This window comes from Papio anubis, chromosome 15, assembly GCF_008728515.1.
Source record: "Papio anubis isolate 15944 chromosome 15, Panubis1.0, whole genome shotgun sequence".
In the NCBI taxonomy this organism is placed as follows: Eukaryota; Metazoa; Chordata; class Mammalia; order Primates; family Cercopithecidae; genus Papio; species Papio anubis.
The window spans coordinates 55,142,073-55,286,251 of NC_044990.1; positions in this window are offsets into that span (position 1 = coordinate 55,142,073).

Below are 144,179 nucleotides of genomic sequence, written 5' to 3' on the forward strand. Positions count from 1 at the left end.
AGAAATGTTAAGTCCGATTAAACCTCTTTTCGTTCCCAGTTTTCGGTATGTCTTTATCAGCAGTGTGAAAACAAACTAATACAGTAAATTGGTACCAGTAGAGTGGGGTGTTTCTGAAAAGATACCTGAAAATGTGGAAGCAACTTTAGAACTGGAGAATAGACAGAGGTTGGAACAGTTTGGAAGGTTCAGAAGAAAACAAGAAAATATGGGAAAGTTTGGAACTTCCTAGAGATTTGTTGAATGGCTTTGACCAAAAGACTAATAGAGATATGGACAATAAGGTCCAGGCTGAGGTGGTCTCAGATGGAGATGAACTTCTTGGGAACTGGAGCAAAGATGACTCCTGTTATGTTTTAGCAAACAGTCTGGTGGCATTTTTCCCCTGACGTAGAGATTTGTGGAACTTTGAACTTGAGAGAGATGATTTAGGGTATCTGGTGGAAGAAATTTCTAAGCAGCAAAGCATTCAACATGTGACTTGGGTGCTGTTAAAAGCATTCCATTTTAAAAGGGAAACAGAGCATTAAAGTTTAGAAAATTTGCAGCCTGATGATGAAATCTAAACGAAGTAAAACCCCTTTTCCACGGAGAAATTCAAGTCAGCTGCAGATTTGCATAGTAGCAAGGAACCTAATGCTAATCCCCAAGACCCTGAGGAAAATGTCTCCAGGACATGTCAGAGACCTTCATAGCAGCCCCTCTCATCACAGGCTCAGAGACCCAGGAGGAAAATGTGGTTCTGTGGGCCAGGCCCAGCGTCCCCATGCTGTGTGCAGCTTAGGGACTTGGTGCCCTGTGTGCCAGCCGCTACAGCCATGACTGAAAGGAGACGACATGTAGCTTGCACTGTGGCTTCAGAGCAGGGAAGCCCCAAGCCTTTGCACCTTCCATGTGGTATTGAGTCTGCAGGTATACAGAAGTCAAGAATTGAGGTTTGGAAACCTCCGCCTAGATTTCAGAAGATGTATGGAAACACCTGGATGCCCAGGCAAAAGTTTGCTGCAGGGGTGGGGCCCTCATGGAGAACCTCTGCTAGGGCAGTACAGAAGGGAAATGTGGGGTCAGAGCCCACACACAGACTCCCTACTGGGGCACCACCTAGTGAAGCTGTGAGAAGGGGCCCACCATCCTCCAGACCCCAGAATGGTAGATCCACCTTCAGCTTGCACCTTGTGCCTGGAAAAGCCACAGACACTCAATGACAGCCCAAGAAAGCAGCCAGGAGGGAGGCTGTACCCTGCAATGCCACAGGGGTGGAGCTGCCCAAGATCAAGGGAGCCCACCTATTGCATCATTGTGACCTGGATGTGAGACCTGGAGTCAAAGGAGATCATTTTGGAGCTTTAAATTTTGACTGCCTCGCTGGATTTAGGACTTGCATGGGGCTTTGTTTTAGCCAATTTCTCCCATTTGGAATGGCTGTATTTACCCAATACCTGTATCCCCATTGTATCTAGGGAGTAACTAGCTTGCTTTTGATTTTACAGGCTCATAGGTGGAAGGGACTTGCCTTGTCTCAGATGAGACTTTGGACTGTGGACTTTTGGGTTAATGCTGAAATGAATTAAGACTTTTGGGGACTGTTGGGAAGGCGTTATTGGTTTTGAAACGTGAGGACATGAGATTTGGAGGGGCCAGGGGTGGAATGATATGGTTTGGCTGTGTCCCCACCCAAATCTCAAATTGAATTGTATCTCCCAGAATTCCCACGTTGTGGGAGGGACCCAGGGGAAGGTAATTGAATCATGGGGGCTGCTGTTTCCTGTGCTAGTCTCATGATAGTGAATAAGTCTCGTGAAATCTGATGGGTTTATCAGGGGTTTCTGCTTTTGCTTCTTCTTCATTCTCTCTTGCTGCCACCATGTAAGAAGTGCCTTTCACCCTCCACCATGATTTTGAGGTCTCCCAAGCCATGTGGAACTGTGAGTCAAATTAAACCTCCTTTTCTTCCCAGTCTCAGGTATGTCTTTATCAGTAAAGACAGACTAATACAGAGGGTCAGGAGAAACTAGAAGAGCATGAGAGCCAGATTATAGGCCAAAGATGGACTGGCCTTGAATTTTTCTGTTTTGTGAGTTTTGTAGAGATTTGTCAGCATTTTATATAAAGTGATGTTCTAATTATTTAACTTGAACTTCATTGGAAAATGGAAATCATGCAAAAATCCATACATGGAGAGGACAACAAGTACTTCATTAAAGTTTGGTAACATCCGTGAAAAAATCTTTCTCTTCCTTAAGGCAGTACATCACTGCAGAGATGCTCTATTTTTGTGTTTTGAAATGGAGCACTGCAGTTTATTGTAAAACTGCTGGTTCTGTTGTTTACCATTGGAATTCCCCTGAAAGTTTCCTTCTTCAGTTGAGCCAAAGTTCAGGAAAAGGTGTGACACAACCTAAAGACAAAAGGGAGGAAGTTAAAACAGAGAGGCACTATTTAGTGATCATCTTGCGTATATCATTTCTACCAAATTATTTACCTGAATTATCTCGTTTAATCCTTCCCACCATCTCACAAGATAGGCATTATCAGTCCCATTTTATAAGTGGAAAAACTGAAGCTTAGAGAGATTGGGTAATTTTCCCAGAGTCACATTCTAGTGAGTGATGAAACTAGGATTTAAGACTTATCCTTAATTATCATACATCAATCCATATGGAGGATGAAGAACGTGAAAGAGAAGGAGGTTACAGAAGGATATGAAATTAAGTCATAAGGGAAGAACTGAAAAGGTGGCACTGGCATCAAAACTGCTGATCTACCGTTCTGAAGCAAGAGAGTCACTGAAAAAAACAGTAGGATTAAAGAGCTCAGAACTAATGAGAGACACCTAAAAAGAAAGTTAAAAGCCTGGTCTCAGCAATAAGTAATCTGCGCCCCTAAATTCTCTACTTTAATTATAATTTAGCTGTGTGGGCTCTGCTTTGCATGGTTATAGATAAACTGGGAAAAGTGATCTTAGAGAAGCCAAAGACTAGAAGCTTCAGAATATTGCCCACAAAGAGAAAATGGTCTCTGTTTTTACACCTGGATTTGTCACCTGGGTGGTGACAACCTCCTATGAAGAAGTAAGATCAACAGAAGAACCAAGGAGCAGAGTGATTAATCTCTCTCAACCATACCATGCTTATCTTTAAAGTGCATTAAATATCTGGAACATTTTGTCATTTTAAAAACCATTCATGAGAATAAATCATTTGGAAAGACAATACTTTATGTGTAATAGGGTGCTTTTGTAGGCTGGAACGGAAATTGTGTTGGATCTGAATGTGGAGTTAGGCAACAGTCCTAGAAGTCCTTAGGGTCTTAGCACAAAACGTGTCTATCACTGTCACAGGATGTTCATAGACATTCAGACAGATTCTAGCCAAAGGCCAATAGGAAAGAACTTGAATCATGACGGCAATGATATTCAGACACATTAAAGATATCTCTGCTGGAAAAGTCCAAAGGAAGCCAGATATCAGGAAGAGACAGCTAAGTCCCTAAGGGAAAAGCTTTGTGAATGAGGAGATAATCTGGCATGGTGAGAGAGAAGTAGCACAGGATCTGAGTATCCAAAGACAAAATGTTAGCAGGTACAGTGCAAAGCTATGCACAGACACCTTACCCCTTATAACTCGGTCTCTTGGTGGTCCCCATGCCCTAGACCAAGGCAAAAGAAGTTGTTTAAAGAACACTTGGGCATCTCTGTCTCATGGGATTTTAGCACAATCCGTAATCCTAAATATTTGCTCTTGTTACCAATACTGTTCGGGCCCCAGGAAAACTCTTCACATCTATTACCCTGTGATATGGTTTGGATGTGTTCCCACCCAAATCTCATCTTGAATTATAGCTCCTATAATTCCCACATGTTGTGAGAGGGACATAACTGGAGATAACTGAATCATGGGGGCAGTTTCCCCATACTGTTCTCATGGTAGTGAATAAGTCTCACAAGATCTGATGCTTTTGGGGGTCCCTGTTTTGCTTGGCTCTCATTTTCCCTCTTGCCGCTGCCATGCGAGAAGTGCCTTTCACCTTCTGCTGTGATTGTGAGGCCTCCCCAGCCTCATGGAACTCTGAGTCCATTAAACCTGCTTTCCTTTACAAATTACCCAGTCTCAGGTATGTCTTTCTCAGCAGCGTGAAAACAGACTAATACACTCTGATTTTGAAAGAAAATATCCCTGTATCCAAATGCCACGAAGGTTTTTGGGCTGTGCCATTACCAACTTCAGAAATCAATAATGCTTCAGAATACAAGCAGCAAAAGAGCTCAAGCAAGGGAAAAACAAATAACATGTCATAATCCTCTCAAGTACTATGAGTATAATGAATTCTTGCATAATGAAGTATAATTTCCCATAACTACTGGGCATCTATTGTCTTCTTCTCTTTATGTTCCACATTAGGGCTCTGGAAGCACTCATAAATTAGCACAATATTCACAACTGTTGCATGTGGAAGCTGAGGAATATTCTTTATTATTAAATACACTAGTTCATGTCTTAAGTTATACATATGTAAGTTTATCCTCTTAAACTGTACCTGAAGATACAGACATAGCATGCATAAAGTGAGATATTTCTTCACCTCAATAATTAGAGGGACACTGAAGACTAGGCTTAGTAGCAGTTTTATTTTTTATAGATATATTTAAATAATTTAATTTATACTCATAAAATTAAAATTAAAATTCCAGCTCCATTTGAATAATTGATTGAACTCTTTGATATTCATTCATTATAACTTGAATTTTCTTATTTAATTTCAATAGCTCTTTTAAAAATATTTCATTAGAAAAATAAGCTTTTGAAAACATGAAAGGATTTTGTATTTTAATGTTTACATTTATTTTAATTTATATTTTTAAATAGAATTCAAATGTATTCAATTTTTTAAAACTCCAAATAAAATTAAATTTATTTTGTCATTACTTAGATCACTGACATTGAGAACAAGCTACAATTATAATAGAAAACATAAAATGCAGTTCAGAAAAGTAAAAATGTTAAAATTTTTATTTTTTGTTTTTTTGTTTTTTTGTTTTGAGACGGAGTCTCGCTCTGTCGCCCAGGCTGGAGTGCAGTGGCCGGATCTCAGCTCACTGCAAGCTCCGCCTCCCGGGTTTACGCCATTCTCCTGCCTCAGCCTTCCGAGTAGCTGGGACTACAGGCGCCCGCCACCTCGCCCGGCTAGTTTTTTGTATTTTTTTTTTTTAGTAGAGACGGGGTTTCACCGTGTTAGCCAGGATGGTCTCGATCTCCTGACCTCGTAATCCACCCGTCTCGGCATCCCAAAGTGCTGGGATTACAGGCTTGAGCCACCGCGCCCGGCCTAAAATTTTTAAAAAAGAAATTTTGTTGTAGTAAAGGAATATTTGTCAAGTAAGAGGATAAGATATACTTTATATAACAGTATGTTCGCTTGATTTATACTCAAGTATTTAGACCGTTTGTATGTGAATATTCTTAGTCTGGGGTCCAAATATGTTGCAGGCAGCACTGTCCATGTACCCTAAAAAAAGAGAGAAATATGTAGAAAAAATTCTTTAATGTGCAAAGCTGTATCTCTAAGACCCTAAGCCGCTGTGCCACGTGAATTTTGCCACTTTGTCACCGGAAAGCTTGGCACTATAACTGAAACAGCTGTATATGTTGGTGTCTATGTTATAAGATATCTCCCCACAGCCGCATGCCCAAGGAAGGGAGCTGGGCTCTAAAAGGGGAAGGTGTTTTCTTACTGACTGAAGAGTGAAGTGAGCACATAGATCAGGAGGCAGAAGTCCACCCATGGCAACTCAGAAATAAACACTCCAGTCATTTGAAGTCAAGGGCAAGTTGTGCATGCCAAACAAAGCACCAATAGCCGCTCTCCAGGTCGAAAGAGACCAAGAGCGCTGACATCTATGAGGGCACCAGTAGCAACCAGAGCACAGGAACTGTGGCCTCCCAGGCAGTGACTCTTACTGCATACACGGGTCCCTCCCCTCTTCTGTCTTCTGGAGGATTCCCTGAGTGACACAGCCACCATGACAAATCAGATCCTGCCCCTCACAGGAAGGGGCTGCTGATCCATTAGTCACAAGAACTACAACTGTGCAAGTCACCTTACCCAAGTGTATTAGTCTGTTCTCCATGCTGCTAATAAAGACATACCAGAAACTGAGTAATTTATAATGAAAAAGAGGTTTAATGGACTCACAGTTCCACATAGCTGGGGAGGCCTCATAATCATGGTGGAAGGTGAAAGGCATGTCTTACATGGCAGTAGGCAAGAGAGAGAACGACAATCAAGACCTTATGAAACCATCAGATCTCATGAGACTTATTCACTACCACGAGAACAGTAAGGGGGAACCACCCCCATGATTCAATCATCTCCCACCAGCTCCCTCCCACAACATGTGGGAATTATGGGAGCCACAATTAAAGATGAGATTCGGGTGGGGACACAGCCAAACCATATCACCAGGTAACTTCCACAAGTGAGTGGAATGTAGGGAATATTCAGGTCCTATAGATGCCAATGAAAATATTTTGTATAAATATAATTAATAAATTGCCATATCCCAAAGTTGCTCCTTAAGTAATATAAGAAATAAATTACTATGCAAGACAAATTCATTTTTAAAAATCTATTGGAATACAATAAAATTCTATTTTGAGAGAGAGCTAAAAATCTCAGGTTTTCAATTTTTTCTCCCAAATTTAAACTATGTAATATAACATATGAGCTAGTTTAAGAAGCCAAAAAGTTTCAAGAGACAACTTGGTAAACTTCAGGTAGTTAGTTTCTTCAGGACACGATAGTTATATTTTACTCTTCTAGGCTGTAAATATTGTAGGCACCACTTAACCAAAGGGAATACACATACTTAAGATAGATGTGGTCCGTTCTAAATCAAACATACCAAAGAAGAAAACGCAATGGGAAAGGGTGATTTCCCAAAGAATCAAGAAGCCTATTATAATTAGCTTTTCCTGGGGAGATGATTCCACTCTTTTGCAATAGTCAACATTTCTTGAAAACAGATGGCAGTTTATTTGTCTGAGTGGGATCTTTGCCTTCAAGGAGCAATGCCACTGGGGAATTTATCTGTCTAGTCATTGGTGAAAATGTGAGAACTTTGCAGAACACATTCCATAAATCTCCTGTCAAGAGGAACTTCTAACAACCTTCAGCGATGCTCAGGGCTTGCCATTTACTCTGAAGTTCCACATGGGACGCAGTCTTCTTGCTCGGGTCCACCCTAGACAGGGGGTGGGGGGCGGTGGCTGTGTATGAAATAGACACCATGCATTGGAATTGTCTGAATGGCTAATATTTTTCTTCTACTATTCAGGGTGACTTTCCTCAGATCATTTAAATTGGCATAGTATTTATTACACGTGTTAGCTATCCTGGAATTCAAACCGTGCATCTTGGTGTAACTGATGAAACAGCCCACACCGAAACATCAGTTTCTCACTTAGAACTTAGGCTGGGGAATTTTCCCTCTCCTCTCCCCATTTTGTTACCTCTATTATGTTAGTGGTGTTTCCCATTAGAGGGTAAACTATTTTAAAGGCAGGACTCTACTTAAAGCTACTAAAAGCCGGCATTTAATGAGCACTTACTGTATGTCTGACATTGGGCTATAAGCTTCATGTGAATCATCTCATTTAATCCTTTCACAGCCCTTGGAGGCAGGAACCTTTTTTTTTTTTTTTTTTTTTTTTGAGACAAAGTTTCATTCTTGTCATCCAGGTTGGAATGCAGTGGCATGATCTCAGCTCACTGCAACCTCCGCCTCCTGGGTTCAAGTGATTCTGCTGCCTCAGCCTCCTGAGTAGCTGGGATTACAGGCATGTGCCACCAGATCCAGCTAATTTTTGTATTTTTAGTAGAGACGGGGTTTCCCCATGTTGGCCAGGCTGGTCTCGAATTCCTGACCTCAGGTGATCCACCTGCCTCATCCTCCGAAAGTACTGGAATTACAGGTGTGAGCCACTGTGCCCAGCCTGAAGTAGGAACTATTCTTACCCTCATTTTACGTATAGGGTCACTGAGGTTTCTAAATAAAGACACCAAAAAGAATCTGTACTTTGAAGTCGTTAATTACATTATTTCTAAGAGGCATATTTTTCACAGTTAAACAGCTCTGAAATTGTTAGCATATCTAAAACAAAAAATTTATTACAATGAAATGGCAGTGGTGTTCTTTTTTAATGGTATGAAAACTAACATTGTATTTGACAACCTATGGCATATTCATTTCTGTGACCTTATATAGCCTCCTGCCCTGCTCATATTCCACTCCCCTATAGGATCTGACTCCATCCTGACACACAGTAGACATTAAATAATTCTTACAGTAAAATATGTATATTTATAATTTAAATAATATCAAGTAACACATGGTGGAAGGTGGTAGCTGTCTAAAATATGCATCTACTTCCTTAGTCATTGAGCACAGATGTTTAGCTGGGTCCATGGCCTCTGGGAATAAAGACTATGTTTCCAGTGTTCCTTGCAGCTCAGTGTACTCAGGTAATTAGGTTATGACTAATCAAGGTAAGCAGAGCTGATGTATGAGACTTCTGAGAAGTCTTCTAAGAGAAGGAGCACATCCTTCTTCACCCTTCCTTCATCCCACTGCCTAGAACATCAGAGTGGTGGCTAAAGCAGGAATGACTCTTTTGGACCATGTAAATAAAGCCTGCACCTTAGGAACTGTGGAGGTGAGAGCAGGAAGGGGCCCAAATACCTCATACCAGCCACAAACCGCCTCCCTCTGAACTTTTTACATGAGAGAAATATCATGTGTGTTTAAACATATTTAAGTTCTCTGTGACATGTAGACTGGTGTAATCTTATCTGATACAGGACTTAAAACCTGAAATTGGAGAGATTCATGACAACATTTAAAAATGTTGCAATGACTTAGTAGTGCAATCAAATAGTGGGCATTGAGAATTCAAGCACTGAGGACTGGGAAAGCTGACAGCATTTATTTTGCAGTGGTAAAACCCTTGGTCAAAATGAAATCCTCTGACCTTAAAAGGCAGATGACCTGCTGACTGAGGCTGCAGTGTAAGGAAAATGTAATGTTTACTAGCTCCTTCTTGCCACCTTTTCCAAAATTACTCAAGGTCGGAGCTAATGAGTCTCCAAACAGAGATGAAGGAAACATCACTTGGCTAAGGGAAGCGCTCTCTGCTTGTGGCCTCCCCTACAACTTGACAGAAAGACTCATAATCTGAATCCTGGCAGGGTTGAAAAAGTCAACATATGTACGCCAAAGTGAAGAGGGATTTTGTGGCAGCAGCAACACAGTAGCCTTAGCAGGAGATAAGAAGGGTGTCCTGTCCTACAAATTTTACGAGCCTGCAAGCCAAAAATAAAAATAAAAGTGGTATTTTGCTAAATCAATCCACTGTTAAAGCCATTATTAAGTTGGTAGAAGGGGAATAACACAAGCAAAGCCAAGAGATTAGTAAATTAAAGGCCAGAGACTTTAGAGTTAAATATAATCTCTCAGGGCCAAGGCAAGGGTGAGACAAAAGAAGGGTCCAGGGGCCCCAGTGTGGTGGCTCACACCTGTAATCCCAGCATTTTGAAAGGCTGAAGTGGGTGGATGACTTCGACACCAGCCTGAGTAACAAAGTGAGACCCTGTCTCAAAAGAAATAAAACACCAACAAAAAAAGAAGTGCCCAGCGCACAAAACTAAAGAAGCCCTCATTCACAGGCTTGGGCAAGGGCAGAGCAGCACCTGACAGTGCATGCTTCCTTCAACTTTGTGCTTTGGGTACCTTCTTTGCTTCCACCTAGTCAGGCCTCTATCAGAAGATATTTCACTGTATGTTTCTTACCTATGGAACTGATCAGAAGCAAAGCAATTGTAAGCCTTTTTGTACTGCTAAAGCAACCTCAAACCTAGCCTACAAAAGACAGTGACAGATGAGTGCTCAAAGCAATGCTCAGGTCCTGGAACTACATCGGGGGGTACTTATGACAGTCATGAGACTTGTGCAACCTTCAGTGGGGCATTCTCTGATGCTCACCTCAGAATCAATGTGGGGACAAATGAACAAGGAAGAAAAAATGAGAGAGCAAAGCCAGTGGCCACAAGAAACAATGAGTAAGAGAACATATCCTCCATGGACTAGATTCAGGACTTCCCAAGGGGAAAACCATGGCGCTTCCTCTAATGCCAAGGCAGAGAGTCCTGCCCAGCAGGATAAGACAATTGCTGTGAAACAACTACTGCCATTTGTTCTCCACTCTCTCTGTCTTTTTTTTTTTTTTTTTTTTTTTTTTTTTTAGACAGAGTCTTGCTCTGCCATCAGGCTGGAGTGCAGTGGCACGATCTTGGCTCACTGCAACCTCCACCCCGTGGGTTCAAGTGATTATCCTGCCTCAACCTCCCAAGTAGCTGGGATTAGAGGCATGTGCTACCACACCCAGCTAATTTTTGTATTTTTAGTAGAGACAGGGTTTCATCATGTTGGCCAGGACAGTTTTGATCTCCTGACCTTGTGATCCACCCGCCTCAGACTCCCAAAGTGCTAGGATTACAGGCATGAGCCACTGGGCTTCACTCTCTTTTACAAAATGGAGCTTTTGTCATAATTGTGCTCTTCTTACTCTGCCTTGGTATATTGGATGAGTATGGGGAAGAGGCCTATGCAGTTCAGTTTCTGTGCTGCTGTGGCACACAGAGCCACATCTAGAACTGATGACAAGGTTTTCTAGTTACGCAGCTCAGTGCAGTTATTGGATGGTCTTATGGGTTGAAACGCGTCTGCCCCCAAATTGATATGTTTAAGTCCTAATCCCAAGGACCGCAGAATGTCACCTTATTTGGAAATAGGGCCATTGCAGACGGAATTAGTTAAGATGGGGTCATACTGGAACAGGGTGGGCCCCTAATCCAGTATGACAGACATCCTTCCAAAAAGGGGAAATTTGGACAAGACAGCATGCAAGGAGAACACCATGTGAAGTGAAGGCAGAGATCAGAGGATGTTTCTACAAGCCAAGGAAGGCCAAAGACTGCCACAAACCACCAGAAGTCAGGGGACAGCATGGGACAGATTCTTCCTCACAGCCGGAAGAAGGCACCAACCCTACCAACATCTTGATCTTGGACTGTGTAGCCTCCAGAACTGTAAGGTAAATTTCTGTTGTTTAAGCCACTCAGTTTGTGGTACTTCGTTATGGCAGCCCAGGCGAATTAATATAGATGGGATTTGGGCATCAACTGCTCTGAGGAGAAGGTAAAGGTATAAAGAAGAAATCACTGAGTAACCAAAAGAGCAGACTGTGGCTCCTAGTGTTCACCTCCACTTTCTTAGCAGTGCAATTACTGATTCTGAGCTAGTTGACTAGATGCCTTTGCAACTAGGTATAGCCATGGACCACATTCTTGCTAATAAGATGGAAGTGGAGGTCTTATATACAACTTATGTGAGTGTTTCTAAAGAGAATGGCAGGATACAACCTTCATTTTCAGTTTTGTTTTAACTGCTGGCTGGAAGACACATGGAACAGGAGGAGCATAAGCAGCCCCCATCTTGGACCATGAGGTGAAAACCACGTGCTAAGTATGATAGAGCAACATAATAGAAGGACTCAGGGTCCCTAACAACTACAAGAAGCCCACTACTATTCTCAAGTGCTTTTCTTTTAACTTCTTCAACATGGAAAAAAAAAAAGCCATTGTATCCTATTTAAGCCATAATTACTCAGGATTTTCTGTCACTCAGAACTAAATCGTGGCAGAGACAGTAATTATCATCCAGCACCCATTCTCCTCTTCTCCCTCTTAGTGATAGAAGCTTTACAAGTTTAGCTCAGCTAGAGAATGACCCCTTCAGCTAATTGTGTCCATATTAATATATCTGGGCAATGATGAAATGTAAGCAGAAGTGATATGCCAACCTCTGAGGCATGCCTTTAACCATTGCCCATATACTCCCTACTCCTTCCTCACCTCCCATGAGTAGTGAGTCAGTTTTGACCATGTGAATAGGGACATGGAGACGGCAGCACAAGAGAGATGGGGCCTGGGTCTATAGACAACCCTGACAATACATCTGCCTACCCATAGGCTGTTACGTGACTTAGCTTTAATTCACTAAATTTTCAGACCTCTTTGTTAAGGCAACTTAGCCACTGCCCTAATACATTATTTCAATCATAGGAGATACAGCTTTAAAGCCAATATTTTCAGATGCACTATAAACTTTGCCTCAAAATCATAGTGGGATGGAGGACTTTTAGAGAAATGACCTGAAGAGCAGGGTTGTCTGGAACATCCTATGGAATTTCTAATTGGTTCTAAGTAACCTGGGAGAATGTAACTTGTACAGGTCCTCCTGAGTCCTGGAGTCAATCTTTAACTTGTGACCTAATCTGATCTCTAGATCAAGCCTGAAACTGGATTTATGAGCTACAATGGGGCTCACCTCTGTCCCTGCCCCTTCAGGGTAACACCAGGTGTCCATTTCCATTGGCCAAGCTGCCAGGATAGCCCCAGTAGCTTGTTACACTAGCTTGTTAAGTGGCACAAGGATGACTAGTGTGTAGTCAAATTTATAATATGGATGCCAGAAAGTGTAATACACACCATGCATCACAGGCAAAGGGGACAAAATAACCAGGTGACATAACTGATGGATCAGACTCATCACCTGTGCATAACTGGTTTGCATCTCCCTTTTTGAAGCAATGGAGACTACATTAATTATACTCCTTTCCATCACCAGTTACTTGGTGCTTCCTGGTAACTCCCATGTGGGTAAAGATTCTACATCTCTCAGCATTTGCAGCTCCCTGGCAGCATCTTTACAAATGGACTTGCACAGATGAATTCAGCGATTCCAGAATGTTTCCTGGCCCCACAAAAAAAAAAAAAAAAAACACCCCAGATGCCCCATCTCTTGGTTTACATGCCACTGATGATAGCTTTGATATAATCCATGTAACTTTGTTCTTGTATAGAAAGCTAAACTGAAAATTCGAGTATAACTATAATGAGAATGACCTGGAGTGTCTCTCATTTACATGTCATAAAAATGTCTGAGGGACAAATAAGAGTCATTCTAATTAATCTTTAAAATGATATTGCAATGTCTATTTGGAGCAAGGTAGTAATTGCATTCAACTGAGTTGAAGCCAAGATATAAATATCTTGCAGTGCCACAGTGTATATCTGACATGTTCATGGGAAGTTCACTTTCCAGCCCCGGTGACAAGGCTTTAAAAGCATACAATGCACACAGTACCCCAGCACCTCCAAATTATCTGGCTAAATTCACATTTATGGAGATTATTGCCAGATGAAATTTCTGCCAAAACTTAAAGACAATGAAGCTGACCAAAGCAAAACCTGTAAAAAGCAAAAAGGAAAACAATCCCTGAGGGGAAAAAGAAAAGGATTCAATCTCGTTCATAGAAACTTAAATCACCTGTTGTGGCCTTGCACCCAGGATACCTCTAATGCAGGTGGCAGTTTAAAAAGAAGTTGCAGACTTCCACACCTGCTATCACATTCCTGCCCCATTATTTGAAACTCTCGTCTGTCTCTTTCCTGGCTTCATTTTTGAGACTTTCAGTCTCTATCTCTCTTCTTACAGGCTCCTTTAATTGATAACCTCTTATAACCCACAGTTTCCATCAACAACATCCCATCCTTTCCTGTCCTCCATCTTTGGATCTTGACACATGCTGTTGTTTCTGCCACATCTTCCCTGCTACCTACCAGACAGCCTCCCATTCCACCTTGGCTGAGATAGCCACTACTTTTTAAAATACAAGAAGTGGAGATGCTGAGACATTGCCATATACTCAAAGTAGGTGATATAAATCTCAGTCCACTGAAGGACTGTAAAACTGCCTAGTGGCTGAATGCAAATACAGGCTGGACATGCCTATGCTGAAAATCAAACATTCAACATGTTCCAAAATTCAAAACTTTTAAAGTGTTGACATGATGTCACAGCCAAAATGCAGGCACACAACATAGTTTATTCAGTATCCCCCAAGGAAGAAAGATCCTCCTAGTCTCTTTTAGCTGCAATGTATTTTCTGTGTGTGCCCAGATTCCCCCACTCAAGCATGCCCACAAAGGATAATAAAATGGTATCTGTACAGGCTGGACACACCAACGGCAGTTTCCCCCCAATGCCCTATATTGTGCCAAGACCTACATATATTACTCACTGTGTTTTATTGTTTTTCTCTCTCTATGGTGTAGATATTATTGGAAATGTCAACAATGCCTGCAAAATATCCCTATGGCTAACAGTAAAAAGAAAAAGAGGACAAATTTATGCTTATCTATAGCATAGAAAGCCAAGCTTTTGGAGAAACTGGACAATGCTGTTACATGTGAAACATCTTACATAAGAGCATGGTGTTAGAATGACCACCATATATGACCTGAAGGAACAGAAAAACAAACCAATGAAGTTCTATGCTGAAAGTGATGTACAGAAGTTAATGAAAATAGAAAAATATTGCATAAGGCTCAAAATGAAGATCTTGATTGTGTATAGAAAGAGTGGATCAGTCAATGTTGCAATGAATACATGCCACTTAATGGTATGCTGATCATGAAACAAGCAAAGATCTATGATGGTGAACTAGAAATTGAAGGAAATTGTGACTATTCAACAGCCTGGTTGTAAAAGTTTAAGAAAATATACAGCATTAAATTTTTGAAGACTTGTGATGATAAATCATCTGCTGGTCATGAAGCAGAGAAGAAATTCACTGATGAGTTTGTCAAGGTCATTCCTGATGGAAATCTGACACCAGAACAAGTTTATAATGCCAACAAAACTTCAGTGTTTTGGTGTTCTTGCCCCAGACATATATTCACTACAGCTAATAACATAACCCCTACAGGAATTAAGGATGTCAAGGACAGAGTAACTGTACTGGGATGTGCTAATGCAAGAGGCATTCATAAATGTAAACTTGCTGTGATTGGCAAAAGCTTGAGTCCTTGCTGTTTGCAAGGAGTGAATTTCTTGTTACAATTTTGCTAACAAAAAAGCATGGATCACCAGGGACATCTTTTCTTATTGGTTTCACAGACATTTTATACCAGTGGCTCATCGTCACTGCAGGAGAGCTGGACTGGATGAGAGCTACAACCTTTTGTTATTCCTTGATGACTGTTCTACTCATCCTCTACCTGAACTTTTCATCAAAAATAATTTTTATGCCGTGTACTTTTCCCCAGTGTGACTTCATTAATTCAGCCATGTGATCAGGGTATCCTTAGATGAGTGAAGAGTAAATATAAAAGCACTTTATAGAACAGCATGCTAGCCACAGTACACAGAGACATGGATGTGGAGGTTTTCAAAAGGAGTTGTCATGAAAGATGCTGTATATGCTGTTGCCAATGCCTGAAACACAATGATTAAAGACATGTTTGTGCATGCCTAGCAAAGCCTCTGGCCTGCAACTATGTATAGTGATGATGAACAAGGTGGTGACTTTGAAGGATGCTGAATGTCAATTGAGAAAAAAAAATGTGTGACCTCCTTACATATGCAAAAAATATACCTTCAGTCTGCCAGTAAGATGAAAGTAGATATCAAAGAAGTTTGTTTAATATCAATGAGACTCCACTTGTTCTATCTTGACTTGAGATAGCCAAAATGGTTCTCAATCAACGTGACTGTGAAAACAGTGATAAGAAGATGACATGGTTAACACTGCAGAAAAAGTGCCTATAGAAAACATGGTGAAAATGTGTGATGGGCTTATTGAAGGGCATGATGAATCCATAACAGAACAAGAAATCATGTCAATTTATAAAATCAGAGAATTCTAAGACAAAAACCATTATTAACGAAGTAGGCAATTCTGGAAGGAACATTTTTAAAAGCCATCCAACAGAATGTCTCCTTATCCCTACAGAACCCACTTCTTGGTCCCTCAACTGCTTTTGATATTTCTTCTCACCCGAAAAAAAACGCAGTGGACAATAACCTTTTAATCAAAACATAGCACCACAGGTGGAAACTGAAAGCCTGCATTGTTTGTTGTTGCTGTTGCTTATTCTGGTGATGGCACTGTGCTGCTTAGTTACCCTAAACACATTAATATACCTATATTAATGGTAGGTTATATGTTTTACTGGTAAATACTTATGTGTGCTAAGAAAATTATTGCTTATTGGTAGCATATAAATTTAAAGTCAGGAATGATGGTGATGCCAGACAACAACAGACTGTCCGCATGGGTGGCTGAGACGGTGACACCTTTGCTTTCTGATGGTTTAATGTAATCAAACTTTGTGTCATGCAAAATATTATTTAAAATATGATATAAAATACACCTTCAGCCTATGTATATAAGATATATATGAGACATAAATACATTTCATGTTTATACTTGGGTCCTATCCTCAAGATACCTCATTATTTATATGCAAATATTCCCAAATCTAGAATCCAAAACACTTCTAGTCTCAAGTATTTTGGATAATGGATACTCAATCTGTACAAACCACTCACCTGTCACCTATAAGACTTAAAAGCCAAAGGGACATGAGCTACCACAATCCACTGATGCCTACACACAACCCACAGGGCATAGCCTGAGTGAACTGGGGACTTAAGGCGGCCCTGGAAGTGGCAGCTGCACTACAAATCCCCATAGCTGCCCACAGTTCCAGGTGAAGCTTCCTCCAGCGGCCCCAAGAACCCATGCTGAAGTTTCCACACAGGATCCAGTAGGGTTCTGTATTAGTCATGGCTCTCCAGAAAGACAAAACCAACTGGATGTATGACATAGCTAGAGATTTATTTGAAGGAATTGGCTGATGTGGTTTGGCAAGTCCAAATTTTGTAGAGTAAGCTGGCAGGCTGGAAATTTTAGCAGGAGTCAGTGTTTCAGTCTTGAGTCTAAAGACAGTCAAGAGGCAGAATTCCCTTCTTTTGGAGAGACCTTAGTCTTTTCTCTGAAGGCCTTCAGTGGGTCGGATGAGATTCATCCATATTGTGAAGGGTAATCTGCTTTACTCAAAGTCTACTGATTTAAATGATAATGACATCTATAAAATACCTTTATAGAATGAATATGGCATACACAGCAACCTGGATGGAATTGGAGACTATTATTCTAAGTGACGTAACTCAGGAATGGAAAACCAAACATCATATGTTCTCACTTATAAGTGGGAGCTAAGCTATGAGGATGCAAAGGCATAAGAATAACACAATGGACTTTGGGGACTCAAGAGAAAACGGTGGGAAGAGGATGAGGAATAAAAGACTACAAATCAGGTTCAGTGTATACTGCTTGGGCAATGGGTGCATCCAAATCTCACAAATCACCACTAAAGAACTTACTCATGTAACCAAATACCATCTGTTTCCCCAAAAAAACTATGGAACTTTTAAAAATAAATAAATAAATAAATAAAACTACCTTTATGGGAACATCTAGATTCACGTTTAAGCAAACAACTAGGCACCATAGCCTAGCCAAGTTGACTCATAAAATTCCCCATTATAGGTCCTAAGAAGCCTAAACTACCCTCTATGATGCTCCAAATACTATCCCCTGTTCTCCAGGTAACCTGGCCTGGGAGCTGATTCATCCTCCATAAGTACAAAAATCACCTCCCATGGCTCCAACGCAAACATCAGTGGCAAATCACAAAGCTCCAGATCTTCTGAGTCACCCCAGATCCCAGGGGCAGGTCTCTCCTCTCTAGAGCACAACACTCCATCTACACATGAAAAGTGGGGTGCCCATCTACACCCTTGCATAGATCATAACAGAAGCCCCTCACCTCACCACTGCCCCTAGAGAGAGCGTTGAACCAAACTAACCATATGGTCACAAAATTCACCTCATCACACACATTTGGGCTGTGTGCTTTGAACATTCAAACAAGACACACTCACACATTCATAGATCACCCAGAGATCTCTAGATTGGTATCATTTTACTCAAAAGTTGGGCAATTTTGGCCGGGCACGGTGGCCTGTTGTGCCTGTAATCCCAGCACTTTGGGAGGCCAAGGAGGGCGGGTCACCTGAGGTCAGGAGTTCTAGACCAACCTGACCAACATGGAGAAACCCCGTCTCTACTAAAAATACGAAATTAGCCAGGCGTGGTGCTGCATGCTTGTAATTCCAGCTACCCAGGAGGCTGAGGCAGGAGAATTGTTTGAACCTGGGAGGTGGATGTTGTGTTGAGCAGAGATCGTGCCATTGCACTCCAGCCTGGGCAAAAAGAGTGAAACTCCGTCTCAAGAAAAAAAAAAAAAAAAAGATTTAGCAATTTTAGTACTTCAACATTTATACTCACTGGGAAATGTGTTTATTTAATCTCTAAGCTTACTCTTAGCTTCAGAAATAAAGCCTTCCTTTACTGTTTTTTGATAACAGAAATTATAGCAGTAAGAAAATACAGATATCAAAAGATACATCCCAGGCTCAGAAGCAATGTGAAATGGGTCCCTGAAACCACAAGTTAAGTCAGGAGGCAGAAAATACCAAAAATACAGCCAGAGGAAAAGCACAGAAAGCACTCACTTCCCTAAAATGCATCACTTATACACAGAGACTTCCTGAAGAGCTCTGGAGGCTAAGGGAGATGAATGTCATTCAGCCAGGTTAAAAACAAAATACAAACAACAGCATCACCACAAGGGATTAAATTTTCCAAATCCTTATTCATTTTCTAGCAAGACAATTGCATGCAACTACAACATCATAAAATGAGTTATTGCAGATCCCAGTAGCATTGTAGAAATTAAACTAGTTCCTCTATTCTTAGTACAATAGATTATTCAAATTGTGATCAAGAGCTGCAGACAGTGCTCAAGGAACTTTGCATTAAACAGGGAAGTGGCCACCATTTCTGTTTCATGCTGGTCTGTTCCCTCCCCTGAGAGGGAAGCTGAGCAGTAAGAACAGGCTGAATTTCTATGCCTTGTTATCATCATTGGTAATTAGCACTTACTGAGCATCAAGGGTCCACTAAGTGCCAAGCAGAACTTAATGCTGCCCAGTGGGTTGTCGGTCTAATTTCAGCCCCAGCACCTCCACAAAGACCAGCCACCAAAAATGCATAGCAAGAGGGTTCACACTTGCCTTATCAGACCCAGAGTTGCTTGATTACACAACAGGAAAAAGAAGTGGCCAGAAAAGAACTTGAAAGAGGAAAGCAGATCTTTTGAAATGTGTCATTTCTTTCCTTCACCCATTGACCTCTTTTGCAGGACTTTTGCAAAGAAGGGGATCATTATTTACAGAAACGGTTCACAGCATGGTAGAGAAAAGATCCAAAAATTATTAAAGATTACTTGTTGAATAGAGGAGGTTTTGATTTCTGACGAAAGTAAAAGTTCTGGCCAGGCACAGTGGTTCATGCCTGTAATCCCAGCACTTTGGGAGGCCAAGGCAGGTGGGATTGCTTGAAGCCAGGAGTTCGAGACCAATCTGGCCGATATGGTGAAACCCCTCTCTACACTTAAAAAAAAAAAATACAAAAATTAGCCAGGCATAGTGGCACAGACCTGTAGTCCCAGATACTCAGGAGACTGAGGCAGGAGAATCACTTGTACCCAGAAGGTGGAGGTTGCAGTGAACTGAGATCCCATCACTACACTCCAGCCTAGGTGACAGAGCGAGGCGCTGTCTCAAAGAAAAAAAAAGTAAATATTCTTCATCATTCAAGTTGTAGAGTGCAGAGTCCCTGATAAAACCAAAAACAGCAATAGCCCCATATTTCCATCACATTTCAAGTTTAATTGTTGCCACATATTAAATTTGAAATGTGAAGAAAATTTCCTTGTAACAAATGGGAAACCTGATTCCTGCTTTATAGTTAGTCATTTTGGTCTGAGTCAAATTCCTGTTATACTAGTCAGGTGACCTTAAACTTAAAAACTTAATGTATGTGTCTCAGTCTTCTCATCTGTAAAATAGGGATAGCAATGAAATCAACCTCAAAAGGTTGTTGTGAGGATTAAGTGAAATAACCCATATAAAACTGCTTGACATAGCTTAGCACACAATTGGCATTCAATAAATGTTAATCATAATATTATGTGAGCTCTTTGCCAACTGTCAGGTATGACACAAATGCAGGTTATTACATTGCCCTTGTACAACATGAATCATTTAAAGAATCAGAAGATCGTAACTACCTCCAAATACCGTTGGTTTTTTTTTTTTTTTCTTTTTTTTTTTTTTTTTTTTTTGAGATAGGGTCTCACTCTGTCGCCTAGGCTGGAGTGCAGTGGTGCAGTGGTGCGATCTCAGCTCACTGTAACCTCTGCCTCCCGGGTTCAAGAGATTCCCCAGTCTCAGCCTCCCCAGTAGCTGGGATTACAGGCACGCACCACCATGCCCAGCTAATTTTTTGTATTTTAGTAGAGACACAGTTTCACCATGTTGCCCAAACTGGTCTCAAACTCCTGAGCTCAGGCAATCCACCCACCTTGGCCTCCCAAAATGCTAGGACTACAGGCGTGAGCCACTGCACCTGGCCCAAATAACACTTTTTATGTAAGTAGACTCACATGACAAAACAAGGCATGTCAAGGTGAGTTGCCTCTTGACTAGAGGAAGCCGAAGCGAAGAGAAGATGCTCTTCAGAACTGGGAGGAAGATGAGGGGAGAGGTGCAGGTCTCAAAGACATGGAATCAATCCAGGTGCCCATTAATGGAGGATGCTTATTTTTAATAAGAAACTCTACAACTTAACTGATGAAGAACTTTTACTTACCTTTTATCCCCTTTTCCTCCTCTACTTACACACTCAAATGGAACTACGGTTAAGACTACATGGATTCAAATGCTGTCTGACTTTGAAAAGGTTACCTCACCTCCCTGTGCCTAATTTCCTCATCTGTAAAATGCAGACAATGGAAATGGTATATAGACACCGTGGAATACTATGCAGCCATAAAAAAAGAATGAAATAGTGTCCTCTGCAGCAACATGGATGCAGCCGGAGGCAATAGTCCTAAGTGAATTAACACAGAAACAGAAAACCAAATATCACATGTTCTCACTTATAAGTAGGAGCTAAACATTGAGGGCACGTGGACATAAACATGGGAACAATAGACACTGCAGACTATTAAAGGGGAGAGGGAGGGAGGGGGATGCAGGTTGAAAAACTACGTATCAGATACTATGCTCACTAGCCAGGTGACAAGACCCATACCCCAAACCTCAGAATCAAGCAATATTCTCATGTAACAAACCAGCATACTTACCCCTGTATCTAAAATGAAAGTTGAAATTTAAAAAATAATTTTTAAAACAGGTACACATTTCAAACTCTCTCCATGTAAACTAAACTGAAGAACCTGATTCCCTGGAATGTCCTTTCTGCTTCTGGTACAGTCACAATTGTCATCTTGCAATGTATATTAACCCTTAAAATGCTTTCTGAGAGTCAGTTTATAGGATTGCTCTGCATTAGATATTTGGAAACTTCCTATTAAATTTCAAAAACAATGTGCTCCCTAACCTCCACCTTTCTATCTCCTTTCTCTCTATTCACACACTCAAATAGAGTTCTGGTTAAGATGACATATATTCAAATGCTGTATGACTTTGAAAAGGCTACCTCACCTCTCTGTGCCTAATGTCTTTATCTGTAAAATACAGATAATGGAAATGCTTATATCCAAAGCTTGTTGTGTGGATTCAATGTGATATATGGAAAATGAATAGGAGATCAGAATCACCATCATCAGCATCTTCATCATCATCTTATCATTGTTATTACACATATTCCTCACTCCTCTAAGATTGACAGTTCATCTTCTCTGTGAAACTTCCAAATCACCTTTCATGGAAACCAGTAACACTAAGCAACAGAATAAGAGCACAGATGTGGATGGATCACAAATGCCCTACACAAGAGGCCTGAATTAGAAGAGTCTGCAGCATGAAAAGAGAGGACTTACATGAGTGTTGAGTGGGGAATTAAATATAATATCCTCATGCTCACTAACGATTAACATATAGCACAAGAGAATATTTTTTAGAAATGATGCATCTGAGCTTCAGATCAAACACCTGGTTTTACAGATGAGGAAATCAGGACCCAGAGATAAACAACTTGCCTAATGACTTTATATTGGAGACAAGAATCCAAGTCTCCAAGTCCAGTGCTCTTCAGCCATCCCTGGCTTCCTGACAAGTTGTAAAAGTCTTATGCAGATTTAGAAGCCAAGGAAAGGTAGGGTCAATGCTGGGCCTTGTGCATTGGGGGCTATCCCAGTTGCATCCACCAAGAAGCTGATATTCTTCCCTTCCCTTCTCCTCTTTATTTCCTTCTGTTCAATGCTTCTTTCTCTCCCAGGTCACAGCCAGCCTTGTAAGAAGATGCTGCACTAAGATAGCTTTAGTAATAAAATGCAGGTACCCAGGGTCAAAGCCGCTCTCTTTCCTCACCCTTCTCCTCACCATGGCTCCCCTCTGTTCTGGTCCTGTCCATATCAGGACTTTTTTTTTTTTTTTTTTTTTTTTGAGGTGGAATCTCACTCTGTTACCCAGCCTGGAGTGCAGCAGTGCAATCTCAGCTCACTGCAACCCCCACCTACTGGGTTCAAGCAATTTTCCCACCTCAACCTCCCAAGAAGCTGGAACTATAGGCATCCGCCACCATGCCTTTATGTTTTTGTATTTTTAGATGGTGTTTCACCATGTTGGTCAGGCTGGTCTCAAACTCCTAACCTCAAGTGATCCACCCACTTTGACCTCCCAAGGTGCTGGGATTACAGACATGAGCCACCACACGGACCTATCTCAAGACTTTTGATCACCGACCCTGTAGCCTTTCCCTCAGAGTCCTTATTTCCTTGCTTCTCTTCCCTTCTACCCTCTCACCTTTGCCCTCACCCTCTCATGAAATGCTTTTTTCCTACTCACAACCCACATCACCAGGCTATCCCTCACTCCTTCTGTCAATCTCAATTCCAATATCCCTAGTTGAGTCTCTTTCCGAATCATGCCCACTGACTGCCCAGCCACATTCAGGCATCTCCCTTCCTTTGCATCCTGCCACTTACCACACTTTTATATTTCTACTTCCACAGTACCTAGGGCTTTTGAGAACAATGGCCATCTGCTCCCCAGTTCCTGGTATATACCATAGTTCCTGGCTCAATACTAGATTATCAACAAATATTTGTTTGGATAATGCTAGCTTATCAACAAATATTTGTTTGGATGAATATAACACAAGTAAAAATACACAAAGTATTCCATTTAGCTGAAACTGTCATTGTTTGCATGTCAGTGACCCAAAACTCTTTCATGGGTTCCATAAATGATGAAATAAACAACTATTCTACTTTTTGTTCTCCTGGTACTGGTTTCCATACCTCCTCTAATAAGACATTCCTTCCCCTTTCGTATTTTTCTTTCTTCCAAAATCCAAAATTTCAAAATTAACCTCTCAAGGGGTTAAAAGAGACTTGAGGTCACAGGGTTGTATGAATTGCCAAGTCATTGACCAAATAGGAAGTGCACTTATTGCAATGATAAATACACCAAACTAAGGGTAGAGACATCTCATTGCATAAAACACATGTGCTACAGCTGAAAGAAGGTGCACTTGTTCCCCTGGTGCATTCCTTCTTCTATGCTTTCACAGTTTATTTTTCCCCTTCAAACCTCCAGCCTCACCCACCCATTCTCACCCATAGCTGCAATGACCTTGCTTACCATTTCACTGGAAAGATAGCATCCACCCAAATAGAACTCCCACAAGATAGCCCCTCTGCACACATGGCCTCATCTATCTGCACCTTCAAACTCTGCTTCTCTCCCGGAAAAAGCTATTGCTTCTACCTCACCTGTGCACTAGATCCTAAACCTTCTTGCCTCCTCAAGGACATTTCTTCAGTTGTTCTGTCCTCTCTCCCATACCATAAAAGTTGCCCTCTATACTTAATCATTTCCACCAGAACAAAAGATGTTCGTTCCTTCTCATCATAAAAAAAGGGGGAAAAAAACAGAAAATTTCTCCAGGTTTCTCTATATTTTCACCTTCCCTTTTCTAGCAAGATTCCCCAGGAGCTACTATAAGCAGTGTTTTCAAGTTCCCGTTGTCTCTTGAGTCCACTCCAGTTATACTTTGACCTTCTGACCTTCAATACCCCATGGAGGTCTCTCATGCCTGCCAAACTGCTAAAGCTACGGTCAAATCTCTGTCTTCATCTTGTTGACATTTCAGCAGTATTTGAGACAGATCATGACTATCTTCTTATAACCTGCCTCATCTACATTTTCTCCTATTTGTCTGGGCACTGTGTCCTGGTTTTTTTCTGGTTCCTCTTTATCTCTGACATCTGTAAATGTTGGTGCATTCTAAACTTAGCCCCAAATTCACTTCTCTCTCTATACTCACTTTCTTGGTAATGTCATCTAGGTTTATAGCTAAAAATGCCATTTTCATGCTGATGACTTCCAAAGATGTCAACTGGGTATCTTAAATGTATCATATCTAAAACTGAGTTCTCAATATATACCCCCCAACCTAGCACTTTTGATGATTAATTGCAATTTAAATCTTTCGGTTGCTCAGGCCAAAACTCTTGGAGTCATCTTTAGCTCCATTTTCTCCTATACCCCACATCAACTCTGTCAGCAAATTCTGTTGGCTCCATTTATTTTTTGCCTTCATCAGCGTCTTCTATTATTATTAAAGGGCACTAAGCCTCATGCAACTACAGGAGTTTAAAAGGAGCCACAAATACTATCAAGAATCCCAAAGAACACAAAGACTCCAAGAATGAGGCACAACTCTGCTGATCCAAGGCCCTCCCTCCTTCCCTGCTTCCCCTGACACTTCTGCCCTACCACCATGTCAGCTAATCATATTTTTCACAGGAAGCTGCAAAGATAGCACAGAGAGGTCCTGCGTACATTTCACCCAGATTCCTTCCATGGTTACACTTCACATATTTATAGCCCAATATCAAACCCAGGAAATTGACACTGTGTGTGCGTACAGTTCTGTGTCACTTAATCCTATGTGTGGATTCATGTAATCACAACTGCAATCAAGACACAGAAACTAAAACATTGCCACAAAGGACTTCCTCATGCTACCTCTTTATGATCATGCCTACCTACTTCTGTATCCAAAACCCCTGCCAATCTGTTTTCCATCTCTATAATTTTGTCATTACAATAGTGTCATATAAATGGAAATGTATAGTATGTGACCTTTTGAGGTTGGCTTTTTTTTTCACTCTGCATAATACCATTGAGATCCACAGATGTTATTAGAAGGACATTTTTGTTATTTCCATTTTTGTCAACTATAAATAAAACTGCTGTGCATAAATTTGTATACATTTTCATGTGGACCTGTTTTCATTTCTTCAAGATAGGTTCCCAGGAGTTCAATTGCTGAGTTGTATGGTCAACGTATGGCTAGTTTAGTTTTCATTTGTTTGTTGGCTTGATTTTAGAAGGCGCCAAACTACTTTCCAGAGTGGCTGTACCATTTTCCATTCCAAGATGTTTGCGAGCCCCCTGGTCCAAGTCACTGTCCTCCCTCCCCAAGACCACTGTGATAGCCCCTTAATTGGGGACTCTTCTTTGATCTTTGTTCACCCCCTACAACTTCTATTTTCAATCTAGCCCCAGACTGATTCTGGCAAAATGAAAATCAGATTGTGCTATTCCTCTGCCCGAGACCGTGTAATAGCTTCCTATCCCATCAGGAGTAAGGCCAAATTTCTACTCATGGCCTGCAAGGACCTCTATCATTTGACTCTTCCCTATTCTCTGACTCTATTTCCAATTATTCTCCCCAAAATTCACTCCTCTCCAGCTACTGTGGTGGCCTCCTCACTCTGCCCTACATATGCTAGGCATTCTCTTGCCTCTGAGTCTTTATAATTGCTGTTCCCTCTGCCTGGGATGCTCTTCCCACATAGTTCATTTCCACACTCCTTCAGATCTTAATCAAACATCATTTCCCTCTTAGTGAGGATTTCCTAGTCATCCTCTCACCCTACCAACCTTTTTGTTTTTTTCCATAGTACATTGTCACCAACATGTCACATACCTTAGTTACCTTGGTTATTATTGTCTCACACCTATCATCAGAATGCAGGCACCTTGAAACCAAGGATTTGTGTCTGTTTTATTCACTGCTGAATCCCCAATGATTGGAACAATTCCTGGCATATAATAGATGCTCATTAAATATGTTTTAGGAGAATGAATGAATCAATAAATAAACAACTACTAACTGGAAAAATAACTGCCAGCATTTCATATTTGTTCAAAATGTCCTTGCGTATAATGACATTCACAACATTGAAACAGAGGCCAAAGTACTAAAAGCATTTAAACAGGTCCCTGGAAAATAATAAAGATATATTGCCGTTTTTGCATTATTGGGAATTTGTCATTTGATATTGGAATACATTCTTAAAGAAATGTGGTTATGTTATACATCATTTTAATGGGCATTTCTCACTTTAATTTTTTTTTGCTAATGACTTATTACTTGCTTTTTATTTTATGTTTATATTAGACTATGAAAATGATGTTAGACAAAAAGCAAATTTGAGCAATTTTCTTATTCGTGTTCAAAATGGGTTGTAAAGTAGCAAAGACAACTCGCAACATCAACAATGCATTTGGCCCAGGAACTGCTACTGAATGTACCATGCAATGGTGGCTCAAGAAATTTTGCAAATGAGATGAGAGCTTTGGAGATGAGGAGTGTAGTGGCTGGCCATCGAAGTTCACAACCAATTGAGGGGAATCATCAAAGTTGATCCTCTTACAACGACACAACTGCCGAAGAACTAAACATCGACCATTCTATGGTTGTTCAGCATTTGAAGCAAATTGGAAAGGTGAAAAAGCTCAGCTCCATAAGCCAGTGCCTCATGAGCTGACCAAAAATAAAAAAAAAAAATTAAAAAATTAAAAAAAAAACATTTGAAGTATCATCTTATCTTACACTATGCAACAACAATGAACCATTTCTCAAACGGACTGTGACATGTGACGAAAGTGGATTTTATATGAGAATTGGCGACAACCAGCTCAGTGGTTGGACCCAGAAGAAGCTCCAAAGCACTTCCCAAAGTCAAACTTCCACCAAAAAAAGGTCATGGTCACTGTTTGGTGGTCTGCTGCCAGTCTGATCCACTACGGCTTTCTGAATCCCGGCAAAACGATTACACCCAAGAAGTATGCTCAGCAAACTGACTAGATGCGCCAAAAACTGCAATGCCTGCAGCCAGCATTGGTCAACAGAAAGGGCCCAATTATTCTCCACAACACAACGCTACTGCATGTCACACGACCAACACTTCAAAAGTTCAGTGAACTGGGCTACAAAGTTTTGCCTCATCCGCCATATTTACCTGACCTCTCGCCAACCTATTACCGCTTCAAGCATCTCAACAACTTTTTGCAGGGAAAATGCTTCCACAACGAGCAAGATGCAGAAACTGTTTTCCATGAGTTGTTGAATCCCAAAGCATGGATTTTTATTCTACAGGACTAAACAAACATATTTCTTGTTGGCAAAAAATGTTTTGATTGTAGTGGTTGCTACTTTGATTAACAAAGGTACGTTTGAGCCTAGTTATAATGATTTAAAATTCATGATCCGAAACCACAATTACTTTTGCACCGACCTGTATTTGAAAGTGCACTGGGCCACCCAGCAAGAGTTCTTACATTTCGTCTTGCTCCAGAACAAAATGTTGGAGCAGCTCCAGTTCTGCAGTGTGGTGTCAGAGCACAGAGTTCAGGAAGCTAAACAGGAAGCCAGGAGCTCATTCCCTGATAATCTGGAGAACAAGGTCAGGTACAATTTACAAACCTGCTTTGATTGTCAATCCAAACCAAAAGATGGAATTCTTCACTCCTACAATAACTGTATCTTAAAGCCTAAAAGAATAGAATAAAACTTTACCTTATTACCCACTGCATTACACGTTGGTTTTTTGTTTTGTTTTGTTTTGTTTTGTTTTGTTTTGTTTCTTTTTGGTTTTTTTTGAGATGGGTTCTCACTCTGTCGCCCAGGCTGGAATGCAGTGGCACGATCTCAGCTCACTGCAGCCTCCACCTCCTGGATTCAAGCGATTATTCTGCCTCAGCCTCCGGAGTATAAGAAAGTTCTATGCCAACAAGAAGAGCTTATTTATAGGCTGACAGGTATCAATACATGGATGTGCTAGAAAAACAAAGCCTAAGTAGGTTAATATATATTTTACTAATGCCAGTTGCTATTTTTTGAGTGCTTACTATGAAAATAGCTAGCAATTACATAGCATGTATTATGTACCATGGACTAGTCTAACCACTTTACACGTTAACTCACACACAGCTAATGAGTGAGGTCCCCAGGACTTGTACCCAGGCAACCTGGCTCTGGAGTTTGGGCTCTTTTGTCCCTTCAATGTGTGCTAATGTCTGTACCCTCGTGTCTGGAGGTAACATACTGTATGTTACCCTCAGGATGTTATTAAATGTTTAAGCCACCCCAGGAGATAATAGAGGAGAAAAGTGAAGCTTCGATAGATGAAGGAACTAGCCTGAGAAGTGATAAGGGGGTTTCAAAGTGAGGTTTGCCTGGCTCTAAAACCCATTCTCCAGGCCTCTTCTGTTTGCTTCTGCCCCCTTCTCCCTCTGCCATGACCCTGGCGGGAAGGTAGGCTGCTCCCATTGGCCATCCACCCTCACTGTTCCTCCCCAGCCCAGAAGGCTCCCTGCATATTGACTTACTGCTTCACTCCTCCTTCCAAATGCCTTTTCTTCATTTCTGTAGGGAAGAAAATGGGATTATTACATTACTGTAGCTTATCTTTGAATACAGTATGCTACTCAAATGAAGTTTTCATTGGTCAGTCTTTGGACCCTAAGACAAGAATCTCAGAGAGCATTAAGGGAATAATTTTTATTAACAGGTCTCTTTAGACTATAAATAGTCTATACATCATACCACCTGAGTTCTTCGCTTTGTCTGTTATAAGCAAAGCTGGCTTACAGTAGGCCACATACTACTGGTGTAATCTCTGACAAGTCCTGTGAGCTCTCTGTACCTCAATTTCCCATCTGCAAAAGGGGATAAAAATATACCTGCCTCACGGGGAGTGGGAGGATTCATTGAGCTAAACTGCAGAAAGCAGTGCTAAGAAAGGTACCAGCAAGTGCAATGTGAATGTTTGCTATTATCGCATATCCCCTGGTCACTGCCCTGGCATGGAATAAGGAAACACGCTTTCTCCTCTCCTACATCCCCATTCTCCTCTCAATCTAGAAACACTTTCTGCCACCAGTTTCCAAGAAAGCTTGTTTTCTACTTCATGGAATGAAGTATTGGGTTGCTTTAATAAAACTTGCTATTTGTATCGTGTTTTTCTTCCTTAAAGGACTTTTCTTCCAACCAGCATTTCTTTCCATGAGACTAAACACAGGAAGGCTCTTCTAAGAGAAACTTTTGAAAGAATTGTCATGGGCCTTGTTTTTAGGAATGGCCAAACTGGTAAAAGTCTGCTTACCATGAGAAATGTTCACAAACTACCACAAAACAAGACTGTGCACAATACATAAAAATGTACTTTGTTCAAATACAAAAAAAAAAAAAGAGCTTTTTTTTTTTTTTACATTTACCAGCATTGGAGAGTAACTTTGTATTATTCTGGATGCTTTGCATGCTGCTTCTTAAGCTTCTTTTAAAATAAATTTAAGAGAAGGAGACAAAAAGAGAATGGTGCCGTTAAATTTTTTTTAAAAAAGCACCCTTTGCTTATGTAACTCCTGCCATGGCAATTTAAGGAAAATAGATGGCCTAAGCAGTGTTATCCCATCCCATTGTACAACCCACTGACAATTTTCACCTCCCTTGATAGAAACATCATCCTTTCCCCCTTTTTCAGGGGACTGTTAATCTTTCTCATTCACAATCTATTTCCCAAGCCATGTGAATTTCCAATTATTCATGTTTAACTCACTCTTTGCTTTGTATGCTGAGAAAATCTTTGGAACATATAGGCAGGAGCCCTGTGCTGTTACCTATGACTTCAGAAATACTTGAATGTATGTTTCCATAATAATTCATAGCAGTAACTCACAATACTGTAGCACATGCTGTAACTTCAAATGAATGGATAATTGGTCAGGGAATTATGGAGGAAACTAGATAAACAATGAAGTATCTGCATAGTCTGAGGTACAGAGGTTTTCCTAGATGGGAGAGCATAAGACATGCCGCTTTCTGTGAGCATAAGGACCATATGTCCTCTGGTCCTCTGAACTGACAGATCGGTATCTGACCAACAGTGATTCTCCTCTTTAACAGGGTTTAAAAAAATAAATTTAAGGGGTACAAGTGCAATTTTGGTATGTGCATATATTGCACAGTGGTGAAATACTGGCTTTTAATGTATCCTTCACCCAAACAAGATACAATGTACTCATTAAGTATTTTTTATCCCTTATCCCCCTCCCACCATTCCAAGTTTCCAGTATCTATCATTCCACACTCTATGTCCATGTGCTCACATTATTTAACTGCCACTTATAAGTGAGAATATATGGTATTCGACCTTGTGTTTCTGAGTTGTTTCAATGAAGATTATGGGCTCCAGATCCATCTACAATGATGCAGAAGATGTAATTTTATTATTTTTTATGGCTGAGTAGTATTCCACTGTGTATATGCATATATACATACTTATATACCATTTTTCTTTATCCAATCATCTGTTGCTAAACTTAGGTTGATTCCATATCTTTGCTATTGTGAATAGTGCTGCAATAAACAAATAAGTGCAGATATCTTATTGATATAATGATTTCTTTTCCTCTGGGTAGATGCCCAGTAATAGGATTGCTGGATTGAATGCTAGTTCTGTTTTTAGTTCTTTGAAAAATCTCCACATTGTTTTCCATAGAGGCTTGTACTAATTTACATTCCCACCAACAGTGTATAAGCATTCCCTTTTCTCTATATCCTCACCAACATCTGTTGTTTTTCGTCTCTTTAATAATAGCCATTCTGACTGGTGTAAGATAATATCTCATTGTGGTTTTTATTTGCATTTCTCTGATGATTAGTGATGTTGAGTATTTTTCTCAGATGCTTCTTGGCCATTTGTACATCTTCTTTTGAGAAATGTCTATTCATATTCTTTGCCCATTTTTTAATAGAGTTGTTTGTTGTTATTGTTGAGTTGTTTGAGTTTCGTATAAATTCTGGATGTTAGTCCCCAGTTGGATGCATAGTTTGCAAATATTTTGTCCTATTCTACAGGTTCTGCGTTCACTTTAACGGTTTGATTAAAAAGCAGTTTTTGTTCCTACATGCCTTTCCTTTCCAGCATCTACCCTGTATTTGACATAAAAGACATTGGGCCACTTACTGTTGGGGGCCCTGTGATTCCGCCCGACAGGTAAGACATGCTATAGTTAATGGCCTCATCTCAGATGACAGGCCCGCAGGGTCTGTCTGGAGCCACAGCCTCCTCACTGCCCATGGCTCTCGCACGTGCCCTTGATCATTCCTTCTGTCTGCTTTGAGTAGACTGCCCTCCTTCAGCTCACAGTGCAGCAATTGTTTTGACATCTTGTTATCACACATCCTGTTCCCAGGCACAGATAAGAAGAGATGTGTCCAAATAAGCATAGTGCTAGTGCATTTTCTTCATTAGATCAAATGATTAAGTTATCTAATTATGGTCATCCTTAAGTCCATGATGGCCAGATTTATACCATTATACCATTGAGCAAGATTTATGTTGCTGGTTGAATCCAGAGAAAACACATACTAAATTTAAATTTTGTGTTTTATCCCTTTAGCTTTCCTTAGTTCCAAGAGTTCTCTTTGAAGTCAATGTTCTTAACCTAGAATGATGAGCACATTATTTTAATAAGGTCAGAGCCATGGCTTTAATCTATCCATTTGTCAGTTAATGTCACGCAATTCCATGATCACAGACCAGGCTAGTCCCAGGCAATTGTCTCGGAAATGACTATAAGTTACTAGGAAGAACAGCCTAAGAAAATGTGACTAAGTCAGCATAAATCTACCATCCACCTTACAAAAGATGAATCATTTTTCTTGTGTAAACAACAGCAATGAATGTTGAAGAGTTTCATTAAGAGTGCCATCCACCCAGTATTCATGTAAACAGCTCTAAACCAGTACCTGTACTAACACCTAATATCTGTAATTAATGTCTACGGCGTCAAAAGTTCAGATTCTAATGTTCATGCAAGCAATGACACCACAACCACCAAAGCTTTCGTGTATTTTTCTGTATGGTCTTGAAGCATAAAATACATTGAAATTGACTCTGCCTCCAGAGGAATTGTGACAAAGTTTGGCATGCCATTACAACTTATATTAATAAACTGGGCATAAAGTCCATTCATCGATATACAACATTTTTAACATGAAAACACAAAGACTCTGAAGTCAGTATTTCCCATATCAAAACAGCCAGAAGGGTGGATATCCTGGCCCAAGGACATGGCCCATCTTGTCCCAGGGGTAGATATAGTCCTACAACTAAGATGAATTAATCAAGCTCCTTTTTCCAAATGCCATGGATTATTCAAACCACACAATTAATTCCCCTGATTCAAAGTAGAATTTCTGTAGCTTGTCCGTAAGGATAAAATGCACTCATCCGCTGGTACTAGCACTCATTTATTCACTGAATTCAACAAACAGGCATTATCTGCTTCATTCAGGCTCGGGATTATAGTATCCTCATGGAGCTTTGACTCTAGACATCAATCAAATAATTATATAAATACATATAAAATCCTAGTCGTGATAAATGAAAAATAGAGGCCTAAAAGTGCATAAAACAATCTGAACACTGCAGCATTGATTATCATTATACTGAAAAAGTAGAAATAGAGTATTTTACTTTCAGAGTTCTTGTGGAGATGAAATTTGATATATACAAAAATATATTTTACACTATAATACCTAGATAAAAGGAAGGATCATTTTACTCTGGTGGATAGGCTAGCCTATGCTGCAGTAATAAGTAATAAATAATATCTCAGTTACTAAATATGCCAAATGTTTATTTCTCTCTTGGGCAAAATTGTCTGCAAGCCTAGCAGCTCTCCAGGGTAGCTCCCTTCAAGCAGTGAATCAGGAATCCAGGCCACTTGCATCTTGTGGCTTCAGTATCTCAAGACGTGGCTTCCAGGTCACTGCGGCAGCAAAAATCAAAAGCAAGTAAATCAGACAGTCATGCACTGGCTCTTAAATGCTGCGTCTCACCACGAGGGCACTACTAAATGTGCAGGGGAACATGGATATTCAGGAAATATTTCTGCCAGGCATAAGAAGAGTATGGCTCTTGAACCAGTCACCTGACTCTTCAGAGATGATTTTCTCATAGTTCAAGTGGGAAGGGCAATTCAAGCAATTTCACAACAGAAAGGGGATTCCTGTGAGGATCTTTTAACACTTCAAGGAGCCACAGAAAAGGCTATTACTGTTATTTCTACCACAACCACCAATAACACCAGCAACACTAAGAGAAAGAATAAAAAGTGAGTTTAGAAGCACAACTGGGCTGGACTAGTTTCTGTCAATGGAAAAAGAGAGCCAGTCTAGGTGGACACCTAATTGGCAGCATCCTCACCAAGTCACTTGGTGGCAGAATACAGAAGGCAGTAGCAGCACCAAAGCAAACCAATACAGACCCTAGCCCTCCCCTAATCTCCTGGTATGCTCAAGTTGACTTCTGGGTCACTACACATTTACCCAGTTTTCCTACTGGCCTAGTCTAAAATTGTCTAATTGGGTTAACAGACCCAGTTTAAAGAAATAAGGCTAAATGTACCCAGTTACATAAGCACTTTCTCATTCTGTAGAACATTATCCTAGGTCAGAAATGAGGAATATTGCTTGTTTAACTGGCATAATTGTCCCTGTTTTCCCATTATGGAGCCAATGGCCCTGATCTAAATTACAGACCCTCCTTTACCTAACTAAAATCCAAGAAACCAATGAAGAAGCAATTTCTGGTTATCATGATGGCTCCCAATTGTCTTCGGTAAGATGGAAACTCAGGTGGTGTTTATCTATTTGAGAAATTTTATTTATTTATGTTCTCTTAAGCAATCATACTCAGCACCAATATATCTTCTTAATATGCTCCTTTATTGCTTTAGTGATAGATATGACCATTAGGTGCCCAGCATGACAAATGTATATTTGGGACCTTGTGCAAATTATATTGAACTCTTTATCATGTGTTTTAGTTCTCTATCTGCCTGTGCAGGCTATTCACAGCCAGAGCAAAGCAGCAATGTGTAGTGAAGTTAATGGCAACATCGAAATTTTAAAAAAAGGATGTTTCTATAAAAACAAGTAGAGGTGAAAGGGAAAGAAATTAGAGTAATTGATTGTAAGAAAAAAAGTAACAGAGGTTCCAGAAATCAAGGATAGAAGTCCAAAGGCTTGAGACATTAATGTAACCACTACGAAAAGAAGATTCTAAGAAAAACAACCTACAAGACCTACTGAAAATAAATGGCTGTTTCATAAAATCGAATAAAATCTAACATGCTAAAAAGATAGAAAGGATACAGTAAACAAAACTGCACTTAGTTATTTTAAGAAGGTTTATAGCTGAAATGTATGTCATTATTAAAAGGTATAGGGTGACCCAAAGCGAATTAAAAAGAAAACAGAAACACTTTGCTGTTGTTGTCTATTAAGAGAAGTTACAAAATCTCAGGAGATTTTCTCCAAAACTAAAGCTTGAGAAATCACAAAAAGGTGACAGTTTTAAAAAAAAAAAAAAAAACTGCTATTCATTAGGAGATACACCTAATGTAAAGGATGAGTTAACAGGTGCAGCACATCAACATGGCACATGTATACATATGTAACAAACCTGCATGTTGTGCACCCTAGAACATAAAAGTATAATAAAAAGAAAAAGAAAGAGACTCTCAAAAAAACTGCTATTTATTCTGGAAAAGATAAAAATGTGAAATTTACAAAAATAAGTAGGGTAGGGGCTAGAGCCATGAGAAGATGGTTTAGCAACAGGTTAATTTGTTATTTTGGATCTGGAAATTGGTTTTGTTGTGTAATAGTAACAGGAATGGTACAGTGCCAGGAAAGTTTGGGAAGATGCTGTCAATTTTACTTTAAAATGAGAATCTGTTGTTTCTGTGTTTTAACATTTTTAGTAACATTTCCTAAGTGTTTGGGGGGATGTGGCGGAAGGTGATTTGATATATAACCTTACTATTGGTAGAGATTCATCCTTAACTAAGTAGTAAATTATATTACCATTTTAAGCTTAATTTATGAAAATTGTCCACATATTAGTAAGTATGTTACTTGAAAATAAATACGTTGGGACATTTCAAAGGAGACTTGTTCACATTATTTTATGTATATATGGTGGGGGATATAAGTATGTGTGTGACTGCTTGTGTGTATAGGGTGTGTTTATGTACATTTGTATGTCATGTGAGTGTATGTATAAGTGTATGATTGTGCATGTGAGTGTACATGTAGGAGAGCGTATGAGTGAATGTGTGAATATGTGTGTATGAAAATGTATGGAAGTAAATATGAGTGTATATGTGAGTGTGGGTGAGGAGTTGTTGCTGACAGCATAACACATCTAATAAACCAAAGGGGTAAGGCATTTCTATGGCCTGGAAGAGGACAAAGAGCAGAGGTATTTATGGGTTAATTAGCTCAGCAGCTTGCTTCTTATGCGTTCCCCTAGCCAGACTGTGTTCAACACCAAAGTCATTTCCTAAATGGTCCCTTAGAGGCTGGGGCTTGTCTTCCTGTCTTCCTTTCACTGTTCTCTCTATCCTTGTTTGCCAAAGAAAACAGAAAGAACTCCAGTAACATCCCCTATTAGCTTCTGACCATGTCTGTCTCAGTTCTATGCTCTACCTCTCCAAGGAATGGATGAACCTATTCATCCAGGTTGATGACTTCTTCCAAGCCTTGATTAAAAGCACTTTTTTCAAGAAATTTTCTGTACCCGGCCTTTCCCCACATAGCTCTCTCCCTCAACTCCTAAGAACAGCAATTATCGTTTGGATTCACATATTCTAGCTATTTGCTCTCTGTACATCTCCAAAGCCCCTTCCAGCTTTACAGTTCTATGATTCAGTGTTGTCACCTTCTCATTTAGAGTAAAAGTTTGTCAAAGGAAGGAAGCCAATCTCCTCTTTTATACTTCTCACAAATTACTATAATGTCATGCTCAAATTATTTGTTCAAATCATCTTGGATTAAGTGGAAGTTTTATGAGTGTTTCTCATACTATTCTTGCAACTTTTCTGTGTGTTCCAAAAATCTGAAAGGTTGGGGAAAATAATCTTTGATGAGAAAAATTGGGGAGGTGTTAGATATGTCTATTACTTTGATTGCAGTGATAGGATCACAAGTGTTTACATATGTCCAAACTCATTAACATGTATACATTAAATATATGCAGTTCTTTGTATAGCATTATACCTGAATACAACTAATAAAATAATCTGTGGTGAAAATTCAAGGAATATGATGAATATTTTCTCCCTCTGCTATGAACCAGATGCTCCTTAATCCTTGCAAAAAGCAGCCCTTTTACATAGGTCCTTTGATCATTTTATGGGTGAGGAACTGGCATCTCAAAATCATGTCCAAGATCATGCAGCTGAGAAGTAGCAGATTCTGGATACAAATTTAACTCCTTATGTCATTTCCACCAGACTATGTAGTCTAAATATTACTTCTCATTGGTGTACAGCTGGTGATTAATAAATGCTTATTGAATTGAATTAACTGTACAGAGATGAAATCACATGGCTATCTACCTAGGGTAATTATAATAATTACACAGATTAACTTTTATTGAGAACTATGCGCCTGTCATTACATCAGATAAGCCTTTATTATATATCTCAATTAATTGTCACAAAATTTGTTTTTGACATAGCTACAATTATGTTCCTCATTTTGAAGATGAGTGAAATAAAATCCAGACAATGTAAGTAACTTCTCCAAGGCCTTTGTTTTTCAGCCTATTTTCTCTCCTATCCATAGTGAGTCTGTTCTATTGATCTGTCCTCAAATTCACTGGTTCAGTCCTCTATCATCTTCATCGTGCTACTGAGCCCATCCAGGCAGGTTTTACTTTGGTTACTGAATTTTTTCAATTCTACAATTTTCATGGGTTTTTTTTATGACTGCTACTTCTTTGCTGAGATTTCCTAATTTTTTATTTGTTTCAAAAGAATTTTTTATTTGTTTCTGGGGAACTTTTAAAATGACTGCTATAAGATTTTTGTCTGATCACTTCAACATCTGCTTGCTTTTCTCATGCATGTTGCGATCTTCCTGGTTTTTAGAATGACAAATGACTTTCTATTGTATTCTGGGAATTTTAGATATTCTATTATGAAACCCTACACCCTATTGAATCTTCTGTTTTTAGCAGGAAATTCCCTTGGGAAGTGTAGTGCAAGGCTTGGGTGGGTGTGTATTTCCAAGTTTCCACTGGGCCGTGAAAACCCTCCCTTGGCAAGAGTGGGACACTGACTCACACTGTTCCATTGCAGATAGGGTGTTCCTATTCTGCTCCCTCCTCTGCTCTACTGACACTCCTGGTGAGGCAGGACACCAACTCCCATCCCACTGGGCTCCACTGACACCAGGTAAGAAAAGGGAGGGAAGCAGGGCACCAACTAGCCTGCCTCCCATCACATAATTCTGCCTTGTTGCTACTGGATGGGGGTGGATGCTCAGCTCCCCACTGGGTCCTACTGACACCAGAAGAAAATAGAAGCAGTGATGAGCCCCAGCATGCACTTAAGTCTCATTGCTGCTGGGTCAAGATGGAGACCCAAATCACCACTGGACCCCACTGACACCAACCTGGCAGGAGAATTGTGCAGCCCAGTTTCATTTCGTCCTGCTAGCACCACCGGATAGAAGAATGGAATCTTCTGCCCACCAGGGGGTAGTGGGTAGAAGGGCATTTTTCCATTGGTGGTTGGCATTGGCTAGAGTAGGGTAGGTATTGCCAAAACGCTTCCTGGTCCTTTCCCTAGAAACAGGCGTTTGTCAGAGCTTTTTATGTCTGTGCCTGTTTGTGGCTCTGGTTTAAAGGCTTCTGCAGCACCTGTGCAAGATACACAGAAGGAAATAAGGGAGCCCAGGAGCTCATCACCATGCCATTCCTCAGGTCCAGAGGTCCTGGGTAGCTCGGCCTTCTTTCACTCTTCAAAGACTTCCAATGCTGGTGTGTTGTATTAAGCCCAAGATTTTTAGTTGTAAAGGACCTATAAGGAATGCATCTACCCCATCTTGGAGGAACCAGAACTATTTAAGATCTTATAAACTCATAAATAGTGAGGCCAGAATTTGAACCCAGGATGTCTAGTCATAGGAACTGTTAGTTTGATTGTTATGCTAAAACTAGTAATAATAAAAACAATTATATATTAGCTTGTTAGGGCTGCCATAATAAAATACCACAGAGCAGGTGGTGTAAACAACAGAAATTTCTTTTCTCACAGTTCTGGAGGCTAGAAGTATGAGATCAAGGTATCAGCAGGGTTGTTTATTTCTGGGGCCTCTCTCCTTGGCTTGTAGATGGCTACCGTCTTGCTATGTCCTCATAGGCTTCTCTCCATATGTGTCTGTGTCCAAATTTTCTCTTATTTCAAGGCTAGTCACATCAGATTAGAGCCCACACCAATAACCTCACATTAACTTAATTACTTCTTTAAAGACCCTATCTCTAAATACAGTCTCCTTCTGAGGTTAGGGCTTCAACATGAATTTTTGGAGGACACTACTCGGTGTGTAGCAATATGATATATACCATTATACTATATAGAACAGTATGTTCGCATAAAGGCAGGATATTATAGATACGTATTATATATCATCTGAGGAAAGTAGCCTGAATGTACAATTGGTTCTTGGCATCAGGGTGAATTCACCAATTTGCACATTAACCATTATTAACACCCATTTCCCTGGCCATTTTTCTGAATAATAGGCAGGCAAGAAGTACAGCTGATTGCATGTATGGAAAGGGAAAAAGCTATTGCCCCCTCTAAGCTACTTGGGTTGACAGGAAATCCATTGGCTAGGCCTCCTTCTTTTTCTGAAAAGACACCCCATGGTGTGGCTTCTCTTCTCTTGCACTGGGAAGGTGACATTGCTGGAAACATTCAGTGCCTCTTAGCTGCTTGTTGGGGTGATTGGTGATCTCACCGCAGGTCCTGGTGCCTCATTCCCACAGTCACTCCAAAAGCTCAGTCGCCTGAAGTACAGCAGCATCCAACAATATGGAACAGTTTTCACAATGTAATAGTAAGTTTCAGAAGTAAGCACCGAAACAATACATACAGCGTGCTACCCTTTTCATAAAGTCAAACATAATTAAACCAAAACTACATAGACTTTGTTGAAAAACTGTATAAATACAATAAACTATATTTTTTAAAAAGCAAGAGAATGATGAATATGGGATTCAGAGTGATGTCTGCCTTTGGTGGGTAAACATCCAGACAATGAGGTGGAGACAAAGCCGTGTAACAGGTGAGGCCTGGTAACTGTCAGGATGCCAGCTTTAGTTTTTTAGATGGTGGGTTCAAAGATAATCACTGCATTATTTGAAATAACAAAATAAAATAATGATTAAATAAATAAAAACGGGGAGAAACTGGATTGCTAAGAGTTGTTGTTAGTCTTTAATTAGCTAAGAATTGGGATTATGTATTACTTTCTTCTCTCCTTTTCCTCCAATTACTAAAGAATTCACTGTGTTTCTCAAAGGATAAGTTTTTCTATAAACATTTTTAGTTTGTAACTGCTCAAGCCAACAAATAGCAGATCAGTAATCAGTTAGGCATATCCTGAGTACGTTTTACCTGAGGAATTTTCCAAGCCTAGAAACTCCCAGTCCTAATCTCAGAGATTCTGACTTGACAGCAGGGATGAGGTCTGGGAATCTTTATTTTATGCTGAACTCCAAAACTGTCTCCTAGGAAGCCATCCTGCCTTCAATGCCTTGATATAGTACATCTCATACATTGTGCACTCACCCTCTAAAATTTCATTTTTATCACATTACTCTTTATTTGAAAATCTTTACTGTTTCACTCTTGCTTGCCAAACCTTAATCCTCTACCCACCTGCAAAGTCCTCTGCAATCTGGCACCACCATAATTACCCAAAGTCATCTTGTATGTCTTCCTTAGGCATAGCTAGATACAATTAAGCCTATTTCCCCTTGCCACCAATGGGAATTCATTAGCTCCTCTGGCCTATTTTCTTGTGGCCTTTTCCTTATCTGGAAATTCTTCTCTGTCCTGCACCTCTTCAGATTTGGCAAATCCTTCCAGGCCAGATTCAACTCTTTCCTTCCCATATGAACCATTTCTGACTTGGCCAGCTGTATTAGTCTGTTTTCATGCTGCTAATAAAGACATACCCGGGACTGGTTAATTTACAAAGAAAAGAGGTTTAATAGACTCACAGTTCCACATGCTGGAGAGGCCTCACAATCATGGCAGAAGACAAAGGAGAAGCAAAGTCATGTCTTATATGGTGGCAGGCAAGAGAGCTTGTGCAGGGGAACTCCCATTTACAAAACTGTCAGATCTCCTGGGACTTACTCACTACCATGAGAACAATATAAGGGAAATTGCCCCCATGATTCAATTATCTCCACCTGGCTCCACCCTTGACACGTGGGGATTATTACAATTCAAGGAGAGATTTAGGTGGGGACACAGTCAAACCATATCACCAGCACAATAGCCCCCAAATGAACTATGAAGTGATTGATGTATTTCCTTACTTCTTTCTTTACAGATAGTAAGCCTTCATGGAATCACAGATATTTTTTTCCCCCTCATCTGCTTGTGATTTGGATTATGTTGTGGACACTTATGGTATCATTCCTACGAGGAACCATTCCTCTTACTTTGTCCCAAGGCTAACGCCTGAGCCACCCTGTTGGAAGCACGACACCCACCACTGATCCTATTCATTTGGGCAGTGCTGCCTCTCTAATCCAAACTAGACCAGGAGGTCCTTCCCCAGAAAGTTTAAACTCAGTGCCCAGAGATTTGAGACAGTGAAGAAAAACTGGATGTTTGGATGTTGTTATCTGTCATGCCTCATGCTCTGGGTAAACAATGGACAGAGAAGGCCAAAGGTCAAATAAAGAAAAGATGACGTGGTTGAACAGGAAAAAGCAGAATCCAGGACTGGAGAGAATATTCTAGTGCTGTGAGTCCCTGCCTCAAGTTCCTCAGTCCTGACTGAATTCTCGTCCTTATATTTAGTTAGGCACCTCAGTCCCAGTGAATAAATTTCCCCCTTTCAGTTTAGCTACTTTAAATAGGGTTTCTATTATTTTCATCCAAAAGAATTATTCTTCTTTATGATCCATTCTACATAGGGCTGACTCACACACCTGGCCATTATTCTCCACGTTCCTGAGCCTTCCCTCAGCCTGTCAGTCACCAGAAGAAATAATAGGAAGGCGATGACTCCCATTAACCAGTTCAGTCAGCTTTGAGTGAGTGTCCTGTGACGCTGGCTGCTAGAGATTTCACACTCCAACACCCAGGAGAGGAGAGCAGGATTCAAGCACTGTTGCTCCCCAGACACCCAAGGGAGAGGGGTTGATCTTTAGCCATGGGCTCAGCTCGCTCCCTCTTTGCTTCTGGAATGGACACTCCCAACATCCTCAGGACTACACTTTTTGATCTCAGAATTCACATTTGTTAATTAAAAGAGATAAATGCGGGTTTATATTTTAACGTATTCTGTCAGGTTTGGCAAAACGGAGGGAGAACTAAATCCTACTCTTATCACAGGGAATTTGTATTTCCAAACTTTAGAGAAAGATCTCCTTAAAATTTGACTTCAGGGAACAAATCATTCAAACACAAATCAGGTCATGCTCTGCTTTCGCGATTTTTACTTGAAATTAGCACATTTATGTAGCATACAACCTCATTCTTAAAGGATGGATTTCATGGAGCAATGAGAATTCTGGGCAAATTTTAGACATCTAAAGTAAATTATTTATTTGCTCTGTGACCAATTTAAGGATTTTACATTGTCACCAACCTGGGTTTCACAGATAACATTGTAGCTGGTGTCCCAAGCCACACTGTGACCATAAAGAAATGTTCCCAGTTACTTTGCACTGAATCTACAAAGTGCACATATTTTTGCCTTCCAAGCATGCAAGCCTTTGAAAGACTCCCCTTCTGTCAGTGCTATGAATTCCATGGTGCCAGTGGTATTTTACCACACGGAATAAACAGCCAGTTGTGGTAAACGGTTAGCAAGGGAATACTGCAGGTCCTGTGGAAAAACTAAAACAATAGGAAGTCAAAAACCATCTCTTGGACACTCTCAGGGTCTTTCCCTGTGGACCAATTAAACAACACATTCAGTTGTTGGCAGTCCTTATTTTCAGAACCACAGGCCCAATTACTGGGCTCCAAGCAGCTACATTTTATAGCTAAAATGATTTACAGCCAGTGTTTTTACTGCACAATACGTGTTCCTCTTTGTTAAGCAAAAGTTCACAGAGAAGAACCACAACTGAGGAGCAAAAAAAGGGAAGCATACATACAAAAAGATCTAACCCACAAAGCCAAATGCAAATTACAGAAAAAAACAGCAGTCTTTGGACCTCAGCCCCTCTTCTTTTGGATTCAATGCCAAATGTGTATTTAGAGATACCCTGAAATATCATCCATTTAGAATTTATTTTTTGCCTTTGTTGGAAGAGCTGTTCTGCAATATGGTTTGTTGAATAATATACCTAACTCAGTTATTAAGGACAAAAGCTACCAGTCAATCCATTCTGCTTTATTAATGACCAAGTCCAATTGACTAGTGGAAATCCTTTTTATTGTTTAATACTCAACCATTAAAAATATTTGCAGTGAAAGATGGGAAATAGAACTCAATTTTTTTTTTTTTTTTAAGACGCAGTCTCACTCTGTCACCCAGGCTGGAGAGCAGTGGCGCCATCTCGGCTCACTTTAAGCTCCACCTCCCGGGTTCACACCATTCTCCTGCCTCAGCCTCCCGAGTAGCTGGGACTACAGGCGCCCACCACCAAGCCCGGCTAATTTATTTTTTGTATTTTTAGTAGAGACAGGGTTTCACCATGTTAGCCAGGATGGTCTCAATCTCCTGACCTCGTGATCCGTCCGTCTCGGCCTCCCAAAGTGTTGGGATTACAGGCGTGAGCCACTGGGTCCAGCCTAGAACTCAAAATTTAATATGAATGTAGATGAAGCCTCAAGCCTTGTCTGAAGTCATTAACTCAGGGGGAGGTTTACTCGCTCTAATAGATTTGGCCTACTTGGTAAATAAAGGAGATATCCACCTCACCTATATGATTACGTAGAGTACAAAGTCATCCTTCCCTGACCTCTTTCTTATAAATGATTTGCTGTTCAGAGTTTTGTCTTTGGTAATTAAGAAACTATATATGAATCAAAAAAGACCCCGCATTGCCAAGACAATCCTAAGCCAAAAGAACAAAGCTGGAGGCATCATGTTACCTGACTTCAAAGTATACTACAAGGCTACAGTAACCAAAATAGCATGGTTCTGGTACCAAAACAGACATATAGACCAATGGAACAGAACAGAGCCCTCAGAAATAATACCACACATCCACAGCCATCTGATCTTTGACAAACCTGACAAAAACAAGAAATGGGGAAAGGATTCCCTATTTAATAAATGGTGCTGGGAAAATTGGCTAGCCATAAGTAGAAAGCTGAAATTGGATCTTTTCCTTACTCCTTATATGAAAATTAATTCAAGATGGATTAGAGACTTAAATGTTAGACCTAAAACCATAAAAACCCTAGAAGAAAACCTAGGTAATACCATTCAGGACATAGGCATGGGCAAGGACTTCATGTCTAAAACACCAAAAGCAACGGCAACAAAAGCCAAAACTGACAAATGGTATCTAATTAAACTAAAGAGCTTCTGCACAGCAAAAGAAACTACCATGAGAATGAACAGGCAACCTACAGAATGGGAGAAAATTTTTGCAATCTACTCATCTGACAAAGGGCTAATATCCAGAACCTATAAAGAACTCAATCAAATTTACAAGAAAAAAAACAAACAACCCCATCAAAAAGTGGGCAAAGGATATGAACAGACACTTCTCAAAAGAAGACATTCATACAGCCAACAGACACATGAAAAAATGCTCATCATCACTGGCCATCAGAGAAATGCAAATCAAAACCACAATGAGATACCATCTCACACCAGTTAGAATGGCAATCATTAAAAAATCAGGAAACAACAGGTGCTGGAGAGGATGTGGAGAAATAGGAACACTTTTACACTGTTGGTGGGATTGTAAACTAGTTCAACCATTGTGGAAGACAGTGTGGCGATTCCTCAAGGATCTAGAACTAGAAATACCATTTGACCCAGCCATCCCACTACTGGAGATATACCCAAAGGATTATAAGTCATGCTGCTATAAAGACACATGCACACATATGTTTACTGCAGCACTATTCACAATAGCAAAGACTTGGAATCAACCCAAATGTCCATCAGTGACAGACTGGATTAAGAAAATGTGGCACATATACACCATGGAATACTATGCAGCCATAAAAAAGGATGAGTTCGTGTCCTTTGTAGGAACATGGATGCAGCTGGAAACCATCATTCTCAGCAAACTATCACAAGAACAGAAAACCAAATTCCGCATGTTCTCACTCATAGGTGGGAAGTGAACAATAAGATCACTTGGACTCGGGAAGGGGATCATCACACACCAAGTCCTATTGTGGGGAGGGGGAGGGATAGCATTAGGAGATATACCTAATGTAAATGACGACTTAATGGGTGCATCACACCAACATGGCACATGTATACATATGTAACAAACCTTCACGTTGTGCACATGTACCCTAGAACTTAAAGTATAATACAAAATAAATAAAATAAAATAAAATAAGAAAAAGAAACTATACATGATGAAATGAGAAATTAACTCAGACAGTGGTGCAGATTTAACTGTTGTAAAAAAATCTTCGTACTCAATTGTTTTCATTGGAGAGGAGAGGGATTTTGCCCTCCAGGAATCATTTTGGCAATATCTGGAGATATTTTTGGTTGTCACCACTAGGATGAAGAATGCTATTGGTATCTAGTGTGTAGAAGCCAGAGATTTGGTTAAATATCTTACAATGCACAAGACAGCCCCCCACAACAAAGAACTAACCAGGCCAAAATGCCAACAGAGTAGAGGCTGAGAAACCCTGCTTTGTATTTATACATGAATTAATTGTCAGATCTTTTCAAAAATTTAGCTAACTAAAAGCAGTTCTCAGTTGGTTTTATCTCATCTGAGGAAAGTGCTTACGGTAAGGAGGAATTAAGGAAAGGGGAGGGGGTACCTCAGAAGGAGAGAAGAAAACAAAAAAAGCAATTACTGGAGTTAGTTAAACACAAACTTTCCTACAATTCAATGGTGCTCAAAAACCAATTACCCACAAGATCCTTATTAATAATCAGCTGATTATTAGTTTGATTATTCAACTTTAAATTTACTTCATCTTTGTTCTAAAAAATGACTTGGCTCCAGGATTAATATCCAGAATATTCAAGTAACTCAAACAACTCAATAACAACAACAAAATAATCCAATTTTAAAATGGTCAAATGATTTGAACATATATTTCTCAAAAGAAGACACATAAATGGCCAAGAAGTATATGAAAAAATACACTTCACTCATCAGAGAAATGCAGATCGAGACCACAATGAAATATCATCTCACCCCAGCTAGAATGGCTATTATAAAAAAGACAAAAAAATAACCAATGCTGTCAAGGATGTGGAGAAAGGGGAACTCTTACACACTGTTGGTGGAAATGTAAATTAGTAAAACCATTAGGGAAAATAGTATTGAGTTTTCTCTGAAAACTAAACATATAATTACATATGATCCAGCAATCCCACTACTGGATAGCTATCCAAAGAAAAGGAAGTCAGTATGTCAAAAAGATATCTGCACTCCCATGTTTATTGCAGCACTATTTACAACAGCCAAGATATGGAATCAACCTAAGTGTCCATCAACAGTTCAACGGATAAAGAAAATGATACATACACACAATGGAATACTATTCAGCCATAATTGCCAGAACATGGATGGGCCTGGAGAACATTATGTTAAGTGAAATAAGCCAGACACAAAAATATAAATACTACAGGTTTTCACTCATATGTGAAGGTTAAAAATTTTCATCTCATAGAAATAGAGGATAGAATAGTGGTTACTAAAGACTGTGAAAGATGAGGAGGTGCTAAGGAGAAGTTTGTCAACAAATACAAAATTACAGAAAGATAGGAAAAATAAATAGTTCTGTGTTCCTTAGCACTGTAGGATGACTCTAGATAAATGTTTGAGGTGATAGATTTGCTAATTATCCTAATATGATCATTACACACTGTATATGTTGTATTGAAATATCACACTGTATATGTACAATTATTGAGTCGATGAAAAATAACCTTTAAAAATGAGGCCGGGCACGGTGGCTCAAGCCTGTAATCCCAGCACTTTGGGAGGCCGAGACCATCCTGGCTAACACGGTGAAACCCCGTCTCTACTAAAAAATACAAAAAACTAGCCGGGCGAAGTGGCGGGTGCCTGTAGTCCCAGCTACTCGGGAGGCTGAGGCAGGAGAATGGCGTGAACCCGGGAGGCGGAGCTTGCAGTGAGCCGAGATCGCGCCACTGCACTCCAGCCTGGGTGACAGAGCGAGACTCTGTTTCAAGAAAATAAATAAATAAAAACCATAATCGTACAGGAGTAATAATAAGCATAATATAAAAAATAAGCCGGCCGGGCGCGGTGGCTCAAGCCTGTAATCCCAGCACTTTGGGAGGCCGAGACGGGCGGATCACGAGGTCAGGAGATCGAGACCATCCTGGCTAACATGGTGAAACCCTGTCTCTACTAAAAAATACAAAAAAAACTAGCCGGGCGAGGTGGCAGGCGCCTGTTGTCCCAGCTACTCGGGAGGCTGAGGCAGGAGAATGGTGTAAACCGGCCAGGCGGAGCTTGCAGTGAAGTGAGATCCGGCCACTACACTCCAGCCTGGGCGACAGGGCGAGACTCCGTCTCAAAAAAAAAAAAAAAAAAAAAAAGATTAAACATGAAAAAAAAATGGCTCCAATCTTCTTTCAATAGGTGTTAAAATTTTGCATTAATTTCTTCTTGACATAAGGAAACAAATTTCTCTTCTTTCTCATCCTCTTGAGGCTTCTTTCTGGACATTTATATCCTAGAACTTATCTTTTGATATTCAAGACAGACTATAGGTCTTGTTTATAATAACCTCTGTGTATTTCATTTTAAATTCAATTTTACTTTATTTGCTTAAAATTCTGTAATTTTTTGCCCATGAGACAGCACTATGAGAGAGGTATCAGCCAATTTAGTAGAGAATTCACGTGGTATAAGCAGTCCTGGCCCTCTCCATTCTCTGAAAGTATTGATTCCAATATCAGTCTGTCAGACTAGCATTTCTCATCATATTTCCTTAGTAGAGTAGTTTCTTATGTGTTGCCCCAAAAAGTCATACAGTCAAATAAGATAACATTATATTAAAAATGAGTAATTATACTGATTATGATGCTGCACCTTGCCAAATGTTTTATTCTACATTATAGTATGCTTTCTACAATAAGCCGATGAGATGGGTCTTATTCCTCTTGCACAGCTGGGAATTCCTATTGTACAGGGAAGTAACTTGGCCAGGTTTCATTGCCAACATTGAATCTGGGATTGATTTGAGACCAAGTCTATCTTGTATTCAAACCTGGTGTTCTTAAATATTGTGCTCTACTACTGACTTAAGCAGAGTTAAGTAGGATTTCTTTACCACAGAATTTCTCAGACCCTTTGTCTTAGTCTATTCCTACTACTATAACAAAATACCTTTGACTAGGTAACTCTTAAACAATAGAAACTTATTTCTCACAGTTCTGGAATCTGGGAAGCCTAAGATCATGGCAGCAGCAGATTCCATGTCTAGTGGGGACCTGATCTATAGATGCATTGTTTTAAGACATCTTTACGTAATGGAAAAGGCAGAAGGGATAAGTGTTGTGTCTTCATATGGAAGAAGAGGTGGAAGGACAGAAGGGGTGAACAGCTCCCCTTGTAAGGTCACTAATGCCATTCATAAGGGCTCCATCTTCATGTCTTAATCACCTCACAAAGGCCCCACACTTGAATTACCATCACGTTGGTGATTAAGTTTCAACGTATAAATTTGGGAGAACACATTAAGACCATAGCACCCTTTAACAGGCTGTTTCTAATTCGAAGTTCTAAATGTATTTCTCAAACTTATTTGTCCCATGCACTCTTTTTATCATGAAACAGCCTTCATGATGGATGTTTCATAAGGCTTGCCTAGAACTACACCATGTTCTCCACCTGAAAAAACAAAACAAACAAACAAAAAACCTGGTCAGAAAAAAATCTGAAGAATATCTGACACCTCCTAGTTGTTCCCTAAGTAACCTGAACTGGTGACCAAAGAATCACCACAGTAAAGCCCTGTGAAGCAACGTAAGTGTCATTGGACTGATGAGAAAGGTACAAATCCTGAGAGTGGAGGCTAAAGAACTTCAGGCCTTTTGTAGAGTCTCTTGTAGAAGTTAAACTAAGTACACAATTTTCTCCCTATAAGCTTCATGTTGAAGTCTTTACCAATGAACAGCTGGAGAGTATTAAAAACTCTGGGACTATTTTCCTTCCTGCTAGAACAAAAGACATTAAAATAAACTGCTAAGGGAGGTTTGGTGACTTACAAAGTGACCTGCATTATGAGCACTTTGGTCTGCTGTAAAATTCGTTCATAAAGGCCAAAAATGAAGTGTTACTGTTGAATGAATTCCCACATTTCCATAACAGCATTGTTAGCTTGTTATGCTTTTCAAAACTTTCCTTTGTGTTCCTTACTTTTATAGTCAATATTTAATTAGGAGCATAACTCTGGGAAGAATCAGACTCCGGGAAATAAGGGAAAGTCAAGTAAAGAGTATTATATCCCATAGGGCACATATACTTTAGGAAAGCCAAGAGGAGAAACAGTCAGCAAAATAAAACCAGATGTGAATTTGATATGATTATACCATCCCTTCCAATACGAACAGCACTTTCAAATTTACTTTTTTTTCTTTGAATCAGTTGCATCACTGAATCCTTTCAAGTAAGTGAAACATTGAGCAATGCTTGCCCAAAAGAATTAGATGAAGCCCACACAGGGCTTTCAAAAATTCATTTGCATTTGAATGAGGCAAATTGTAATTTAGTATAATAAAGTCCATGTAATCGAGAAGAAGAAATTACATAAACAGCCCCACCAACTTCCAGTCTACTAGTTCTAATCCCAACATGGCAATTTGAATCTACATGTCCCATCAGAAATGTTGTTCTGTAAAATAAGTTATACCCTTTTTGACCCTGCCATACCTGCCTGACTGTGATAGAATCAAATGTGACCAACACATTTGGTTATTTCCATTGAATATAATCCTAAGGATTCCCCATGAATAATGGATACTTCTGTCCAAGTCTTTGGTACAACAGATATGGCATTGTGGTCCCACAATAAAAGTGAACGTCTCTAATGTATGTTCAAATTCTGATGTGGAATTAGCAGAGTCACACATCTGTATTAGGAAACATCATATCTTTGCCGGAAAATAATATTTAGAATGAGAATCAGACTACAAACAACTATAAACATAGCTCTATATTTTCAAATACAAATAGGATAACAGTGCAAAGTTGTCTGATCTTTCCTCAGAATGGTTAATTCACATAATGCATAATGTCTATGCCTGAATATTGCAATGTGGTGAGAGGGGGACTAAGCTGTCACAATTGGAAGAGAACATGAAGAGGAATTTCCATCTTTCCTCACTGTGCATGTGTGTTCTGTCACTAAAGTGTCATATTTCCTGTCCTCTTGAAGCTGAGCTTAAATTTTTCAAACCACTTTCACAAAATCACAACCTCTCAGACTTTAAGGAATCTTAGAAGCCTTCATCCAGCCCTCGCCCTTGCCCTCTCCAATCACAGATAACTTCTTAACTGATGGGCAGAACAGCTCTCTCTAATGGGGAGGCAACTGAAGACACATAGAGGTAGTTGCATCTCACATTGTGTTTCTGCTCCTAGAAAGTGCTTCCATATATCATGGTGGCTCATATTTGTAATCCCAGCACTTTGGGAGGCCAACCATGTGTAAGTGTCAAAAGGTACCTCTCCTCTGCTTTCCCTGTCTCCATGAATGTGATTTACTATTAACCAAGGAAAATGCTTGAATCATAATAAATCCTTTTTCCTCCCTGGTACACCCTTCCAATGAACCTACTTCCCAGGACATTCTTGAATTCTGTTCCCTCTTCCCCATTTCCCTCCTACTGCCTCCATCCCGTCCATCACTATTTCTCCCAGGGATTGTGTAACTCTCCCCATTTTAGTCTCCCTGGCTCTAGTCTCACCTCATCTCCCTCACTGCAGCCAGTGATCTTCCCAAAACACAAGCATGTGCATGTCACATCCATTCTAATCACACTGAAAGACACCTAATTAAACCCTATTTCCTGTCATGTAAAAGGTGTCCATACTTGGCCATGTTTTGCAGACAAAAATACGCAAACAAATTGCATTCTTTTTTGGAAGAAGTTCGACTTTAATAAAAGAAGCAGTAGTCACAAAGGAAGAACTGCAGCTTTACAAAACATTTCCACACGGCTTATCAGTTCTGAGCTGTTAGTTGACAATAAACATATGGAGGAAACTACAGTATTAAGGCAAAGATTTAAAAGGCCCCATAAAAATACCTGTATATTTAAATAAGACATTTTCCAGACCCTCATAGCTGGGTAAAATCAAAGTGCATGTTATTAGATGCCTCTTAGTTTTTAAGAAAGAAGTTAATCTGCCATTTCCCCCATCATTAATAAAGTCTGTAGTTACTTTTATAGCTGTCTACCTACTCAGATGATTGGCGGTTTCTGATAGAGTTTTCTTGTAAGGATAAATGCACTGGAGAGAAAAACATGAAAAAATCGTGATTCAGTAACAGAAGCAGAAACCTTTATCACATTTTTCCATTGGGCAGATTAACTTCTATGGCATATGAATTGTCTCTATCATGAACAGCATCACACTACAGATAGAAATGGATTCTGTTAGTCTTCAGTCACTTTTATGAAATAAAGCAGGGTGATTTAATTATATATTCTGAGGCTCCTAAAATAAACTCTCCCTTTCTTGGCTCTTGCAATTTTCAATAACTATACACTAAGAGATACAACTTTGGAGTTTCTTAGCAAGTTCCCGAAAAATAAATTCTGATTTGTTAATTTGTCTAAATTCACTAAGAAAAAATATTTAAAGCATGATATACCAGTCAGAGTACACATTAGCAGAGTATCTTAAACAAATTTTCAAATACTCTGAATTGCTTTTGACAAAATCCATAGTACATTCTCATTTATAGTGGTGCAAAAAAAGGACACCTGCTATTTTTTTTAATTTTTATTGGGCTTTGAAAGGTAATGAACTTTGCAAAAAATGAAATACTAAATTGTGAGTAACAAGTGATTCCAGTTAGATCCCAGGCCTAAAGTCTGACTTCCCTCAGCTCAAAGAATTGACACATCCTCTAAAAACACAAACTGTTTTTATTGCATATTTGTAAGTGTTCATGTAAGTGTGGAGCAATAAGTTTTTCTTCTTCATTCAAAACCTGGAATATTTTGGTTCCAGTTTGGATTTTTCATTGTCCTTCCACACTTTGGAACCTTATCAACACGCTGGTGTAAACCTGCTACGCCATAGCTCAGTGTTGCCGACAGCCCTTGAATAAGTTTTTCTTTACTTGGTGAAGGTTAAGAACATTCTTTTTAATGGGTCCATTAATGGATATTATCTAAATTGGATTTTCATACTTGTGTGAAAAATCAAACAGAACACATGTTTTTCTGGTCATATCACAAGTTGTTTGCCCGCCCTAGCAATTTGTGAAGATGGATATGTAGACAAGTCACTGCCCTGTCTGTCTATATAAACAAGATGATTTGGGTCAAAATTATAATTAAAAATGAAGTTTCATCCTCTGTTGTAAAATACAAAAAATGGAAAGAGCATGGTAGCTTATGCCTGTAATCCCAGCAGTTTGGGAGGCCAAAGCAGAAGGATCACTTGAGACCAGGAGTTTGAGACAAGTCTGGACAACATAGCAAGACTCTGTCTCTACAAAAATAAATAAATAAATAAAATTAGCTAGGCATGGTAGTGCATACCTGTAGCTCCAGCTACTCTGAAGGCTGAGGTGGGAGGATTACTTGAGCCCAGGAGTTCGGGCTTCAGTGAGCTAGGATCGTGCCATTGCACCCCAGCCCAAGTGACAGAGCAGGACCCTGTCTCAAAAAAACAAAAATAAGCACACACACATACAAAAAAAAATTACAATAGTTTTTCTTCTGACTTCTTCCATAAAATTATTTTTTATCATCCCCAGGGACTTAGAGGCTATTTCAGATACAACAGAAAACTTGAATAGAATGAAATCGGGAAGAAAGGGAAAGAAATTCTTAAACATGACATTTGAACATCTCTTTCCTACCTAAATGCTATTGAATGAGGACAATCTTTCTATGGTAGATAAAGAAAAAAATAAGACTTGTGAGTGAAAAACAAGAGCACTCTAAGAAGCTGTGTTAACAAAGGATTAACCTACAAAAAGGAAGCAAGATAGGGGAGGAAATTATAAGAAAATTAGACTGCATCTCTCCATGCTGAACACAATAGTGCATCATTAGGCAAAGATTTTCATATGTGCTGCCTTTATGAAAATCTATATGCATTTAGCCCTAGTTTTTAGTGCATGTAGAATGCAAACATTCTTAAAGACCTCAAAACAGTACTAACTGTGGATGTTTTATTTAAATTTAACATTTTACCAGGATCTGTAATTCATTGATTAAGGATTCATCTCTCTATTTTAGCTCTTGGTTTAAGGGCCCTAGTACAATATATGTCAATCCAGGGCTATCTAGAGCATTAACTGAAAATGTCAAAAGTGTAATTCTTTATTACAGCAGAAATAGAATTATAAAAAATAGATCCTTCAATTATAAATGACATTTACCACTCTAATCAAGGTTAGTCTTACATGTGGTTAGGGTCCAAGGTCAAATACGAATGATTCCTTATTCCAAAATAACTGGTGCAGTTCCAACATTGATGTTTTGCTTCCACCTTTAGCAAATATTTCCATTGTGTTGGTTCTGAGTTATGATAGCCAAAATAACAGCTGTATTTTATTGAGTATATTCTATGTACCAGATAGTGTGTTCAACTCTTCATAATTGACATAAAGGAGTCTTTAAGCATGGACACCAAAGTCAGACTTCATGCATTTGAACCCTGGCTCATAGGAAAATTACCTAACCTTGCTAAGCCTCAGGTTTTTTCAATGTAAAATGGATAGAATAATATCTATAAGTTTGTTGTGAAAAAGATGAGAACCATGGTGATTGAGAAAAGCTAAGCAGTTTTCCAAGATCACACACTGCTAGACCATGGAAGAACCAGACTCAAACCAAGTTCTTCTAATTCCAAGTTTTCTAATTCCTGGAAATTTCCTCGGTTCTGAAACATGATCTCTGAGGGTCACTAGGATGGCACGCAGATAGAACGTACCAAAAAAGGATGAAGACACATCACAGTGTTTCTATTCCTGGGAGAGGACATAGACCTTTGGGGTCTTAGGGTGACTTAAAGAAGACAGACCCTAATTAACTCTTAGCGTCTCAGGAAATTATATTGATGACAGGTTGTTCATCTGGACATCACAGGAGTGGATAGTTTCCAACCACCAGTGCATGACATACCACAGAACTCAAAAAGAATGAACAAAATGTATTAAATGAACAAATGATTCAATTAATGAATTCTAAGAAACCTTATATAACCCTACAGTTTATGACAGAAGATGAAGACACATTGCAGGCAAGTTGGAATTGGTTGTCCTGTCCCTTAGTTGTGAGCTCCACAAGGGCAGTGACCACTCTTCAGTGACCACTCTATATAAACCACCTGACTCATGCTGAGTTAACACTCAGTAAATAATTGTTGAAATGAATTAATCAAATTGCCACAGTGACCTTCAACTATAACTCAGAGATATTTCACCCCACCTATTTTCTCCCAAACTCTCAACATCTAGCAATATTCAATTTGACCCGCATTTGAATCCCACCCATATAAACCAACTGCAAGGCCCAGAGCCTCACAGATCAGACATGTCAACTCAAGGGAGATGAATACATTCCATAGCAAAAGGAATGTTATTTTAAAAGGCTCTGTTTAATATACAACATAATGCAGGTTGACTGAGGAGTAATATACATCATACTGACCCAGATTTAATGCAGACCTTCCACTTTCATCATAGAATCTAGAAGAGTCTCATTTTTTGTAAGAAGTTTGCTTGAATCAATAGCACTATGACTGCAGTGTCTTCTCTAAAATTATTGTTTGTTTGCTCTCAAACAACCTTGATCACCTTTAGTGGCTACTCTCCTAACTCTCTCCATATTCTCACACCCTCCCACACACACATATACTCCACCCTGAAAGTCACTCTTCTCAGTGGTCTGCCATGCTAGGGAGTAGGGCTTACACATGAAAAAGTAAAATGGCTAGACCTCTGAGCCCATAAGAACTTTTTTCTTTGGAGACCTCTCTTCCCACTCTACCTCTAATGATGCAGATAAGATGATCCTGAGGCTATTCCCACTTTAAAGCTGTCTCTGCCCTACAGAGGCTTGAAATGGGTAGGTTAAACTTATTCTTCCTTATGAAGAAATGCTTTCTTATTTTCTTCAGTGTGCATTTCCAAGGGACTTTTTTTCCTCTCCATCCATCTCATTCACTTGCTGCCACTACAATTGCTTTTCTGCCTCACCTGGAACTCGGCGCCTCCACTCTTTACTTTATCCTCTCTTTATTTCCTTCCCTACTCAACATAGTCTTTATGGTCTATCGCTTTAACCACCTTTTGCCAACATTCTTGAATTCTTTGCCCTGATGCTGTTCTGTCACATCTGGGAGAACTGTAGCCTCATATCAATCTGCCTTCTCTGTACCTAGAACCAGGTCACCAAGTATTGGTATATAAAACAAGACAGATGCTTATATTTGTACCTCAATGAGTCATTGTGTTATTTAACCTCAACTAGGCAACACTGCTCAGACATCTCTTTTTCTAACTCAACAGCAGCCATTTCAAATCTTCTCCTTTCTCCCTAAACCTCTGATCTGCTCCTTCCCTCTCAAAAGTAGCTTGCCTATAGAAACTATCACAGGAAATACTACAGGTTCCTGCCACAAAATCTACTTACTTTTTCCCTCCTGCTATGATAGCTACTATGTTTTAGTACTTTCTGTATTTCAAGTACGATGATAAATGCCTTATTTGGCAAATACTCAGATGGTGCTTACTACCTTCCAGGTATAGGTACATGGTTTGTTTTATCTCCAAGACAACATCGGAATCACTTTAGATATAGTAACTCATTTAAGTCTCATAACAATCTTATGAAATAGGCATTATTATCACCCCTATTTTATAAATCAAGAAACTGAGGCACAAGAACATTTGCTAATGTATCCAAGGTCAGACAAGCAATCTTCTCCAAAATATATGTTCTTAAGCATTCTACTATGCTGCTTTTTATTGTGGTTTATATACAACTATGCATTACAGAGGGAGTCTTATTTTGTGAGCAAAACATGAGGAAACTGAGGCATAGAGAAGCTCAATAGTTTCCCCAGTTCATGCAGCTGGGAAGGAGCAAAAGTGGGTTTTGAATGGAGGGAATTAGTCTCCAGAGCCTATGCTTTTCCCACTAGGCTGCCTCTGACTTCTCCATCTAAGGTTAATCCTCTCTGTGTTCTACATCCCAATTCATCCTGTTTTTCAGGAACCTTTCTTCTATAGCATCAGCATGTATTTCTATTTATGTTTAATAGACATCAGTCTCCCTCCTAAAAATTGTTTTAGAAAGCTCTTTAGAAAGTTTAATTGTCATAACCTCCTACAGTTTCTGTGTGGATAGAGCTCACGTGTGGTTTAGTCTTTGTTTTCCAGTGCTTATTGCAGTGCCTGACATGTAATAGCATGCACAATAATTTCTGTAAAGTGAATGAAGGAGGGGACATGGTCTAAGGAGAAAGAAGGAATATGGAGGCTAGCCCCCTGATCCAGCCTCGTTCACCCCAGGGACTACAGATATTTAACACATGAGCACCACAAAAAAATTAAAAATGTAACTTCAGGTTTGAAAAAGATGGTATGAAGTCAGAATTCCCCACCTCCCCACCATCACCATCACCACCCCACCATTCCTGGAAATCAACCAGAAGCACCAAGGAGAATAAGAAACAGAAAAGCAAAATGCATTTTGAACAGTAGTAGAAAATAGTTAAATCCAAATAAAATTAAAAACTTTCAAAAGCATAGAGAAGAGTAATAGGTCACTAAGACTGCAGATCTGAGAAAAAGCCAACAAAGTAGGCTTTTTCAAAGTGAAGGGTATATGAGGTATACCCTTTATTTCCAGTAGGATAGAGGTGCACAGGATGACAGCATTTTTCTCTATACCTATTCTCATCTAAAAGAAGCAGGAACTGAATGAAGAATGGCACAAATAAGCCATCTTTGTCTGTTCCTATAATTGGAGACAGGGAGAAGAGAGGTGCTACATTATGAAAAAGAACAAAAACTACAGCAGCCTATCCATCTGTTTTGGTCCAGAGTAAAGGCAAAATAAGTTATAAAATTCTAGATAAGAAAAAATCCTTCCAGCCTGGAATGTGACATGCCTCCTCCCCACATCATTCCCCCAAAATGCTGGCCCAGGAAATATCCATCTTCTTCAACATGAGAAATTTTTAAAAGGAATGCATACTAACAGATGGGTTCACAGGTCATACATTATTTTGCTTTATGATTCACATACAAAAAAGGATGTACAAAAGGTGCCTCCAAAGGTATTATGGGGATAGGAACTGGAAAAATGACAGCAGAAAAAGAATGTCACCAGAAAAAGGAAGCCATAGATGAGATAAAAATTTGGCCATAAAGTGTAATACTCTATCAAGTGACAGTACTAAGCGATAGGGAATAATTAGTGAGACAATAGTCGGAAGTGAAATAGGAGCTCTCAAATATCAGAAGAACAATAAAAGAAAAAAATAAAATTATCATGAAAGCAACAATAAAACTGTAAAGAACACAAGGGTAAATCAACATTGGCAAAAATGCACACTAAAAGATATAAAACATAGAAATAAGGAAACAAAAATAAAGACCTTAAAACCACTAGAGAGAAAATGAATAATATGGAATACAGGTAAAGGAGATTCCAATTATCTGAATGTTTGTGTACCCTCAAATTCCATATGTCAAAATCCTAGAACCCAAGGTAGTAGCATTAGGGGTTGGGACTTTTGGGTGTTCATTAGGTCATGAGGTCAAAGCTCTCATGAATGGAATTAATACACTTCTCAAAGGGGCCCAAGAAAGACTCCTCTCCCCTCCCACTATAAGAAGACTGCAAAAGATAGCCATCTATAAACCAGCAAGTGGGCCCTCACCAAACACTGAATTTACCAGTGTCTTGATCTTGAACTTCCCAGCCTCCAGAACTGTGAGAAATAAACTTCTGGGGCTTTTTGTTGTTGCTGTTGTTTTTTTTATTTTTTGTTTTTTTTTTGTTTGAGACAGAGTCTCACTCTGTTGCCCAGGCTGGAGTGCAGTGGCACGATCTCAGCTCACTGCAAGCTCCGCCTCCTGGGTTCACGCCATTCTCCTGCCTCAACTTCCCGAGTAGCTGGGGCTACAGATGCCTGCAACCACGCCTAGCTAATTTTTGTATTTTTAGTACAGACGGGGTTTCACCGTGTTAGCCAGGATGGTCTCGATCTCCTGACTTTGTGATCCGCCTGCCTCGGCCTCCCAAAGTGCTGGGATTACAGGCGTGAGCCACCACGCCAGGCCACTTCTGTTGTTTATAAGCTACCCCATTTTGTTATAAGACCCCAAATAGCTAAGGCAGAAATCAAAAATATAAATAATTGGAGTCTCTGAAAAGAAAATGAAATAGCAGAACAGAAATTTTAAGATACAGTTTAAGAAAAACTATTTAGGCCACATACTAAATATCATGATCTCTGAATTTTATTATTGAGAAAAAAAAGTCAAGCGACAAAAAAGTAATTATACTATGATTTGCGTTTTCAAGGGAAGACCTATATAGACACATGTGCTTTTATAAAATTTATCAAAAAAGATAACAACAAAAAAATTGGCAATGTTCATTATCACTGTGTGCCATGTAATGTAGAGAATGTAATGTGTAGGCTAGGAAGATAGCTTTATAATACCTACCATTTTGTGTGCCTTTAATTTTGAACTGTATAAATAGTATTACCTATTTAAAATTAAGGTCTAAAATAAATAAAATATAAATAAATACTATCCATTTACCTGGTTTATGTTCCACATGATTTTAAATGTTGAAAATTTTAAAATGAAAATTTGAAAATTTTCAAATTTTATGGAACATAAAATATTCCTTTTAATTTAAAATACACATCTGAAGAAATTAAGGCTAGTATCATTATCTCCTTTGAAAGACAAAAAAAAATAAACTCAGGACCCAAGAGACTAAAAGAATTGACCAAGTTCACATAGCTAATAAGCTAAGATTGAAACTCCAAGTACTCATGATAATATAAGACTTGCCATGAATAATTAAATCAATGGCCCATCTAGAGATGTACTCTCTTTTGGATAGTGATATCTTTGCATATTTTATTAAACAATACCGTTATTGTATTCATTATCTATTTCTGCATAATATATTACACCCGAATTTAGCAAAAATAATAAACATTTATAATCTTTCATAAGGGTCAAAAACATGAAAGTGGCTTTGCTGGGCAGTTATGGCTCTGGATCTCTCATGAAGTTGCAACTCAGCTGTGAACAAGGACCATGGACATCTGAAAACCTGACTGGGGCAAAAGAACCCATTTTTAAGGCATTTTACTCACAGGCTGGTTCTCATTGTAAGTCTTGTTTCCTCCATACATGAGCATCTCCACAGGCTGTTTGAGTGTCTGCCAAACCTGACACCTGGCTTCCCACAGAATGTGTCCAAAAGAACAAAGCGGAAGCTGCATTGTGTCAGCCCTCACCTGAAAAGTCACATGCCATCGCTTCAGATAGTTGGGGCCACCTTGCAGGCCGCCTACGCCAGCTTTTTTTCATAAAGTCAAGTTTACAACACTGAAATAACATTGTTCATCAGACTGTATAGTTTGAACTACCTTCTGTAAAGCAATTCAGAAATAAAGATCAAACACCTTTAAAATGTTTATATTCTTTGACTAAATAATTTCACTTCTCAGAATCTATTCCCAAAAAGTCACAAATGCAAAGAAAAATACTATTTAAAATTTCCTATAAGGAAAAAAAGTTTAGTTTCTATAAATTTTTTTTTTTTGAGACAGTCTCGCTCTGTCGCCCAGGCTGGAGTGCAGTGGCCGGATCTCAGCTCACTGTAAGCTACGCCTCCCGGGTTTATGCCATTCTCCTGCCTCAGCCTCCTGAGTAGCTGGGACTACAGGCGCCCGCCACCTCACCCGGCTAGTTTTTTGTATTTTTAGTAGAGACGGGGTTTCACCGTGTTAGCCAGGATGGTCTTGATCTCCTGACCTCATGATCCGCCCGTCTCGGCCTCCCAAAGTGCCGGGATTACAGGCTTGAGCCACTGCGCCCGGCTATATTTTATTTTTAATACCCCAGAAGAGTAAAATGGTTAATTAAATTCAGGTGAACCCATTGATGTTAAGATGCACCTTTTCCACATTTTAACATCTCTGAAATTGGAATATGTCTTATAGTAGTTGGCATATTATTATCCCCATCAGCTGATGGCATTTTATTATCCCTATGAGTTAAGTACAAAGGAGTTGTCATTACCATGCATGCATGAACATGATGACAGACATTTGTGTTGTCATTACCTCTACTAAATTATGTACATTGTTGGTACCACACACGTTGATTTAGCTGCTATTTAAAATGTCTCCAGTATTGAAATTGTCTCAAGTATCTTTTCTAACCACAAAGGTATAAAACTAGAAATCAATAATAGGAGGAACTTCAGAAAATTCACAAATATGTGGAAATGAAACGACACAGTCCTGAACAACCAATGGGTCAAAGAAGAAATCAAAAGGGAAATCAAATAGTATTTTGAGACAAACAAAAACAGAAACACAACATGCCAAATCTTATGAGCTGCAGTAGCAGCAATGCTGAGAGGGAAGTTTATAGCAACAAATAACCTACATAAAGGAAAAGAAAAGATCTCAATTGCCCTAACTTCACACCTGCAAGGACTAGAAAAAGAACAAACTAAGCCCAAAGTCAGCAGAAAGAAGTAATTAATAAAGATTATAACAGAAATAAATGGCATAGAGACTAGAAAGATAATAGAAAAGATCAAGGAAACTAAGAGTTGGGGTTTTTAGGGGAAAAAAATCCACATAATTAAAACACCTTAACCAACCTAACCAAGCAAAAAAGGAGAGAAGACTCAAACAAAATTCTATATGAAAGAAGAGGTATGACAACTGATACTACAGATATACAAAGGATCACAAGAGATTACTATGAACAATGATACACCAACACATTGGAAAACTTAGAAGAAATGGATAAATCCATAGAAACATGCAATCTACCAACACAGAATCAACAAGAAATAGAAAATCTGAACAGACCATGATGAGTAAGGAGATTAAATTAAAAAACTCCCAATATATAAAAGCTTGGAACTATATGGCTTCAGGGGTGAATTCTACTAAGCACTTAAAGAAGTATTAATGCCAGTGTTTCTCAGACTTTTTTAAAAAAATTGAAGATGAGAGAATACTTTCAAAGTTACTGTATGATGCCAGCACTACCCTCATAACAAAGTCAGGTAAGGACACAGCAAGAAAAGAAAATTACAGGCCAATATCCCCAATGAATACAAATGTAAAAATCCTCAACAAAATACTAGCAAACCAAATTCCACAGCACATTGAAAGTATCATGCACCCTGATCATGTGGGATTTATCCCCGGGATGCAAAGATTGTTCAGCATATGCAAATCAATAAATACGATGTGCCACATTAACAGAATGAAGTATAAAAAACGAGTATTAACATCTCAATAGATGCAGAAAAAGCATTTGACAAAATTCAACATCTTTTCATGAGAAAAACTCAACAAATTAGATGTAGAAGAAATGTACTTCAACATAATAAAGGCCACATATGACAAACCCACAGCTAACATCATACTGAATGGGGAAAAACTAAAAGCTTTTTTTCTGAGATCCAAAACAAGACCAGATACCCATTCTCACCACTTCTGTTTAATACAGTACTAGAAATCCTAGCCACAGAACTTAGGCAAGAGAAAGAAATAAAAGGCATCCAAACTGGAATGGAAGAAGCTAAGTGGTCTCGGTTTGCTGATATAGTGCTATCTTACATAAAGAAAACTCTAAAGCCTCTACCAAAAAAAACCCTATTAGAACTAGTAAGCAAATTCAGTAAACTGACAGGATAGGAAATCAACATTCAAAAATTGTTAGTGTTTTTATACATTAACAATGAACTATCTGCAAAAGAAATCAAGAAAACAATGACATTTATAAGATCTTCAAAACATAAAATAAAATACTTAGGAAAAATTTAACTAAGGAGGTGAAAGAGCTCTACACTAAAACTGTAAAACATTAATGGAAGAAATTGAAGAAGACACAAATAAAAGATACCCTTTGTTCATGGATTGGAGGAATTAATATTGTTAAAAATATCCATACTACCCAAAGTAATCTACAGATTAAATATAATTCCTATCAAAATTCCAATGACTTTTTTTAAAAAAATAGAAAAAACAATTCTAAAATTTGTATGGAACCACAAAAGTCCCCAAGTAGCTATCTTGAACAAAAAGAACAAAGTCAGGAGAAACGCATTCTCTGACTTAAAAATCTATTACAGAGCTACAGTAATCAAAATGGTATGGCACTAGCATAAAAACAGACACATAGACCAATGGAACAAAACAGAGAGGCCAGAAATAAGTCCACATATCCAGTCAATCGCTTTTTGACCAAGATGCCAAGATCATACAATGAAGAAAAGAGAGTCTCATCAATAGATGGTGTTGAAAAAACTGCATATCCACATGCAAAGTAATGAAATTAGACACTTGCCTTAAACCATACATAAAAATTAAGTTGAAATAAATTAAATATTTAAATGTAATGTTTTACATCATAAAACTCCTAAAAGAAAATGTAGGGAAAAAGCTCCTTGACATTGGTCTTAGTAATGATTTTTTGGACATGACCTTGAAAGCACAGGCAACAAAAGTAAAAATAAACAAGCAGATTCCAATGAACTCAAAACTTCTGCAGAGCAAAGGAAACAATGACAAAATTCAAAGACAACCTATGAAATGGAAAAAACTATTTGCAAACCAAAAACCTGATAGGAGGTTAATCTAAAATATGTAAAAAATTCACACAACTCAATAGCAAAAAAAAAAAAAAACAAAAAAAAAACAAATAAGCCCAATTTACATATGGGTAAGGAGCCTGAATAGACTTTTTTTTTCAAAGAAGACATGCAAATGACCAGCAGGTATATAAAAAGATGCTCAGTATTACTGGTCATCAGAGAAGGGCAAATTAAAACCACAATGAGATATCACCTCACACCTGATTATTATGAAAAAGACAACAGATAACAAGTGCTGGCAAGGGAGTGGAGAAAAGGGAACCCTCATACACTGTTGGTAGAGATTTAAATTAGTACAGCCATTATGGAGATTCTTCAAAAAATTAAACGTAGAACTACTCTATGATGCAGCAGTCTCACTTCTGGCTATATATTCAAAGGAAATGAAATCAGTATCTCAAAGAGATATCTGTACTTCCACGTTCATTGTGGCATTATTCACAATAGCATTGATAGGGAATCGACCTAAGTGTTTATCAGTGGATGAATAACGAATATGTGAGATATATATGTACATGTAATAGAATATTAATCAGCCTTTAAAAGGAAGAAAATCTTGTCATTTGTAACTATAAATGAACGTGGACATTGCAACAAGTGAAATAAGCCAGCCGCAAAGACAAGTAGTGAATGATCTCTTATATGTAGAACCTAAAAAAGTTGAACTCATAGACACAAAGAGTAGAGTGGTTACCAGGGACCAGTAGATGAGGGAAATGGAGAGAGATTGGTCAAAGGGTACAAACTTTCAGTTATGAGTTGAATAAGCTCTGAGGATCTAATGTACAGCATGAGTGGTGGTGGATGTGTTTATTAATTTTATGGTGATAATCATTACACAATGTATACATATATCAAATCATCATGTTATATACCTTGAATATATTCAATCTTTGTCAATTAAGTATTTTTAAATACAATAAATAAAATGTCTTCAAATGTAATGCTGTGATTCAGCATTGAGATGAAAAGTCTTTGTGTACACAAAAAAAGCATGTAAACAGAGACTCAGTGGGTACATTTTATGTTGATGAAGCAAATATTCATCATAGGACGAATTATCACTATGACATATTTTGTTCCAAAGCAACAAATCACATACGTGGTTTATGAACCTAAGTAGATGATGCCGTGCTACATTTTGTTTTCTGAGGATTATGCAAAAGAAGCATCTCTTACATGCCAAGAAATGCAACTAAAGGAAAAATTATTGCCAAATCCCTGAACTAGACGGAAGAAATGTCAAAGCATCAAAAGGCTGGTGTGACCAACAAAAATATCATTCAAAGCTATCATTAAGGCTTTGTGTCAGTTTAATTGGAAACACTTTTTTTTTTTTTTTTTTTTTTTTTTTTTTTGAGACGGAGTCTCGCTCTGTCGCCCAGGCTGGAGTGCAGTGGCCGGATCTCAGCTCACTGCAAACTCCACCTCCCAGGTTTACGCCATTCTCCTGCCTCAGCCTCCCTAGTAGCTGGGACTACAGGCGCCCGCTACCTCGCCCGGCTAGTTTTTTTTTTGTATTTTTAGTAGAGACGGGGTTTCACCATGTTAGCCAGGATGGTCTCGATCTCCTGACCTTGTGATCCACCCGCCTCAGCCTCCCAAAGTGCTGGGATTACAGGCTTGAGCCACCGCGCCCAGCCTGGAAACACTTTTTTTTCTTTCCTAGCAGTATGTAAAATAGCAAGTGCCCCAAAGTCAATGACATCTGAAAATCTCATTTAAAATAAATACTTCTAGAAGATTTGAAGAATTCTTCAGGTTTACATAACTTATAAAAGCAGAATGCAAAATTACAGTCAAAATGATGTAAGATAATTTTAAAATACTGTGGGAAAGTAAATGTTAATACATCAAAATGTTAGAAGTCTTCACAATACAACACATGCATATAAGAAACCTGCAATTGTACCCCATAAATATGTAAAAACAATACTAGTAATTAATTCCTTAACTTACAAAAAATAAGTGCTAAAAATGTTAGAAGTCTATAAAACAAGATTATAATTCATCTTTATTTTCTTCTTTATGTTTTCCATGTTATTGACAAAAGAATGTATGTTTAATTGGTTAAAAAAATAACACTTAGAATTAAACATGAAAATGAAAATGCACCCTCCAGGCACTTTTAACCTCCCTTTATAGCTCATTATTGTTATTTATCTAAGCCTTTTGTTAAAGTCCGTTTGTATTTCAAATTCTTCCTTTTCTATGAGAGGTACATTCTCTAGGTTCACAAGCTTGTGTTCCTAGATCGGGCCAGTGCATGTCAACCCAATCTGGAGTCTTCACACTTTTACAATCTTCGATTATACTTTCTTGGCCTTTGCTATTCTAGCCACAAATGGTAATTCATTATTTTTTTTCTCCAGATATTGACACTGTTTCAGAAAAATAAAGCACTTTCCCAACTCATCTTTCTTAATGGTTATACTTATTTCCAGTCACTGCTCTAGGCTTTTTCTGAAATCAGGTCTACAGCAGACCTACTATATTTCTAAGTTATCTATCCATTGTGGTATCTTTTGAGTTCTTTCCTACATGACAGAAACCAAGACACAGAAAGGTAACACATCTTTTCCTGGATATATTAGTGATCAAAGGGCCTTTTCGTTGACATATTTTGAGCCATGGACTTTCAGATTATACCTTTCAGATCAAACACTAGAATTTCTAAGGTCATTGAGAAGATGAATGAGGACAGCAAAAGGTGACGATGGACAGAAATAGAAGACATGGGGTCTGAATTAAACCCCAGAACCTGGGGGACCTGAATCAGCTGGATTCATACTGAGGAATATATCCCCAGGCAGTCTTTCCTCTCTGCCCTTGATCCAAGTTTTATTGCACTTACAAACCCCATCTTTCTCCTCTTTTGTCTGTCTCACTCTTCTACTCTCAAAATAAACTATATTCAACTACCACAAGCAGCCTTCGGTTGCAAATGGGAAGCAGGGTGAACCCCAACATCACCTGTGTGTGCTCCTCATCAGTCAATGCTGACAGTCCTTCCTCAAACCAGCATCTCTTATCTGTTTCTGCTGTTATCACGTTTCTGCCCTTGTGCCTCACGCAGTCTTCTGTCACTCACAGAATCTGCGGGTGGCCCTCCTGCAGATGTGGCCAGAGTATCAGAGTACCACCAATCGATTCCACAAATGAAGGATACCGTGCCTAAATTAAGCTCTCCCACTGGCACTATTAATCAGCCAAGAGCTTCAATTAAAATTTGATTATCAGAAGCTCTGTTTTCACTTCAGTCCCTCCTACAAATCAATTCATTTGATGGTGTAATCATAAAATTATTTAGGCATTTAACTGCAGCCCATAAGTGTGTTCAACTCCCTATTTATGCCCTATCCCACCCCCCACTAGTTAATAAATAAGACCTGGCATGAATGCTACTCAGCTACAACTAATAATAAATGTCTGAATTGGTCTGAGATTCAAGTTCAGAACTTATTTTTCTTGGAGCTAGATGTTTTCTAGAGACTTGGACATGAAGGCATGGTGGAATAAGATGGGATGCAGAGGATGTCACAGAAACACAGAACTCGCCTCAAATCAGTGACACGACTCATCACGTCTGTACAGGGAGCAGAGCATACAGAGTATAAATTTGTATGAAGGGGGAGAAGGGTCTGCTAACACTATCTTGTCACTGTTACATTAAGACCTAGACCTTCTAAAGTCAGAATCTGCCAAAAATAGTAAAATAAGGCTACATTTCGTTGCTTCGTCATGTGTGAGACATTCATTAGCATTTCATGCAGGCAGGCAGAAAATTACTGGAGAAAGGAAGAAATCACATTCCCAGCTCATCCACCAAGAGCTGCAAATTTGGCATTTCTGCACAGGAGGAAACGATACCCTGCTGGCAACAGACTCATCAACCCAACCCACAAGGAAAACACAGAGAAAGCCAAGGGACCATGCATCTTTATTGCTCTCTGTATCTTGTGAGTATTTATCAGACTGAGGAACATTTCCTGTAATCATTACATAAACTCTCTTCTCAGCTAAAGTACTATGCTCCCTACCTGAATTCTGTTTCATTCATTAGAACTGAGGTATGATTAGCTTCTTTAATGATTAATATACTCACAATCTGCAGAAATGGGGAAAGAGGGAAAGAAAGGCATATTAAGCCCAGAGCACTAGGAAGGGCTGGACTTCATCTGTGTCCCAACCGCATTCTCTCAGCACTTTTCAGAAGTGGTCCCCTCTCTAATCATTTAAGCTGCCTCACAGCCACAGATGATAAACAAGCCTTGACCCTGGATTCGACTTTCTTCTTTGAGGTGATGGTCATGTTTCCTACTTGGCAGGCTCCCAGTTACCGAGGGCAATGGAAATACATTAACTAAACAAAGCCAAGCACTTCAAAGACTTTACCTCATTCTTCATCGCACCTTTTCAGCAAAACTGATTAAGAAGGGACATACTAGACTATTTTTAATTTTACCTCTTGCTCCTGTAATTACCCTGCTTCTGGGAGAAGTGTCACATGCAGCTGACTGTGTGTCAAAGGAAGACATCGTGGGCTGGATAATTAAGGCCCGAATTCCAAAGGATGGTTATGTATCTGAGTCACTTCCACTTGGGGATGAGGGCTTTACCTAGTGGCAGGCTGGAGTGGCCAGCCTGTGGCCTAAACATTGTTTTGCATGATAAATGCATGTTAATGGAAGTGGACAAAATGAGAGACTGTTACATTGTCTTAAGCATGTGGCTTTGAATTGACTTTCTTTCACCTGCCTCTAAACTACATCATGTTGCCGCTTGCAGTGGACTGGCAGCTTTCCACTGCTGTTGTCACTACTCATTCCAGGCTGATATCTCTCAGATTGCAGCATCAAACCTTAGACCCTTTTCTTTGAATTCTCTATCAGATTCGTTCCACATTCTCCAGCTCCATGGTTCCACTTCAAATGATTTTTTTAATCTGAGATTTAGCCATTTAAAAATCATATTTTTGCAGAATACTCAATGATACAGGAAAATGTCATAATATATATACAGATTTATATATATTTTTTGAGACAGTCTCACTCTGTCACACAGGCTAAAGTGCAGTGGTGCAATCTTGAGTCACTGCAACCTCCACCTCTTGGGTTCAAGCAGTTCTCGTGCCTCAGCCTCCTGAGTAGCTGGGATTACAGGAACACACCATCATACCTAGCAAATGTTTGTATTTTTAGTAGAAATGGACCTTCACCATGTTGGCCAGGCTGGCCTCAAACTCCTGACCTCAAGGGATCAGCCTGCCTCAGCTTCCCGAAGTCCTGGGATTACAGGCATGAGTCACCACGCCTGGCCTCATCATATAATATTACATAAAAAACATTACGTGTGCAATATGATCTGATTTGATGTGTGTACACATTATTTTTTAAAAATAATCCCAAAACATCAGTCTTTTTTTTCCTTTTTTTATTGAGACAGAGTCTTGCTCTGTTGCCCAGGCTGGAGTGCGGTGGTGCGATCTCGGCTGACTGCCACCTTCACCACCCAGGTTCAAGTGATTCTCCTGCCTCAGCCTCCCAAGTAGCTGGGACTACAGGTGTATGCCACCACACCCAGCTAATTTTTTGTATTTTTAATACAGACAGGGTTCACCGTGTTAGCCAGAATGGTCTTGATCTCCTGACCTCATGATCCACCCACCTCAGCCTCCCAAAGTGCTGGGATTACAGGCATGAGCCACCATCCCCGGCCCAAAATATCAGTCTTAATCATTTCTTGGCAATGGAATCAGGAGTAATTTTGATTTTCTTTTCTGTACTTTCAGGAATTTTCTAAATGCAGTATATGTTTTTACAAGCAGAAAAAAAATCATCTTTTCCAACTACTATACAGATGTTGGATATTCCTCAGTTTAAGCCTGCATTTTTTCATTTAGTTGCACCATATTCTACTCCATTAATTTCACTTCCTATCTTCTGGATTCCCCAAATCCCACATGGTTCAACTTTGTTTCCGGCTTCCAGGATGCAAACTTAGCAAGCAGGCTGAATTCTGGATGACTCCTCACCACATCTTGTGGCAGGAAGCAGAATGAGCCAGGACTATCTTCTAACTCTCATCTACCCCAAATACAGGGACCTTGAAAATTCCTCTGAGCTCCCTGGGCCTCTTTCTCCCCATAAATGAACTGAAAGATTAGGATGAATGACCCTAAAGGCCCATCCAGCTTAAAATTTCTACTTTTCATCAGCTGCTAGATCCAACTGCAGCAGCAAGTTCTAATTGCTGTGAGTGTGAGGTTACTGCAAAGTCCCACTCACAAGGCAAGTGATTCTCATTCAGCAGGAACTTGTGAAAGCTCAAAGTCATAAATATTCAGGAAATCTAACATACTGTTTTATATCAGAACAAACCTCTCAGGCAAAATATTCATTGCAGATGTAAATGCAACCCAAATATCTGCTGTATGGAAAACCAGGAGACCGGGAGAGTGCTCAAAAAAAGAGAAAGGCAAGATGGCCTTTCAGAAACATTAAATTATGTAATATACCAGACATAAATAAGGAGTTAGCTGTATACCCAGCATTTAAGTTTAATGAAGTCTGAATTCATCTGAATCATCAATTGGCTCAAGTATAAATACCTGGAATGATTACTATAATCTGATCTAAACAATTAATCTTAGAAAGTATAACTCAACTTGGGTGGAAGTATTGACATGTCAAGGTTAATTTCTTAAAATTATACAAGTAATACATGAATTCACTATAAAATAAAAGTCAAACCATACAGATATACACAGAGTAAAAACCTGGACATTCCTCCTCGTGTCTCATCCTCTCCAATCCCACTCTTCCAACCACAGGCAAGTGATGTTTTAGACCCTTCTTGGTCTAAATGTACATATCTTTACATTGCTTCTATCTCTTTCACATGACACTATGAGAGTATCTATAAACTATTAGATGTCTTTGTCCTGTCACATTTAACCAAAAACTTGACAATTTTCTTATTAAAATGGAATCCTTGCTTTTCAAGGGAAAATCTATTATTTATAACTTCTAGAATCAATTCTAACCATTATTCTCTATCTCTGTAAATCTTATCTTTAAGGTAATAAGCAAATATGCATGAATATTAGAGGAATAAATGTTACTAGGACAGTAAGAACAGCACGGAAGCCACTGTGTACAGTTCTGGCCTTCTAAACACAGGCATCTGCAGACTTCTATTAGCTCAGGCCTTAATTGAGCTCAACAGATGCCCTCAGGTTAATTATCATTTGAAAATATAATCACTTCATACTCTGCCTTGGGAATCAGCATCACAACTCTTCCTTCTCACTGCCAAGGTTCTGCAAAACTATTCCCAGACAGAGCTGAGGGTTTGGAAAGGAAGAATCAGGATACTTTGGAGGTCCTAGAAGTTCAGAGATGGCTCTTCAAAGACCAGACTCCTAAGGTTTAATGTTAAAACACCACCATGACTATGTTTATATAGTTTAAATGCTAACATGACTCTATTACTGGCAAAACAAATTCTGTGGAATAAAAGGCAATCAAGATTTTGCAGCGATCACTTGTATATATAGCCAATAGGAAAAAAATTAATTCAAAAAATTAATGTAATTAATCAGATGGCTCAGTTTGAAAGAATTATTATATTGGTTCTGGGGAGGGGGAATAAATATTTTTATTATTTATTGAGTGCTTAATATTCTAAACATCTTACATAAGGTAACCAACTTAATTTCACAACACATGTAAAAGAAAGTACTATATCTTCCCCATTTTAAAGAAGAGGAAGCTAAAGAACAGAGAGCTGGTCAGCTTCATCTTCACAGGATCTGGGCAGCTTCATCTTCACAGGATCTGGGCTCTCCCTCCTAGTAGCAAAATGCAGCAGTTTCAGCCTTCACACATTTACATCTCTTTCCAGAGAAAAAGTCTTCTCTGGATTCACATTCTCATTAGCATGACTTTGTTACATGCTCTTCTCGGGTGGACAGGGAGGCTGGGATATGACTAGAACAAGCCAATCAGAGCCTGCACCTAAGGGCATGTGGTGGCATCAACACCACCTAAGCTTCCCAGCTGAGAAGGGAGGGAAGTCAATCCTCCCTACCCCAAGGTGACAGAATGGAAGTAATGGATACTGGGGAGGTGACCACCAAATATCTGCTCCACAACTCATTAGCCAGAAACAAAGGAACTGAATGTTTCTCTAACCGTATAATTATAACTATATTCCAACTTGAAATTATTAATTCCTATTGGCATTATTTGTTCTGAAACAGTATATCTTACATGCAGTAGCTTTTTAAAGAAAACTCCCATTTATAGTCTATCCTCTCTGTCCCCAAATCAAACTACAACAGGTTATCATACATGCTAGGCACTATCAGCAATATAGATGGTCATTTTTGTCAGGAATTTTTATCATGCAGAGGTAAGACTATCACATTCTTTCTGATTGGAGGAAAACAGATTTCCAATGAGAAAATTCTTTCTATGTAGTCATCTTTTATATATTTGTTACTTCACCTTTGAACTATGGATTTGGTGCTTTGCTTACATGCAAGCAAAACACGAGTGAAATGAAGAACTCTATGAGTCCTTACAACATACTCAGAATTATTCCTATGCTTTTCTTCTAAATAGATAATTAGCTACTCAGTTTAAAATATGTTCTCAAATGAAGATGCCACAGTGTTGCTTGGGAACATGCTTTAAAGTTTAATGACCTTCACTGGCAGTATGATGCTCATATTAGAACTAACATGGAACGCAATTTAATCCATGAAGATTTGTTAAAGTAGAGTGCCTGCTATGGGAACATCTTGATGCTCATGCCCATGTCTTGATAGAAGATATCCTCTACATTAGCCTTCACAAGTGAGTAGACCACAATTGGTTCTATACCTGCTAATCAACATCTATGTATGTATATGTATTTAAATAGCTGCACTAGGAGAAATGGCATGCCAAGAAAGGTGTAAACTCGATCCTCTACCTTTACCTCTCCAAAATACATGTTCTCATTTGGTTTTCCTAGTCCTTTCATGGTTTCCATGGCTTTACTCTGAGCCTTCTGCTAGTTTTCCACAGCTATGATAAATTGATGTCTCAAAATTGAAATCCATAAATAGAAACAACCAGTGGACTCTAGAAAAATAGTGCTTTATTGTGGGAAGCAGATTCCCAACCAGAAGATTTCACGTTAAGCTGTGTTTGAATGGAAAAGAAAAATAAATATAAAACTGAAAGAGTCAACATAACAGATATCAACTCACAATCAGGGAGAAACACTTCATATCATTGTTACTAGGGATGACTAATCCAATAAATGTCTTAGCTAACACCAGCTGCCCATAATCTAAATATACCAGCAACCATTCCCAGGCCTACAATGTGCATACATGCTGTTGAGAAGTATCATTCTATCAAAGCCTAAGGAGCCTCAAAGCTCATTCAGGTCTGAGCCTGAACAAGCTGCAAAACATTTCAAACCTCTCTAAGGTGATTTAAAGCTCCAGATAAGGCAAGTTAGAGGGGTGACTGAGATTCTCTTATTTAATGCAAGAATCCCTCTGCAACAGTACATATCCACTGATCCAGCAACAGGGAGCTGGGCAAGGCTGCTCCAACAATGCTTGTCAAGTTTCAAACATTGGGAAACCACTCCTTATACTAAGTCAAAACCCCCCTTCTGCCATTCCTACCAAAATATGTCTAACCTTTCTTGCAATGACAAGACTTCAACTACAGGAAGACAGCTATCATGTTGCCTAGTCACGTCATCTACTGTCTTCTCCATAGGACATCCTACAGCCTGAATATATTTTGCATCTTTCTCCTTGTCACTTTTGTTAAGTGATACAAAAATTTAGAATTTCCAAAAAACATACCTGCTTCCTTTTCCTGCTATTTCTTTTTGTAACAGGTGTTTATTTCATTTTGCAGTCTCTCAGAATTCAATAAGTGAACAAGTATACCCCATAATAAACACTCATCCTGAAGATTTTTTTGTCTTAAGTTACCATTTATACTGCTTTGTGTCTGTTTAAACTATGCTCAACTGATTGCCTCTACCTTTGAGTCTCCCTATATCCAATCTCCTCCATTCAATCATTCTTGCCCTGTGGATTAAGGTCAGGTAGCAAATGCCTCTCTATTCTACATCATCTAATTGATCCTGCTGGTGTGACATTTCAATCTCGGCTTCATCTGGAGAAGCAGCCTCACGTGAGATGGTAAAAATGTTATAGAGAAAAAAAAAGCAGAAACAGGAAAAGCTTATTAACCTTCGAAACATGATAGTACATTCTGTGCTTCTCTTAACACCTGATCATTTTCTAAGCCCTACAACTTTAGATTTATTATGCCCTAGGTGACTAAGTGATGCTTTTATAAACAGAATGTGAGATGCTGTTTTCAAGTAATTTTGTAGCAGTTTCACAGACTGGGAGAGATTGGAGTACTGATCAACTATGAAACACAAGATCTGAGTTCCAAACACCGTGCTGCTCTGTCAAAACTTTTCTATGTTGTTATGTAGATAGCTGATGCTACAATGCAACGCCAAAAAGTGGAATCCTAACCTCATCTGAAAAGCCCAAGTTATAATCCCAGGTCAGACCAAAGTGTCCAACATAGATCTAGCTTCTGCTGTATATAGCACCTTCGCCTCTCTTAACTCAGTTATACTTCAAAACATCCTGCCAAGACCAGGAAAATGGGCTCCATTTCACCGATGAGGTCACTGAGGCTTGGAGACGTGTGATGTGATGAAGCTCACCTAAGTGCCAGATAGAGTTAAGGTAAGAAATAAATCAACAATTGATTCAGTATACTATATTCTTCAGCATTTGCCACAGCCCCCCCATTTGTGAGGTCTGACATTACAAAAGTTAACTTTTTTGTTTTGAGGGTCTGGCTCGGTCACATAGGCTAGAATGCTGTGGCACAAACACAGCTCCTTGGAGCCTGAACCTCCCAGGCTCAAGCAATCCTCCCACCTCAGTGCCACCCCCACACCCCCACCCCCAGTAGCTGGGACTACAGGCACATGCAACCATGCCTGTCTTTTTTTTTGGGGGGGGGGGAGTAGAGATAGGATCTCCCTATGTTGTCCAGGCTGGTCTCCAACTCCTGGGCTCAATTGATCCTCCTGCCTTGGCCTCCCAAAGTGCTTGGATTACAGGTGTGAGCCACCATGCCTGGCCACAAAGTTAACTTCTGCTTCTACTTGCCTTAGATTTTGACAAGTGATATAAGCAAAAGAAACAGCCAGAGGGGAAGAAAGTTCCTAAGATGGCTGCAAACATGTGTCCTAAAGGACACAGCACCAGGACACTGCCCGGCAATCAGCCTTCCTCACGGCCTCAGTGAACTGTGATAAGGAGAGGCTATTATATGCTGCTGATGACACATGAACACCACAGGGTTCACTTAGCATCTGCTGGTGGCCACACCTCCTTCTGCTTCTTGCTGCAGAACCCTGACTCCGGATACTGTTTTAAGTGTGTGTACAGGACCCTCAAAATACTGGATCTCAGAATAACAACCAATTTTCCACTTTATCTGGGTTGAGATATAAAAACCTATTTTTAAAATGTTTGATGGTAAAAGGGAGAAAATTTTTTCTGTCTCGTTTTTTGAAAGCATGAGGAAGTTTCCCACTGAAATTTTTTTTTAGAAAAAAAGTAAGGGAAAAAATTGCATGGAGGTAGGGGGACAGTTTTCCTTCTGAAATTTTCCAGATTTTTCTGAACCTTCATACCACTTACTCTGGAATTAATCACACGAATATTATGAGCCTTTTTTAGGTAACTAAGCACAGAACAATTTTCCAATCTCTGCTTTGCCATTTTCTTTATAATTGTGGCCTAGTGACATTAGTTCCTTCATCTGTAAAATGTTGATAATATTAGCCTACTCCAGGGAGATTCGGTAAGAATAATCGAAGAAAAGCCTTTAAGCCCAGCTTTAGCAAGCACCCCCAGAGATGGAGGCTTCTAAGGAACTTGGGAGGAGTGAGAGGGAGCCGAGGGAGTAGGACCATAGCAGGAAACGCAGAGAGAGAAGCCCTGCCCACCTTATCCAAGGTAAAACATCCTAGCTTATCTCTAACACAAGCTCTCTCCCATGATTAAGTCCTCTTTCTGGTCCAGCAGTTTCTCCACCAGACCTCACCCAGGTCCCAGAGAGCTATTATCCCGACATTAAACTTCCTTGATTAAGATTTTGTTTGAAAAGTCCTCATTTCTATTTACGCACTGCTGCTTTCAAGACTACACAACAGGGCCAGGTGTGATGGCTCACACCTGTAATCCCAGCACTTTAGGAGGCTGAGGTGGGTGGATCACCTGAGGTCAGGAGTTCGAGACCAGCCTGACCAACATGGTGAAACCCCATCTCTACTAAAAAATACAAAAATTAGTCGGGCATGGTGGCAGGTGCCTATAATCCCAGCTACTTGGAAGGTTGAGGCAGGAGAATCAGTTGAACCCAGGAGGCAGAGGTTGCAGTGAGCTGAGATCACACCACTGCACTCCAGTCTGGGCAAAAGAGCAAAACTCCATCTAAAAAAAAAAAAAAAAAAAAAAAAAAAAAAAAAAAAAAAAAGTCAGGCACGGTGGCTCACGCCCTTAATCCCAGCACTTTGGGAGGCTGAGGTGCGTGGATCACCTGAGGTCAGGAGTTTGAGACCAGCCTGACCAACATCGTGAAACCCTATCTCTACTAAAAATACAAAAATTAGCCAGGCATAGTGGCACATGCCTGTAATTCCAGCTACTTGGAAGGCCGAGGCCGGATAATCACTTCAACCCGGGAGGTGGAGGTTGCAGTGAGCAGAGATTATGCCACTGCACTCCAGGCTGGGCGACAAAAGTGAAACTCCTTCTCAAAAAAAAAAAACAAAAAACAAAAAACTACACAACATATGTTAATGCTATGGCTAAAGATTCAGTCATTAAGAAAATTACAGTAATGTGGAGTCTGTTGACTTTTCACCTTGGAGACCAAACACATTACTATTCACTTCCTGCTTTAGTTTTTAAATGATTGGCAAGCTCATAAAGCCCCATATCACTAAGGCAACTGAGAGTAGACCATCCTGTAATTCTTACATACACAGTCAGCCTTGGAGGTGGTAAAGTAATATTCACCATTGGACAACTAAGGAAAACAGAGATTGACCTCAGCTGAACACTATCGTGGCAGAATTGTAAAAAAAATAAAATAAAATAAAGCCACAACTTTATTGGATTTAAGAGGAAATTACACAAAGTAAACTTCTTTTTGCTTATCCACTTAAATAATAGTTAACTCTACTAGTAGCTTTGAAATGTCCATTCTCTTATACTAAAAGCAAACGTAGTTCACAGAGAATGTGTATCAGTAATAACAGATCAAGCCACTAATAAAAAATATCAGAATTCAAAACATAGAAATGTAAGAGGGTTTTTTAAATCATAAATGTCAGTGTTTTTTAAATTACTAGGACGTACTTTAACAGTACTCACTTTTTGAAGAAAAAAAAAAGGCAGGCCTCTTGAGTGTATTTGTATATTGACTTAAAATGTGATAATCCCACTTTTTAATTAAATAAAAATAAACACCAAATTCTATGGATTTTGGGTTTTTTGCTGGTTTTTTGTTTGTTTGTTTTTGAGACAGAGTTCCACTCTTTTGCCCCAGCTGGCGTGCAGTGGCATGATCCTGGCTTCCTGCAGCCTCAACCTCCTCAGGCTCAGGTGATCCTCCCATGTCAGCCTCCTGAGCAGCTAGGACTATAGGCGCAGGCCGCCACACCTGACTAATTTGTGTATTTTTTTTTTTTTGCAGAGACGGGGTTTTGCCATGTTGTCCAGGCTGGTCTTGAATTTCTGGGCTCAAGTGATCCTCCTGCCTGGGCCTCCCAAAGTACTGGAATTACAGGCATGAGCCACCACACCCAGACTATTTCTATTGAATTTGATGAAAATGCTTATCCACAAATATAACTAAGTAACAACTTACTCCTTCTCTAAACAAAATTAAGACAAAAGATGTACTCATCAAGCATAAAACCTGACAGTTTTTAGTTTAGATTACAAATTCATTCCCCTTTTCCTTTCCAACTTCCTGTTTTGTATCATAAGCCAGACCCCTCTACATTTGAGATCCCTTCCCTGAATATGTCCAAAGGCCAGCGATCCTGCTGTAATTTCTTTTTCCAGATTTATTTTGAATTGATAAAGTTGTATGTATTTATGATATACAACATGATGAAGTGTATATATACACTGTGGAGTAGTTAACCTCAGCTGATTAACATGTACATTGCCTCATAGTTATGATTTTTGTGGTGAGAGCTGTAATTTCAACCCCCTCTCACTTTCTCTGTCTATGCATTTTCATCCACCTTTTCAATCATTGTGAAATTAATGATCTGTTTATGTCCAAGTCACTAGTGAAGCACTCCATAAATCAACAGATGTGCTTTTGATTCAGAGCATTACCCTCATTCCTTCCAAGCTAGATCCTAAAAAGGAAATCATTCCAGTTAGAGAAAATTATCTCCAGAAAATAATCTTTAAATAAGTGTTTCATGCCCTTCAAAAGCCATGTCAAATCTAAGACTTTGATCATGAGGTATTCAGCACTATCATGGCAAGACACTATTTTAAAAATGGCATAGGCCAGGGGCAGTGGCTCACGCCTGTAATCCCAGCACTTTGGGAGGCCAAGGCAGGCAGATCACGAGGTCAGGAGATCGAGACCATCCTGGCCAACATGGTGAAACCCTGTTTCTACTAAAAATATAAAAATTAGCCAGGCATGGTGGTGCCTGTGGTCCCAGCTACTCAGGAGCTGAGGCAGGAGAACTGCTTGAACCCAGGAGGCGGAGGTTGCACTGAGCCGAGATCATGCCACTGAACTCCATCCTGGGTGACAGAGCCAGACTCTCTCTCAAAAAAAAAAAAAAAATGGCATAGATATGTGTATACACACAAATGTATTGGTGCAAAAGTAACTGGAGTTTTGCCATTACTTTTAATGACAAAAATCACAATTACTTTTGCACCAATCTAATAGATATATAAATCAAATAAAAATACATAAGTATTTATTCTTGTAATAGTTGTGTGTATTTCTGTTTAATATTTTGACAACTCAGCATCCACTTCTCCTTCCTATAGGACACAACTGTCTTTTGGAGAATTATACTTTTTAATTAAATAGTCTTGCTGCAACAACAAATCCAGGTGCCTGCCTCCCAGGAGATTCCCCTCTTCTTAAATTACCTGTATTAGTCCATTCTCACGCTGCTAATAAAGACATACCCGAGGGTGGGTAATTTATAAAGGAAAGAGGCTTAATTGACTCACAGTTCAGCATGGCTGAGGAAGGCCTCAGGAAATTTACAATCATGATGGAAGGGGAAGCAAACATGTCCATCTTCATATGGCAGCAGGAAGGAGAATGAGTGCCCAGTGAAGTGGGAAGCCCGTTATAAAACCATCAGATCTCGTGAGAACTAACTCACTATCATGAAAACAAGATAGAGGAAACCACTCCCATGATTCAATGATCTCCATCTGGTTCTTCCCATGAGACCTGGAGATTATTGGAACTACAATTAAAGATGAGATTTGGGTGGGGACACAGGTAAACCATATCATTACCCAAAGCCAGTTTCTGTTGCCTACAACCCATGGACTCTGACTGTTACTGCTACTTACGAAATAAACCCTGAGTAAGAATACATCAGTATTTGCACTCTGGGCAATTAGTATATATGGGAAGATGCATTCTCTTAATCAGTGAGTAAACAGGATCCAGGGAAGTTGAATTTTCAGGCAGAAAGGTTGCCAGGAGCTCTCTCTAGGGAAATGACAACAGCTGAGGAGACATAATTTTAAGACATTTCACAAGCTTTTGTGAGTGACAAAGGGGCTACAGAGAAGGAAGTTTCACAAGTCCAGATGAAAGCTGGTGAAGACCCAGAGCACAGCAGAGGTAGTAGAGATAGAGAGGCAATTATAAATTTTTTTTAAAAAAAGAAGAAAAGTTCAGGATTTTATTATTGGGAGAATGGCAGCAAACATATATGTATACACACATATGCACACATATACATTTTTATATACACATACATACATATATAATACACACACACACACACACACACACAATCTCCAGACTTGTTGGTGTGTTCTGAAATTTGTTGCCCAGGCTGAGTGCAGTGGCACAATCCTGGCTCACTACACCCTTGACCTCCCCAGGCTCAGGTGATCCTCCTGCCTCAGTCTCCCAAAGTGCTAGGATTACAAGTGTGAGCCACCACACCCAACCTATTGCTATTGAATTTAATCAAAATGTTTATCCATAAATATAGCTAAATAACAACTTACTCCTTCTCTAAACAAAATTATGACAAAAGCTGTACTCATCAAACATAAAATCTAACAGTTTTTGGTTTAGATTCACAAGTCTTAAAAATGACCTAGTCTGGATGATTATTAATTCATTCCCCTTTTCCTTTCCAACTTATTGTTTTGTGTCATAAGCAGACCCCTCTACACTTGAGATCCCTGCACTTGATATATACTTATAAAATCTCCAGACCTACTGGTATATTTTGAAATTTGTTACTACTGTCAATGGAATAGCAATTGAAATTGGCAACAGGGTTATTCAGCAAGAATTCCAACAGCAGAGGAGTGAATCATCTCTCCGTGTTGAGGAATTTTGTATTTTATGCAGCAAGTTTAAAGAATATTTTATCTACTCTTCAATATATACATAGTGTATTATGTTCAAATTGCTAACAATATTTTATTGCTCATTTTTTGTGATCTTTTTTAATAGCTTCTAACTATCCTGATTTCCACATATCACCCAACAATGAAGGAATTTCTTTGCTTAGTTGATGCAGGAGCATTAACTTAATGTTGCAGAATTTAAGGTCTCCTCTTTTATAGACTTATAATATCCTTTCTCTCCCTGTGCAGTAACTCTGATTTAATTATCTCCCAGAAATCAGTAAAGGTACTATTTTTGTCTTTGCTTGCTTTTAATCCCTATTTGATTAAAGTACCACATGCTTAATTGGACTGGGTTTTCCTCAACCTCCTCAATTCTAAATATCAAAGGCAGCTGTGGGACTGCTGGAATGGTGTTAACAGGCTCCTTGGATTCAACTAACTGTTCTGGGATAATCAGTAAATCAGCAGAACCCACAAAATACTAGTTCCTCTTCCCCTTCATGCTGCCGTGTGCCACCACGCCCTCCACATCGCTTTCATAGTTCTTACCAGCAAGGGTAGCGGAGATATTTATAGGAATGTGGAGGGTGTATGAAACCTATTATTCCCCTTTCTAACAGGCTGAAATCTTTTTCAATCTTGCAGGTTTTTGAAAGACTTCAGGTGCTGTTTGATTGAAACCCTACAGTATTGAAAAGAAAGGACTCACTGAAAACTTCAGCATTTGAAAATGAAAAAGAAAAACATAGGTCCCTGTCATATATTTGGTTTTTTTTTTTTTTTAGATGGAGTTTTGCTCTTGGTGTCCAGGCTGGAGTGCAATGGAGCAATCTCAGCTCACTGCAACCTCCACCTCCTAGTTTCAAGCAATTCTCCTGCCTCAGCCTCCAGAGGAGCTGGGATTACAGGCACCCGCCATCACACCCGGCTAACTTTTGTATTTTTAGTAGAGAAGCGGTTTCACCATGTTGCCAGGCTGGTCTCGAACTCCTGACCTCAGTTGATCGGCCCATCTCGGTCTCCCAAAGTACTGGGATTACAGGCGTGAGCCACCGCACCCTGTGCCAAGACACATTTTTAAAGAAACTATTAGGTTTCACTATGGTGCTTTTACAAACTAGTGAGTTTTTGAGATACCAGGAGAAAGAGGGAGGGAGGAGAGAGACAGAGGCAGAGACAGAGAGAGACAAAGAGAGCAATTCTCTCGGCTCCGAATGGGAACAACATTATACCAAAATAATTTCCCCACCAGTAGACATTCCCAGGGTTTCCATGATACCCACACAAGGCAAAACTGAAACATAGGCTACGATGATGGAGAAGAAGCCCAATTGCACATCACCGTCTTCCTAGAACTGTCACAACAAAGTGCCACAAACTGGGTGGCTTAAAACAATGGAAATTTTTTCTCTCACAGCTCCGAAGTCTACACATCCAAAATCAAGGCATCGGTAGGGTTGGTTCCTTCTGGAGGCTCTGAGGGAGCATTCATTTCAGGCCTCCCTTCTAGCTTCTGTTCGTTGCTGGCAAACCTTGCCATTTTTAGGTTGCAGTGACATCACTCCAATCTCTGCTTCCATCACGTGTCTCTGTATTACTGTATCCAAATTTGCCTCTTTTTAGAAGGACACCAGTCATCAAATTAGGGCCCACCATAATCCAGGGTGACCTCTTAATTTGATGACATCTACAGAAGCCCAATTTTTAAACAAGGTTATATTCACAGGTATTGGGTTAAGACTTCAACCTGTCTTTCTGGGAGACACAATTCAAGCCACAGAACCCTCTATAATACAAAATAGCCTCATGCTACCACCTAGATATTCAGTGTTTATCTTCGTATATTCAGCCCTTTGTAGAAGTTCCTCATACTCTAGTACTTTTATAAACACTTCCTCAAGTCCTTATTCCCTAAGAGTTATTCAGACAAATTAGCAGGTGTGGAGAGGTACTCACATTGGTTCTCAGTCAGTGATGACCACACCCAGCCATGGGACTTGCTGGATGTGCTGCCATGTTTTGATTTAAATTTTACAGCGTAGAGTAAAATTTGCTATGAATAAGAGGTGAGGAAAATAATTTATCTGAATCCAAATAAAGACTGTCTGTTCACCAGAACACACAAAAAATTTGCCTTGTGAGTATATAAAAAGATGAGTTCAAAGCAATCAGTAGTTCTACTCAAAATGGACACCAATGGGGCAAACTAATGAGAAGTGTGGAAACAGAGAAGACTTTAATGGACATTGTCAAGCACCTCTATACTGTGATGGGAAATGCACAGTAATTGTGACTTACTTGTCTATGCTGTTCTGAGACTTTCAATCTCTTCCAGTGTGCTGTCAAATCTGTTAATACCTAGAACATTAAAATGTTAAAAACTTCTTGTTTGAGCTACACTTTTTTGTTTTGTTTTGAGACAGTATGTGTCTCTGTTGCCTAGGCTGGAGTACAGTGGTGCAATCTTGGCTCACTGCAACCTCCACCTCCTGGGCTCAAACCATCCTCCCACCTCAGCTTCCCAAGTAGCTGGGACTAGAGGCACTCACCACCATCCCAGTTAATTTTTGTATTTTTGGTAGAGACAGGGTTTCACCATGTTGCCCAGGCTGGTCTCAAGCAGTCCTCCTGCACTGGCCTCCCAAAGAGATGGGATTACAGGCATGAACCACCGTGCCTGGCTACATTAAGTGTAGACCAAATGCCCCAATTCCAGCACCACTCCTGCTAAATAAAATCTCCAACATTTACCAGTTGCTTAACTCAGTACATGCCTAAAGATGAGAATTTCAGACCTATAAAGAAAATTATTTTGAGTAGCAGAGAACTGTTTTTAATCTACCCAGTGATTTGTTCCATGTATATGGGAAAATGAATCCCATTCAAGACTGGGATGAAATCAACCAACTTCACCAAGAAGATGGATCTCAAGAATTATGTAGCTGTCTATAGCTTTTTGAGAACAATGAAAATATTTTTGCCCAGGATATAACCCCCAACAGTTGCCACAGAGCCAGAAATTCTGTCAATGGGGACCTGTTCTGAACATGTGTGAAGAGCTGCCTGATATAATGCTAATACCCACTGCTACTCCCACACAACAGCTAAGATTTTATAAAAAATTCACTTACTCAGGTATTTTTCCAATCAAGAACACTAGAAATAAACTCAGGAAAGATATCTATCTGGAAAGACACATATTGAAGGAAAAGGCAAAGGTGCCCAAATCATGTCCCCTCCTTTGCAGTTGTGCCTGGGGCCTGGCTCTGTGACTCTTCTCCTTGGACTTCCATACAAAATATCTGTAGATGACATTTTGCATAATTTGGAGGATGCTGGGGGAAGCCATGAGGTAAGGGATCTGCCCAAATATTTTCCCAGAGAAAAAAGTCATGTTCAGTGAAGGGAAATGAGGGAAAGAACAGAGATTTGGGGAAAAAAGAAAAAGCAATGTGTTCTCTTGCTCCAATGACCAATTTCATCCCTCTGTACCCTGTTAGAACCCTGCTGCCTGGTGAGCCCTCTGCCTCTGATCCTGAAGGCCAAGTGAACATCAGGTCAAAAAATAAAATCCCAGGACACAATGGCCTTCCACTTCTCTCCACAGCCCATGGCAAAGCTCTTTAATAAGATAATTCCCCATGCCCTGCTGGAAGCTGGGTCAGATGCAGAAATATCATGAAATGTCAATTAAGAGCCTCATTCATTTATAGTTGAGAGAGAGGATTCTAGAAATGTAAATGGGGCTGAATTTTTATTTTCTGCCCTAAACTTCACATCTCTCCTACAGAAACCTGCTTCCTACTTTTCTCCAAAAAGTATACCAGTCAGAACTTCCAGGCCTCTCCACTGATGCTATAAGCAAAATAACATGTTCCCTTTGGCAGGATGCCCTGGTGCTGCCAATTTAATTATGTTTTTCAGTATTTTTCAGCCTTCTTTTAAGTGGCAGAGACTGGTAGCTTTCTCTCTTCTTTCCTGGACACACAGCTAGACCTCAATTTTCAGCTCTCTCGTGGTGAGGTACGGCCATGAGACTGAATTCCAACAGATAGATTGTGAGGATTGTGCACCACTCTCAGGTCTGGCCCATGAAACTTCCATGCATAGTAATTCTTGCTTTTTTTCCATCTGCCAGTCTGATGCAACATACATAACCACTTTGGAAGCCACAAGGCAAAGATGGCAGAGCCACAAGACAGAAAGAGCCTAGGTCCCTAAATTGTCACTAGGAAGCTCTAATCTAAAAAACAAACAAACAACAAAAAAACAAAAACACTCTTTAGGATGTTCCACAAGCAAGAAATAAAATTCTATTATGTTTAAGCCATTATACATTCTTTATTCAAATTTTGTGTTATAGCAGTTATATGGTTTGGATGCGTGTCCCCACCAAATCTCATGTTGAAATATAATCCCCTGTGTTGGAGTTGGAGCCTGGTGGGAGGTTTTTGGGTCATGGGGGCAAATCCCTCATGGCTTGGTGCTATCCTCAGGACAGTAAGTGAGGAATGAGTTCTCACAAGATCTTGTTGTTTAAAAGTATGACACCTTCCCCCCACTCTCTCTTGCTCCTGCTTTCACCATGTGAGATGCTGCTTCCATTTCGCTTTCTGCCATGACTGTAAGCTTCCTGGGGCCTCCCCAGAAGCTAAGCAGACACCAGCGCCATGCTCCTGTACAGTCTGCAGAACTGTGAGCCAATTAAACATCCTTTCAATATAAATTACCTAGTCGCAAGTGTTTTTAATAGCAATGCAAGAAGAGCCTAATACGATATTCATATTCATATACTTATTTATATGAATATACATATACATATTTATATGAATATACATATTCATCTATACGTATTCATCTACATCAATCCATGTAAGTATCCAGGACCCTCATGTGTTTCTCCCATGACCAGCCCAGTCTCTCCGGTTATGAGTTCAACATGGAAATACATACTGAGAGCAGAAGTCTATTTTGTGATCCTGGCAACATTGTTAGTTGCAGGATTAGGATTACATGACTTTCAGTCCAATCATCTCTACAACAGGAACATAGCTGTCTCTAGTGAATCTACCTTGACTGATATGCACCTTCATTCTGAGGTGCCCACCATGGAGACTGTGGGCTTTCTACACTGTTTTTCACTACAGCATTGCATTGGGCAGTTGTGCTTCTGAAAACACTGCAGATGATGTAAAAGAGCCTGTACATAACAGATGTGAAGTGATATACATATATGGAGAGATACTATTATTGTTGTTTTATTGTTACAGCACGCACCTTTGTCATTGGCAGTCTTGTGCTTTTTATTCTTTCCCTTCGTCTGGTGGGAAATCCTGTGTCACATTCTTCCCTGCTTAAGGCATGATCATAAAGTCAAATATTATTGTTAAGACAAATATTTTTATATTACATATTACATAAAGACACATATACTTATTATTAAATTGATTGTTTCTTGGAAACACACCCAAAAATGATTCATTTCTTAGAAAATAGGTAAAGCATTTCATCTGAGACAAGACTGTAGCATACGTTAAGTGTGGTCAGTGGGTGAGAAATCACATTTCACTTTCTAAGATTGTTTCAACAATGAGTAGACTCATAAGTAGCCTTTGAAATGAAAAACAGGAATTGGGAGGAGAAGGCAGAGCAAAAGCCTAGATAAGAAAAATAGGTCGAAATTAAGCATTGACATAGCTGAAGGAAATGTAGTTCAATACTCCATATATAAATAATTGCCCTGATTAGATCTAAAGGAGTTTAAAATAAGGTGTGGTTAAGTTAGAAGTGTCACCAGGAGGGCTTCCAGGCTTATTCTCCCTCAGACAAGGCTAAGTCCTTCCTTCTGTAGGCTCTGGTATTTGATATGGTCAGCATCCATGAGTGGATTCATCTCTTGGGAAAAGTCAACAGAGATTGAGGAGTGAACAAGAAAGCCAACATATTCATCTACATCAATCTATGCAAGTATCCAAGATCCTCATGTGTTTCTTTTTTTTTTTTTTTTTAATTTATTTATTATTATTATACTGTAAGTTGTAGGGTACATGTGCATAACGTGCAGGTTTGTTACATATGTATACTTGTGCCTTGTTGGTGTGCTGCACCCATCAACTCGTCATTTACATCAGGTATAACTCCCAATGCAATCCCTCCCCCCTCCCCCCTCCCCATGATAGGCCCCGGTGTGTGATGTTCCCCTTCCTGTGTCCAAGTGATCTCATTGTTCAGTTCCCACCTATGAGTGAGAACATGCGGTGTTTGGTTTTCTGTTCTTGTGATAGTTTGCTAAGAATGATGGATTCCAGCTGCATCCATGTCCGTACAAAGGACACAAACTCATCCTTTTTGATGGCTGCATAGTATTCCATGGTGTATATGTGCCACATTTTCTTAATCCAATCTGTCACTGATGGACATTTGGGTTGATTCCAAGTCTTTGCTATTGTGAATAGTGCTGCAATAAACATACGTGTGCATGTGTCTTTAGAGCAGCATAATTTATAATCCTTTGGGTATATACCCAGTAATTGGATGGCTGGGTCATATGGTACATCTAGTTTTAGATCCTTGAGGAATCGCCATACTGTTTTCCATAATGGTTGCCTCATGTGTTTCTACAGCCAGCCCAGTCTCTCTGGTTATGAGTACAATGTGGAAATATATATGAGAAAAGAAGTCCACTTTGTAAGCCTGGCAACATTTTTAGTTGCAAGATTGAGATTACATGACATTCAGTCCATTCATGTCTACAACAGGAACATACCTGTCTTAGGGGTCAATGCATCAAGCCATTGAAGATGTGGGTCTTTCCCCCTCCTGGGAGAGAGCTTGAATGGACAAGGCCAACTTTGGCCTTTCTGTCTCTTGTTTTCCTTCATCCCAGACTTATCTGTCCTTTACTTCTGCACCCATTCCTGAATGTACCATTTTTCTCATTCTTCATAATATTAATAGGTTTAAACAATGTTCTCGAGTTGCCTGTTAATTGCATGTGAAATGCCTTATTTCTTTTTTTTTTTTTTTTTGAGACAGAGTCTCGCTCTGTTGCCCGGGCTGGAGTGCAGTGGCTGGATCTCAGCTCACTGCAAGCTCCGCCTCCCGGGTTTATGCCATTCTCCTGCCTCAGCCTCCTGAGTAGCTGAAAATAGCTTATTTCTAAGATGAATCATCCTGATATGGTTTGGCTCTGTGTCCCCACCCAAATCTCATGTTGAATTGTATTTCCAGTGTTAGAGGAGGAACCTGGTGGGAGGTGATTGTAACATATTCCCCCTTGCTATTCTTGTGACAGTGAGTGAGTTCTCACAAGATCTAATGCTTTAAAAGTGTGTGGCACTTCCCCCTTCACCTTCTCTCTCTCTCCTATTGCCATGTAAAGATGTGCTTGCTTCCTCTTCACCTTCGGCCATGATTGTAAGTTTCCTGAGGCCTCCCCAGTCATGCCTCCTGTACAGCCTATGGAACCGTGAGTCAATTAAACCTCTTTTCTTTATAAATTACCCAGTCTCAGGTAGTTCTTTATAGGAGTGTGAGAATGGACTAATACACTTCCTGATATCTGATCTCAAGGGCCAGGTGATATTTTTATTCAAGTCACCTTTGCCTATAAAAGTTAGTGTTATTTTTCCCCCTGAGAAGAATATATTTGGTCTGTTTTTGATGCAAATGTCATTCATTTGATGGTCTCATCCTCAAATCTTTAGACATTCTACTTTTAATTTTTAAAAAAATATTATTAAGTTGACTTCGTAAGCACAAATTTCTTGCCAAAGGAAAAGTCTGGAATGGCAGATTTGTAACTAAAATAACAATTAGTACTTGAGACACAATGAGATTGTTGAAAGAGCAATAGACTTGACGTCAGAACACTAAGGGTCTTGACTCTGTTCAGCCACTAAAGCACTGGGAAACTTTTTTTTTTTTTTTTTTTTTTGCACATTTCCATCCTCTGTTCATTATATGAAAAGTAAAAGAACTAGATGAAATCATTTGTAGACTTCCTTTTAGCTCTATGTTTTCATGATTCTAACACACTAGAGCGGACATGCCATAGTACTAAAAACGCTTGCTAAGAAGAAAGGGGAAAGAGAAGACCTACCAGTGACTGAGCCTTTACCAAGTTCTAAGCATTATGCATATACCATCTCATTCAATCCTTAAAACCACCCTGTAAGTAGATCCTAGCATAATCTGCATTTTACAGATGACAAAGTAGAGGTCCAGAGAAATTAAGTGATTTGTTCAATTTTATGAGATGAATGATTTTGTCCCCCCCACCTGCCCCAAGAATTTATGTGTTGAATTCCTAAGCCCCAGTATGATGGTATTTCAAGGTAGAACCTTTGGAAGATAATTAAATTTAGAAGAGGTAATGGGGGAGGCTGGCCCTTGTGTAAGATTAATGTCCTTATATAAAGAGACTAGAGCACTTTCATGCTCTCTCACTCCTCTTCTCTCAATCTCTCTCTCTCTCTCTCTCTCTCTCTCTCTCTCTCTCTCTCTCTGTCTCCCTCTCTCAGCCTCCTCTCCCCTTATCTCCCTCTTCCTCTCTTCTATGTGAAGACACAGGAAGATATCAGCCATCCACAGTCCAGGAAAAGAGCCCTAACCAGAAACTAAATCAGCCAACACCTTGATCTTGGACTTCCCAGACTCTAGAACTGTGAGAAATACATGTCTGCTGTTTTAACCTCCCGGACTATGGTATTCCATTATAGCAGCTTGAACTAAGACACCCAATACCCTACAGTTAGTACAAGGTCTGAACCTTATGTTAAAATTCTGAACCTTATGTTAAAATTAGAGACCCAGCTAAATTATACCAAAATGTCTGACGAAATTGTCCCCCATGCAGCCTACAATGTGCCAACAGCACCAGTTCTTGAGTGCTACTACTCTGAGGGCAAGATTATAAATTAATTTGTGTCAGTGCCACAAATGCATAGCAAACGACATAGATGGTCTGGTTTGAAGCAAAGGCACTCTAGAGGCCACCTTGATCAAAAGGATTTCACTATCCCAGGAGCTGGCAATGCTGAGCACCTGCTAAGCCAGTCTTTAAAAATCAATTCGTCTGGATAAGCATTGCTTTCTTCCTGTGGCTTTCTTCAAACTGTAAATTCTACTGCATTGGGAGTTAGAAGTTCATTGCTCAACCTGGTCACAGATGCAACTGGTGAGGTAAGAGTGCACCAGATGCCTGGGGAGGGGAGAATGATTGAGAAGCGAGAATTGACATCAGAGAGAAGAGAGAAGAAGATACAGGCAGATGAATGCAACAACCTACTTCTCTCTTTGCTAGGACCAATCCTAGAGAATTCTGCTCTCGGCTTAAGCTGAGGAACTAAAGCCATTATTTATAACTTACAACCTCCCAAGTCAGGCAGCACTACTCACATGGGAAGGTTATCAGAAGAAGCAGGGAGTGTGTCATGGTGGGGACATTACTGTAGCAGATGGTGACCATGTGAGCTGTGGCAGCAGCCAAGGGCTTGTTCAGAGTGGATTCCGTTCTGCTTTCATGGCATCTGTTTCCAATCTAGGGCTGAGCCTCCAGATCTGCTGACACTGCTCCTCCCAAATCCAAGTCAGTGCCCAGCTCAACATCCGGACCTCAGCCCTTGAGACAGGCTGCATTGAGCTCAGGGAGAGAATTGGAATTTCTCTTTCTTGCCTCATTAAAGGAACTGTCTAAGTTCACTTCTCAAACAGGAACATTTTGGCTGAATTGAGTCTTGAGTAGTGATGAGCAAAGGCATCACATTCCATAGTCCTTCCTATGTCTCAGTAATAAATGCACTGGAGTAAGAAAGAAATCTCTGCACATGCCCTTACTCCCATGGGAATGTTGTGACTCCATCTGCTGCTTCACATGCCAAGTGCTAAGGATGGCAGTCCTTTCTAAGAAACCATAAAAAAAACTTACTGAGCATATTCTGCATTTTTACCTCCATTGAACATACATCACTAGGTGCCAGGCAGAGTATACGATGGACCACATAATCTCATTGCCTTAGATGTGTCTTATGCAAGAAATCAAGTCCTTCTGGAGGTTTCATCTGGGATATCCAGTTTTTTCTTATAACAATTCTCCTACTCCATTACTTCATTTTCCATGTGTTGACCCAGCTCTCATTTTAGCCTCTTTAGCCCCATCTTGGGTATGAGATTTATTGTTCCAATGTGGACTGTGAAGAGGAAAGTGTGAGAATGAGATCATAGGTTCCACTAAGCCCCACTGTCCCAAAACACAATGAGCCATTTTTGGCAGCCTGACCAGCCCTGCAGGAAGGCCACTGGCTAAGGAACCATGCCAAGCTTTGAGCCAACCATGCTGTGTTGAAAGATTTCATGCAAAAGTCCCAAAGCAGAGTAGTGGAATTTTCTGGAAGTAAAGCACCCCAATTCCTGTCCCAGAAACAATGTTTATTGGATGGCGTCTGGCTCCTAGCGACCTGGTTTTCATTTGCATCAGGCAAATAGAAATGATTGTAAAACTTTCTGGTGCTTCACCATCCCCACCCTCCCAAAGCGACCCAGAGTTTCCAATTCCTGCTGCAGACTCTGACTCCTCTCACTTCCTTCCTGAGCGAGAGCTCTCTCTGCACCCTCTGCTCTACACAGAAGGTGGGTGGAAAACGGAAAGCCACAGGGGCTCTCAGGAGAGAAGAGGAACAAAACAGCGCAGACCTGAGCACATGCACCCAAGCATGTGGGCCACCATGGGGTGCCACGGCCTTTGTGTGCAGAGCCACATAGGGCCATAGTTCTACCTACCCCTAGAGTTTATGTCCCAGGCATTAAAATGTAGAGGAACCTCTGTCTGCCTTCTTCATTTACTGGTGAGATCATAAGCTTTGAAGGAGTAGTGGGGACCCAAAGATGACACAGGACAGAGCCAGGATTAGAATTTGGGTCTCCTAATGACCCCATGCCTACTCCTCCTCACTGTCTCCTTGTGCAAGGGGTGAGAAGAGAAAGGAAGGACAGAGGATCTTGGGGTGGAAAAGTTTGAGAACCTTTAGCCTAAGGGTTTTCTAAGTCAGAAATTGTGCAACTTTCGTCTGTTCAGCACACATTTCTCACAAGGCACCTGGTGGCTGCTCTGAAGGTAGATCCTCATGGCATTGTGCCAGCTGAATGCTGTGGGGCAGGAACAAGCCTCAGCTCACTCCTCTGGTGCAAAGTCCTCTGGATCCCAGAGCCTCTCTCCTGCAGCTTGGGCAGCCTTCAGCTACTGTGGAACCAGCTGGAAACTTATAAAAGGGAAGCTGTGGTTCAGCACTGGCAGACAAAATGCAGAGATACAGTGTGGAGCACTTTAAGGTTACCTCCATCTGCAAAGATCCCTGTCCTGCTGCCTCCACAGCCACTGTTCAAAGGCCAGTGGGACATAGAGTTCTGTGCCTATGGCAGAAACAATCCATATTAATTCATTTTAATACAGAGTTTTGAAGTTTTTTAATTTACCATCTTTAGATTGCGGATCTACTTGTATCACAAAGCCTACATTTTAACCTGGGGCCACACCACCTTCAGGACATGCATACTCATGAAGAATCCAAGCCAGTAATCATTTTCTTCCTCTTTTTTCAGAATCGGGGGCTACATGTGGAAGTTGTTATGGGGGTACATTGCATGATGCTGAGTTTTGGATTTCTATGATTTCATCATCCAAATAGCAAATATAGTACTCAATAGGTAGTTTTGAAACCTTGTCCCTTTGTCTCCTCCCCTCTTCTGGAGTCCCCAGTGTCTATTGTTACCTTTTTTTTTGAGACGGAGTCTTGCTCTGTCGGCCAGGCTGGAGTGCAGTGGCGTGATCTCGGCTCACTGCAAGCTCCGCCTCCTGGGTTCACGCCATTCTCCTGCCTCAGCCTCACAAGTAGCTGGGACTACAGGCACCCACCACTGCTCCTGGCTAATTTTTTGTATTTTTAGCAGAGACGGGGTTTCACCGTGTTAGCCAGGATGGTCTTGATCTCCTGACCTTGTGGTCTGCCTGCCTCGGCCTCCCAAAGTGCTGGGATTGCAGGGGTGAGCCACCGCACCTAGTCAATTGTTGCCATTTTTATGTCCATGAATACCCAATGTTTAGCTCCCACTTTTAAGTGAGAACATACAGTATTTGGTTTTCTGTTCCTGTGTTAATTCACTTAGGATTATGGCCTCCAGCTGCCTCCATGTTGCTGAAAAACACATGATTTCACTCTTTTTTTATAGCTGAATAGTATTCTATGGTGTATCTGTACCACATTTTATCCAGTCCACCATTGATAGGCACCATTGATTCCACGTCGTTCTATTGTGAATAGTGCTGTGATGAACAAAGGAGTGCGTGTGTCTTCTTGGTGGAACAATTTACTTTCCTTTGGGTACATATCCAGGAATGAGATTGTTGGGTCCCATGGTAGTTCTATATTAAGTTCTTTGAGAAATCTCTAAACTGCCTTCCACAGTGGCTGAACTAATTCACATTCCCACCAACAATGTATAAGCATTCCCTTCTCTTCGAAGCCTAAACTACATCTGTTGTTTTCTGACTTTTGATTAATAGGCACTCTGAGTAGTGTGAGATAATATCTCATTGCCAAGCCACCAAAGTTTTTGATGTGGGTCCTTCAGATGTTGTTATTTGTCTTGTCCCTTCTTATGTACCAAGATAATAATTACTCTTTGTGGTACATGCTAGGGATCTCCAATACATCAGGCAAAGATGTTACTATCCCTATTTTACAGATAAATAAAAAGAAGTGAAAAAATTCTGATTGCATGATTTGCCTCAGATCTCACAGCTGGTAATGGGGCTGTTACTCAGATCCTGGCCTGACTCGTTAACCTGAATTCTTTCCAAGGTGCTACTCCTTCTACCCATCTCAAGTGTAGCTGGCCAAAACTCAATCATCAGCTCATTCATCCTCCCTCTAAAGCTGCACACATAGAAACTCCTGTTCTACACCCACCCACACTCTTCTTAATCACCAAGACTCAGCAAAGATAGACACTACTACTGTCCTGTATCCCTGAAATACTAACTAACTAGAGACAAGTTACCTGCTTTTCCTTGAGATTCCTAAAAGTTTTCTTTCTGATAATCCAATCATGAATCCACTTTTAAATGAGCTACTCATGTTAGCTGATATCAGGTTGGTTTTCTGTTTCTGTAATACCTATAAATGTATGCCCATATGAGTGTGTCTGTCTTCAGTCATAATCCTTGACAGAAAGAACCTAGACTGTTTAATTTTTGATTCAGTATCAAACAGAAAATCATCCAGAATTAACTATTTAATGAATTTTTAATTTCTACAGTGAAGATTATGCTGATGACAACGTTGATGATGGTGATGGTAATGGTGATAATAATGCTTGAATAATGGCCTGCAGGGCTCTTTCCTATAAAAGCATCCAGAGTGCTTCACTGAAAATGTTCATAAAGATTGCCCAACAAGCTGCAATAGAGAACTTAGTAGACATGAGTGGCAGAGTCTCTATGTACTGGTTTTCTCTGGTAGTGCATAGACGTGTTTACTGCCTCCTCACTCCCACTGCACTGAATGACATGGCAGAAGAGGCTCAGAAGCTGCAGGAGGCAACTGCTTCAGGAAGAAGCACCTGTTAGCAAACCGAAGCATTGCCTGCTTCCCACACAGGGAACCAACCATCGCTGAGTCATCATTCACCAAGCTCAGAGCCAAACTGACAGACTGGAGAAAGAAGTCAACGAAACCTTCACAGCAGGTGCAAGGGACTACTGGTTTCCCTTATGATGTCCTAAGCATGACTCCAAGTTGGAGAAGCCAGTGCAGGGAGCCCACTCACCACATGAGCCGGCTGCGTGTCTTGGCTTCCCTGCCTTTGGTGTGTGCTCTGTATCCCACTGTCAAGCCCACTGAACAGGGTCAGGATGATAGTTTGGGGCCTCAGTCACTGAATAGTAACATCCATAGCCCACGGTCTGAGAATGAAACAGGATGGAAATAATAAAGATAAAAACTACAGAGACACTTGCACACCAGCATGGGACTTCCCCAGAATGTACTCAGTCCTATAAATATATCTTTTCAAATGCTCAGAAACTCTTCCCTCAGAAGGTTGTATACATAAATCAAAAATTACCTTTAGTTTCTAAACACTTAGACTTAAGTGATTGTGAATAAAGAATACAAACAGCTTATGCTATGCATTTAGTCAATATTTTGCACATGCCAGACCAATAGCTGTTGCCCTGATTCCATCTTGCATTTAGGACATTCATTTTTTATTGCAATCATGTTTTACTGAGTGCTTTCAGGAAGAATAAATAAGGCTTTAAAGGAATAGCACAGAAAATTTATAAATTGAAAGTCTTTTTACTTTTAAGCTAACTTTACATGAGTATGCAATTGTATGTCAATGACTTACAATCTTTGAAGAAACTGTACATTTTTATAAAGAACATCTACCTTAATATGAACACCTTCTGGCTTGCTTTAGAAAGGGGACACAGAAATCAATCCATAGACTCATATTTCAACCATCTCTTCTTTTTATTTTATTCCAAGCTCATAGAGATGAGAACTGGAAAAGAATAAAAATGTGCTTTTTCACTCACATATTCTTATTCTGTTATAATTGCAGGTGAAGGATGACATTTTATAGTGAAGACATTTTATTACAACTCAGGAAAACGTTGAGTTATGAGCTGTAAGGAATGGGGACATCAAAAGATGCATGACACTCAAATTCAGAAATACCCATCATTTTTCTGTACATAGTATTACAAAAGATAAATAACACTCACATCATTCACTGCATCTGCTTACATAAATGGTATTGGCTTGCTATAAATATTCACTGCTATATTTTACATTAAAGTACGCATTAGTAATGATGCTTCTATTCCTGCATTTGAGGTCAGGTGAAAAGGTTAGTGTGCCAACTTCTAAGATAATGAACTCTGACCATTCCTTTTCTCTGACACCCACATTCAAACAATTACCAGGCCTGCCCCATGGTCTTAGAGCTAAAGGGAGAGGAGTGGGGAAGATCGACGGGGTCTGGAGCCAGCCTAAGTCCAAATTCCAACTCCACCACTTATCAGCTCTATAAATTTGACAAGTTGCTTAATCGCCCACTCTGTGCCTCACTCTGCTCCTTTGTAAAGTGGGCACAGTAATATGTTCTGTTAGAAGGACACACTGAGTTATATGGAAAGCACTTAGAAAGGCACATAATAAATGCTACATAATACTTAGCTCTTTGACAATAACAGTTTTTTTCTTTTTCTTTTTTTTTTTAACATTTCCGCTTCCTCAGTACCTCCACTTCCACTCCTCTCCAGCTCCTGCTGCCTCCCTCTAGTCGACTGCAACAAATGGGGTTCCAGCTGGGCTCCCTGCTTATGGCATAGCCCACCTCACCCACCTCCATTTCAAATCGAATGTCCTCTCCTTCATGCTACCCACTAGACATTTCTATCACAGCATCTACTTCACCTTGGTCTTTATCTATGTTTACATGTAGTGCAGCTAAAAAACACCTATTTTAATTGCATTCAGGAGACCACCTAGGAAATTGTTATTGGTTAGGAAATACCTTGATAAATTTCGGCAGGAAAGTTCCAAAGACTGACTGGAAAGAAAAACTAAGAGAAAGCTAATTCCTCGGTATGAAATGTACACATGCATTTAGAGGGTGGCTTAAGCAGTGAAAAGTAAGTTGGCTGAATGGGGAAAAGTAGTCAACATAAAAAAAGATTTCAGCTCACAGATGGGCAATGCAGTGGGAAATTCCTAGTGACAGGGGATGAAGGACACCGAAAACAAGAATGAGTCATATTTAAGTTCAAACTGTCTTCACTTCTAACATGTGAAAAGGACCCAAAACTTAAGTAAAGCCTGAGACACACACAAAGGGCTTGTGGTAACTTGTTTGGGAAGAAATCAAGGAAAGAGAGCCAGGAGTGTAGATGAATGAGAGGGAAGAGAGAGGCTGTGTGAAATGAGACAGAACTGAATGTGGGAGTTCAGGGGCTTATAATTTGGAGCCAGAACGAAGACATCAGTGATCCAGAACTTGCAGAAATCTTGATGATGGAGTTGGGTTTTCCACTGTGTCTGCAATAAAAGGCTCAAGGTAGTCTTATTCAAATCCCCAAGCCCAGGTGCGTTAGTTCAGGTTCTTCAAGCAGCAGACAGGATTAGACGTGCAGGAGATTTACTGGGAGAAACACCTTGAAGGGTTATGGGATCAAGGATTAGGCTGGAGAAGGTGAGAAGAGACTGGAGATTGAGGCAGGTCTGACTCCTTTGAAAGGAGAGTGGGAAGAAAGAAAAATTGAGTACACTCTCAGATCACAGAGCAGTTCTAAGAAAGATCCAGCCAGGCCAATGAAAAGTCACTGAGCCAAAGTCACTGTTGGAGGAGTACTGCATCTCACAGGAATAGGCCAGCAACATACTCAGTTATTGGCTGATAACAGCCCACTGAAAGTATGTATTCAGCATAATCATGATGGCAAGCCCAGAAAGCCAGCTGGCACCATTAATCAGCCATGCTGCCACGGCAGGACACTGGAGCTGCAGATTTTCATCACCACCACCCAGCATCACCTCAGCTGATAGGAATCATGTCAAATGCATCATTCAGTACTTAACTGCTCAATAAATACTTGTTGAATAAACTGATCCACCCTACACATCAAATTATTATCCTAAACTATTGAAACCTGATGTTGTGCACAGAATTCATTTTATTTTTACTATTTGTAGTCTTTTAAAATTTCCATTAAAAAAAGGTTTATTTAAAATCGTGTTCAGAAACACTATGGTGGTTCCACAAATAATTAAACTTAGAATTACAATAGGATCCAGCACCCAAAAGAAGTGAAAGCACGGACTCAACACATAATCATACACCCATGTGAATAGTACGATTCACAATAGCCAAAAGGTGGAAAAAACCCCAATGTCCATCATCAGATGAGTGGATGGACAAAATGTGGTATATATACATGCAAAAGAATATTATTCTGCTTTCAAATAAGAAAATTCTAACACATGCTACCTCATTGTGCTAAAAGAATTAAACTAGTCACAAAAGGGCAAACGCTGTATGAGTCTGCTTATATAATGTGTTAGTCCAGTTGCATTGCTATAAAGGAACAGCTGAGATTCGGTAATTTATATTAGTTTTAAAAAGTTTATTTGGCTCATGATTCTGTGTTCAGATTTGGTGAGTTCTTGATCTCACTGACTTCAAGAATGAAACCACAAACCCTCACAGTGAGTGTTACAGCTCTTAAAGATGGTGTGTCCAGAATCTGTTCCTTCAAGTGTTCAGATGTGTCAGCAGTTTCTTCTGGTGGGTTTGTGGTCCCACTGACTTCAGGAGGGAAGCTGCACACCGTCACAGTGAGTGTTACAGCTTCAAAGGTGGTGAGTCTGGAGTTGTTCATTCCTGCTAGTGGGTTCATGATCTCACTGGCTTCATGAGTGAAGCTGCAGACCTTTGCGTGAGTGTTGCAGTGTTACAGCTCTTAAAAGCAGCATGGACCCAACGAATGAACAACAACAAGCTATCTTGTAAAGACCAAAACAACAAACCTGCTACACCCTTGAAACAGACCCAAACAGGTTGCCAGGGGCTCCTCAGGCAGCCTGCTTTTATTCCCTTATCTGGCCCCACCCCATCCTGCTGATTGGTCCATTTTACAGAGAGCTGACTGGTCCATTTTGACAGAGTGCTGATTGGTGCATTTACAATCCCTGAGCTAGACACAGAGTGCTGATTGGTGCGTTTACAATCCTTTAGCTAGACACAGAGTGCTAGACAGAAAAGTTATCCAAGTCCCCACTAGGTTAGCTAGATACAGAGTACTGATTGGTGCATTTACAAACCTTGAGCTACACACAGGGTGCTGATTGGTGTATTTACAATCCCTTAGCTAGACATAAAGGTTCTCCAAGTCCCCACTATACTCAGGAGCCCGGCTGGCTTCACCTAGTGGATCCCGCACCTGGGCTGCAGGCTGACCTGCTGGCCAGTCCTGTGCCATGCGCCCGCACTCCTCAGCCCTTGAGCAGTTGATGGGACCTGGCGCCAGCGGTCAGGGGGCGGCGCTTGTCGGGAGGCTCAGGCTGCGCAGGAGCCCACGGCTTGCGGGGGAGGGTCCAGCATGGCGGGCTGCAGGTCCCAAGCCGTGACCCGCCGGGAGGCAGCTGAGGCCCCGCAAGAATTCCAGCGCATCGCTGGCAGGCCGGCACTGCTGGGGGACCCCGCGCACACGCTGCAGCTGCTGGCCCGGGTGCTAATCCACTCACTGGCCGGGGCCAGCGGCGCCGGCGAGCAGCTCCCAGTGTGGGCCCGCGGAGCCCACGCCCACCAGGAACTCGCGCTGGTCCGCAAGCGCCGCGCGCAGCCACGGTTCCCGCCCACGTCTGTCCCTCCACACCTCCCTGCAAGCAGAGGGAGAGGGCTCTGGCGTCGGCCAGCCCAGAGAGGGGCTACCACAGTGCCCTAGCGGGCTGAAGGGCTACTCAAGCACCGCCAGAGTGGACACCAAGGCCCGAGGAGGCCCCGCGAGCTAGGGCTGCTGGCATGTCACCTCTCAATTTTGCAGGCTGTACAAAAAGCATAGCCCCTATATCCATTCAGGTGAGGGCCTCAGAAAGCTTCCAATCACAACAGGCAAAGAAGAGCCAGCATGTCACACAGTGAGAGAGAAAGCAAGAACCTGGGGAGAGGTGCCAGGTGTCTTTCAAACAACCAGCTCTCATATGAACTAATAAAGTGAGAACTCGCTTATTATTGCAAGAAGAGCGCAAAGCCATTCATGAAGGGTCGGCCGCTATGACCCAAATACCTCCCCCTAGGCCCACCTCCAACAGCACATTTCAGTAAGAAATTTGGAGGGTACAAACATCCAAACAATATCACTGAGGTTCCTAGAGTAGTAAAATCCACTGAAACAGAAATCACAGTGATGGTTGCCAGGGAATGGGAGGAGAGGGGAATAGGGAGTGAGGGTTTAATGGATGCAGAGTTTCAGGTTGGGAAGGAAAGAAAGGTTGGGAAGAAGAAAAAGTTCTGGTGATAGTTATGCAACAATGTGAATATATATAGTGCCACTGAAGTGTACTCTAAAAAGGGTTAAAATACAAAATTTATCTTATGTATATTTTATTGCAATAAAAATATTATTTAAAGAATATATTTGATAGAGGAAAAAAAATAAAATAGGAATGCTCCATTCTTATGCCTTAAGGCCTAAGCATTGTTTTGCTGTTTCTAGATTCCCTGATGAAGTCAGCACTACTACTGACTTCTCCCAGACCAGCAGTTTAGCTGGTGGGCTGGTTCCTGGGCTTTCTCTGATTGTGCTCTTCCTGGAGTCTGCTTAGAGCAAGTTCTGGGACTCCACCCAGGAGCTTTGTCCTAGAGAAGTCATTTCCGCCAACCATTCCCACAAAAGGCCACGAAGTCCAGGTCCCTGTAGCTTTCTAGACCTTGGAAACTGGCCCTGGTCTTTTGCTCCTTTGACTGAGATTTCTGCTTCAAAATAAAAGTAAACTTATTTTGGTAAATGCATCCAGATGGCTTTCTCCCTCTTAGAGTCTTCTGGCAGAATAAAAAAGTGAGAAAGCAAGCCTGTGAAGCTGTATTAGTCTGTTCTCATGCTGCTAATAAAGACATACCCGGGTAATTTACAAAGGAAGGAGGTTTAATTGCCTCACAGTTCCATAGGGGTGGGGAGGCCTCAGGAAACTTACAATTGTGGTGGAAGGTGAAGCAAACACATCCTTCTTCACATGGCAGCAGCAAGGAGAAGTGCTGAGCAAAAGGGCAAAAAGCCCCTTATAAAACCATCGGATCTTGTGAGAACTCACTATCAAGAGAATAGCATGAGGGTAACTGCTCCCATGATTAAATTACTTCCCAGTGGTCCCTCCCACAACACATGTGATTTGTGGGAACTACAAGATGAGATTTGGGTGGGGACACAGCGTAACCATATCAGAAGCCAACTGAATCGTTGGCAAAATGTTGCTGTGGTAGACTGGTGTATTAGTCCATTTTCATGCTACTGATAAAGACATATCCAAGACTGGGCAATTTACAAAAGAAAGAGGTTTAATTGGACTCACAGTTCCACGTGACTCAGGAGGCCTCACAATCATGGCAGAAGGCAAGGAGGAGCAAGTCACATCTTAAGTGGATGGTGGCAGGCAAAGAGAGCTTGTGCAGGGTAACTCCCCCTTACAATACCATCAGATCTCGTGAGACTTATTTGTATCATGACAACAGCAAAAGAAAGACCCGCCCCCATAATTCAATTATCTCTCACCCAGCCCCTCTCACAACATGTGGGAATTATGGGAGCTCCACGATGAGATTGGGGTGGGGACACAAATCCAAACCATATCAGCTGGCACCCAGCTAGGGTATGCAATGTGTGTTATCCACAAAGAGGACAGAGGAGGAGTGGGCAGGGGTCAAGCCTTACCTGTCTCTGATTCCCACTTTCCTCTCTGCTCCTGCTCTTGCTTCCCATCCTTGATCACGGGACCTTTCTCGCTTTCCACTCTGCTTCAGGCACTAAACCACAGTGGATACCCTATTGCTCTCTGCATTTCCATCTTCCTTTCTGCCTATCTGTCCACTCACTTCATTTCCTTTATTCTGCTAGAGATTCCAAATCACCAGGAACCCTGAGTTTAAAGTTCAGGCTCCGCATACTGTGTTCAAGGTAGTTTACTAGAGGAGCCAGGGATAAACAAGTCAGCGGTTAATTCTTCAAGCAAACACACTGGCAGAAACATATATGACTCTTCAGCTTCTCTTATTAATCTGGAAGCACTGGTTTTTATCTGAATAGTGCTGATGATGTGTTAGGTACCTTCTGAGATCTATAAATCTTTATGACTACTCCATCAAGTGAATGCCCTTATTCCTATTTTGCAGATGGGAAGCCTGTGTAACTCAGCTGAGGGCACACAGAATAAGGGACAGAACCAGGATTTCAACCCAAGCAGACTAGCTTCAGAGACAGTGCTCTTAACCACTAGCTAGTTACTGAGACATCTCCATTTTATAATGCAAACTTAATCATGATCTCTACAGAAAGGGTATATTCTAAAAATTTTAAAGCAAATTTCCACAAAACATTTTATTTTAATATGGAGAATTGTTCAATGGAAGAAAGCTTACCAATACTTCTCTCTGATGGAATCGACCCAAATGTCCATCAATGACAGACTGGATAAAGAAAATGTGGTACATATACACCGTGGAATACTATGCAGCCACAAAAAGGAACAAGATCATGTCCTTTGCAGGGACATGGATGAAGCTGGGGCCCTTTAAGTGTTTTTCGTTTGTCATCTGGCATGATGTTAAACTTTGTCAGTAGAGGGCTCTGGAGAGGCATCACAGAAGGAAAGGATTTAGTTTCCTGGTTTTTCTGCATGCCTTCCAGGCTCCTGCAGGCTTCACAGCTTCTCCAGGGTCCTCCTACAACACAGCACAGCACATGTGGCTTCCCAAAGCCCAACACCTGCAGTGGAGCAGCTTCTCCAGGGCTCAGGTCCCATGAGGTACAGTGGCCAACATCACCCAGCAGCGAGCAGTTCCCCCAACAGCCCCTCGGGCAGATTTGTAGCAGAGTTCCTCTGGTGAGATACCTCCTTGTGAACAGCTGTCTCCAACACCCTGGAAAGCAGATTACTACCAAGTTCCTGAGGGCTAATTTCTAGATAATTCTGTCAGCACAGTATCACAGGGACTTTTCTGCCATCCGGTCAGCCACAGCTATACCCTCTCCAACAAGGTCTGGATCTCAGCCCTCTGATACACTTACCGTATGTGCATTTTCTATTTCCTTCCTACCTGGACATCTACTCAAATATGCTTTACCTCTTGGCTCTACTATTTGCCAAGTTTAGACTTCACTATTTTATTGTGTATACTTTCTTTAGTCTACTTTAAATTATTTGTGTAATGTAAAGGCTAGTCATGGAAATATGTATGTAGATGAGGGTCATGCCTATTTAACTTACTATGCTCCATTCCCAGAAAATAACCAGGCTTAATGCAGTAAACCAATTCTTTCTGATGACAATAATGAGGCTAGTGATCCTAAGTCATTCCATCCCAGGTTAGACTTTCCTACAACTGAAATCGGACCCTTAGAAGTTTAAATGTTAGTACAAGGAATGACAAAGCCATTAGAGACACCCAAATCAAATTCTGTTTTCCTAAACAATTCCTGAAATTCATGTGGCCTGAGCCAGGCTAGGAACTGATTCAGGAGACACTAACTCCAGAGAGATGGAGGGAGGTAGATGTGGAAAACTGGAGTGAGATGCAACAGAAATTTTCAAACAGGAGTCATAGGGCAGAGGATGACAATTTGAGATGAACAAATAAGAGGCTGGTGAGCATTGTAATGATTAAGAAATAAGGTCTCAGACGAAATTCCCAGGGTAGCCCCACATTGAAAATTTCCCAGGTTAACCATCAATTCCATTACCACCACCCAGGGCATGGATTGCTGCGGTGTGGGGAATGTGCTGAGAGGAGCTCAGGAAACTCCAGCTTTGATTTAAAACCTCAGGATCTGCTGTGTACTCATTATGTGCCCTGAGTAGTTCCTTAACCTCCTAACAAAGTTTACCTCCCAGGGCTGTCATGATGATAAAAGGAAGCACTGAATATGCAATGCCCTTCTCATGGTGCCTGGCACCTAGGAAGTCTCAGCAAATATAATTACCTTCTTTCCTTATATTGGTTTCCTAGCTGCACTAGGCTAAGTGGCACTGCTGCAACAAAGTGCCACCATCTGGGTGACTTAGAACAAGAGGAATCTATTGTCTCACAGTTCTGGAGGCCAGAAGTTCAAAATCAAGGGGTCAGCTTGGCCGGGCTTGCTCTAAAACCTATAGAGTAACAGTCCCCAACCTCTTTGGCACCAGGCACCAGTTCCATGGAAGACAATTTTTCTATGGGCCGGAAAAGGGTGGATGGTTGTGGGGTGATTCAAGCACATTATATTTATTGTGTACTTTATTTCTATTATTATTACATTGTAATATATAATAAAATAATCATACAACTCACCATAATGTAAGATCAATGGGAGCCTTGAGCTTATTTCCCTGCAACTAGATGGTCCCATCTCAGGGTGATGAGAGACAGTGACAGATCATTAGGCATCCGATTCTCATAGGCAGGATGCAACCTAGATCCCTCGCATGCACAGTTCGCAATAGGGTTCTCGCTCCTGAGAATCTATTGGCAGGGCAGATCTGACAGGAGGCAGAGCTCAGGCGGCAATGTGAGTGATGGGAGGTGGCTGTACTTAAAAGATAAAGCTTCAGTCACTCGTTCGCCTGCTGCTCACCTCACGCTGTGCAGCCCAGTTCCTAATAGGCCACAGCCAGTACTAGCCAGTGGCCCGGGAGTTGGGGACCCCTGCTATAGAGAAAGAATCTTTCCTTACTTCTTTCAGCTTCTGCAGCTCGGAAGTTCCTTGACTAGGGCAGCATCGCTCTAATCTCTACCCCCACCTTCACCTGGCATCCTCCTGTGTCTCTTCACATCACCCTCCCTCTGTGCTTGTCTGTCTCTGTGTCCATAGTTCCTTTTTCTATAAGAACAGCAGTCAGATTGGTTTAGGGCCCACCCTCTTAATCTCATTTTAACCTGGTTCACTCTCTGAAGATTCTATTTCAAAATAAGGTCATATTCTGAGGTACTAGGAGGTTAAGACCTCAATATATCGTTTTTGGGGGCATGGGGGGAAACACAATTCAATTCATAATATTTTTCCTTAGTTTTCTGCCAGAGTAGCAACCTAGCAACTTTCCTCCATAGTGAACTATCAGTTCGCTATTTATAGGACACTGTCTGCCTTGTTGGTTTCAATAATATGGCTTATAATATGCCTATATAGGTCAAGCAACTTAGAGACCTTCCAAATCTCCTCTGCCTCCCCCTATTCTGGAACTGGCCGTTGGTGGCTGCCTCTGCCCCCAGCCCTCACTGACCCCAGCCGATCACTGCCAGTCCTGCGCTTACCAGATGCCCTTCTCTTCCCCTCCCTTCTTAATCTGATTTCTGAGCCTAAAGACTCACAACCACATAGCAGCTGCATGAAAATCTCTAGACTCTGCCAAACATGAACAATCTAAAAAAAATGGCAGAGACAGTGAGAAAAACATTCCAGTTCATCTGAACGAAGTCCCCACCCCCCACATTCCTATGCTGAAGCCCGAGTGCTTATTTGAAATGTAAGAACTTTTGGGAAAGCGAATACATTTTGCACTAACCCTTTCATATGAACTGCAGGGGTCAGGGTAACATAAGGGCACTGGGCTCCTCTCTGGAACAAGAAGAGCACAGGGAAAGAGCACAGCCAGGGGACACGCGTGTGCAGAAACACAACCGTGACAAACTAGGAGACTGAAAGGAGTGCCTAAGTTTTCTCATAGGCCAAAAGTCTTGGCAAAAATAGACTCATGAGCATTTTCCTCCTCTCTCTTTCTCTCTGTCTCGTCCCTGCTGTAAAGCATGCTTGTTTCTCTTAAGTAGAAAAAAGGAAGAGATGGATGGCGTGTGAGAGGCAGGTCCATAGTAGACAGTCACCTGAATGGTCTGCTTTTAGCGGGGATGAAAGATTCCCTAGTCCAAAGTCACCTCCCCATCATCCTCTCAGGGCCTAAAATTAGGATCATTGGATTCATTCTTAAGTTCAAGACATCTATCTTCCCAAGACAATTGATAAAAACAGAGCTCTTCGGGGGAGGAGCACACTGCCAGTGCCCACTAATATATGCACAGTCTCTGGGATATTATATTAACTGGTGGTCACCTTAGACAACTGCCCCCAAGGGAATAAATCCAACTATAGTCATGTGTTTGCTGTGTTCTCTGCTATATCCTCAGAGCTGTGCAAATCCCTGGGCATAAAATGTGATATGAATCAGCTTCTATAAAATGGGAACAAATAAGTACCTAGAGCATCGTTGCTTTGAAGACTGAAGGAGTTAACACATCTATAATGCTTAGAACAGTTCCTGGCCTATAGTAAGCTGCCAGTCAGCATTGTTATTGCTGCTGCTGCTGTTGTTGTTGACTGAGAACACTCACAAGTAATGAGAGAGAAGAAAGGCCTGGAGAACTGCTGCTGAGAGCTGGGTGGGGTGATACCAAAGGGAAGGGGCCTGGGAGAAAGCAGGCAGTGGCCCCAAAAGGAACTGAGAGCAAAACTAACCTTGCCCACGACACGAGCGCCCCAGGCACATGGCGCTTATCAAGTCCCAAGCAGGCCCCCAGCACAGAATTGTGGCCCTCATTTCTCTCCCAGGTAGAGCTGGAAGCATTCCTCTAACTGCTTTGCTGTGGCCGATGAGGCATGGTAAAGGCAGGAGAGTGCAGTGGGACAAAGCTTCCATAAACTAGAAAGCCATTGCGTCCCGGAATTTCTGAAACTGAACCAGATACATAGGGAGCACAGGGCACTGTCAATTAGGTGTCCTGGATTCCTGACCTGGACCCACGGGACACCCTATAGCCTAAAGGAAAGGCAAAATGCTAGCACACAGTTTCCCAAAGTATGATACAAGTGGTTCGTGAAGAAGGTATTCAAATAGGTTTCTGGGTTAAATAGAGTTAAGTAGATTTCTTCAGGATAATTTTCTCAGAATTTCTAATATACATAAATGCATTGCGAATCTCCAGGGCGTAGATATTGTGTACCATATCCCAAATGATCAGGAAGCCTGTGTTTAACTGAGTATCTGGTGACCAGGGTCTTCTGCAAACCCTGGAGTTGTAGATGAATGCTAAACAGTGTCTCCTCAAGCAAGTTATTTAGGCTTTCTGAGCCCTTGGTTTCCTCCTCTGAAAAATAGAAGAAGTCAATCAGTGGTTATTAGCTGATTTTGTCAAATGCACTGTGTGAAGCTGGTGAAGGCAAAGGTGCTCTGCCTCTAGGCACATATTAAGCATCTGCCTGACCTTTTTTTCATACATCTTCAGGGAGTCACAAGTCCCTCAACTATAAGATGATCTAAGATCCATTCCATCTCTAGAATGGTGAAGGTACCTGAATCAGAAGGATATAGAGGCAGATATAAATTACTTCTGCCTGCCCAGCATCCTTTCCTTTTTTTTTTTTTTTTTTTTTGGTTGTTGTTGTTAACAGCTCTATAGTTTCCTTTTCTGAAACTACCTCTTTCCCACTTCTCAGTCCGTATGTTTCAGGAAAAGTTAACCAACTCCTTCCAGCTCCAGAAGTGGGCATGTTACCGCAGCCTGACCAATCAGAACACCTCACTCGCCAGGCCATAGTGAAGGGCTCATGCAAGGGAATGTTGCTGACAGAAATTGTTCTCCAGCATAGGACATACCCTAGAGATATCGGATGGAAAGATGGACAGAGGGAAAGAAGGAGGGAGGGAGGGAGGGAGGGAGGGAAGGAAGGAGGGAGGGAGGGAGGGAGGGAAGGAAGGAAGAAGGGGAGAGGAGGGGAAGAGAGGGGAGGGAAGGAGGGGAGGGGAGGATAAGGGAGGAAAGGAGGGGAGGGAGGGGAGGGGAGGGAGGAACAGAGGGGAGGAGAGGAGGGGAGGAGGGGAGGAGAGGAGGGAAAGCAGGGGAAGGAGGAAGGGAGGAAGGGAGGGAGGACCAAAGAAAGAAAAAAAACAAAGGAAGGAAAGTTTTTACTTTGTGGCTACTAAACCAGCTGAATAAAAGCCTGTAGTCTTGGTAGCCATCTTTGTGTTTGAGAGAGAAAATGATTCCTGATGACATTGGCTGAATCACCCCTGAAATCCATGTCTTCCTCCAAAATATCTCATTTATGAGAGCCAGTAAATACGCCCTTCTATTTAAACTGACTTGCAACTGAAAAAATGCTGAACAATTCAGATATCAATCTTGGGATTCCCAGAGCTATAGTGAGGCTCAATTAAGAGGCTCACAGTGTTCATGCTGAGTCTACACTCAACAGAAAACCACCGCAGGAAGACATTAATGGATGACTGTACATTGGCAAGCACTGACAGGACCTGACCATTGACCCATGTGAGCTGTGCACCAGGAAGGCCCCAGAGACTTCAAATAATTTCTTCCACCCGCTCCCTGCTATCGGAAATGCCAACAAGGAGCATCTGTGATGTTGGTAGGGGGTAGAGGGCAGGTGTGGAGGGTGTTGTGGAGACTTTTGAGAATCTAAGGAAAGCTATTAATCCTCTTTGTAAATAAGCAAAAAGATTTGCATGCAATTTCAGTGGTTTACACACCCCCTGGAGCCCCAAAGGGACTCCTTCCTCAAGGTGTCTCAGGACTCCATCCCCTTGCTTTAGGTAGAGAAGAATTGCTGAATTTGTCAACATGAAATATCCCAGTCTCAGAGGACTTCAGGTGGAAAGGAAGACAGATCACCACTGGCACCAAAAGGGAAAGGGGAGTGGCACCATTCCCCACAGAACTCTGGCACTCACACAAACAGTGGGAATTGATCATGCCGCCCCTCCCCTACATGTCCTTTTTAGAGTATTTTAACTCATAGGAATGGGGAGCCAGCCTAGCTAGAACCCCTCCTTTGTCAAATGTGGAATTAACCCTATGGCATGAGATTTTGATTCCTGCTAAAAGAGCTCCCTGGAGAGAGAACACTTCAAACTCCTATCAGTCATTCCTACCCGATTCCAGATAATGTATTTTAATAAGGAAAGTTAGGGGTGCTTTAATAACAGTAGAAGGAAGAGTTATGACAACAGATGTCCACTGCAGTCTGGCTTTGTCTGGGCCCGCATGGTGGAAGAACTAGTTTTTTATAATAGCAGTTGATTCTAACCTCTGAAGCATTTAGCAAATTATTGTTGTAAGTGGTTTTGCTCTTCCCAGTTGCAGGAAGTTTTCTACAAAAAAAAAAAAAAAAAAAAAAAAAAAAAAGCCAAGCCTTCCCAACCAGGAAACTATGAAGTTGATAGTTTGCTTTATATTTAATAGCAGAGTTAAAGGTTAATGGTTTGACAAGTCCTTATCCATTTATCGTCTCAAACTTAAAAAGTTGCATAAAAACTGGCCTCTCCCACTGAAACCTAAATGTTCCATCACAGCTCCTGGCAGGCCTGTGTTTGAGACCCGGCCCAAGCCTCATGTGTCCTCCTACACATTCCGGAAAGAAGGCAGGGAATGAACGGAGGTGGCCAGCTGCACCTCAGCTCCCAGCCACGGCCGTTCCACCACACCAAAGTCTTGGAGATATTTCTTCCGCCCCAGAAACTGTCAAATCTAAGGTCCCACATTAGGAGGGTTCAGATGGATCTCTGAAAAAAACATATTTTACCAGTGAGAGCCTTTTGCCAAGAATAAGAGTGGTCCCCTGTTTGCTTGTTTCAGTCTCAAAGTGAGAGCAGATAACAATTTCTGTTTTTCTGATCCCTCCATAGCCTGGAAAGCTCTTCTCTTTATCTTTCTGCCTGTTTGTTTATTATACTTGGAATCCCAGAGGGGAACCAACATGTTAAACCTTCTCCATAGCAACTGTATCCCTCTTATTTCAACAAGGCCCAAGTAATCATTACCACCCTTACAGATGCAGCCTGAAATTGGGGCTGGGCCCTCAAGTTCACTTCAAGAGTGTTGGTGCCAGGAGATGTGATATTTTCAAATGTTTGCCACCATAAGTCCTTGGAAAAAGGTAAGAATTTATTTCTTATAAGAGTTTTACATCTAAAAAGTAAATATTTAAATTAAGCCACCTCGTTTCCTTTTGTTTCCAAAGACCTCTTTCAGAATCAGAGTCACTGGGCTTGGCATGTTCCATTGGGAAGCTCATTAAAGCTCAAGAAACATCTTTGGCAAGGGCCAGACACCATCAGCTTGTATGGCAAGGATCTGGATGGCAGGATCTGTGCTTTATGAATGACTACGCACTGGCACAGATTCAGATGCAGAGTGTCTGAGCACCACGGAGGAGGACTAGAAAGTGTTTGAAGTTGTATTTGATGTCTTCTGTTTTAGAATCCTCTCCCACTTCATAGGATCCGTTGGAAGCTTCTCTATGTTCTCTGCTCACAGACTCCATCTTCGTGTTGCCTTCTGGTCACAGCCCTTGCTTCAGTAGCCACCAAAGCCTGTCCACTTCAAAGGGCTCTTGGGCTCTGAACTGCCTTTCCCAGATGGCAGTTCTAAGACCCTGCGCTGCAAGAACAAGCTCAGTCTGTTAAAAAAGAGTTCCATGCCGTGGAGATGTCAGGCACCATCTGGCAGGATGCTGTTGCCTCTCCCTAGCAACTGCTCCCACATCCATGTCTCTGGTTACCTTGCCTGCTTCCCTAGTTACCAGAATTTCCAGTCTCTAGCACACCTCCGATACCACCTCCGTCGGTTTGCAGCTTCCTCCGTGAACTCCCAGAACCTCTTGAAAGTGGGTCCCAGTGATTCTGCCTCCAGGATCACAGACTGACTCTCAGCACCAACCAAGCCCACAGTTTCACTCCTGTCAAGCCCACAGTATCTGTGAGTCAAAACCACCAGCACTTTAATTCAGGGTTAAACAATCTAATCAATCAGCCAGTGAATCTCAATCGTGGATGCGTATTTGAATCACCTGGAAGCCTTTAACAAGACTAACCCCCAGGCACCAGCCCCAGATATTTGGATTTAATTGGTCTGAGGTAGAGCAGTATTTTTTTTTACACTCCAAAGCTGGTTTAAAGGTGCAGTCAGGGTTATGAATCATTGATCTAATCCAAGAAACGAATTGCTGCATCCCCTTTCATATGCCCCCCCCCAAAAAAAATTCTCACCCAATAATGACTGGACAGACACAAATACTAAAGAAGTTACCCCCATTTAATTTAAACAAGTAATTTCTCCAGATTTTTAAAGTTGTGTCATTTTGATAAAATATAATTTATAATGATATTTTATGAAAGCCAACCCAATTTTTTTTCTTCCAGGATAGCTCCGTGGAACTGCATCACTACCTACTGAACATAGACTTTGTCCATGTTACTCCCTGGTTGAACATTATGCACCTTCTGAAACTATAACTCTTCGATGCCTCCAAAGTGCTGTGTACAACCCTGAAATAGTCAGTTATATAACAAGAATGTCACTAACCATATTTTCCAATCAGATCTTCACCATTTTTCACATAATCCTCCATCTCTTCCTATCAAGGTGAGGTCCTGGTACTAGCAACATCTTAGACATGCAGAATATATGGCCCCAGTCCAGACCAACTAAATTGAAATCTGCATTTTTAACCAGGTCCAAAGAGAACCCATGGCTGCATTCAAGTTTGAGAAACACTACCCAGTAAACTGCTTTTACGAATCTTACTGTTAGAATAACCTCTTTAAAGGCTCTCTTTTTGTGGCCTTAGCCCTTATTTTCCACTGACTTTCCCTCCATGGATGCTCTGCTCCCACCAAACAGGTCCACCTCCAGCTTCTAGGCTTGGACTCTCCTCAACATCCTCGCCCACCTTCTGCAAAGCCCTCTCCCCTCCTCTCTGCCTGAAGGCAGCATTCCCATTTCTCAAAATCCCAACAGAGCCTCTCCTCTCCAAAACCTCCCTAGATCTCTCCAGCCCACAGTGGTCTTGCCTGCTTATAATTTTATAGCACTTCTCTGTACATTTGTCAAAATCATGGCTGTTTCTGTTTTATTGTTTAACCCTTATTTTGCCCTTAACTTTTCAAGTACTTACGCCTTCTCTCCTCCACTTGTCCATAGTTTACCTGCCTTTGTACCTGCCATGGAGCTTTGCACATAATAGACACAACAAACATTTGGTGTTTGGTTTTGACTTAGATCTCTGATGGCAAACTATTTAACACATGAAACCTATAAATCTGCATCTAGATACTAGTAAAAAATTTACAACCTCTAAGCTAGCTGGTATTAAATTTTCCAATATGCTAGATACATGAGTTGGAAAGTAATATACTGTATAAATAGATACTGGGCTATTTTAGATAACTAGAGAAAATAATTATCAAAAATGAAAGCAAGACAACATAATAATTAACTAACAATGTAAGTAGAAACATTTCATATCATCGTTACTTAGGACAGCTAATCAAATAGAAATCCCTCAACTACCAACAGCTGCCACTGGCCAAAATGCATTAGCAGCCAACCCCAGGCCTGTGATGTCCAAAGAAAGTCATATAGGCCTCCCGACCAGGATTGTGTCTATCAGGGTATGGGCAGTCCCAGAACTCATTCCATTCCACTCGTGGATAGAATGACCTCATGTGTTGCAACAGGAATATTCATGGGTGTTTTTTCTAACTCCATTCTTATTTTTTTCATAGAGCTCATAAATATTTATTGAGAATTAACTATGTATCCTGTAGTAAGCCCTGAAAATATGAAAATGAGTAAGACACTGTCTTTGCCATGAAGTTATTCACAGCCTCCGCAGGAGGAGACCTAAGCAGGTTATTTTAATGCAATGCAATGAATATACAGTACTAGAGTGCTGTTCTTTAATTAATACAGTACTCGAGTACTGTATTAATTACTAGAGTGCTGTTCTTTAATTGACACAGTACTAGAGTACCATGTAATACATGCGATATTGATGGAAAATAAGCAAGAGCTGCCTAACACAACCTGAGGCAATCAAGGAGACCCGTGTGGAGGTGGTGATGCCTACACTGAGCCTTAGAGTTGGCGAAGAGGTTAGCCAAGTCAAAGGTCAACAATCAATACTCCAGCTTGAGGGAAGCATGTAAAGAAAGGGGTGAAGTCACTGAAATCACAGTGTGTGGAAGGAACCTGTGATAGCTCCACATTGTAGGAGGTAGGACGTGAATTGGTTTCTTCCACAGAGGCAGTGACTGCTTGCTAGTTGATAAGCTTAGATGCAAAAGACCTTGGACTTTATCCTAAAGGCAAATGGAGAATGTCTAGGCTTGAAAGATTTAATGCAGTTTCCAAGATCTGATATGCAAAGTTAAGAAGAGCTTAGATTCTACACAAACCAGAACATTAAATGCCATAAAATTCTAGTCAACATAGCTATGTATACACTGATTCAAACATTCCATGGGTCATGTCTACAGCTGGGTGTTAGAAGAAATGATCTCTGAGATAAATCCAGCCAAGATTCTATTTTCTGATTCCAAACGCCCAACAAAACTGTCGACCTGGATCTGTCCTTTTGAAAGCAATGAAGCATGCCACAGGACAAATAGCACAGTATTGTCAACGTATAATCGTAAAATGAAAAGAGCATTTAAAGAGCTGTGGAATCAAAGGCCAGTGGCAGACATGGGCCTGATTCTCACTCCTCCAACTTCTCTTTCCAGCAAACCATACCTTTTCTGCAATTATAGCTCATCATGGCAGGCAAGTTTATGTGTCGATAATGTCTTTATTCTTTATATTTTAATTTAAAATATTTAACATATTTAAATTTGCAAACAGCCAGTTCAGTTATTTGCTTTATACTTATATACTTGCTTTATACTCACTCACATACTCACACAGATTTTTATTCAATTTTGATAGATTAAAGGTGGTTGGTTTGAATATTGGCATTTTGTGAAATTTTTTCTCAGTATAAAAACTAAATTATTATTATTATTTTTTTTTTAATTTATTTATTATTATTATACTGTAAGTTGTAGGGTACATGTGCATAACGTGCAGGTTTGTTACATATGTATACTTGTGCCTTGTTGGTGTGCTGCACCCATCAACTCGTCATTTACATCAGGTATAACTCCCAATGCAATCCCTCCCCCCTCCCCCCTCCCCATGATAGGCCCCGGTGTGTGATGTTCCCCTTCCTGAGTCCAAGTGATCTCATTGTTCAGTTCCCACCTATGAGTGAGAACATGCGGTGTTTGGTTTTCTGTTCTTGTGATAGTTTGCTAAGAATGATGGATTCCAGCTGCATCCATGTCCCTACAAAGGACACAAACTCATCCTTTTTTATGGCTGCATAGTATTCCATGGTGTATATGTGCCACATTTTCTTAATCCAATCTGTCACTGATGGACATTTGGGTTGATTCCAAGTCTTTGCTATTGTGAATAGTGCTGCAATAAACATACGTGTGCATGTGTCTTTATAGCAGCATAATTTATAATCCTTTGGGTATATCCCCAGTAATGGGATGGCTGGGTCATATGGTACATCTAGTTCTAGATCCTTGAGGAATCGCCATACTGTTTTCCATAATGGTTGAACTAGTTTACAATCCCACCAACAGTGTAAAAGTGTTCCTATTTCTCCACATCCTCTCCAGCACCTGTTGTTTCCTGACTTTTTAATGATCGCCATTCTAACTGGTGTGAGATGGTATCTCATGGTGGTTTTGATTTGCATTTCTCTGATGGCCAGTGATGATGAGCATTTTTTCATGTGTTTGTTGGCTGTATGAATGTCTTCTTTTGAGAAATGTCTGTTCATATCCTTTGCCCACTTTTTGATGGGGTTGTTTGTTTTTTTCTTGTAAATTTGTTTGAGTTCTTTGTAGGTTCTGGATATTAGCCCTTTGTCAGATGAGTAGATTGCAAAAATTTTCTCCCATTCTGTAGGTTGCCTGTTCACTCTGATGGTAGTTTCTTTTGCTGTGCAGAAGCTCTTTAGTTTAATGAGATCCCATTTGTCAATTTTGGCTTTTGCTGCCGTTGCTTTTGGTGTTTTAGACATGAAGTCTTTGCCCATGCCTATGTCCTGAATGGTACTACCTAGGTTTTCCTCTAGGATTTTTATGGTATTAGGTCTAACATTTAAGTCTCTAATCCATCTTGAATTAATTTTCGTATAAGGAGTAAGGAAAGGATCCAGTTTCAGCTTTCTACTTATGGCTAGCCAATTTTCCCAGCACCATTTATTAAATAGGGAATCCTTTCCCCATTTCTTGTTTTTCTCAGGTTTGTCAAAGATCAGATGGCTGTAGATGTGTGGTATTATTTCTGAGGACTCTGTTCTGTTCCATTGGTCTATATCTCTGTTTTGGTACCAGTACCATGCTGTTTTGGTTACTGTAGCCTTGTAGTATAGTTTGAAGTCAGGTAGCGTGATGCCTCCAGCTTTGTTCTTTTGACTTAGGATTGTCTTGGAGATGCGGGCTCTTTTTTGGTTCCATATGAACTTTAAAGCAGTTTTTTCCAATTCTGTGAAGAAACTCATTGGTAGCTTGATGGGGATGGCATTGAATCTATAAATTACCTTGGGCAGTATGGCCATTTTCACAATATTGATTCTTCCTATCCATGAGCATGGTATGTTCTTCCATTTGTTTGTGTCCTCTTTTATTTCACTGAGCAGTGGTTTGTAGTTCTCCTTGAAGAGGTCCTTTACATCCCTTGTAAGTTGGATTCCTAGGTATTTTATTCTCTTTGAAGCAATTGTGAATGGAAGTTCATTCCTGATTTGGCTCTCTGTTTGTCTGTTACTGGTGTATAAGAATGCTTGTGATTTTTGCACATTAATTTTGTATCCTGAGACTTTGCTGAAGTTGGTTATCAGCTTAAGGAGATTTTGGGCTGAGACAATGGGGTTTTCTAAATATACAATCATGTCATCTGCAAACAGGGACAATTTGACTTCTTCTTTTCCTAACTGAATACCCTTGATTTCTTTCTCTTGCCTGATTGCCCTGGCCAGAACTTCCAACACTATGTTGAATAGGAGTGGTGAGAGAGGGCATCCCTGTCTTGTGCCAGTTTTCAAAGGGAATTTTTCCAGTTTTTGCCCATTCAGTATGATATTGGCTGTGGGTTTGTCATAAATAGCTCTTATTATTTTGAGGTACGTTCCATCAATACCGAATTTATTGAGCGTTTTTAGCATGAAGGGCTGTTGAATTTTGTCAAAAGCCTTTTCTGCATCTATTGAGATAATCATGTGGTTCTTGTCTTTGGTTCTGTTTATATGCTGGATTATGTTTATTGATTTGCGAATGTTGAACCAGCCTTGCATCCCAGGGATGAAGCCCACTTGATCATGGTGGATAAGCTTTTTGATGTGTTGCTGAATCCGGTTTGCCAGTATTTTATTGAGGATTTTTGCATCGATGTTCATCAGGGATATTGGTCTAAAATTCTCTTTTTTTGTTGTATCTCTGCCAGGCTTTGGTATCAGGATGATGTTGGCCTCATAAAATGAGTTAGGGAGGATTCCCTCTTTTTCTATTGATTGGAATAGTTTCAGAAGGAATGGTACCAACTCCTCCTTATACCTCTGGTAGAATTCAGCTGTGAATCCATCTGGTCCTGGACTTTTTTTGGTTGGTAGGCTATTAATTGTTGCCTCAATTTCAGAGCCTGCTATTGGCCTATTCAGGGATTCAACTTCTTCCTGGTTTAGTCTTGGAAGAGTGTAAGTGTCCAGGAAATTATCCATTTCTTCTAGATTTTCCAGTTTATTTGCGTAGAGGTGTTTATAGTATTCTCTGATGGTAGTTTGTATTTCTGTGGGGTCGGTGGTGATATCCCCTTTATCATTTTTAATTGCATCGATTTGATTCTTCTCTCTTTTCTTCTTTATTAGTCTTGCTAGTGGTCTGTCAATTTTGTTGATCTTTTCAAAAAACCAACTCCTGGATTCATTGATTTTTTGGAGGGTTTTTTGTGTCTCTATCTCCTTCAGTTCTGCTCTGATCTTAGTTATTTCTAGCCTTCTGCTAGCTTTCGAATGTGTTTGCTCTTGCTTCTCTAGTTCTTTTAATTGCGATGTTAGAGTGTCAATTTTTGATCTTTCCTGCTTTCTCTTGTGGGCATTTAGTGCTATAAATTTCCCTCTGCACACTGCTTTAAATGTGTCCCAGAGATTCTGGTATGTTGTATCTTTGTTCTCATTGGTTTCAAAGAACATCTTTATTTCTGCCTTCATTTCGTTATGTACCCAGTAGTCATTCAGGAGCAGGTTGTTCAGTTTCCATGTAGTTGAGCGGTTTTGATTGAGTTTCTTAGTCCTGAGTTCTAGTTTGATTGCACTGTGGTCTGAGAGACAGTTTGTTATAATTTCTGTTCTTGTACATTTGCTGAGGAGTGCTTTACTTCCAATTATGTGGTCAATTTTGGAGTAAGTACGATGTGGTGCTGAGAAGAATGTATATTCTGTTGATTTGGGGTGGAGAGTTCTATAGATGTCTATTAGGTCTGCTTGCTGCAGAGATGAGTTCAATTCCTGGATATCCTTGTTCACTTTCTGTCTCGTTGATCTGTCTAATGTTGACAGTGGAGTGTTGAAGTCTCCCATTATTATTGTATGGGAGTCTAAGTCTCTTTGTAAGTCTCTAAGGACTTGCTTTATGAATCTGGGTGCTCCTGTATTGGGTGCATATATATTTAGGATAGTTAGCTCTTCCTGTTGAATTGATCCCTTTACCATTATGTAATAGCCTTCTTTGTCTCTTTTGATCTTTGATGGTTTAAAGTCTGTTTTATCAGAGACTAGGATTGCAACCCCCGCTTTTTTTTGTTCTCCATTTGCTTGGTAAATCTTCCTCCATCCCTTTATTTTGAGCCTATGTATGTCTCTGCGTGTGAGATGGGTCTCCTGAATACAGCAGACTGATGGGTCTTGACTCTTTATCCAGTTTGCCAGTCTGTGTCTTTTAACTGGAGCATTTAGTCCATTTACATTTAAGGTTAAGATTGTTATGTGTGAACTTGATCCTGCCATTATGATATTAACTCGTTATTTTGCTCATTAGTTGATGCAGTTTCTTCCTAGCCTCGATGGTCTTTACATTTTGGCATGTTTTTGAGATGGCTGGTACCGGTTGTTCCTTTCCATGTTTAGTGCTTCCTTCAGGGTCTCTTGTAAGGCAGGCCTAGTGGTGACAAAATCTCTAAGCATTTGCTTATCTGTAAAGGATTTTATTTCTCCTTCACTTATGAAACTTAGTTTGGCTGGATATGAAATTCTGGGTTTAAAATTCTTTTCTTTAAGAATGTTGAATATTGGCCCCCACTCTCTTCTGGCTTGGAGAGTTTCTGCCGAGAGATCTGCTGTGAGTCTGATGGGCTTCCCTTTGTGGGTAACCCGACCTTTCTCTCTGGCTGCCCTTAAGATTTTTTCCTTCATTTCAACTTTGGTGAATCTGGCAATTATGTGTCTTGGAGTTGCTCTTCTCGAGGAGTATCTTTGTGGCGTTCTCTGTATTTCCTGGATTTGAATGTTGGCCTGCCCTACTAGGTTGGGGAAGTTCTCCTGGATGATATCCTGAAGAGTGTTTTCCAACTTGGTTCCATTTTCCCCCTCACTTTCAGGCACCCCAATCAGACGGAGATTTGGTCTTTTTACATAATCCCATACTTCTTGCAGGCTTTGTTCATTTCTTTTTCTTCTTTTTTCTTTTGGTTTCTCTTCTCGCTTCATTTCATTCATTTGATCCTCAATCGCTGATACTCTTTCTTCCAGTTGATCGAGTCGGTTACTGAAGCTTGTGCATTTGTCACGTATTTCTCGTGTCATGGTTTTCATCTCTTTCATTTTGTTTATGACCTTCTCTGCATTAATTACTCTAGCCATCAATTCTTCCACTTTTTTTTCAAGATTTTTAGTTTCTTTGCGCTGGGTACGTAATTCCTCCTTTAGCTCTGAGAAATTTGATGGACTGAAGCCTTCTTCTCTCATCTCGTCAAAGTCATTCTCCGTCCAGCTTTGATCCGTTGCTGGCGATGAGCTGCGCTCCTTTGCCGGGGGAGATACGCTCTTATTTTTTGAATTTCCAGCTTTTCTGCCCTGCTTTTTCCCCATCTTTGTGGTTTTATCTGCCTCTGGTCTTTGATGATGGTGATGTACTGATGGGGTTTTGGTGTAGGTGTCCTTCCTGTTTGAGAGTTTTCCTTCTAACAGTCAGGACCCTCAGCTGTAGGTCTGTTGGAGATTGCTTGAGGTCCACTCCAGACCCTGTTTGCCTGGGTATCAGCAGCAGAGGCTGCAGAAGACAGAATATTTCTGAACAGCGAGTGTAGCTGTCTGATTCTTGCTTTGGAAGCTTCCTCTCAGGGGTGTACTCCACCCTGTGAGGTGTGGGGTGTCAGACTGCCCCTAGTGGGGGATGTCTCCCAGTTAGGCTACTCAGGGGTCAGGGACCCGCTTGAGCAGGGAGTCTGTCCCTTCTCAGATCTCAACCTCCGTGTTGGGAGATCCACCGCTCTCTTCAAAGCTGTCAGACAGAGTCGTTTGCGTCTGCAGAGGTGTCTGCTGCTTTGTTATTGTTTACTGTGCCCTGCCCCCAGAGGTGGAGTCTACAGAGACAGGCAGGTTTCCTTGAGCTGCTGTGAGCTCCACCCAGTTCGAGCTTCCCAGCAGCTTTGTTTACCTACTTAAGCCTCAGCAATGGCGGGCGCCCCTCCCCCAGCCTCGCTGCTGCCTTGCCGGTAGACCACAGACTGCTGTGATAGCAATGAGGGAGGCTCCGTGGGTGTGGGACCCTCCCGGCCAGGTGTGGGATATGATCTCCTGGTGTGCCTGTTTGCTCAAAGCGCAGTATTGGGGTGGGAGTTACCCGATTCTCCAGGTGTTGTGTGTCTCAGTTCCCCTGGCTAGGAAAAGGGATTCCCTTCCCCCTTGCACTTCCCAGGTGAGGCAATGCCTCGCCCTGCTTCAGCTCTCGCTGGTCGGGCTGCAGCAGCTGACCAGTACCGATCGTCCGGCACTCCCCAGTGAGATGAACCCAGTACCTCAGTTGAAAATGCCGAAATCACCGGTCTTCTGTGTCGCTGGCGCTGGGAGTTGGAGACTGGAGCTGCTCCTATTCGGCCATCTTGCTCCGCCCCCAAAAACTAAATTATTTAGTCTAGTTGTTCAAAACCATTAACACAGAAGAAAAACACTAGCAGGAAGTAATTCTGTTTGGTTCAGGTAGATGACAAAATAAATTATACCTAAAGTTATCTATAAGCTGCAATAATTCAACTGCCTGCCTTTTGAGGTAGCGAACCATGCATGCTGCTTTACCTAATGGCTTCTAATCTGGACTGGACTTTTCAAGATGAATGAAACTGATTAAGGCAACTGTCTCCTGCCAACCTCACCATATTTGGATGCAGCATCTCATCCTTCCATCTCACCTGCCCAGGTATGATTTGCCTAGCAGTGATATTATTTGTTAGAGACAGGATAAATAAATGTCCATATTTATGTTCTTTGTAGTTTTTGCAGGACTACATAATGAATCATTAGGAAAAATCATAATGATGATAGAACTTAGAAAAATGCTGAAGAAGTAAGTATAATAGTTTAAAAAGAAAAAGATTTTAAAAGGAGATTCTGTCATTTGCCACAACATGGAAGGACCTGGAGGACATTATACTAAGTGAAATAAGCCAAATACAGAAAAAAAAATTTGATCTCACTTATACGTGAAATGTAAAAAAAGAAGGTCAAATATACAAAGATAGGCCAGGTGCGGTGGCTCACACCTGTAAATCCAGCAGATTGGGAGGCTGAGGAGGGTGAATCACTTGAGCCCAGGAGTTGAGACCAGCCTGGGTAACATAGCAAGACCCGGTCCCTACCAAAAAAAAAGAACAAATTAGCTGGGCATAGTGGCACGCATCTGTAGTCCCAGCTATTTGGGAGACTGAGGCGGGAGGATCCCTTGAGCCCGGGAGGCAGAGGTTGTGGTGAGCCAAGATCAAACCAATGCACTCCAGCCTAGGTGACAAAGCCAAGCCCTGTCTCTCTCTCCAGATAGATAGATAGATAGATAGATAGATAGATAGATAGATAGATAGACAGACAGATAGATAGATAGATATAGATGTAGATGTATATGTATGTGTGTACACACACACACACACAAAGCTAGAGAATAAAACAATGGTTATCAGCGTCTTCATGTGGTGGGGAAATGGGGAGATGTAGGTCAAAGGATACAAAGTACTAAATATGTAAGAAACAGGTTGAAAGATCTAATGTACAGCATGAAGACTATAGTTACTAGTTGTGTATTGTAGTCAAGATCTTTGCTAAATGCGTAGACTATAGCTGCTCTTGCCACAGGGGGGAATTTCGGGTAACTATGTGAGATGAGGGATATGTTAGTTAATTTATTCCACTATAGTAGCCATTTTACTATATATATGTATCTTATAACATCATATTGTATACATTCCATATACATAATAAAAAATAAATAAATAAATTTATATATTGTGATTTGTTTGCCCAGTGAAAAATAAAGAAAGAAAAAGAAGAAGTTGCAGAGCAAAATAATGAAGAGACTGGGCCAGACTGCAAGATGAAACTCCTGGTCTCCCCACTTGCTAGTGAGGTGACTTTAGATTGGTGATTTAATCATTGAAAAGTCTCTGCCAGATGCAGTGGCTCACGAATGTCATCCCAGCATTTTGGGAGGCCGAGGTGGGCAGATCACTTGAGGCCAGGAGTTCGAGACCAGCCTAGCCAACATGCCAAAATCCCATCTCTACTAAAAATACAAAAATTAGCCAGGCATAGTGGCAAATGCCCATAATCCCAGCTACTTGGGAGGCTGAGGTGGGAGAATTGCTTGAACCCAGAAGGCAGAGGTTGCAATGAGCCAAGATTGTGCCACTGCACTCCAACCTGGGTGACAGAGCGAGACTCCATCTAAAAAAAAGAAAAAGAAAAGTCTCAGTTGCCCAAGGTGTAAAACGGTAAAATGGGAATAATAGTAGATCCTCTCTCATAATGTGAGGTTGATAAGATTATTTTAAGTAATTTATATATAGCATGTAAATCAGAGTTGGGCACATAGGAAACCAAATGTGCAAGCATTATTAATATCATTATCATCATTATTATAAGGCACCATAATAATAATTAAGTTCATTAATTCCAGTAATTCTCAGGGAATAGTTTCATGGAATCACAGAGTATTTCATACACACACACACACCCTCCTTTTCCAGCACTTCTGGGAATGTTTGAAATACAGAGGGAAGGGGAAGCTTCCCAAGAGATTCTATTACAAAGGTTAGTTATCAGAAAAGAATGCTGTGGCAAACACTGTTGGCTGAATGATCCAACCCCACTTCCAGCCTCTTCCCTTGTTCCCCTTCCAGCTAGGAATGGCAAGTGACACAGTTGAGCGAGAAAAGACATTTCTCTTCGTCCTGCTGAAATGATGCCTGGGCTGTGAGACCATTCCTGTGGCCATGAAGGAAACCTCCAAAGAGTCAAGAGACCTCGCTGCTAGCATTGCTGGGTCCCTGAATCAGTGCCAACAACAACCAACTATGTATTTTGCATCTTCTATGAAAAACAACCCCCTTTACAATAAAGACATTGAATTCAGGCTTTCTAACACATACAGCCAAAAGCATACCTGGCTGATACATTTATAGACTACATTGCTCTTGAGACTGCCCGAGAGACACCTGTCTGCAGCGCTCATGTTTACCCATTACCACTGGTTCCTGCTTTCTTTTCCCAGGGTATAACGAGTTCCTTGGTGTACTCATGTTTCTATTTTCAGTCTTCCACCTCTCCTTGCATAAGTCAAAACTTGGGAATATCCAGGGAGCCTTTCCTTCCAGCTCTTCCCCATTCCTTCTGCTCGCTCCCAAGTGCTAATCTCACTTCCAGCTATTCATGCTGCAGGCTTTTCGTTTCTTGCCTTGCAAGCAGCCACATTCTGGGTGCTACTAAATACCCCAACACAAGCATCACAAGATTCCTCTTCAGTGTCACCAGGAGTAGGGACATTCATCTTCCCATTGAAGACAAATTAACCACTTGTCTGTCTCTACTTTGTCAGTTTTACTACCTTAGTCTCCAGTGAGTCTCGAAAAGCCCTCCTGCCCACTCAGTCCTTCATCCCTGCCTGCTCTCTACTGAAGTCTGTTCCACTCCATACCCAACAACATTGGTAAAGGCTGCACCATCTTTGAATAATGTTTCCATTTATTATTTTGTGTTATTGTTATTTAGACAAATTGTTCACTTAAATAAATACATTATGAACATATTTTAAATTGCCTATGGACTTATTTAAGATAATAATTCCTCAGATCTAAAATTATTTACCCATTTTTGATAAAAAAGGAAAAATTGGGGCTTGAATTAAGTGATTGATAATTTTATTTTTCTTCATAAAATTAGTCCACATTCTGAAAATGTTTAATATCATATAAAAAAAATTATAGTCATCTTGGTTAAACCGTAGTGTCAGTAAAACAGCATCTACATTAGTCTGGGGGAAAAAACTATATTCTGCCACCAGCAGAAAGATGAATTTTGTTGGCCTTTGAAAGTCAGAGGATTAACTAGTGTTTGGGGGGAAATGTTTTAAAAGATACAGAACCTGTCATATTTTCTGCTTCATGAACTAGTAACACAAACACTGGAGAGGCTGTGATGGGTGTGTTCCAGCTGTCTGCTAACAGATGAGGCTTTTGAGGTTATGAGCCAAAGGAACAGCAAACACTATTCTGTGTTTAATAAGCCTTATACTCTCCAGTATTGAGATTATCCATGACAGAGTTAAAACTTGGTGAGGAGAAAAAAACAGTTATTCCAAGCCACTGGAACAGCATAAGATCCTGCCATTGTAAGGAAATCACATGGATTACGAAGAAAGCAATTGTGAAAGGCAGCATTTTTCTTAAAAAAAAAAAAAAAATTCACTGGAATTTCCAAGCAGGAGGGGCTCGAGCTGCAAAAGTTTAAATTTCAAATCATCCAAATTACTATTTAAAATTTGGTCACAGAGGGCAAAATACAACATTTTAATTTGTTTTCTAGCAAAACATACATATATGAATCCAGGTAAATCAGAAACTCTTCCCAGATAAGAAAAATTTTAAATAATCACAAGAATAAAAATAAGTCATTTGCAGACACAGCTCAATAATGTACCAAGAATGGTGCAATCACATACATAATTCAAGCATAATGTAATCTTTAAAATACATATTTCTAAAATAAAGAGCAGACAGCTTGGGTGTGGATTCTGGCTCTTACTGTGTTAATTTGGCGAGTGACTTAACATCTCTGTGCCTCAGTATCCACATCTACAAGATGCAGAAAATAGCTATCTTGTAGGGTTGTTAAAATAAAAGTGAAATGAGCTGGAATTGTGCAGTGCTTAGAACACTGCCAGGCACATAATAAGGGATATACAAGTATAACTAAAAAATAATAATAGCTGAGAAGCTTACATGAGGGGATAAATTTGGACTAATCAGTCAGTGGGGGAAGCCACAGAAGCCTCCAGGCTTACCTCTCACTTCGTACAAGAGGAAGCCCCTAAGAAATCTCTTGACACACAGGAAGAAGGGGAAACTGCCTTCCTGTAATTCCTACCTTGAACCCTATGTCTGAAACAATAACAAATAAATCCAAGTCTGCTTCTATGTGGTAAAACACCACATATTATATGGAATATTCATTTCCTTCTCTTCTTCAAGCCAAGCATCCTCTAATCAACCTCTATTCACAACACCTGCCTCTATAGGCATGGCGTTTGTCAGTTCCCCCATTAAAGAGGGGCAGAAAGTACCCAGTGTGGTCTAGATGGAGCATCTGAGGCTGTCATTGTGGACCCTTGACTTCTATTAACTGAGGCTCAAATTGGATTCCCATGTTTTGACATCAATGTCACCCAATCACCTTCTACCTAGCCTACAGTGAACAAAACGGCCCTCTTGATCTACCACAGCCATAGCACTCAGCTTCATACTCACATAGATATTTTAAAACTTAAACTCAAAAATGTATATTTATCCCTATTAACTAGTCCCACTTGATTATTAATCAGAATAAATTTACATGTACAATCAGATTTAGTAGTACACCAAATCAGATTTTAAATGTCCTAGAGGAAATCAGGCTTTTTTTTTTTTTTAAGAAATTGTATGACGAAAATTTTGTAAAGCAAATAAGTATCTTCCAATTGATTTTTTATGTAAATCTTTTAACATATTAAATTTGCCTAAAGCAGGATACAAATATATTAAGTTTTGGATTATACCATATTACGTTATTAAAACAGATCTGCCTTCCTGTATTTTGATTAGGCTAATACTAAAATTAGTTTATTTTCCCTGAATGTACTGAAACAAAAATATTTGCATACATAAGAGAGTCAAGAGGCCACGACATGACCAAAAATACTGCCTAGGTCTAAAATTTTCATAAAATGCAATCCTCACAGAGCAAACCAAACGTTAATTCTTTGGTTTAAAAGTCCCCTCTTATTCCTTTTATATAAGTGAAATTATGTAACTAAAGAATTATAACTAATAAGAAATATGAGTGTTTCATGTTTATTCCATTTCCATTGAACTGGACTCCACAATTGGATCACACTCTTCAAGAGCTCTCTCTATCAGGTAAGGGCTTGGGCAATGCCTTTTACAGGCTGACTCCAAATTACCTCTCTTGCCTCACCTCTGATAACATCCTACCACTATCACCCACTGAGTTTCACCAACCCCACCCACCTACACTCACAGCACTACCTATTTCTCCAAACTGATACTGATGGAGGAGGAGGTTGATAAGGTCTCAGATCAGTCCACGACAGGAAGACCAATATCTAGCATGCCTGGGTGAACCTTGGGAAACAGAACTGAGCTGTGCCCTTCTCTGGGGCTAACCCTACCCTACTGCTGAGCACACTATGCTTGGCCTTCTAACTCCGTATCTGACTGAACTTTCCCCTTCCTTTATGGGGTTGGAGCTCTTCTTTAAACCCAGACACTTAACTGGGGCCCCAAACAACTTTTCCAGCCCATTACCAAACCCCTGTTATTCAGTAACTTCCTGGGATCCTGCCATAAACCAAAAAGACCTCTAAGCACTGTCATGCCAGTTCCCACAAGACTTTCAGTATCAACTCTCCTGCCCAAGGATCTCCCACCAGATTGGAGACTGGGTCAAAATTTACCGTACATACATTAACAACACAATTATTTTTGGTGGCGGGGAGACAGGGTCTCACTCTGATGCCCAGGCTGGAAAACAATGGCATGAGCTCAATGTAACCTCAATCTCTTGGGTATTAAGTGATCCTGCTGCCTCACCTCCCAAAGTGGTGGGATTACAAGCATGAGCCACCACACCTGGCCTAACATTACAATTTGAACTGCTAATACAAGGTAATTTGAAGAAGAAATGTGCAGACTCATGCACAAAGAAAGCCTCAGCTTCTTTTTCTAGGGCATCTAGGAGTCTCAAATAAATGAAATATATTCTATGTTCCTGGGTGAGAATATTGAAAATGTTATCATTTCAATCCTTTCCAAGTTACTGGTGGTTTGTAGATTTAATTTGGACAAATAAACTCATCAAAACTATCTCAAAATTTATGTAGAAGCAAAATCAATGTGGATGGCTAAGGAAGTTTACAAAAAGAAGAGTTTTAGAAGAATTTGCTCAATTAGATTTGAAAATCATACTATAAAACCACAACATTTAAATCAATCTAGTATTTACTTGTGAATGCCAAGCATATCAACAGTGTGGGAAAAGACCCTAAAAGAGTTTCCAGTGTATGTAAGGATTTACCATATGGTGTATGAGGCATCAAAAATTAATAGGAAATAAAAAAAGATTCAGCAATTTATATTGGAGAAACTATTAGGGGAAAAATTATTTGAACTTTTGCTACACACCCTTATGAGATAAATCTTGTATATAGTAATTAAATATGTTTTTAAAATAAATTACAAAGTAGAAGGAAAAGTACAAAGATTTGTCTTATGGAGGGGAACTTTGAAACTAAAAAACAATGAAAGTAATTACAAAGAAAGAGGTTGATAAATTTTTTATTAAAATAAGGAGAAATAAAAGACTACCAACTGGAAAAATATCCATAACAACTATGAGACAAATAGTTACTGTCCTTAATATGTAAACAGCATTTACAAATCTATTAGAATACACAAAGACCATGATAGTTAAAGTACATTTACAGGCAATTCTTCTTAGAGGAGGAAATAGAGGTAAAAATAAATTTTAAAATTTCAAGCTTAACTCATAAACAAATACATATTAATATAACAATAGTTATTCTAAGTGAAGTAACTCAGGAATGGAAAATCAAACATCCTATGCTCTCACTCATAAGTGGGAGCTAAGCTATGAGGATGCAAAGGCATAAGAATGACACAGTGGACTTTGGGGACTCAGGGGGAAAATGTGGGAAGTGGGTGAAGGATAAGACTACAAATTGGGTGCAATTTATACTGCTCGGGTGCACCAAACTCTCACAAATCACCACTAAAGAACTTACTCTTGTAACCAAACATCACCTGCTCCCCAATAACCTATGGAAATTTAAAAAAAAAATCAATAAAAAAGAATAGCAACGGGATTGTTCAAGAGATCAGAAAAAACAAAAATGAAAATGCAAAGATTTTAGAGTGAAGCAAATGAGTTTGAATACTAACTCTTACTATTTCTAGCTATGTGAGCTTGGACAAATTATTTAATTCTTCTAAGTCTCAGCTGCTAATCTATAAAATAGAGATAATAGAAATGTATGTATCTGCTTTGAATATTAAATGAGATGAACGACATAAAGTATTTAGCACAGTGCTTAACACATAAGTACTTAATAAACATTAGCCATATAATCTTTCTTCATTACACATATAGCACTCATGCAAGAGATATTTACAGGCATATTTGTGAGTGACAAGCACTCTACTAGATGCTGAGGATACCATGGGAAAGAAAGATCAACACCATCCCTGCCCTCATGGAGCTTACCATCTGCTAGTACTGCCAGACAATTAAATGAACAGTTACAATTCAGTAGAACAAACAATATTTAAATGCTCTTGGTAGGGAAGCTCACAGGGCAAGAACTAACCAAATCTGGGATGTGGCAAGGAGTCAAGGCCACAAAGCACTGAGAAGCCAGTTGATCCTATTATGCCTTTGGTGGCACCAGTCTATTCAGTGGGGAAATTTTCTCATCAACAAAACTCAGGTGTGGAAGACTGACGGCTGGATTCATCCAGGTCTGGGATTTTGCCAAGCGGTAGTGAAAGAAGTTATGTGAGGACAAAAGAGTTGATAGTGTCAAAAGAGAGTGAAGTGATAGAATATAAAACCTAAACAGATTGAGAAATGGATTGAAGATGGAAGGTGGGTGACAGAGAAAGAAAAAGTAAAGTAATTGAGGGTCTTGAGAGCCTAATGAGACAAAGAGTAAGATGTATATGAGGATATGTTCAGAGAGTAAATGTCTGAATATAATAGTTGAGTAACCAAAATATGGGTAAGGACAAAGTGCAGAGCATGGCCATGAAAAAAGAAGAGGAACAGGGTTAGAGTAGAAGAGGGTTATGAGTAAGTCAAACCCCTGAGAAGCCTGTGACATTTGGGCAGATGTCCAAGTCACTCAGGAAATGACAAGGCCTGAGGGTCCATGGAAGGGCAGAAGCCACATGCCAAAGTGGAACCTCTCTTAGAATGGTAGAAGGAGTCCAGGCATGGTGGCTCACGCCTGTAATCCCAGCACTTTGCGAGGCCGAGGCGGGCAGATCACGAGGTCTGGAGTTCAAGACCATCCTGGCCAACATGGTGAAACCCTGTCTCCACTAAAAATACAAAAAATGAGCCAGGCATGGTGGCACGTGTCTGTAGTGCCAGCTACTCGGGAGGCTGAGGCAGGAGTATCGCTTGAACCTGGGAGGCGGAGCTTGCAGTGAGCCCAGATCGCACCACTGCACTCCAGCCTGGTGACAGAGCGAGACTCCATCTCAAAAAAAACAAAAAAAAAAAAAAAGAAAGAAAGAATGGTAGAAGGATTGGCTCATTTAAGATGATAAATTAGAGGCAGGGTAGGAAAATAAAATCTAAATTATCTTCAATTATTCCATTTCTAAGTTTTAGAAGAGAGACATAAGAAAAGTTTTTGCTTTAAACTTTCTGGTTAATTTCACAAACATAAATTTAACTTCATCAAGAAAAGTTATAAAACATAATTCCCTGCTAGTAACAGGACCAGTCAGGCAATAGGGTACCACAGCATGAGTTTTCAGAGATGTATATTTCAACACTAATAAAATAGAATCCATCCTAGAATTGCCTTCGGCATGGTGAGAAAATGAATATCTATTAAAACTCAAGATGGAAAAAAGGAATCCCTTTGACATATTTATTTCATTAGTTTGGGGAGCTAGCTCCAGATTATTAAAATTATTTAAACCTATAACCAAAAAGAAAATGGTGAAAGAAGGGAAATGAGATTGATTCTAGGATAGTGGATAGGAATTACAACAAATTTGTAACATATTATAGTAAAAGTGACTATCATAGGAAAATTCCAATTACTTGTAGCCTCCTTAGTAACGCCCATCAATTTCTTTGGAAAGGCAATTCCATTTCAGTATATCCATTCAAAGAAGACACACTTGAAGCACTGAAGTTCTAATATCAAGCCAAAAATAAAAGTTCAGCCATGTAAAAGCAAAAGGCAAAGTTCTGTTGGTCTTGATTCCTTTGACATGTGAGTAAATAATAACAAACGTGAAGGACGAATTTCATTTTAAAAGTTCCAACTTGTCCAGATGAAAGGCCATTATCTAAAAATGGCATACCAAATGACACTGCTTTGGGGGCCTCAGCACTTGATCCAAGGGGAAAAAAAACGCTTGTGGTTTTGATTAAATTGAAAGCTTCTCAACAAATAATTCATAATTTTTTTTCTGCTCGCTTTGTTCATTCATATCTCAGGTCCCCTAGCACCCTAAAGTCTTATACCATTCATAACATCCAAGTGAGAATACAGAAGAATAACTGGTTAACATTTACTACCTCCTCTACTCAGTTCAAGTCACCATCCTCATCAACTAATTTGCCATGGAGAGTGGGGTTCTTCACCAACAGATTTGGTAGGACCAGTATTCTTCGCAAGAAATTAATTTTTTGCTTTTGCTTTTTTTTTTTTTTTTTTTTTTTTTTTGAGACAGAGTCTCACTCTTGTCACCCAGGCTGGAGTGTAGTGGCGCTATCTTGGCTCACTGCAACCTCTGCCTCCTGGGTTCAAGTGTGCCTCAGCCTCCCAAGTAGCTGGGATTACAGACACACACTACTACGCCCAGCTAATTTTTTGTAATTTTAGTAGAGATGGGGTTTTGCCATGCTGATCCGACTGGCCTCAAACACCTGACCTCAAGTGATCCACCCACCTCAGCCTCCCAAAGTGCTGGGATTACAGGCGTGAGCAACCGGGCTCGGCCAGGAAATTAATTTTTAACTAAACATTTAAAAAATATTTGTCTTTCTATGCAGATTCCTCTTTTAAACTTGCAGTTGGTACACAATGGAATATTATTCATGCTTGAAAAAGAAAGAAATTCTGTTATTTGCAACAACATGGATGGAATTGGACATTATGATACTAAGTGAATAAATCAGGCACAGAAAGACAAACACATTCCACTTACATGTGGAATCGACAAAAATAGAACTCACAAAAGCAGGAAGCAGAATGGTGGTTACCAGAGGCTGGAGGATGGGAATGGGGAGATGGGGAGACGATGGTCAAAAGCTACAAAGGCACAGTTAGACAAGAGGAGTAAGTTTTTCTTAATCCACTGCAGTGTGGTAAATATGGTTAATAACATTATATTATGCATTTCAAAATCGCTGAAAGTACATTTCAAATGCACTCACCACAAAAAAATAAGTATTTGATGGGTATGTTAATTCGCTTAATTATTCCACATTTTACTCATAAATCATAATTTCACTTCGTACCCCGTAAATATACACTATAACTTGTCAATTTACAATGAAAAGAAGTAAATAAAATAAAAACAAGTAAGTGGATTCATTATTCTTTTTGAGAACCAATTTTTGTTCACCCTGCTTATATACATCGGACATAGAAATTAAGACTTTTGTCTTACTTTGTCCAACTCAAAAAAAATGAGATCTTTAATTGAAACTACAATAACTTATTTTAAAATGATGATAATTTAATTGTTGATGACTCAACAATTAACAAGTAAGTCAACTTTCAATATTGATATTTGATATGAGTTTTAGTCTTAAAATTATAAATAAATTACACAAAATAATGGAGAAAAGATTTAAAAATTATAAATAATAAATTATGCAAAATAATGAAGAAAAAGACACGCATATACACACAAAGAGCTTTTTATTCTTTCAAATCACAAAGTGACATAGATGTGATTGATCACTTTATTTTTGAGTAGCATAAACATCTGCCAATTATTTGTCTCATATGGAAATTTTGGAGGGGAATGAGTTTTTTTTCTATCAGTTTCAAAAACGGAGGTAAAATTGGGGCAAAAAACAGACCAAATGGTTATGTATATTTTTAGCAGAAAAAAAATGCACTGAAGCAAAAAAACATATACCTCTTTACCTCATGTCTCAGTAATTAATTCAATGTGTTTAAATTTTTCCATAAAAGATTATCCTCTCATTTTGAAACAAGAAACCTAAGCATAAGCAAAACAGTATTTATTCCATGTTTCATTCACTGAAATAAATAACATCCAGCAACGTTTCAACTTGACACAGTGACAGTTAAAGTATCACAGACCCAGATTCTGTAACCTTTCTGTCTTAATTTGACAACCTAATCTCCCAAAACTCGGTCTGGAACACCTGCTGGTCAAAATATTTTATGAACTATTTCTGGAATTATTCAAAAGAAAATAATAAAACATATCACACTGAGTAATTTCTCTTTTTAGAACACTAGGGTAAAATCTTGCAAAGATTCGATTAAACAGCAGTGGCCCTCTGGAGATGAATTTAGCGATGATGCTTTGACCAAGAGAATCTTTTTCTGGTGAGATATTTAAGAAGAGATACAAAGCAATGAACATTCATTACCTTTTCCTCCCTAAGGTGACAATGTAAGAAGGGTTTATCTACCTTTATTCTTGATTGCAGCATAAATGTAAGGTAAGCTGCTCCTTCTGTAGACAATCCACTTGTTGTGAGGCTTTGACCCTCATGCCTCTGTTCCTCCAAGCTTTTGTTCTAAGAAGAAATTCTTCATGCTCAGAAAAAAAAAAAAAATTGTCATAAAAGTGATGCATGCTTGGAAAGTGTGACTATGACTTGGCATTTTCTCCTTTAAGGTTACTCATTCCGGAAGAAAACAGATCATTAAAACTTGCCCTAAATATCAGAGGTTTTATTTCAGCACAAAAAAATTTGGGATTCCTGAATGCATCAAACTAGATAACAATTAATTTCCATCAAGAGAAGGACTGTAACGCATCAGCCAAAGTGCTAGAAACCAAAAGATGACTAGATAACTATCAGCAAAACTACTCACAAACAAGTTGTTTACTTTTATAAAAGTTCCAAATACAAAGTCAAACTAATTCATTTTGTTGATTCAAATGACAGTTTCTCTACCTGACAGAGTGAAAAAAAAGTCAAATATATTTGCCTTTAAACATTTTATATGTTGTCCAGAAGGTAACAATATATCCCTTGAGCCTTAAAACAAGATTAGATTTGTAAACCAAAAATGTGACTAGAGGAATCATAAAAAGCAAGGAGAAAATTTTCATATGCACTTTGAAAACATACTGCTCTTACCTAGAATTTACCAGAATTCCTCTCTTACTTTTGCTCTTGCATCAATGGAGCATTTAATCTTGTCTGAATTCCTTCAACAAGACCAATGCAAGTGATATTGACTAGCAAGAATTTTCTTTAGGAATGTGAAACTTCGATGTCAAGTCTTAGCCATAACGTGTGTTCCCATGCACAACTAGACATCTATTGCCAAGGGGACAGAGTCTTCCTTTTGCAACAGTAGTTGCCCTTTTTCCAAGTTCAGAACAAAGACATTTTTGAGAAAAGTTGATGAAAAATCAGGCCCAGGATAAATTGCAAATGCAGGCTGTTTTTGTAGATGAGCATGCCTTTAAGATAGAAATCAACTTTAGAATTAGATTAATTAAAATTTAAGTTTAGAATGTAAAAATAAGAGTCAAAGAGGCTTTTTAAATTTACTTATATCCAAATTTTGCAGGATATATTGCTGGAATATGACCAAAGAGTTTACTATATTAAACTAGGTAAAATCTGAAAAATATTTTTAGTACAACTAGTTTATATTTCCCATGTATTAATGCCTCTCATTTTCCTGCTTCCTCTCTCTTTTGCCTGATTTTCACTTTCTTTTCTTTTTCTTCTTCTATCACTAACCTTAGCTTGGAAAAGTTTCCATGATTCAATCTTCGTTGAATTTCTTTGTTCTCCTTAGCTGATATTTCTTAGTAGGATCAAAGCTGAATAGAACTTTTTACATTTTACAACACTTACCCCATTTGATTCTTATAGCCATCTTGTGACATAGTCCCAAAAGATTTTATTACCTTCTATTCTACACCTAACTGAAATGATACACCTATTAAATGGTAATGTAAAATCTCACAAGGCTCTTCCAATTTTCTTCACCCTCTCCAAATAGACCTGTCTTTTTCATCAATGCGGCCGCAGCAGTTAGTATGGTCCCTAGCATATAATAGGTGCTCAGTAAATACATATTGAATAAATGAATGAATGAATCATAGCTATACTTCTTCTATTTTATGAGAACTTCCACTTTTCAAAGCGCTTTTATATATATGAACTCTTCTGAAAAACACATTTCATTAATTGGAAAGATCAGCTACTTTGGTTCTCCATTTTACTGCTAAAGAAAGTGTGGCTCAGAAAAGTAAAAGAAATACATTCATAAATAGCCAAAAGTCTGTTTATTAGGCCAGCTTAGTACCTAAAAAAATTACTACAAGTAGAATTTTCAACCCCATATGAACCTCTGTGCTATTCTTTGCTACAAAGTTATGGTTACGATAAGTGCTAGTTATTTTCACTATTCTGCATAGTCTCAATAGTGTGTGTGTGCATATGTGTGTGTACATGTGACTTTATATATGTATGTATACACACACATATATAGATCTGTTTGTTACATGTGCTAAGCTATTGGGATATGGGATAAAAACCTTACATATTTTTACTTACTGATTGCCTCTAAGTGGTACATAAATTAAATCCAATTACTCATTTCCTTCTAAGTTTTAAAATATAGAATTCAAAGGTCAATGCTTTCTAATAACTAAGCTGCAATAATAGCTTATTTTATTATAGAACATTGTAGAACATGTCATTGTTCCATATTAACACTCCTTTATATGATAAGCAATCATGACCTGCAACATTGCTAACACACACAATTCACCCTTGCCTTTTGGCCCTCCAGATGGCCCACTGGTTCTGTTCAAATTGAACGCCAAGATTCCTCTTTCCTAATTGCAGGCTGCCAGCAGGAGCTGTTTGCAACAGCTGTTCGCCCACGGTCAGTTACAACATCCCATTTCCTGGGCCTAAGTTTCTTTATAGTCTACAGGCTCTTTGTCTGTCTACCTAGCTCATAGTCATAACCAGTTCTTGATTATGCAGAAGGGAAAGAGGAAATGTTAATAATTTAATATGTCATCATCAAAGGAAAATTATTTGAAAGACCAAGAATTATTATACCAGGTTAATCCTGTGATCTCAGTTTTTTGGTCTCTGATAGCAGCAGCTAGACTTATGGGAGAATTTGATTATCGAGATAGAGTGTGTATTTCTTATTACTCATTCATTCACTTATTCAATGCTTTTAATCGAGAGTATGGAATATACGAGACCTCAACCAAGTAGCTGAGGGCTGGGTGGAGTTGGGGGATATTAAAAAAAACTAAAAAAGAAATGCAAGGCTGGGCACGGTGTCTCACGCCTGTAATCCCATCACTTTGGGAGACCGGGGTGGGTGGATCACAAGGTCAGGAGTTTGAGACCAGCCTGGCCAATATGGTGAAACCGCATCTCTACTAAAAAATACAAAAATTAGCCGGGCGTGGTGGCGCACATCTGTAGTCCCAGCTACTCATGAGGCTGAGGCAGAAGAATCGCTTTAAACTGGGAGGTGGAGGTTGCAGTGAGCCAAGATCGTGCCACTGCACACCAGCCTGGGTAACAGAGTGAGACTCTGTCTCAAAAATAAAAGAAAAAGAGAAAGAAAAAGAAAATGCAAGTCACTGTCTCCACAGAACATAAATAGAGACTTCCAGCTACCTAAAAAAGTCGTGCTCTGTCCTTTCAGGCTGAGTGCTTCTGCACCTGCTGGCCCTGCCTGCCTGTGTTGCCTTTCACTTCGCGTCATTCTTTATGCCACTCGCCATCCTCTCCTCCTGCCTAGTGAATGCTAATTCATCCTCAAATCTGACATTCAATGTTGCCTACTGGAAACCTTTCCTAAACCCACCTGCCAACCACAGTAGGTGCCCCACTTCATTGCACCTTCCACTTTCATTTATCATCATATTTGATTTTTGAAGAAAATGTTTAATGTTTGTGGGTACATAGTAGGTGTATAGATTTATGGGGTACATGGGATGTTTTGATACAGGTATGCACTGTGAAATAAGCACATCGTGAAGAATGGGGTATCCATCTCTTCAAGCTTTTATCATTTGAGTTACAAATAGTCCAATTATACTCAAGGTACTTTAAAATGTATAATTAAGTTTATTATTGACTATTGTCACCCTATATACTATCAAATAGTAGGTTCCCCATTTATTCATTATTTTTCTATTTTTGGGCCCTATATTCAGTTTTAATGATTTTATATTTTAATTATATTTAAAATATATTTAACATAACGTTGACATATATTTTACATATAATATGTACATTATATGTAATACATATTTTAATCATATTTCATTCTATTTAATAAATATATTGTTGTATGTTTTAATTATTTACTCTCCATCTCCCAGAACTTAATACCTTGCCTACTACCATTCAGGAGGTCCCCAGTAAATGTTCCTGAGTAAAGAAATAGATCAGTAAATTATAAGACAAAATGAAATGAGTGCTAAGTGGTTAAAAATGCAAGTTCTGAGTCAAATTGCTGGGCTCAAAACCTTCTTTGTCACTTACTAGCTGAATAAACTTAAGTACAGAGAATAGAGTCGCCTTAAGCAACAGGAGATTTAGAGTAGGGATCCTGTGATGGATAATTTTATGTGACAATTTGGTTAGGCTATGATGCCCAGTTGTTCAGCCAAACACCAGTCTAGATGTTACTGTGAAGGTATATTTTTAGATGTAATTAACATTTAAATCAGTAAACTGATTAAAGCAGATTACCCTATATAATGTTGTGGGCCTTATCCAAGCAGTTGAAGGTATTAAGAAGAAAACCTGAGGTTTCCCAAGGAAGGGATTCTTCTCAAGACGGTAACATAGCAACCCTTCCTGGGAATGAGTTTCCAGCCTGCTGCCCTGCAGAATTTGTACCCAGGACTGCAACATCAACTCTTACCTGAATTTCAAGATTTCAAGCCCTACAAATTTAAGACTTTCAACTCCCCAAAAATCATGAGTCAATTTCTTAAAATAAATACCTCTCACTAGATAAATACATATATAAAGATATATATACAATACATGCTATATGTATATAATTCATGATATAAAACATTATACAATATATAATTATATTCTAATATAAAATTTACAAATATATAATCATATATATAATATTGATTCTGTTTCTCTAGAAAACCCTGGCTAACATAGATATATATATACTAGGGAACCCAGGAGAAGCCAACAGTCCCGCCTCACATAGAAAACAAATGCCTGAGTCAGGCTCATGGAGACAGGACCAATCAGATGCCCATTCACCTAGAACCTCAGCAGCAGGAGTGTGCGGCTTCTCATTCTAGGGCTTTGTCATCAAAGTGGCTCTGCAACTTCCTTTGCGTCTCTTTTAGTTTCCTGGAGCTACAGACTGGCTCTTCATATGCCAATCTGTTTGTCCATTCTCTGCTTTGCATCTTCTGCTCACTCTTCGTTTCTACTTCCTCAGAAAGTTACATTTGGTCCGTTGTGACCCTCATGGCCTAAAACTACTCCATGGCTTTTCTCTGAGCAATCTTTCAGCTTCAGCTCCTGTGGCTGGCTGCTTCCCTATCATGATAATTCACAGATCAGATTACCGAGAGAAGTCAGTGGCATAGTTCGTTTTGGGGGCCCTAGGAATTGGCTGCCCTTGGGACCCATCTCAGGGACAATTAAAGATGAGAGTTATAGATGCCAAGCATGGCCATCTGGGACTGTTTCTTTATGCAAAACTGTAAAAAACTGCCTTGGAAGAAGCTGTGAGTCCATGATGACATGTCTACAAAAGAGGAAAATGACGTGGGCAGCAAAGGGAGCAGCCATGAGATGATGACCAGCATAGAAGCTCTCAGCCCACCCCTGTGAAGGGAGCAACTGGTACCACCAATGGCTGTAACATCGACCACTTCTTACCTATACTCGGTTCTTCTCAGGAACAGGGAATATTTGAAAATTCCATTGGTTACAATAATGAAAGAGATTGAGTCAGAGATGATGGCAGTAGTCACAGAGTTCATATGAATAATATTCACATATTAGCCAAGCATTCATAGTATTCTGGTGAGCCCTATTATTTTATATTATTTTTACCTTATTAGATTGGGGAGCCTGAAGAAATGCTTATGCTTTCGCGGGGAGGTGGTATTTCACCAGAAGCAGTCCAAATTCTGATGCAATGCTGTTTTATACCATAAACTAACTTCCCTTTCTTGAATTCAGCTCTTTAATAATAGAGAAAATTAAAGTAAGACTTCTAAATGATCCCAGTGGTATCAATGTGGGCCCTTACAGATCACACTTGTTTGGGAAATATTGAGAAATATTGCTGGACTACTGCGTAGCAAGGATATCACCAAGTAGCCTGATTTTACAGCATCTGGGTTGGTACCAAGATGTACCTTCCAGTACCAGAGCCATTCATTGTATGTGGCTAATTACGTGTAAGTGAAATTAAATCAAATTAAGTTACAAATTTAGTTCTCAGTTGTATTAGTCACATTTCAAATGCCCAATAGCCACATTGGGCAAATAGGCTATTATATTGAACTGTGCAGATTTAGAACATTTCCACCGTCACAGAAAGGTCTATTGGATGGTACCAGTATGGCACACTCACTCTGATATCGAGGGTAAAGGAATGGGAACATAGTCTTACCAGAGCTTCCCTTACAGAATGATGACCTTAGATTTCTAGGAACATACTTGTGGAGAGAGCTGCCAGGAAAGGGATTTATAAGTCCCTCGCCTCACATACTGAATTTTTAAAGAAGCTGATCCATTTCTTAGGAAGTGAAATGAATGTGTTGGAAGATTTGGCCAAAGCACCAGAGTATGAAATCATCCTGCAGTCCCAAGCCCCTTCGTGTCATGAGGAAGGTGTGCCCAGATACTGGGGCACAGGTGGAGCGCATAATTCAACAGTCCCTTAGAGAAGGCATGAAAATTGGAAAATTGGTGATTTTCTAGAGAAAACCTGTACCAGTTCCTGAGAAATAGATTTTTGGTAGCTGGCTAAAACATATAGCTAAGATGAAGGATGGTGAGTTTGAGGGAAGAAAATCACGAAGTTCCATAGTTTGTGAGTCCTGTGGAAGGCAGCCATGTTCTTGGGAAATACTGAGGATTCTTACTCAGGTGTTGCATGCTGTGGGAAACTTAACCACTTAGGCAGCACGAAGAAAAAAGGCTAGACACATTAGTGCAAACAGTGTAAGAGGACTTGATAAGTAATGAGGTAGGAGGGCTTCCAGGCCTACTATCACCAGAGTTGACAGTTACAACAAGAACAGTTACCCCAGGACCCCACCAACGTCAGAGGAGACAAGGAGGCAACAAGGTTCCCACATTTGAGCCTCAGACTTCACATTCCTTTCTTGTTTAGTCAACAGTATTATGAGTCACATTTTTTTCCTTTATTAACTTTCTCATAATGAGAAAATAACTGTCTACATATAATAATTATAGACTCCAGGAATATTTATTTTACTTCTTTCATTTTAATCTTTATCAGTCAAGTTCTTTTAACCTATTGGATTAGAAACCAGTGGCCAGTAGTAAGTAAAGCCCATAATTACATACATTCCAGTTTGCTGCCCATGGCTCCAGTTTACATTGTTGTCCGGAAGTTACTGTCAATAGTGCCCCATTTCACTCACAAAATCCCAAGTTTGGACAATAAATAATGCAGTCACCTACTCATAATGCTATTCCCTAAGTATGTTCCAAAATGCCAAGGGGAAGATGTGATGTTTTTCCAAGGCTGGCGGTTTGAATACCACCATCTCAGCAAAGGTCAGCTTGGGTAGCACACATGACTTCACCAGGTCAGCACCGCTCACCATTTTCAAAGCTATTCCATTTTTATGCCTTTTTTTTTAACCTCTCTGTACTTCTCAAATTCAATTTTAGTGCCAATTTGGTTTAGCACAGTCTTCTTCCTGTCCATTCTTCAAGATTTTTATTTTCCCTTTGGCTTTCTATTTTCTTATCTCAGTTGTCTATTTTGCTACATTTACTGTAATGTGTGCTTTCTATTTGTGGCTTCTTTCTTCCCACATTCAATTTGTCTGTCATACTTTAAATGACTATGTTTGAGTAAATGATAGCATTTCACGAGTATCCACTGGTAGAATGAGCAATATCTGATAACTAACCTTTTTATTCTACCTCAAATCTATTGAACTTTAGCCAGATAGGTTAAAATTCCTAGTGCTTGCAAAAATATCTGAAAAGTAGTAGCCTGCTGATAAACAGCTATCAGTCAGCCCCAGGGGAGGTGGGGCCAGGAGGGGTCCTGATTTGTAGTGTTTGCTGTTTTCCATGGTATAAATACCCTCATCATGGACAATTTTAGCCTACAACCTAACCTCAACCAGTTAGCACAATGTGTAAAAATGGAACAGTTGTGTGATATAGGTCTCTCACAGGTCACTGCAAAACCCTTGGCAGACATATGGAATGTAAAGTCCTAAAAAGCAAATTGCATAATAAATAATTACTCTAATTGTGTGAATTCTGAATTATCATAAAAGGAAAATAAGCCTATATCTAAAAAATAACATATAAGGTTCTTTGTGAAAACTGGAAAAGTCAGTAGGTGCTATTTCTGGTATATAAAAGTGCCAATGTGGTGAATTAACTGGGCTCTAACTCCCCATTCCCCTTGCTACCCCACCGAAGATCATTCCCAAATCCCAAACACATTCTTATGTGCGGATAGTACTCCAAGCGCCATGACTGCCACACTAAAGCAAATCCATGGGCCAGCAAACTTCCATGAGCTGGAACTGAGCCTCCAGGCAGAAAGGAAAAAAGAAAAAGTCAGACACTTTCAGAGCTGCAGATCAATGCACTAGCTATTGAAAATCCTTTGGCAGTCAGCAAAAGTTATAAGATTGCCTTTTCTCTGTTCTGAGAGATTGCAGAAGGCCTAAAGGTTACATTTGGGATCGGTGATTTTTTCACAGATCTAAGCATTATTTCTATTCAAAGCCAATTTACAGCTTTGTTTAGTCCTAGTGGCTTAATATATAATAGAGAATAAAGCTGGTTAGAAGTAGGAAAAGCCCTTTGAGGCATAAATAATTTAAGCATTACTCACATCAATTCAAATGTTTTAATCAAATGTAAGAGATTCCACACAGAATTCACTAACTAGACACACCAGTAAAAGGCAAAATAAATATTTTCTAGAGAGTGTTCTGTCGCAGCACAGCATTACCTCCAAACTAAAAATATTTGGCCTGTGGGAAAAAGCCTAAAGGCTGAAAATTTACTGACTACAAATTTATTAAGGTAATCATAGGTGTCTGAACACTTCAGTCACATATATTATTGTGGATTAAAAAACAAAAACAAAAACAAAAAACCTCATGCTAAAATGTGGGCCGGGCACAATGGCTCACGCCTGTAATCCCAGAACTTTGGGAGGCTGAGGTGGGCAGATCGTTTGAGGTCAGGAGTTCGAGATCAGCCTGGCCAACATGGCAAAACCCCGTCTCTACTAGAAATACAACAATTATCTGGGCGTGGTGGCGCATGCCTGTAATCCAGCTACTCCAGAGGCTGAAGTAGGAGAATAATTTGAACCCAGGAGGCAGAGGTTGCAGTGAGCCAATACCACGCCACTGCACTCCAGCCTGGGCAGCAGAGTGAGACTCCTTCTCAAATAAATAAATAAATAAAACGTGGTATATATACACTATAGAATACCATTCAGCCTTTAAAAAAAAAAGGAGGAAATCTGCCATTGGTGACATGGATAAGTCTGAAAGATATTATGTTGAGTGAAATAAGCCAAGGCCAAAAGACAAATACTGCTGGCCAGGTGCGGGGGCCCACGCCTGTAATCCCAGCACTTTGGCAGGCCAAGGCGGGCAGATCACGAGGTCAAGAGATCAAGACCATCCTGGCCAACATGGTGAAACTCCGTCTCTACTAAAAATACAAAAATTTTCTGGGCATGGTGGTGCACGCCTGTAGTCCCAGCTACTAGGAAGGCTGAGACAGAAAAATAGATTGAACCTGGGAGGCAGAGGTTGCAGTGAGCAGGGATCACGCCACTGCACTCCAGCCTGGGTGACAGGGCAAGACTCTGTCTCAATAAAAAAAGAAAAGAAAAGAAAAGAAAGAAAGACGAATACTGTTGCTAGTGGATGGTGTCCAGGTTCTTGAACAAAGAATTGGACAACATGCACAAACAAAGGAAGGAAAAAATGAAGCAACAAAAGCAGAGATTTACTGAAAATGAAAGTATATTCCATAGCGGGTGAGCTGGCCCAAGCAAGCAGCTGAAGAGCGTGGTTACAGAGTTTTCTGGGGGTTAAATACCCTCTAGAGGTTTCCCATTGGTTACTTGGTATACACCCTATGTAAATAAAGTAGTGGCCCAAGATCAGTCTGATTGTGGAGGGGACCAATGAGAGGCTGACATGAAGTTACAAGTTATACCCTATGCAAATGTCTGATTGGTTGTGGGAAGTGACCAATCAGAGGCTGTAGTTACAAATGAAGACTTGGCCCGCCACCAGCCTGATTCATAATACTATGCAAATAAAGATTTGGCCCACAACCAGCATGATTGGTTGCAGGAGGGGACCAATCAGAGGTACTTTCAATTTTTCATCTGCCACACAGAAAAGGTGGAGTGTTGCAAAGGGAGTCACCTCTGATCCTTTTGTTACTTGGATGTGAAAAGATGGGGTTTTCCTTTTCATTTGGTTCTAGGAAGTCAGCATGAATTGGCCTTAGGTTCCTCGCCTCCAGACTTTACTCTCCTGCCCCAGTACCACATGATCTTACTTGTATGTGAGATCTAAAAACATTAAACTCATAGAAGTAGAGAGTAGAATGGCAGTTATTAGGAATGTAAAGGGGACAGGGTTTAGGGAGATGTTTGTCAAAGGATACAAAATTTCCATTAGATGGAATGAATAAGTTCAGGAGATCTATTGCACAATATGGTGACTGCAGTTAATAATGACATATTATATACTTGAAAATAGCCAAGAAAGTAGATTTCCAGTATTCTCACCACAAAATATGGTAAGTATAAGAGGTAATGCATGTAAGTAGCTCAATTTAGCCATTTCATATATATATGTATTTCAAAACCTCATGATGTACATGATATGTATATATACAATTTTGACTTGCCAATTTATTAATTTTTTTTTTTTTTTTTTTTTTTTTTTTTTTTTTTTTTTTTTTTTTTTGAGGCAAGCTCCTGCTCTGTTGCCCAGGCTGGAGTGCAGTGGCACGATCTCGGCTCACTGCAATCTCCGCCTCCCGGGTTCAAGGGATTATCGTGCTGCCGCCTTCCGAGTAGCTGGGATTACGGACGCGCACCACCACACCCAGCTAATTTTTGTATTTTTAGTAGAGACGGGGTTTTACCATGTTGGCCAGGCTGGTCACGAACTCCTGACCTTAAGTGATCTGCCTTCCTCGGATCACTGCACCCGACCAAAAATTAATTTTTAAGAGTAAAAACCCTTATTCTAAACATCATAGAAATTAGATTAAAAATAAAATAGGCCGGGCACGGTGGTTTGCGCCTGTAATCCCAACAGTTTGGGAGGCCGAGATGGGCGGATCACTTGAGGTTGGGAGTTCAAGACCAGCCTGACCAACATAGAGAAACCCTGTCTCTACAAAAAATACAAAAAAAAAAAAAAAAAAAAAACATTAGCCGGGTGTCATGGTTCATGCCTGTAATCCCAGCTACTCCAGAGGCTGAGGCAGGATAATTGCTTGAACCCAGGAGGCAGAGGTTGCAGTGAGTGAAGATGGAGCCATTGCACTCCAGCCTAAGCAACAAGAATGAAACTCCATCTCAGATAAAATAAAATAAAATAAAATAAACCCTGCATATACACTTCTAAATTGATGATCATTTCTAGAAATGGCTCATATTTATTTAGATGCAATGCTAAAAGCTCTACATAAATGATTTTATTTAATCTATTAAGAACCCTAGGAGATAGAACTTAAGGACAAAGATAATAATAAACAAAAAAATTGTAAAGATAAAGAACTCTAGGAGGGAGATACTATAATCCACATGATCCACATTTTACAGATTAGGAAAGTGAGACTTGGTGCAGTTACTTACTCAAAGTCTGACACCTGGGAAATGGCAGAATCTGAGTTGGAACCAGGCATGACCCAGAGTACCGCCATTTAGCCAAAGTACTGCCCTACCAAAAACATTACAATTATTTTCTGCTCTTTGATCTACTTGTTCCACGCTACAGACCTATCCTAAGATAGTATGTGATAGGCACAAATATAGGAAAAAATTGGAAACAGTGTAAACATTCAGCAAATGAAGAATGTTAAATGACCTATTCACTCAATAGAATATTTTTCTAAGAACTGTATTCAACAAGCCTGTTTCATGAGAAGCTCATCATATAATATCAAAAATGCAAGTTATAAAACAGAATATGTGGTATTTTACTATACAAAATAAAGCTACAGTTGGACAAGGGGGAAAAAGTTAAAGGAAACATAGCAATATGTTATCTCTAATTGTCTGCATGCATTAAAATAGTATATAATTTCTACTTTTCCTTCCACATCTTTCCATTTTGTTGTACTTTTTATGATCATTAATATCATTTGTAGCACGAGAAAAGTTATTTTAAATTCAACAAAAGTATTGACTCACTCATATATCTGTAAGTGAACACTATGTAGTTCTCATGAAGGAAATGTTGGAACAAAAAAGGGTCAAAGAAAAATAACCGGAAAGATCAGAAAAATGGGTAACAAGTTAGGACTATCATATGTGGGAATTATTTTTAAAATGATGAAACACACAGGCAGGGAATGCCATAACTGGGGCAGGCCCAGCTGGAGCTAAATGGATAGAGCTCCTGACTGGGAGAGGGCAGAGGCCCAGGCCAGCTCCATCCTGTCTGATCTCCCTCTCAGCCAAAACCTTTCAGAGTCATCTTCCGTTCCTACCTCCATTCCTGCCTCCCCATTTACTCTTTAACTCACCATAAGCTTCCCTGTTCCCCTTAATTTCCTCCCCCAGCTCCACAAAAAAATGTCTTTGCCACTGCCATCAATGTTGTCTCTGTTGTCAAATGCAGTAGTCATACTCAACCCTTGTCTTATATGAATCACCTCCCAGCTACAACTAATTCCTTGCACATCTCTTTCCCTGAATCCTGTGACACGCCCAGTGACAGATAAACTACCAACTGTCTACCCAGCAGGGGTTACCCCGTGCACACATGCATGGCACCTTGCCAACACGTGCCAGTTGTGTTCGGAGGAAGTAGACTTCTCCCCTAGCTCCAAGATATGAATCATGTTGGCTCACACCAATCCATGCAATCTCATTCCTCATGGCTGTAATGGGTGCAGGAGTTGGTACATCCAGCCCAGCTCTGGCCAATGGGATCTCAGGATAAGTTCCTCCCAATGCTCAATTCCTGCTCTTGAACTCAGTTTTAATGTTTGGCTCTGTGACAGCTTTTTTTTTGTGGGGAGAGGTGGGAGATGACCATGAGAGGAAAGCCAGGAGGATGAACAGCTAACAGAGCACCGATGTGGAAGAAATGCTGAATTAACCCTGGAATCACTTATGCCTGGATTTCTTGTATGTGAGGTAGTAAGTTCTTACTGACTAAGCCACTCTTAGGGGTTCAGTTCCTTGCAGCCAAAGGTATCTTAGTTGATAACTGACATGTTCTCCCTTCTCAGCTTCCATTTTCACCCACTTGTTCTTCAGGCCCTTTCCTGATCTCTATACCCTTTGCATATTAGTGGTCTGGAGTTTCACCCTTGGCTTTCTACTCTTCTATTCACTTTCCCTTTGTGCTTTCTCTCTTCCACTTGGATGATTTCAACTACACATATTTGTTTATAGGTATATATAAATATTTATTAAGGACCTACTATGAGGCAGATCCTGTTCCATGTTCTATATTCTGTGGATATACTGATAAATAAGACCACTGTTTCTCTGAACAAAAGAATATATGTATATGTGTGTGCCTGTGTATATATATGTAAATACATGCACATATATGTGTGTATATATGTAACTACTCATATGCACATATATGTGTATAGATATGTAAACACTCAAATGCACATATATATGTATGTGTGTATATATATACACACATAGATATGCATATATATAAAGGGAAGAAGGAAAGGGAAGGGGTTGAGGTTGAAGAATTTTTCATATTTTTAGTTATTCAAATGTTATTTTGCCTCCTTTTCTATAGGAATGTCTGTCACTTGTTGATTTAGTAGAGTTTTTTATTTTGGACACTACTTCTCTTTTCCTCTTTTTCTATTC